Here is a 144,179-nt window from a genome sequence, read left to right on the forward strand (position 1 = left end):
ATTGGATAGCAGAACTCAGCAATCTGTGCCACATGTTGGCAGATCTAAAGCCTTCTATACCCCTTCAGCCTGTTGGCTTGACTTTTAGGACTCCTTTGGTCTCACTAGGCGGTGAGTTACTATGTATTGCTTAAAGTTTTCTTCCTTGCAATGCTTCTTTTTCTATTATTTCCTCAATTTTTTCACCCTTTATAGTTATGTTTTTTCTTAATATTTGGGTTACTTTTTATTTGGTTGTCACAATCGGAGAAGTTGGAAATTTCCAGACCTCATCACTCGGCAAACAGCGAACGGGGAACAAGGGGCAAGCGAACGCTGATCTGACAGGTCAGCGATCGCTTGCTCTTCCTGATTGGCTCGTGTAATAAGGCCTCAGGCCTCCTCACAGTCACATTAGTGAAAAGTAAAGTTATCAAAGAAAAGGAGAGAAGAAAGAAAGAGAGTGAAGGAGGGGAAAAGAGGAAAAGAAAGAAAAATGGTGTTGGGGGCAAAGGAGATCAGGGGCGTAATAGGATTAAAGGGGAGGTACATACATTACGCCCCTCCAGTTGACTGTGACGCACAAAAGCCATTTATAAGCAATCTCTAGGGAAGTCATCACAGGGCGGCGACTTAAGAAAGACGTCATCTGAGATAACTGGTGGCTACACCAGGGATAGTCATGCTTTCCTGTTCAGACTCCACACTGGCTAATAATACTGCAAGGATGATGTCAAAGGAGTCCGTCTTCATCAGGGGTAGAAGAAGTGTTAGGGTCATGGGCAGGGGTCCCCAACTCTGTATGGTCCCAGGTACTGTACTGACTAGGGAGTAATAAGGCTTATGGCTTATGTGGAGCATTGATATTCTAAGATTCTTTAAAGGGGAATTTTCTGTACTATAACCCCCCCCCCCCCCCTGGCAAAGTAAAAAGACCAGGATAGACATTGATTCAAGTAAAAGTTCGCAGTAATTTGAATGTGCTCAAAAGTTGGAATGTCCACCCTTGAAGGGAGTTGGATATCCCCCACAAAGCCCTATACCATGTGTAAGTAATATCAGCACAACATGCAGCAGAGAAGTCCTGCTGTCACCCTAGTCTCCGATAGCTCCCAGTACATGAGATAAGCCCGGTGCCCACGCCCTGTACACACTAGCTTTCTCTGGGGTGACTAGATTAGCACTAAAAAGCCGAACGTCATAAAAAGCTGGAAACTTTGGCTTAGAAGGTCTGTAAAGGACAAGTGTCAGATATTAGAGGTATTTATTGCCTACAAGGCCCCATAATTAGAACTGAGAGTTATCATAGTCAGACATGGCGGAATTCATAGATAGATGTTTCTGACCTTATCCATGTGGTCGGTGATTCATATAGGGCTTTGTATGGATATCCTGGATACTCATCAACTGTCTGTGCTGAAATCATAGGTAATATGTTATAAACTGTACAATATAACAGTAACACAGAATTTTATAATGTAGCTATAGGAAAGTAGCTATAACTATAGCTATAGTACCCATGATGACTTTTAACACATTGGGGGAGATGTATCAAACATGGTGTAAAGTGAGACTGGCTCAGTTGCCCCTAGCAACCAATCAGATTCCACCTTTCATTTTCCAAAGAGTCTGTGAGGAATGAAAGGTGGAATCTGATTGGTTGCTAGGGGCAACTGAGCCAGTTTCACTTTACACCATGTTTGATAAATCTCCCCAATTCTCCCTAAAATTTTACTTTAAAGGAAATGTGTCACCTAAATTTTCTTTTACAGATTAGAGTCAGACACTAAAAGTTGTTCTTTTATTCTAACTTGACTGTATTTTTTTTTTATTTCACTTTTTGTACATTGTTATGGGGGATGCCATATTGCCTGGGCTGTTCTTAACAGCATTTAGTGACACGCTTTACAGCAAGCCTCATGGACATAGAAGACAATAGACAGACTTTATCCCCTTGAGATGCAATGCTCTACAGATCACTCATCTAATCACCACAGACACAACAGAAAGTCTCAGCTTAGTTTTAGTCCCAGTGGTGAAATTTTGGGAAACATGGAAAATAAGAAAAAATGTCACCAAAAATTCTTTAAAAATATGATTAACCATTTACTCATTTTCTGATGGCACATTCCCTTTAAAGTCTGTGCTCATAAGGTGTGCTCCCCAAGTAATGCATGGAGTGGACAGCAGTTTATTACTATTTTCCCAGTAAAGGATTTTAGCATAAAAAATGGCTGTCTATTGATAATAGCTGAAAATAAGGATCATGATCATTATTTGCGGCCGTCGTTATCAATACAGCGCCCCGTTCCCATAGCCTTTAGGTGATGTAACAGATGGAGGATGTCCGTCTTTCTCCAGCCAGTAACTCTTCTAGTCCATTCTACTATGATCAGTTGAGAGCTGTTTAAATCTTGTTTTACCAAAACTCTTCTTGCACATATGCAGAACGTACCTATAGGCCACCGTTGTCCAAAACAGAGGAATATTTTTTACATCTGCATGAGGATACTTATATTTTTGGGGTATTTGCTGACAATTAATTGCAGTTAAAAACAAGAGTGTGTGAACACAGCCTTAAAGGGGTACTTCAGCAGATAAAAAAACATTTATTTCAAATCAACTGGTGCCAGAAAGTGCCAGAGATTTGTAATTTAATTCTATTAAAAAAAATTCCAATCTTTCAGTACTTATCAGCTGCTGGAGGTCCTGCAGGAAGTGGTGAATTCTTTCCAGTATGACACAGTGGTCTCTGCTGCCACCTCTGTCTGTGACAGTAATTGCCCAGAGCAGTAGAAAATCCCTATAGAAAACCTCTCCTGCTCTCCAGACTGGAAAGAATACACCACTTCTTGCAAGACTTACAGCAGCTGATAAGTACTGGAAGACTTGAGATTTTTAAATAGAAGTACATTAAAAATCTCTGGCACCTGTTGTTTTGAAAGAGAGTACCTTTTAAAAAGTAAAAATATCACCACAGGACATAGGGCGGCATTTATTAAGTCCGGCGTTTTTTACGCCGGGCTTAAAAATGCCCCCGCACATCCGGCGCTACGGAGATTTATGTAGAGGCGGACTGCCTCTACATAAATCCCGTGCGCGCCGGTGCGCACCGCCGAAAGCCTACGCCAGCTGAGGACTGGAGTAGGTTTTCGGCGTATATTTGGGCGGAACGGATGGTAAATCGCGCGGACTCTGAGTCCGCGCCCTCCGTTCCGCCCACTACACGCCCCCTTTCTGATCGCTGATCGTCCAGGCAGCCCATAGGATATAGCGGCGGTCTGCTACCGCCGCTCATCCCTGCTATGTAAGTCATTTGTCTTTCAACATGTTGAAAGACAAACGACTTCAACGATTAGCCAACATGAATGATGTCGGCTGATCGTTGACTCCTATTTCACAGGACGATTATCGGCCGTAACGGCTAATATCAGCCGAATATGGAGAATAATCGCTCCATGGAATAGGGACTTTAGTGCCTCATCCCCCACTGCTGCTGTTCCCCCAGTGCCTGATCCCCCACTGCTGCTGTTCCCCCACTGCTGCTCTTCCCCCAGTGCCTGATCCCCCACTGCTGCTCTTCCCCCAGTGCCCAATCCCCCACTGCTGCTCTTCCCCCAGTGCCCAATCCCCCACTGCTCCTCTTCCCCCAGTGCCTGATCCCCCACTGCTGCTCTTCCCCCAGTGCCCAATCCCCCACTGCTGCTCTTACCCCAGTGCCCAATCCCCCACTGCTGTTGTTTCCCTGCTGCCCACCACTTCCTGGTGACCAGTTCCCATTCTGCCAACCACTGGCTGAGATGGCAGATTGGGCAAGTGAGTAAGCATTATTTTTTTTACTTTGGACCTGGACCTCTTAATAAAAATGGAAAACCCCTTTAAATAAACAGTAGAAAATAGGAAACAGAAGTTGAGGGCAAGGACTGACATTTATGGAATTGTTACACAATCTCACCCAGACCAAGACGGAGTCCAGCATCATTTCTTCCATTATCCTTACAAGGGGACATTTAATCAAGTTCCTAATACCATTCGAAACCATGGTGGACCTCTGGACTGGTCACATACTCTTGCACCACTGGGAACCAACCAAAATTGTCACCTCAGATATCTCCAACACCTCAGTGACTACAGGAGGCCATACACCTTCAATAACTGATGGCCAAACAATATCTTCTGTCCTCCCCATACACAGTCAAGCTTTTTTATACATGGGAGGAATAGTTTTTGGCTAAATAATTCCTATGTAAGGTGTAAGGTTTATGTTCTCACTGAGTATAACAGGCGGAATCTGCTTGAAGAAGTTACATGTGACTTCTTTGAGCGGAGAGTGGCGGCTGCAGAGGAGCACGTGCTCTCCCATAGACGGGCTATGGCACACTGAGATAGACGGGACGGGATGATTGGCCAAGTGTCTCTAAAATCAGCCTGTTTAGCCAATGTTCATCCAATGTCATAGACCTGGTAGTAGGGATGAGCGTGTGACAATGCTATGAAGTTGGCTGATGAGAAGGAAGACATTCAGCGACCAAGACTAAAGAGCGGGTTTTCTGGGATGAGAAGTCATTTTTGACAAATAAAGTCATGTCATTGGTGGGGGCGGGGGGAGTTGTCTGAACGATGATGATGGAAGTCATCTGCCTGGACCTCATCTTCTCACTAATCTGTGGTTTAAGAAAAGAGAAGTGACTACAGTGTACGGCAATGTACATTTCCTGTATACACCACTCTGGCTTCCATGTACCTTGCTCTGTTTATACATTTCATCAAAATTGATCCGGTATAGTATGATGCAAACGTTAAAAATACTGTCAAGCTTAGGGTCCTATTACACAAAATTATTATCGGCTGTACTTGGCCAATTACTGGCCGTTCCCGCAAATAATTGCTTCATGTAATGTTGAAAGGCAACAAGCAACCGACAGGCACAATGTGAGCTGATCGATGCATGTCCACGGTAGTGACGGTGTGCTGTGTGTAGTAGGAGCAGCAAGAAGCAGACTGCCGCTCTCTTCTAAATATTGTCTGGGCAGCCCCTGCCGCAGCTCAACCCCAACCCCTCACCCCCCGTTCGATGTCTGTGCATTTAGTAGCGTCAACAACAAGCGGGGAACGAGGAGGAAGCGATTGCTAACAGGTCTGCGCTCCCTTCCTCCTCAATATGGGGCTGTGTAATAAAGACCTAAGTCACGTTATATTTGCACCATAGACCATCATTTATTCAGCTACCAATACTCTTCAGTATTTATAGATAGTTCCCTAACAGGGTTATATAACTGCTGTGACATCACAAGTGTCATACGGCCAGATAAGCTGCTGTGACATCACAAGTATGTTTCTATAGGTAACGGCTGTGACATCACAAGTATATTGCTATAAGGGAGTGGCTGTGACATCATAAATATGTTTCTATAAGGCAACTGCTGTGACATTACAAGTATGTTGCTATAAAGGAGCGGCTGTGACATCACAAGCGTGTTTCTATAGGAAATGGCTGTGACATCACAAGTATGTTTCTATAGGGAATGGCTGTGAAATCTGAAGTATGTTTCTAGAAGGGAACGGCTATGACATTATAAGTATGTTTCTATCAGGGAGCGGCTGTGGCATCACAAGTATGTTTCTATAGGGAAAGGCTGTGACATCATAAATATGTTTCTATCAGGGCACAGCTGTGATGTCACAAGTATGTTTCTATAAGGAATGGCTGTGAAATCTGAAGTTATGTTCCTAGAAGGGAATGGCTGTGACATCATAAGTATGTTTTTATGAGGGAAAGGCTGTGACATCACAAGTATGTTTCTATAGGGAATGGCTGTGAAATCGGAAGTATGTTTCTAGAAGGCAACGGCTGTGAAATCTGAAGTATGTTTCTATAGGGAAAGGCTGTGACATCACAAGTATGTTTCTATAGGGAATGGCTGTGACATCACAAGTATGTTTCTATAAGGAATGGCTGTGACATCACAAGTATGTTTCTATAAGGAATGGCTGTGAAATCTGAAGTATGTTTCTAGAAGGGAATGGCTGTGACATCATAAGTATGTTTTTATGAGGGAACTAATGTGGCATCTAGACCTCAAGCAGAATTGTTAAAAAATGCCTTCAGGTATTATAAAGAGTTCACTGTGGTTATGGATTAGATTGTGGTAACCAGCACTAAAGGACCAGCACCCTCACTTCTTCCTATACCTACCAGTATGTGGACGATATAGCCAATCATTGGCATCAGTGGTCATATGCCATAGTTACTGGCATCACTGTAAAGGCCAATGATCAGTGGCAGTGCCCATGGGTCAATATATGCACTATCTTTACACATCTACACTCTACCTACATCAGTCCGACAAATTTTACGACACCAATTATACTTTGCAATTACAGATCTCATTTTTCTATAAAATATGCTGCGAAACCAAAAAAAAAATTATTTGTGCAGTGAAATTGAAAAAAAAGTGCAATTTTTTTTATTTTGAGGGATTTCGTATTTACACTGTTTGCCCTATGGTAAAACTGACATGTTATCTATGTTCCTCAAGCCAGTACGATTACAACGACATGTAACTTGTATAACTTTTATTTTATTTGATGGCTTTTAAAACATTAAAACCTTTTTAAAAAAAACTAAATGTCTTTAAAATAGTTTAATTCCCATCCTTATAACGCTTTTGCTGTTTAGTCTATGGGGCTGTGTGAGGTGTAATTTTTTGCGCCACGGTCTGTTTTTTCTTTTGGTACCTTGTTTGCATATATGTGACTTTTTGATCACGTTTTATTACATTTTTTCTGGATTTGATGTAAACAAAAATGCGCAATTTTGTAATTTGGCTTTTTTTGCATTTTCGCCATTTACCGTGCGATATCAGGAATGTGAGAGTTTAATAGTTCGGGCGATGACGCACTCGGTGATACAAAATATATTAATTTATTTATTTATTTTTATTTATAAAATAGGAAAAGGGGGGTGAAAAAAACATTTTTTTTCACACATATTAATTAGAAGCCCCCTGGGGAACTTCTATATACACAACACTGATCTCCCATTGAGATCAATGCTGTGTATATAATATAGCACTGATCCATCAGATCAGTGTTCTATTATTCTGGTCTGCAGCAGACCATCTACACTGATTGCTGAGACGGGATCAGCGTTATCCCGCCTCTGAGCCCCGGATGGCTCAGTAGAAGGGATCTCCCCTCCGCGATCACATATAGCAACCGGGGACTGCGGGCTGCAGAGAGGGCTCACACTGGGAGCCCTGTCTGTTTACCCTTAACGGCGCGTGATGGGTATACTCATCATGCATTGTTAAGAGGTTATACCAAAGCAAATTTCCCCATAAGAAATCATTGAAATGGAGAAAATTTGTTCCACGTCCCAAAAATAATGATTTTTTATTCAGAATAACATGTAGAACAGATGAAACAAACATTCAGAAACAGCAGAATATGTGATATTATAAGTTACTGTACAGTATAACAATCAGCATGTGGAGTATAATGTATAGTAAGTGCATAAACCTGAAAAACAGCAGCAGTTTGTAGATACAGGATGGAGCTGCAGATCCACATAATGCAGTAGTGTAGTACAACAGGATAGAATAGAGAAGCAGGGCTGCTGTCAAAGGTCTGTGTGGTCACAGGACAGCAATGGGGAAGGGGGTGTGTTCAGCATGGACCAAAAAGGAAGTGAGAATCACAGAGCTGTGCAGGAGGACAGTGACAGAAACTTCTTTATACTGCAGTGTGAATGGCTGAGTGTAAGTGCAGGCACATTATAGCAGCAGTGTGTATAGCTGAGTGTGAGTGCAGGCACATTATAGCAGGATGGAGAGGATGGAAAACAAAGGACTGACAGAGACTGCAGGGAGCATGAAGGAATAAGCAGGGCACATAAATGCAGCACTCTCTGACCGGGGAGAGAGGGGTTACAGCTATGGAGAGATTACCTCCACAGTCCTGTCCCCTGATGCAAGCCCCAGCCTGAAGTGGATCTGCCATGATTTGGAAGGTGAAGGAGACTTCCTGGGTCAGAGTACAGGGCTGTAGACCCCGCTATGTAGACCATGCCCCTCCCCCACTCCCCCTCCCACCCAGCACAGGGAGCTCTTAAACCAAAGCAATGCTCTTAACCCTTTAAGGACATGGCCCATTTTCGTTTTTACGTTTTCGGTTTTTCCTCCTTGTGTTTAAAAGGTCATAGCACTTGCATTTTTCCACCTAGAAACCCACATGACCCCTTATTTTTTGCTTCACTAATTGTACTTTGCAATTACAGGCTGAATTTTTGCATAAAGTACACTGCGAAACCAGAAAAAAATTCAAAGTGTGGTGAAATTGAAAAAAAAAACGCATTTCTTTTATTTGGGGGAAATGTGTTTTTACGCCATTCGCCCTGTGGTAAAACTGACTTGTTATGCATGTTCCTCAAGTCGTTACGATTAAAACGATATATAACATGTATAACTTATATTGTATCTGATGGCCTGTAAAAAATTCAAACCGTTGTTAACCAATATACGTGCCTTAAAATCGCTCCATTCCCAGGCTTATAGCACTTTTATCCTTTGGTCTATGGGGCTGTGCGAGGTGTCATTTTTTGCGCCATGATGTGATCTTTCTATCGGTACCTTGATTGCGCATATACGACTTTTTGATCGCTTTATATTACATTTTTTCTGGATTTGATGCGACCAAAAATGCGCAATTTTACACTTTGGGATTTTTTTGCGCTGACGCCGTTTACCGTACAAGATCAGGAATGTGATTAATTAATAGTTCGGGCGATTACGCACGCGGCGATAGCAAACATGTTTATTTATTTATTTATTTATTTGTTTACTTTTATTTAAAACCTGGGAAAAGGGGGGTGATTCAGACTTTTATTAGGGGAGGGGGCTTTTTACTATTAACAACACTTTTTTTTTTTTTTTTTACACATATACTAGAAGCCCCCCTAGGGGACTTCTAGTATATACACTTGGATCTCTCATTGAGATCTCTGCAGCATAGATATGCTGCAGAGATCCATGAGATCGGCACTCGTTTGCTTTCGGCTGCTGCAGCCGAAAACGAACGAGTGCCGAGCCGAGGACGGCGCCATCTTGGACGCGTCCCCGGCCGGCATCAGTAACGGAGATCGCTCCTCCGGGACAAGGTCCCGGAGGAGCGATCTCCCCCACTAGACACCAGGGAAACGTTGCCTCCGGTAATCGGAGGCAGCTGTCAACTTTGACAGCTGCCTCCGATTAGCTAATTAGCGGGCACGGCGATCAGACCGTGCCCACTAATAGCGGCGGTCCCGGGCTACACGCGGCACCCGGGATCGCGGCACTTCAAAGCGGGGCCGCGCAGCGGCCCCGCTTTGAAGTGCAAGTGAGGACATATGACGTAGGGGTACGTCATATGTCCTTAAGAGGTTAAACCAAGGTAGAATTTTGAAAAACTGTGAGCTCTTCTTGCAAAACCCTCTTAATCCAAGTTACTCTTAAACCAAGGTACCATTGTATAACTATATTAGATAAGGTGAGAGCACCCCTTTAAGACATGAGCATTATCAGGTTTGTTTTTTGTCTTTTAAATTTGCAAAAAAACCTTTAACCTTTAAATTCCGTTATAATTTCAGTGAAACCTTTGCCCTAAAGGGCATACACACTATGTATATTCTCTATTGCCAATACTTGCCAAGCAGGAAACACTGAGGTTAATGTGTTATACTTCTCTAAACACAACGGCTGTCACTGGGATCAGATGATTTCCTTCTTTACAATGTGTGATACGCAGCCAAAATACCGAGACTTTCTTCCCGTAAATCACCCTTTCCCCCGGCAGCTACAGAGGATGGAGAATGACGCCACATCACCTGATCTCCTTACCGCAAGAATATAGAAATAAGAGTCATCTTATATATAGACACCAGGGCCAGAATGACATACAAGGAATAGATAAGTATATAGATGGATAGATGATAACTACATAAGCTTAAAGCCTCATTCCAACATATTCACCTGCCCCAGGATCTTCATTGAATTACATACATTGATAATTCTGTCTCACAGGGCTTCATACTCCCTCCTTCCATGTACACAAGTAAATTGTTGGCTACCTGCACCTACCACTAGAGGGAGCTGAGTGCATACAGATTTATAATCAGGTCCTGATCCTGCTCTGTTTTACATCCAGTAGTTGAAGAATATCTCAGGATAGGATACACAGTGCTACACTCCTAATGGAGGGATTGTGTCTGACTGTATCTTAACTGTCTGGATTCCAGAGGTAACCCCCAGACCTACATCATAGATGTGGGTGTTTGCCAGTAGCACCAATTGGAATAATTGGAATTAGAGTGTCCTTCAGTGAGGCATGACTCCTATCCTGAGAAGATGTTGTAAAACTGTGACAGTGTATTGAGCCCCCGGATGGTGTTATAGTGGTGGGATGGCCGGTCACTTGCTAGATGTGTGACGCCATTCGTGTGGTGGATGGCTGAGATACAGCTGGACCATAAGACTTTGTCACGTGATGCCAGTGCCAGGTGGGCACACAGGTGTGATGGCACGCCTTCTTTTAAGGTGTAAGGCCAGTTGTACCCTTTTCCCCTGTGGCCGGTGTCCTGTCGGGTTGCTACCGGGTCCCTTGGGATAGTGTAGTCACAGATAATACAGTCACAGGTGGCCAGAGCGGTGTAATGACCCTCCCAAATAGTAGGACCCGCCACCCACAGAAAGGGGAAGTGTCCCAAGGTTTCGGTGTACAGTATATGTTTTGTAGGTGGTGGTGAATAGTCACAGACTCCGTGGATAACGTTGACTTGCTTTACTATTGGCAAATGGGCAACAGGTAATACAGATGAGCTCAGATATACACTTGATAGAGTTCCAATAAATACTTGAACATAGAACCACCAGATCTGTGTGATAAGTGCTGAGTAGGATATAGTAGTGTTGGTAGAGTTGTGCTGAGGTAGTGTAGTAGAGAGGAGGGTACCGTGAGAGTCTCAACCCAAGTAGTAATGTTCTCTGCCGGGATGTCGGAGTATATAGAAGAATACTCTTAGAAGAAGAATGAGAAAACCTGTGCCTGTGTACAGACCTTTCTAGAGTCTTCACGCCGCCTTATGCCCACTAGCGTTGGCTCAACCGTACTAATAGGTGACACAGGCCCCAGACCTCGTTACCTGGGATAAGCAGAGTGCTGAGGGTTCCTGGCTGATACTCGTGCTGCGAGATGGAATTCATAGACTTTTACAGTAACTTTGCTCCACCCGGATCAGTTCCTAGCTCTTCAGCTCTTTAGTGGATACTGTCCTGCATTGTTTTTTCTCCAAGTCCACAGCGTGGGTTGAGATGATCTGTTGGCTTGTCCTCTCCTGAGAGGTTTAACACATCCTACGGGGTATAGGCACTGAGAGAGACGTTTGTAGCAGAGCACTGCCCTGCATCCTACCCATGTGATGCACTGACTAAGACTAAAACTCCTCTTCCTTACGGGAGGACCTGGCAGAGGGCCAGAGCCCAGGTAGGACCACTGTAGGGAGCAATCTAGTCTGCGTCCTTCTTCCACAGAATCCCGACTAAGACTCCTCCTTCACCCAAGGGACTAACTTCAAATCCAGGGTGTAAGGTGCGCTGTGGTTGGGTGAAAAGTGTGCAACAGAAGAGCAGAGAGAAGAGGTGATAGGACAGAAGAAAGGGAAGATCCTACTGGTCCACAGATTCTGGTATATACAAACACAATAGTGAGACACTTCAGCCGTGCAGCTTCTACACTTCAGTATATAAGATAGCGACATCTAGTGGTCATCTCTTAATACTACTTTGGCTGCAATAAGACCACAAAAAGTACAGACTTTTGCAAAGGGTGTAAACAATAGTAACAGCCCTAGTGGGACACCACAACAGCTCTGTGGGCCTACATTGTCTAAATTATAGTAGATTCCTAATATGATGTTATTATGTCACCAACATGACTGCAAGGTTGTCTTCCTCTGATTACAAACCAGTTTAGTGTGTACTACATCAAGAGTGCAATGAGCCCTTAGATGTAACACAGTAGGAGAAATCTTCATAGAGAACAATGCCACCTAGTGTTAAAATAAGAATTTTTAAGACAGGTCAGAGTGGACATGTCATCAGGGCCGCTTTAACCTAGGTGCATATGGTGCACGTGCATCGGGCCCCCTAGTTCAGATCACGTGACAGGGCCCCCCCCCGGCTGAGGAGAGCAGTGAAGGAGCTGAAGACACAAGTGTCGGTGCTCTGTGACACCTGTGGCAGTGGGGGGCTGGTGGTGGTCGGGAAGGAGGAGGACTGTAGCTGCTTCCTGTGAGACAGTGCACAGTGCAGAGTGACCGGGTCTCACAGGAAGCAGCTACAGGCTGCACTCCATGCCCTGCTGGCCCTGTCTGCGGGGGAGCCCAGGAGCCAGTGCCCACTTCACAAGCATCCAGCCTCTCCCCAGGCAGCGTGTGGAGGCTGGGGAGCAGCAGCTGCACCATGCATGTAAGTAGTAGCGAGCTGGGGGTGTGTGGAGGGGGGAATTGAAGCTGGGGGCCCACTGACAGAGGATTAGCCCACCGGACCTGTCCGGAGTATGTCCCGATAAGCCCCGCCCCCTGGTCTCAAGCCCCGCCCCCGGCACAGACCACAGGTGGTATTTTAACACTTACTGCCATTCAGAAGTCACCCAGCTTTCCTGCATCTTATATTGTTGTATGACTGAGGCCACCCAGCTTTCCCAGGATCTTAGTCTTAGTATGATGGGGGGTCACAAGATCTTACAGACTAGAAGGACTGAGTCAGTCCTCCTAGTCTGTAAGCTCCTGTGTCCCCCAGTCCTCCTCCTAGTCTGTAAACTCCTGTGTCCCCCAGTCCTCCTCCTAGTCTGTAAACTCCTGTGTCCCCCCAGTCCTCCTCCTAGTCTGTAAGCTCCTGTGCCCCCCCAGTCCTCCTAGTCTGTAAGCTCCTGTGTCCCCCAGTCCTCCTAGTCTGTAAGCTCCTGTGTCCCCCCAGTCCTCCTCCTAGTCTGTAAGCTCCTGTGTCCCCCAGTCCTCCTCCTAGTCTGTAAGCTCCTATGGTCCTCCCAGTCCTCCTAGTGTGTAAGATCCTGTGTCCCCCCCAGTCCTCCTCCTAGTGTGTAAGCTCCTGTGCCCCCCCAGTCCTCCTCCTAGTCTGTAAGCTCCTATGGTCCTCCCAGTCCTCCTAGTGTGTAAGCTCCTGTGTCCCCCCCAGTCCTCCTCCTAGTCTGTAACCTCCTGTGTCCCCCAGTCCTCCTCCTAGTCTGTAACCTCCTGTGTCCCCCCAGTCCTCCTAGTGTGTAAGCTCCTGTGTCCCCCCCAGTCCTCCTCCTAGTGTGTAAGCTCCTGTGTCCCCCCAGTCCTCCTAGTCTGTAAACTCTTGTGTCCCCCCCCCCCAGTCCTCCTAGTCTGTAAGCTCTTGTGTACCCAGTCCTCCTAGTCTGTAAGCTCCTGTCCCCCCCCCCCAGTCCTCCTCCTAGTCTGTAAGCTCCTGTGCCCCCCCCCCCAGTCCTCCTCCTAGTCTGTAAGCTCCTGTGTCCCCCCAGTCCTCCTAGTCTGTAAGCTCCTATGGTCCTCCCAGTCCTCCTAGTCTGTAAGCTCCTGTGTCCCCCCCAGTCCTCCTAGTCTGTAAACTTCTGTGTCCCCCAGTCCTCCTCCTAGTCTGTAAGCTCCTATGGTCCTCCCAGTCCTCCTAGTGTGTAAGCTCCTGTGTCCCCCCCCAGTCCTCCTCCTAGTCTGTAAGCTCCTATGGTCCTCCCAGTCCTCCTAGTGTGTAAGATCCTGTGTCCCCCCCAGTCCTCCTAGTCTGTAAACTTCTGTGTCCCCCAGTCCTCCTCCTAGTCTGTAAGCTCCTATGGTCCTCCCAGTCCTCCTAGTGTGTAAGATCCTGTGTCCCCCCCAGTCCTCCTCCTAGTGTGTAAGCTCCTGTGTCCCCCCAGTCCTCCTAGTCTGTAAACTCTTGTGTCCCCCCCCCCAGTCCTCCTAGTCTGTAAGCTCTTGTGCCCCCCCCCCCCAGTCCTCCTAGTCTGTAAGCTCCTGTCCCCCCCCCCAGTCCTCCTCCTAGTCTGTAAGCTCCTGTGCCCCCCCCCCCCCAGTCCTCCTCCTAGTCTGTAAGCTCCTGTGTCCCCCCAGTCCTCCTAGTCTGTAAGCTCCTATGGTCCTCCCAGTCCTCCTAGTCTGTAAGCTCCTGTGTCCCCCCCCAGTCCTCCTAGTCTGTAAACTTCTGTGTCCCCCAGTCCTCCTCCTAGTCTGTAAGCTCCTATGGTCCTCCCAGTCCTCCTAGTGTGTAAGCTCCTGTGTCCCCCCCCAGTCCTCCTCCTAGTCTGTAAGCTCCTGTGTCCCCCCAGTCCTCCTAGTCTGTAAGCTCTTGTGTCCCCCCCCCAGTCCTCCTAGTCTGTAAGCTCCTGTCCCCCCCCCCAGTCCTCCTCCTAGTCTGTAAGCTCCTGTGCCCCCCCCCCCAGTCCTCCTCCTAGTCTGTAAGCTCCTGTGTCCCCCAGTCCTCCTAGTCTGTAAGCTCCTGTGCCCCCCAGTCCTCCTAGTCTGTAAGCTCCTGTGTCCCCCCCAGTCCTCCTCCTAGTCTGTAAGCTCCTGTGTCCCCCAGTCCTCCTAGTCTGTAAGCTCCTGTGTCTCCCCAGTCCTCCTAGTCTGTAAACTCCTGTGTCCCCCCAGTCCTCCTCCTAGTCTGTAAGCTCCTGTGTCCCCCCAGTCCTCCTAGTCTGTAAGCTCCTGTGCCCCCAGTCCTCCTAGTCTGTAAACTCCTGTGCCCCCAGTCCTCCTCCTAGTCTGTAAGCTCCTGTGTCCCCCCAGTCCTCCTAGTCTGTAAGCTCCTGTGTCCCCCAGTCCTCCTCCTAGTCTGTAAGCTCCTGTGTCCCCCCAGTCCTCCTCCTAGTCTGTAAACTCCTATGTCCCCCCAGTCCTCCTCCTAGTCTGTAAGCTCCTGTGTCCCCCCAGTCCTCCTCCTAGTCTGTAAGCTCCTGTGTCCCCCCAGTCCTCCTAGTCTGTAAGCTCCTGTGCCCCCCCAGTCCTCCTAGTCTGTAAGCTCCTGTGTCCCCCCCAGTCCTCCTAGTCTGTAAGCTCCTGTGTCCCCCCAGTCCTCCTAGTCTGTAAGCTCCTGTGTCCCCCCAGTCCTCCTCCTAGTCTGTAAGCTCCTGTGTCCCCCAGTCCTCCTCCTAGTCTGTAAGCTCCTGTGTCCCCCAGTCTTCCTAGTCTGTAAGCTCCTGTGTCCCCCCAGTCCTCCTAGTCTGTAAACTCCTGTGCCCCCCCAGTCCTCCTAGTCTGTAAGCTCATGTGTCCCCCAGTCCTCCTAGTCTGTAAGCTCCTATGTCCCCCAGTCCTCCTAGTCTGTAAACTCCTGTGTCCCCCAGTCTTCCTTCTAGTTTGTAAACTCCTGTGCCCCCCCCCCCAGTCCTCCTAGTCTGTAAGCTCCTATGTCCCCCAGTCCTCCTAGTCTGTAAGCTCCTATGTCCCCCAGTCCTCCTAGTCTGTAAGCTCCTGTGTCCCCCCAGTCCTCCTAGTCTGTAAGCTCCTGTGTCCCCCCAGTCCTCTCCCTAGTCTGTAAACTCCTATGTCCCCCCAGTCCTCCTAGTCTGTAAGCTCCTATGTACCCAGTCCTCCTAGTCTGTAAACTCCTGTGTCCCCCAGTCCTCCAAGTCTGTAAGCTCCTGTGTCCCCCCAGTCCTCCTAGTCTGTAAGCTCCTGTGTCCCCCCAGTCCTCCTCCTAGTCTGTAAACTCCTGTGTCCCCCCAGTCCTCCTAGTCTGTAAGCTCCTGTGCCCCCCAGTCCTCCTCCTAGTCTGTAAGCTCCTGTGCCCCCCAGTCCTCCTCCTAGTCTGTAAGCTCCTGTGCCCCCCAGTCCTCCTCCTAGTCTGTAAACTCCTGTGTCCCCCCAGTCCTCCTCCTAGACTGTAAGCTCCTGTGTCCCCCAGTCCTCCTAGTCTGTAAGCTCCTGTGCCCCCCCAGTCCTCCTCCTAGTCTGTAAGCTCCTATGTCCCCCAGTCCTCCTAGTCTGTAAGCTCCTGTGTCCCCCCAGTCCTCCTCCTAGTCTGTAAGCTCCTGTGTCCCCCCAGTCCTTCTCCTAGTCTGTAAGCTCCTGTGTCCCCCCCAGTCCTCCTCCTAGTCTATAAGCTCCTGTGCCCCCCCCCAGTCCTCCTAGTCTGTAAGCTCCTGTGTCCCCCCAGTCCTCCTCCTAGTCTGTAAGCTCCTGTGTCCCCCCAGTCCTCCTAGTCTGTAAGCTCCTATGTCCCCCCAGTCCTCCTAGTCTGTAAGCTCCTGTGTCCCCCCAGTCCTCCTAGTCTGTAAGCTCCTGTGTCCCCCCCAGTCCTCCTAGTCTGTAAGCTCCTGTGTCCCCCAGTCCTCCTAGTCTGTAAACTCCTGTCCCCCCCCCCAGTCCTCCTAGTCTGTAAGCTCCTGTGCCCCCCCAGTCCTCCTAGTCTGTAAGCTCCTGTCCCCCCAGTCCTCCTAGTCTGTAAGCTCCTATGTCCCCCCAGTCCTCCTCTTAGTCTGTAAGCTCCTGTGTCCCCCCAGTCCTCCTCTTAGTCTGTAAACTCCTGTGTCCCCCCAGTCCTCCTAGTCTGTAAGCTCCTGTGTCCCCCCCAGTCCTCCTAGTCTGTAAGCTCCTGTGTCCCCCCAGTCCTCCTACTAGTCTGTAAGCTCCTGTGTCCCCCCCAGTCCTCCTAGTCTGTAAGCTCCTGTGTCCCCCCAGTCCTCCTCCTAGTCTGTACGCTCCTGTGCCCCCTCCCCCAGTCCTCCTCCTAGTCTGTAAGCTCCTGTGTCCCCCAGTCCTCCTAGTCTGTAAGCTCCTATGTACCCAGTCCTCCTAGTCTGTAAGCTCCTGTGCCCCCAGTCCTCCTAGTCTGTAAGATCCTGTGTCCCCCCAGTCCTCCTCCTAGTCTGTAAGCTCCTGTGTCCCCTCAGTCCTTCTCCTAGTCTGTAAACTCCTGTGTCCCCCCAGTCCTCTTCCTAGTCTGTAAGCTCCTGTGTCCCCCCCAGCCCTCCTAGTCTGTAAACTCCTGTGTCCCCCCAGTCCTCCTAGTCTGTAAGCTCCTGTGCCCCCCAGTCCTCCTCCTAGTTTGTAAGATCCTGTACCCCCCCAGTCCTCCTCCTAGTCTGTAAACTCCTGTGTCCCCCAGCCCTCCTAGTCTGTAAGCTCCTGTGTCCCCCAGTCCTCCTCCTAGTCTGTAAGCTCCTGTGTCCCCCAGTCCTCCTCCTAGTCTGTAAGCTCCTGTGTCCCCCAGTCCTCCTAGTCTGTAAGCTCCTGTGTCCCCCAGTCCTCCTCCTAGTCTGTAAACTCCTGTGTCCCCCAGCCCTCCTAGTCTGTAAGCTCCTGTGTCCCCCAGTCCTCCTCCTAGTCTGTAAGCTCCTGTGTCCCCCAGTCCTCCTCCTAGTCTGTAAGCTCCTGTGTCCCCCCAGTCCTCCTAGTCTGTAAACTCCTGTGTCCCCCCAGTCCTCCTAGTCTGTAAGCTCCTATGTCCCCCCAGTCCTCCTCCTAGTCTGTAAGCTCCTGTGTCCCCCCAGTCCTCCTCCCAGTCTGTAAGCTCCTGTGTCCCCCCAGTCCTCCTCCTAGTCTGTAAGCTCCTGTGTCCCCCAGTCCTCCAAATCTGTAAGCTCCTGTGTCCCCCCAGTCCTCCTAGTCTGTAGGCACCTGTGTCCCCCCAGTCCTCCTAGTCTGTAAGCTCCTATGGTCCTCCCAGTCCTCCTCCTAGTCTGTAAGCTCCTGTGTCCCCCCAGTCCTTCTCCTTGTCTGTAAGCTCCTGTGCCCCCCCAGTCCTCCTAGTCTGTAAACTCCTGTGTCCCCCCCCAGTCCTTCTCCTAGTCTGTAAGCTCCTGTGTCCCCCCAGTCCTCTTCCTAGTCTGTAAGCTCCTGTGTCCCCCCAGTCCTCCTAGTCTGTAAGCTCCTGTGTCCCCCCAGTCCTCCTCCTAGTCTGTAAGCTCCTGTGTCCCCCCAGTCCTCCTAGTCTGTAAGCTCCTGTGTCCCCCCAGTCCTCCTAGTCTGTAAGCTCCTATCCCCCCCCCAAGTCCTCCTAGTCTGTAAACTCCTGTGTCCCCCAGTCCTCCTCCTAGTTTGTAAGCTCATGTGTCCCCCAGTCCTCCTAGTCTGTAAGCTCCTGTGTCCCCCCCAGTCCTCCTAGTCTGTAAGCTCCTGTGTCCCCCAGTCCTCCTAGTCTGTAAGCTCCTATGTCCCCCAGTCCTACTAGTCTGTAAGCTCCTGTGTCTCCCCAGTCCTCCTCCTAGTCTGTAAGCTCCTGTGTCCCCCCAGTCCTCCTAGTCTGTAAGCTCCTGTGTCCCCCCAGTCCTCCTAGTCTGTAAGCTCCTGTGCCCCCCCAGTCCTCATAGTCTGTAAGCTCCTGTGCCACCCAGTCCTCCTAGTCTGTAAGCTCCTGTATCCCCCCCAGTCCTTCTCCTAGTCTGTAAGCTCCTGTGTCCCCCCCAGTCCTCCTAGTCTGTAAGCTCCTGTGTCCCCCCAGTCCTCTTCCTAGTCTGTAAGCTCCTGTGTCCCCCAGTCCTCCTAGTCTGTAAGCTCCTGTGTCCCCCCAGTCCTCTTCCTAGTCTGTAAGCTCCTGTGTCCCCCAGTCCTCCTAGTCTGTAAGCTCCTGTGTCCCCCCAGTCCTCCTAGTCTGTAAGCTCCTGTGTCCCCCCCAGTCCTCCTCCTAGTCTGTAAGCTCCTGTGCCCCCCAGTCCTCCTCCTAGTCTGTAAGCTCCTGTGTCCCCCAGTCCTCCAAATCTGTAAGCTCCTGTGTCCCCCCAGTCCTCCTAGTCTGTAAGCTCCTGTGTCCCCCCCAGTCCTCCTCCTAGTCTGTAAGCTCCTGTGCCCCCCAGTCCTCCTCCTAGTCTGTAAGCTCCTGTGTCCCCCAGTCCTCCAAATCTGTAAGCTCCTGTGTCCCCCCAGTCCTCCTAGTCTGTAAGCTCCTGTGTCCCCCCAGTCCTCCTAGTCTGTAAGCTCCTATGGTCCTCCCAGTCCTCCTCCTAGTGTGTAAGCTCCTATGTCCCCCAGTCCTCCTAGTCTGTAAGCTCCTGTGTCCCCCCAGTCCTCCTAGTCTGTAAGCTCCTGTGCCCCCCCCAGTCCTCCTAGTCTGTAAGCTCCTGTGTCCCCCCAGTCCTCCTAGTCTGTAAGCTCCTGTGCCCCCCCCCCAGTCCTCCTAGTCTGTAAGCTCCTGTGCCCCCCCAGTCCTCCTAGTCTGTAAGCTCCTATGGTCCTCCCAGTCCTCCTAGTCTGTAAGCTCCTGTGCCCCCAGTCCTCCTCCTACAGACTAGGAGGACTGGGGGGACACAAGAGCTTACACACCCATACTCCCTACAGTGGGAACCTGTTATAGCCAGAAACTGTTCCAGTGGTGATATTAGGTATGTACGTGCCCCCACTAGCTTCACTCTCCATTATTCATAAACCTTTAGGGGTATTGTACCTGACAAAGGAATGCTCCCCGACCATATTCCCTTTTTATAACTTGTCATAAAACCTGATGCATGAGTATAATGCACCAGTGATAATACCTGATAAATATAATTCAGTTAAGCTTTATAAGAAGAGGGGGCCCACTCTTGAGGTCTGTGCACTGGGCCCACCAGTGTATTAAAACGGCCCTGCATGTCATTGTGAGTGCTGGCCACTGGAGGGCGCTGTTGTACATCTGGGACAGAGCAGGAATTGCTGTTGGTTTTATGTTTCTTCTCTCTGCATGTAGAAGAGGTAGAGGCATATGGCTGCCAGCTGCTATCACCTAATGGTCTAGAGCAGGAGCAGGGAACCTTGGCCGCTCTCCAGGCATGATGGGAGTTGTAGTTTTGCAATAGCTGGAGAGCCAAGGTTCCCTACTCCTGTTCTAGAGACATCTTAAGAGTCTCAAAACATGGGACTAGCCAGATATGCTCCAGTGAAGGACCTAGCAAAGAGATGGCTTCAGTTAGGAGACCACTAAAACCACCATATTAAGTGGCCCTTTCAGTTAAAGGGTTACTCCGTTGAAAATCTATTTTTTTTAAAATCAACTGATTTTCCCTGGAGTACCCCTTTAATATCCAACTAATAACCAAAAAGAGAAATACCAAAGCCAGGTATCCATCCACAGACAGCTGTTTCGGGATGTTGCCATCAGTGTGGAGTAGGATGCCAGCAAGTGAGAGCATCTATCTGAAGTACATACTCTCTGGATGCAGTCCACAAGCTGGACAAATTCTATTAGTCAGTACATTTTAAAGCGAATGTACCAGCAGTACATCCACTTTAAGATTTTCACATGGATAGAACAGCACCGGTGAAGGGAAGGCGGTGCCGTGGTCTTTTTTTTTTTTAACTGCGGCCCGGTTCCTGCATAAAGCGGCATTCTATTCCCGGGCACTGGCGCTGTTCAATCCATGTGAAAATCTTAAAGCGATTGTACTGCTGATACATGGTAATAATGGTATAATGGTGGTCATTAGAAACTGTGGGTAATAGCATGTGTGCTGCTTACACTGCTGCCACAGACATCCCTGTAACCTGCTGTTATCTTCCCATAGGACACAGAAAGCTGAGAAAGAAGGTCATTTTCTCACCTTCATCCTCAGCACCATTTTCGCAAAATCTTGACTTCAATCAGTATGTAAATTAGGCAGGTTGGTGCACTGGAGGCAGGACTACCTCCCCTAGAGCACCAATCTAATGGTGTGTTTACACAGACAGATTTATCTGACAGATTTTTAAAGTCAAATCCAGGAACAGACTATAAATAGGGAACAGGTCATAAAGGAAAGATTGAGATTTCTCCTCTTTTCAGATCCATTTCTGGCTTTGGCTTAAAAAATCTGTCAGATAAATCTGTCTGTGTAAACGCACCATAACCCATCCTTTCGCGTGAATGTTCATCTAGCACACTATATTCATAAGGAGGGTTTGGTTAAATCGATTCACTGCCCCTAGTGCACTAGACTAATTTGCATATTGAATAAAGTGAAGATTTATTGAAAACGGCCCTTTGAGAACATAACAGCAAGTTAGACAAACACTTAAAGGAGAACTATAGGCAAATGTAAAAAATCACAGGGGGGAATAACAATTAAAGGATACTTACCCATGGTCCCCAGAGGGTCTCCTGGATCTCCTGTTCCTGCAACGTCACATGACCTGGCTTAGAAATGCCTGCTCAGCCAGTCGGTGACTAAGGCAGGACACCTCTGCAGTCACTGACTGGCTGAGAGGCTAGTTTCTGTTTGGTCGTGACAACTCAGGAAGCCTGGACATACAGGAGACTAGAGGCTGACAGTGAGCAGTGGCATTGCCCTCTGGGCGCATGGGGACAGGTAGGTATCCCTTAATTGTTATCTATCCACCACCCTCTGCCCTCCGTGATTTTTCACATTTGCCCGGAGTACCCCTTTAAGAATTATGGACTACAGGCATAACAATGCTTTGTAGTGCCCTAGCATGGTCACATTGAATTTCCCTGCAAACTCTCCCCAGGCGTATGGCATGTGGTCTGGTGCTGATCTGCTTACCCATGCTTCATGTAACACGATCATATGACGTCTGTGTATAGAGACATGAATGGAGGAATACACTGACATGACTGTGAGCATGATTGGGATAAAACAAAAAATAGGCATGACACAAAGCAATAAGTTTTCTTTATTTCATCTGGTAGAGTCACACAACAGTACACACAGTAAATCTATGAGATTTTACTGACATCAGAAAATGTCATCAGGCCTAACGCCATACCATAAACCAATGAATCTATTCATCAGCCAACCACAAGAATGGCCGTTTCTAGATATAGAAGGTTAATATCTAAAGGTCTATTCACACTCTATGCATTGTATTTCAGGAAGATTTGTTCACACATCCTACATTAATATATGCAGGGGTGTAGGATTATTGTGCGTGAAATCTCCCTTAGTGCTGTACATAGCACAGCAAGCAGCTATACCACCTCCTGTATGCCCACATGGTGCGCCATAAAAACTAGTGCTACACATTAACTTTTAAGTAAGGCTAGGTTCACACTGTTTTTGCAATCCATTTTTTTTCATCCTTTTTTTGCACAAAAAAAAACGGCTGAAAAAACAGATGCATTTGTGTGCATCCGTTTTGATCCATTTTTCCATTGACTTCCATTATAAAAAAAAACGGATCGAAACGGATCCGTTTTTTTAACGTACACAAAAATGTAGCTGACCTTACTTTGGTGTCCGTTAAAAAAAAGACAGATCCGTTTTTTTTTTTTTTTTAATAATGGAAGTCAATGGAAAAACGGATCAAAGCAGATGCACACAAAAGCAACCGTTTTTTTTTCCATCCGTTTTTTTGCAAAAAAAAAAACGGATGAAAGAGACGGATGAGAAAAACGTAGTGTGAACCCAGCCTTATTCTATAAAAATAAATTTATAAATACTCTAGGATATATATATTATTTTATTTTAAATAAATAAATAAATTGTGTAATGAAAATCTAAATACTTTTTATGGTTTAAACCTGTAATGACTGCAGGAGGAGAGGCCTTTCTGGGCTTCAGGTCAGGCCTAGGATGGTATGAAAAGCTACAATTCATGGAGAGGACTGTACCTCACAGATAGGTGTTACTGCCACTAGGAGGTGGGTGTCCCTCCTCAAAAAAGAACTTGGTGACTCATAGGCCGGAGCTTGGTAAACATAGGCCGGAGCAGTCATATAAAGCTACGGACACCATACTATACATCTACCCTACATGGTTTACCCCTTCCCTTCAGCCATTACACTTAGGGCCCTATTCCACCGGACAATTATCGTTCGCATAATCGTTAACGATTAACAATCTCAAACGACCGCTATTGCGAAAGACCTGAAAACGTTAACTCATTTCCACGGAACGATAATCGTTACTTATGATCGTATTTGCAATCGTTTTTTTCTTTGCTATTTCTTCGCTATTGTGTTCGTGTCTACTGCAAATGACCGAACGACGTCTTATTCAATGCAAACGATTTGCGAACGAGCAACGCTAAAAATAGGTCCAGGTCTTATAAAGCGATCAACGATTTCTCGTTCGGTCATTAATCGTCAACTGCATTTCAACCGAACGATTATCGTTTAGATTCGAACGATTTAACGATAATCTAAACGATAATCGTCGGGTGGAATAGGGCCCTTACTCTCCTATACTATATGACAAGATACTTTACCTCCATTTTAATGGATGACTAATTTGCTCAGTGAATATTATTCTGTCTTTATACTATCCTAATGTCTGCCTTGTCTTCTACTTCTTTAGTTGCATATTTACAATCTACGGCACCCCACTTTCCTATACAGAGTGTTTCCTGGGAGGACATTACACCATGTATCACCCCTGTACACCCCCTACCACTATGCAGCCCACGAAGCATGGGAGAGTCCATTGAAAGCCTTGGAGACTGTCTGACATCCACAATGACCTGCTGTAGCACTGCTGTATCCAGCCATTCCACTGGTTTTGCCTGCTTTAACACCCTCTCAGCATCAGCACATTCATCTTCATGGGCATTGCATCCTTTATTATTCAATAAGCTACCAGGTGTCTGTAGGGTAATACAGAAGTCAATGGGATGTTATTGAGTATCTACAGCAAAGGAGGAACCTTCTGCTTAACGCCTTATGTAGTGCAGTGTGTAAGTGACCCAATGGTTACTTACATGCTGCAGCTGCAACACAAAAAAAGGATTAACAAGCAGAAGACAGATCTCTGTTTCAGTGCACTGATAACCTCTGACCTCTGTTCTCCAGCTGTGCAATCAAGTAGGAAAATCTGCAGAGTTCAGGGGTTATCAGGGCATATCTCCTTGTCTTCTGAACTTTGGGTCACTTACACACTGCAGTACATAAGGGGTTAAGCAGAAGGTAGTCTGCTACTGCACCTATGTATTTACCCATACGGCTCCTAATGGGCCCTTATAGATAAAAAAAAACAGCAAGCAGCTATTGGCTCTCTGCTCTGCCAGTCAATCTTGTGGCTGCAGCCAGGATTCTGCCTCTGGCTACAGGATATTTTATTTTTTTATACATATGTGCAGTGCTTTGTGTTGTAAACAAAGCACTGCACATATTTTTGCTATGGGGCCCCGTGAATCCTAGCTACGCCCCTGGTGATGAACTCTGTTTGGCTTGGATTCTCGCAAGCTCTGCCACCTTGGTTTCTCTCGAGTCCTTACAGATTGCCCGTGGAGCTGCCAGTTTCGGTTGTCATTTAGTCTACTCCTTTTTGGGCTCCTTACTACCCCCTAGGCCCCTAGTAACGTTCCCCACTCCCTTAGAGAGTCTTCTTCACCAATCACCAATATACTTTATGCAGTGGACATAATGGACCCATTTTTTATTTTTTTTTTAGTCCGTTTAACGTATACATTTTATGGAAGAAAGAAAAAACGGATGCATTTGTGTGCTATCCGTTTTTCCATTCTTCCATTATTTGAAAGAAAAAAAAATATGCATCAAAGCAGATGTTTTTTCCCCCTTTTTTTTAGCATACAGAAAAAAGTGGTTGACCATGTTTTGTGTATGTTAGAAGTAACCATTTAAAAATGGACCCATTACATGGACAGCAAAAACGCAGTGTGAACCCAGCCTTACAAGTTGGCCTGGAGGTGGAGGTGGAGGTGAAGGTGGAGTTACTGGACTTCATTGCTCCCAAAAACTGGAATAAGGCTTTTCTCCTTACGCATATAGGGGGAGATTTATCAAACATGGTGTAAAGGGAAACTGGCTCAGTTGCCCCTAGCAACCAATCAGATTCCACCTTTCATTTTCCAAAGAGTCTGTGAGGAATGAAAGGTGGAATCTGATTGGTTGCTAGGGGCAACTGAGCCAGTTTCACTTTACAACATGTTTGATAAATCTCCCCCATAATGTCTAATGTTTTGCTCAGGAGAAGAAGTATTAAATTGTCGTTTAATGGTATTGGTGTTCCGCCATTCTCCACAGAATCTTCCTCACTGTCCCTGATAACTGCTGGCCATGTAGAGTTTCCAGAGACGTGATACTATGGTTTTCCGTTATCCCTGGACTCCTTTCTTGGATTAAGAAGGGACTTTTGTGCTCTTTCCATACGGCTGCTAGGACAGCCATTCCCAGACAATGGACGTTTCTCGTGCCCCCTCTATAATGGGTTGGGTAGCAAAACTCCAACTGTGGCACGTGGAGGAGTTAGAAACTAATGACCCAGAAAGGTCTGAAGCCTTCTATACCACCTGGGCCTGTTGACTTGAATCTATGGTTAGAAATTTAGTGTCCATGGTAACAGACTACATTCAAACCCTGTGTAGTCTGATCCTGCAGTCACGCCGACTTCCATTAGTCCCGCACTTCTTACTAATCTACATTCTGTCGCCAACGTTGCACAAACATGAGATCCACTTTACACCATGAGGGGTAAGTAATATTTTTTGTAGTTAGTATATAACACTTTTAATGAAAATGGCAAAAATCAATGTTATTACTCACCTGTGGGCTATCGATTGTTGAATTCCTGCCATGTGGATTCAGAAAGCATAGCTTGGCTTTCATGAAGTCTTTCCTGCAATTACCAGCTGCCTCCTACATATATATGTAAGGGAAAAGTGAGGATCACCATTGCTTCTAGGATCGATAATACACACAAGCTATAATACGCACAAGCTATAACAAACATGTGATGCGTTCCATCACTCAGGATCTCCTGTGCTCAGTACAAACTGTTAAGGGTACCTTCACACGTACTGGACGTGAAAACCGCTGCGAGTTTGCAGCAAAATCTGCTGCGAATCCTGGTAGTGTGGAGTTTTATGTGGTTAAATACCCGCAGGGGAATTTTCATTCTGTAACCCGGCCCCTTTAACCCCCCCACCCCCACCCCCCCACCCCCACCCGCAGCCCACGCCCGGAGCATACATTACCTGCTTGGCGCTGCGGCTGTGTGAGGCTTGGCAGCACTGATTGGCTGATGGGGACCAACGGGAGTCGGGAGCCTCACAAACAGCCGCAGCGCCAAGCATGTAATGTATGCTCCGGGCGTGGGCTGCGGGTGGAAGGTTGCCGGGGGGGGGGGGGGTGAGGGGGGTGATTCGGGTTTAAGGGGATCGGGTTACAGAATGAAAATTCCACTGCAGGTATGTGACCCATTCAACTTCACTGTACTAGGATTCGCTGCAGATTGCGCTGCAAACTCGCGGTGTGAAATCCGCTGCAAATTCGGTACGTGTAAACCTACCCTTAAGGCATCAATGCCACTGTGCTTGTAGTGGAACAGGTATAGTAATACGTAGCATGCCTATATGCCCGTGCAGAGTGACACATGATGGGACTATTACAATAGTTACACCTTAGCAGGTCCAGAAGATTAGTGATCCATACAGCAATGCAGTGAGTGATTATCTGCCATGCTTTGGGAGAGGGATAAGGAACCTTCAGCCCTCCACCCAGGGCCACTTTAACCAGAGGGCACATGGTGCACGTGCACCGGGCCCACCCTGAGCAGGGTCGGCCTTTGCTCTGTGCGACCAGTGCGGTCGCACAGGGCTCCGGCCACCAGCCTGCCAGGGGGAGCGCCATAGGGATGGTTAAGTTACCCATCCATGGCGCCCCCTGCACGGCCCCGCCTGCTGCTGCGCTCTGCACTGTAGCTGTACAGGCAGCAGCGGCACTGACAGGTCGGGAGCCATTGGCTTCCTCCCTGTCAGTCATCCTTGTGGCTGCTCTCCTGTAGTGGTATCTGAGCTGAGTGATGTCACTCAGTGCTGACACTGCAAGAGGGGAGAGCGGCCTCTTGTGACTGCAGGTAAAGCACTGCCTGCGGCCACAAAGATGAGGTGAAGAGGAACGCGCAGACCCAGGTGAGCATACGTGTTTGTTTTTTTTGTTATTGGCTATATGGGAAGGGGGGCTATATAACGGGGCAGCACACAGCTGGGGTCCAGAGGGGGGGTCTATATACTACTGGGTGGGGGGAGCAAAAAGGGGGGCTATATAATGGGGGCAGCACACAGGGGGGCCTATATACTACTGGGGGGAGCATAAAGGGGGCTATATGACGGGGGCAGCACACAGCGGGGGTCCACAGGGGGGACTATATACTGCTGGGTACAAAGGGGGTCGTTATAATGGGGGCAGCACACAGCGGGGGTCTATACTACTAGGGGTGCCTTTATACTACTGGGGGGGGGGATGGGGCCCACAGGGAGGTATATGTAGCTAGGGGGGCACACAAGGGGTATATATATGACGAGGAGCACACAGGGGAGTATATATAACTGGGGGGGTGCACAGGGGAGTATATATAACTCGGGCATGCACAGGGGGGCTATATACTACTGGGGGGTGCATAGGGGGGTATATATGACTCTGTGAGCGCACAGGGGGGCTATATACTACTGGGGCAGCACAATAGGGTCTATATACTACTGGGGGCAGCACAATGGGGTCTATATACTACTAGGGGCAGCACGATGGGGTCTATATACTACTGGGGGCAGCACACAGCTGTCTATACTACTGGGGGCAGCACACAGCTGTCTATACTACTGGGGGCATCACAATGGGGTCTATATACTACTGGGGGCAGCACACAGGGGGTCTATATACAACTGGGGGCAGCACCTAGTGGTCTATACTACTGGGGGCAGCACACAAGTGTCTATATACTACTGGGGGCAGCACACATGTGTCTATATTCTACTGGGGGCAGCACACAGCTTTCTATACTACTGGGGGCAGCACAATGGGGTCTATATACTACTGGGGCAGCACACAGGTGTCTATATACTACTGGGGGCAGCACAGCTGTCTGTACTACTGGTGCAGCACACAGCTGTCTATACTACTGGGGGCAGCACACAGGGGGTCTATACTACTGGGGGCAGCACACAGGGGGTCTATGCTAACATTGGGGCTGCACAGAGGTGCCTATATTATATAGGGACCTTACTACTATATTGGGGCACAGAGAATACCTAATTATTAAGTGGGAGCACAGAGGGGTGTAACTACTACATAGGGGCACAGAGGGGGGTAACTACTATATAGGGGTACAGAGGGGTGTGACTACTATATAGGGGACCTAATTACTGTATGTGTTGGAGCCTAAAATGTTTCTCTGGCAGATTCTGGAGAGAAGATTCACAGCCGGGGGTAGACTTCAAGATGGCTCACGCTGGATGGAGAGAAAGAAAAGGTGACAGACTCTGATCAGAGAAGACGCCCCCTGTGAGTAAATGGATGTAACTGTTATAGGGTCTGTAGTGATAGTGGTCATGGTGTGGCGGTATTATGTAATGGTATCATTGGTGATATCTTTACAAAGTTATAAGGTAACTACCGTATGTATTGGGGCTCTTAATACAGTGTGGGGGCATTATACTGTGTGTGCAGCTCCGATTCTGATAGCACTGGGTTGGGGGGGGGCACTCTTGAGGGCTGTGCACTGGGCCCACCAATGTATTAAAACGGCCCTGCCTCAACCTGTTGCAAAACTACAATTCCCATCATGCCTGCACATTGTGCATAGTGATCATTTTAATTGAGAAGACAACTTTTTAATGCATTTTTAGATTGTCTTCTTAAAGAGGTTTCACTGTATATAGCATAATTTATTCTGGTCTTCCATGTAGCACATCCAGGACCCTTTAGAGGTTATGGATGCAACCACTTGCAACCACCATTTAGTAGTACCTTCCTAACTGTACATTGTCTTGATAAATCCACTATAAGCATACAGAGAAGGAGTTTACTCTGTTGTTCACAACTTACCCTGGAAAGTCTATAATGCACAGCTAAAAATAACAAAAACAAAAATACTGCAGTACCAACAATGGCGAAGATGATAAGGACAGGAATGAACCAAGTTCTGGCTGGAAAAGGGAAAAATGACACATCTTAGTGAGGAAGAAACCATGGCCCCCATACACATAAATTGTAAATTGTAAATCTTGTATTTATTTTGGGAGGTTGGGTGTAGGGTCTTTAGAGGTCCTTATCTGTGGTCTGTATTGGTTTAGGGGGTCTAGTCTGTTATCTATATATACCGTATGTATGGGAGTCTGATCTGGAAATTTATTATATTACATAAATATGACCTTAGAAAGTCATTATAATACACACTGTACCCTCGAAACTTAATACATTACTCATCATACCTCCTGAAATAAATTTCCCCATGAAACTCTTTATAATATATACCGTATGCCTTAAAATAAATTATAGGATAAACTGTGACATGTAAAGTTATTCAATATATAGGGTATATTGGACCCTTTTGTACCTTATGTAAATTTGTGCCAATATGGTGTTCCTCCCATCAATTTTTTTTCTTTCAAACCAACTAGTGTAAGAAAATACCATTTACCTTGAAGAACAAATGTAAGGTCCCATGGAGGAGTCGGGAGCTGTATCAGGGGCAGGAAGAACAGTGCCTTAGAGATATATGGGGAGATTTATCAAACATGGTGTAAAGTGAAACTGGCTCAGTTGCCCCTAGCAACCAATCAGATTCCACCTTTCATTTTCCAAAGAGTCTGTGAGGAATAAAAAGTGGAATCTGATTGGTTGCTAGGGGCAACTGAGCCAGCTTCACTTTACACCATGTTTGATAAATCTCCCCCATAGCCTGGACCTCAGATGGATGAGGCTATGCTAAAATTCAGAGCTGCCATGTTTAGGCCTTGTCTTTGTGGGGGGCATAAAGAGACTACAGCACCACCTCCAGACTCGGACAAACAGTCTGCAACCCCAATATGGCTGACGTAATGACATCACCTAATGAACACCAATCAGCATGAGACACAGTAGTGCGCTGTATAAGAACCCTGCGGCCTACGCAGTGTATCCAGGGAGCTAACCCATTGTGTGCTGACATCTAAGTTGTTTACCAGGAAACAGTCTAATATCTTTTAGCAGCAGTCACCTGTCAGACTAGTCGTTACGGGAACACAAACAATATCAGACGTGGTGTTACAGGGTTGATATAAGACCTGTCCCTCAGGGCAACTAAAAGACAAAAAGAGCAAAACAAAACAAAAACTGTAGGCAATGTAATATATATTGTCATATGTATATATATAATATATATATATGACATATATATATATATATATATACAAATGCTGATTTGGGGTCAGCTCACCTGCTACTTCCACTCACGGTGCACGGCAAAGCCCGGAGCCAGGGCAACACATGCGAAGGGAAAAATCCAGCACCAGTGCAGCGGGTAAAAAACGTCCTTCTTTATTTATGCAAACTTCACATACAGGAAATAGACATGCGGTAGGTTGACGCGTTTCGGCGTATCTCACGCCTTGTTCACAACACAATATACCATATACTGTTTTCCCACAAGCTTATATGGGCGGTATCAGACATCACATGACACATAATTAAAAATCACAAACACATGAATTTAAAAACAAGCACAAAAAGTTGTACAAAAAATAAACCAAAACGATTGGGAAACCTAAAGCAAATCCGTTCTTAAACATATCTCAATGGCATAAACAGAAATGATACATAAACAATTTTAAGTTTTAGTATGTCATAATAAGATCGTGTCTAGCGTTTAGACCACCAGGAGATCTACTCCCCAACCTAAAAATCCAAAAAGATTCCCTGTTAAATAATTTTCTTTTAAGAGAGCCCCCTCTTTTAGATGGGTGAATTTTTTCTATGCCCATAACTCTAAGATATTGTACATTGCCTCCGTGTACCTCTCTAAAGTGTTTAGTTAGGGAAGACACATTTACCACCTCATTCCTACAATCCGAAATATGTTTACGTATTCTAGCCTTGAGGCTGGTAGATGTGCATCCTACGTACTGCAGGTTGCATTGTGTGCACATAGCCACATATACCACATATGCAGTATTACAATTAATGTAGCTGTGGATTTTAAAAACCTTTCCATTAGTACAGGACTTAATCTCCTTAGAAACCGCAACATGTGAACATGTCACACATCTTTGGTGTCCACATTTGTAGGATCCTTTAATGTCTAACCATGTTTTTTCCTGGTCTTTGCCTCCTGTGTACAAAGATGGAGATAGTATCGATCCCAGAGTCGGAGCTCTTCTGGATACGACCCTAACTCCATTTTTGGTCATGCTGTGTAATACCTCATCTTGCCACAAAAGTGGCAGATGTTTGTTAATGATGTTTCTAATCTGTGAAAACTGTTTACTGTATGATGTTACAAATACTATGTCATTAGTGCCCTGTTTATTACGTTTATATTGTCCCCTGTTGCGTGTTTGTTCGGTTAATAATTCTGCTCTATTAACCCTAGAAATCTTGCATGCTGCCTGATCCAGAAGCTCCTGTCTAAATCCTCTTTCTCTAAATCTTAGTTGTAATTTCTCCATTTCTAAAGTGTAGACATCCTCTCTGCTGCAATTACGTTTTAATCTAAGGCATTCACCATAGGGTATGTTGTTAACCACATGTGGTGGATGACACGACGTGGCCATGAGAATGCTATTTCCTGCACACTCCTTCCTATATGGTAGTGCCTCTATACATCCTTGGTTAGCATTGGCCACTAATCTGACATCCAGAAAGGTAATTTCATTGTTGCCAAAATGTGCAGTAAACTTGAGCCCAAATTCATTGCCATTAAGGTAGTCCACAAAGTTATGGAAGCAATTCTCACCATCTCTCCATATAACAACCAAATCGTCTATATACCTTCCTATCCATTGTATAGATCCAAAGAAAGGATTGTCCTCAGAAAATATATAATTGAGCTCCAGAACCGACATTACGATATTGGCGAGAGATGGTGAGAATTTAGCTCCCATACTTACTCCCTGTATTTGTAGGAAAAATTCATCATCAAAAACAAAATAATTGTGGTTAAGCAAAAAATCCGTGGCCATAATAAGAAACTCAATTTCTACAGCTGAGTATGAGCTGAATTTAGTCAAATAAAATTCTAATGAAGACATGGCAACTTGTTTAGGGATTGACGGATACAATGCCACAACGTCTAATGTTCCTAATTTCCATTCTTTATTCCATCCCATATTATTAACGATGTTGAGAACATGTTTAGTGTCCCTAATGTGGGAGGGAGTTATGCCCACTAGTGGTTGGAGGAAATGGTCCACCCAAGCCCCCAATCTTTCCCCCATAGAGCCTATCCCGGCCACTATAGGTCTTAAAGGGGGAGGAAAGATACCTTTATGAACCTTTGGTAGAGAATGGTATACAGGAGTAACAGGATCCTCAACATAAAGATAGTCAGCTATTTTTTGATCCAAAGCTCCCAAAGCAACACCATCCTCCAACAAACGTTTTAATTTGGAGAGAAACACTTTCTTGGGGTCACACGGCAGCTTACGGTATATATTAGTATCTGATAACATTTCATGATTCATTTTTTCATAAAGACCTGTATCTGACAGAACCACTGCGCCTCCTTTGTCCGCATTGCGGATAACCAGATTTTTATTGTTTTGTAATTCCCGCAAGGCGGTTTTTTCCTGAACCGTTAAATTATCAGAGTCATGGCGCCGGGGTTCTCTTAGTTCAAGAGCAGTGAGGTCTCTTTCCACCAGCTCCTGGAATCTATCGAGGGCCTCACACCTGGAGGATAATGGATAGAAACCAGGATTGCTGGTCCTGAAAGACGCCCCATGGGAACTATCCCCTACAGCCGATTCAGAGGCAAGATCTTGCAAATAAAGTGCCGACATTTGTTCAGAAAAACTAGTGCACATATGTACAGATTTAACATGACTATCAACCATATCACCTTCTGATTTCTGTAAATTAAAAAAATGTTTTTTAACTGTTAGGTTACGTGAAAATGTATTAACATCAAGAATGGTTTTATATAGATCAAAGTCACAAGTGGGAGAAAAATTAAGTCCTTTTTGCAGTACAGATAGTTGACTATCAGAAATAATAAAGCTGGACATGTTAATAACAGAAAGTTCATGTGTTAGTTGCGTTTTGGGTACCTTCTTGCCGCCATGTTTGCTTAACCACAATTATTTTGTTTTTGATGATGAATTTTTCCTACAAATACAGGGAGTAAGTATGGGAGCTAAATTCTCACCATCTCTCGCCAATATCGTAATGTCGGTTCTGGAGCTCAATTATATATTTTCTGAGGACAATCCTTTCTTTGGATCTATACAATGGATAGGAAGGTATATAGACGATTTGGTTGTTATATGGAGAGATGGTGAGAATTGCTTCCATAACTTTGTGGACTACCTTAATGGCAATGAATTTGGGCTCAAGTTTACTGCACATTTTGGCAACAATGAAATTACCTTTCTGGATGTCAGATTAGTGGCCAATGCTAACCAAGGATGTATAGAGGCACTACCATATAGGAAGGAGTGTGCAGGAAATAGCATTCTCATGGCCACATCTTGTCATCCACCACATGTGGTTAACAACATACCCTATGGTGAATGCCTTAGATTAAAACGTAATTGCAGCAGAGAGGATGTCTACACTTTAGAAATGGAGAAATTACAACTAAGATTTAGAGAAAGAGGATTTAGACAGGAGCTTCTGGATCAGGCAGCATGCAAGATTTCTAGGGTTAATAGAGCAGAATTATTAACCGAACAAACACGCAACAGGGGACAATATAAACGTAATAAACAGGGCACTAATGACATAGTATTTGTAACATCATACAGTAAACAGTTTTCACAGATTAGAAACATCATTAACAAACATCTGCCACTTTTGTGGCAAGATGAGGTATTACACAGCATGACCAAAAATGGAGTTAGGGTCGTATCCAGAAGAGCTCCGACTCTGGGATCGATACTATCTCCATCTTTGTACACAGGAGGCAAAGACCAGGAAAAAACATGGTTAGACATTAAAGGATCCTACAAATGTGGACACCAAAGATGTGTGACATGTTCACATGTTGCGGTTTCTAAGGAGATTAAGTCCTGTACTAATGGAAAGGTTTTTAAAATCCACAGCTACATTAATTGTAATACTGCATATGTGGTATATGTGGCTATGTGCACACAATGCAACCTGCAGTACGTAGGATGCACATCTACCAGCCTCAAGGCTAGAATACGTAAACATATTTCGGATTGTAGGAATGAGGTGGTAAATGTGTCTTCCCTAACTAAACACTTTAGAGAGGTACACGGAGGCAATGTACAATATCTTAGAGTTATGGGCATAGAAAAAATTCACCCATCTAAAAGAGGGGGCTCTCTTAAAAGAAAATTATTTAACAGGGAATCTTTTTGGATTTTTAGGTTGGGGAGTAGATCTCCTGGTGGTCTAAACGCTAGACACGATCTTATTATGACATACTAAAACTTAAAATTGTTTATGTATCATTTCTGTTTATGCCATTGAGATATGTTTAAGAACGGATTTGCTTTAGGTTTCCCAATCGTTTTGGTTTATTTTTTGTACAACTTTTTGTGCTTGTTTTTAAATTCATGTGTTTGTGATTTTTAATTATGTGTCATGTGATGTCTGATACCGCCCATATAAGCTTGTGGGAAAACAGTATATGGTATATTGTGTTGTGAACAAGGCGTGAGATACGCCGAAACGCGTCAACCTACCGCATGTCTATTTCCTGTATGTGAAGTTTGCATAAATAAAGAAGGACGTTTTTTACCCGCTGCACTGGTGCTGGATTTTTCCCTTCGCATATATATATATATATATATATATATATATATTATATTAAGGATGGTCCGAACAGAGTTCGGATCGGGCTCGTATGAACCCGAACCCTCGGTAATGATTCCCGCTGTCTGCCTGCTCCGTGCAGCGGGCGGATCCAGCGGGAGGACCGCCTGGAAAACTGGGATACAGCCATAGCCATAGGCTGTATCCTAGTTTTCCAGGTGGTCCTCCCGCTGTATCCACCCGCTCCACGGAGCAGGCAGACAGCGGGAATCTGATGACGAGCGTTCTGGTTCATACGAACCCGAACCTCGGAAGGTTCGGACCATCCCTATATTATATTATTATTATATTTTGTTATCATTATCATTTATTATTATTATATACTAGCCCCATACACATGTTCACGTATATATACTAGGGTCACATGACTTCTGGACACTTCCACATACCTTGAGTTACAGGGTAGACAACGGTTGCATGGGGAATCCATGGGGCAGTAGGTTCCATTCTTGCACTGACAAATGGTATTTTTAGTAATATTACATGGTGACAACTCTTCCTGATCTGCGGCCGTGAGACAAAAGTAAGAGTTAACAAGGAACTACTAGTCTGCAAACAATAGAATAAGCAAAGAAAACCATAAACTTTGTAGCTATATAACCATAAGGAAGAAATTTTCTGTATTTCCCCTCTTTATAACCCCATATACCCCAGTCCGACACTGCTCTTGGCTAAAATTTCTTGAAATTTAAAAAAAGAAGAACCACCACATTGTGCTCACACAATGCCGCCACATAGTGCTGGGTGGCTCGGTTGGCCATTCACGTTCATTATTGTGGGCAGCCAACCAACAATAGTCCTTAGGACTGGACGATCCCTGCAATTGGCCGGCAAATGGACGTTCTCTTGTTTGTTGGTTGATCACTGTGCCTTTTATATGGGGCAGTAATCAGGAGAATATTTGCCCCATGTACATGTAACTTTAGTAACCTACTCATAGTAAGTATTTACCTGCACGGCATCGGGTACAAGTAAGGCAGCGGTCCAGGCCAGTTTCGTACTCGCTGTAGGTCACCCCGGGTATGCACATTCTACATATCCCCTGTGTATTAGGTATCACACAGTCCTTCTTCACAAAGTTTCCTTAAATGAAAAGTGCCATGTATAAGACCATGGGGGGAGGGCAAAGATTCTCAAATGTCTATGTCGTGTGATCAGATATATATAGTCTTCTTAGATTTTAAGCTTTGGTGACCAACACGCTCTTCTGGATTAGAAGGACTTCAACATCCTAAACTTTAATCTGTAATGAGACTCCATATAGTGTGCAGTATATAACAAAGTGATGTATACTATACAATGGAGAACCCAGAGACCATGAAACTATATTCCTTCACCATCTGTATACATCCTCAGGCAGGGGCGTAGCTAGGGGTTCAGTCTAGGGGGGGGCAAGCAAGTCTGAGTGGGCCCCCAACCGATTAAGTTACCCATAGGGAACCTCAGCAGACGACACTGCTTTCCAAATAATAAAGGAAATATTCTACTACATTACTCATAGAGAATAGAAATTGAGAGCAGTATAAAAGGCTTTTTACTTTTCACATATATGGCCATGTAAAATTTAAAGGGGTTATGCAAGATTAGAGAACCATAATTGCTTTGTTCCAGAAACAGCACCACCCCTGTCCTCAGTTTGTGTGTGGTATTGCAACTCACTTCCACTGACGAGAACGGGCCAAATTGTAATACCACACATGTCAATTCTTTGGGCGGACAGCGGAATCTGCCGGAGCATATAATAGAGCCTATGGAGCCGATGGGGAGTGAAGCAGGAGTGCACGGGGATGAGTGGCAGATGCCACACATAATTTTCTGACAGAATTACTCTGTGTGCATATACGGTCTAGTGGATAAGGGGTTTAGTAGTGGAGGTATAGTGCAGGGGTACTCAACAACTTTTAGTGAAGGTCCACTTACCGGGGTCTATTGTCAGGTGAAGGTCCGAGCTGAACATCAGTAGGAAACGTGTTTTGTTACTTTGTCACAAACGTTCAACTATTTATATACAGAATTGCTGCTTATTAGCGGGAAAACTGGCATTTTTTTCTCTCTCACCAGGCCTTTGATATTAGGTACAAAGGGGGTGACTGCCCTGGTAATATATAGCCCCCCTGTTGCTCCCCCAGTAGTGTATAGCCCCCCCTGTGCGCTCTCCCTCAGTAGTATATAGCCCCCTGTTGCTCCCCCCAGTAGTATATAGCCTCCCCGTGCGCTCTCCCCCTGTAGTATATAGCCCCCTGTGAGCTCCCCCCAGTAGTATATAGCCCCCCCTGTGCGCTCTCCCTCAGTAGTATATAGCCCCCTGTTGCTCCCCCAGTAGTATATAGCCCCCCTGTGCGCTCTCCCCCTGTAGTATATAGCCCCCTGTGAGCTCCCCCCAGTAGTATATAGCGCCCCTGTGCTCTCCCCCCAGTAGTATATAGCCCCGTGAGGTCCCCCCCAGTAGTATATAGCCCCCCTTGTGCTTTGCCCCTGTAGTATATAGCCCCTGTGAGGTCCCCCCTGTAGTATATAACCCCCTGTGCGCTCCCCCCAGTAGTATATAGCCCCCTGTGAGGTCCCCCCTGTAGTATATAGCCCCCTGTGCGCTCCCCCCAGTAGTATATAGCCCCCTGTGAGGTCCCCCCTGTAGTATATAGCCCCCTGTGCGCTCCCCCCAGTAGTACATAGCCCCCTCAGTAGTATATAGCCCCCTGTGAGGTCCCCCCTGTAGTATATAGCCCCCTGTGCGCTCCCCCCAGTAGTATATAGCCCCCTCAGTAGTATATAGCCCCCTGTGAGGTCCCCCCTGTAGTATATAGCCCCCTGTGCGCTCCCCCCAGTAGTATATAGCCCCCTCAGTAGTATATAGCCCCCTGTGAGGTCCCCCCTGTAGTATATAGTCCACCTGTGCGCTCTCCCCTTGTAGATGCCCCCCAGACAGAAAAAAAAAAATAACAAAAACAACTCACCTAGCACCTCGTTCCTTGCTGCGGCTGTCTTCTTCTCTTCCCGTCGGTCCGGCCCCCGGCTGATACGCGCTCTGTAGGGATGTCCCGAGGATTCCCCAGCAGAGCGCGCATCAGTGACCTCAGCGTACGCCGCCGGCCTGCAATTCCGGGATGGACAGGCCGGCAGCGTACACTGAGGTCTGTGGTGCGCGCTCTGCTTGGGAATCCCCGGGACATCCCCAGAGAGCGCGTATCAGCCGGGGGGCCGGACCGGCACTGCCCCCAGCCCCACAGGCGTACTGACATTTAAGGACAGTACGCCTATGGGGCGGGAGGCAGTGCGGTGGGGAGCGGGACCTCCTAACCGCCCCGGGACGGACCGGATCCGGGGCGGTTAGGAGGTCTGACCAGGGGCCCGGACCGCGGTCCGCCAGTTGAGGACCCCTGGTATAGTGGATAAGGGGTGTAGTAGTGGAGGTATAGAAGAGGGGTTACTGAGGGGGACTCGGGAGACACTGAGGGGGACTGGGGGGACACTAAGGGGGACTGGGGAGACACTGAGGGGACTGGGGGGACACTGAGGGGACTGGGGAGACACTGAGGGGGACTGGGGAGACACTGAGGGGACTGGGTGGCACTGAGGGGGACTGGGGAGACACTGAGGGGGACACTGCACTGAGGGGGACTGGGGGGACACTAAGGTGACTGGGGGGACACTAAGGGGGACTGGGGAGACACTGAGGGGACTGGGGAGACACTGAGGGGTACTGGGGAGACAGGGGGACGCTGAGGGGGACTAGGGGGACGTTGAGGGTGACTGAGGGGACACTGGGGTGACGCTGAGGGGGACTGGGGAGACACTGGGGGACACTGCGCTGAGGGGGACTGGGGGGACACTAAGGTGACTGGGGAGACACTGAGGGGGACTGGGGGGGACACTAAGGTGACTGGGCAGACACTGAGGGGGACTGGGGAGACTGAGGGGGACGCTGAGGGGGACTGGGGTGACGCTGAGGGGGACACTGAGCTGAGGGGGACTGGGGGGACACTAAGGTGACTGGGGAGACACTGAGGGGGACTGGGGAGACTGAGGGGGATTGGGGGGACACTGAGGGAGACTGGGGTGATTCTGAGGGGGACTGGGGAGACACTGAGGGGGGCTAAGGGGACTGGGGAGACACTAAGGGGGGCTAAGGGGACTGGGGTGACACCGAGGGGGGCTGCGGCAGCTGGGGGTAATTGGAGCAGGAGGGCACATACACCTCCACCTCTCACCTCCGCACACACGTTCTCCTCCCGGCCAGGCATGGAGCTCCCCGGTCTCTGGAGGCAGCCGCAGGGACTACAGGAGAAGGTGATCACGTCGCTGATGGTCCTGGAGCTGTACAGCGGGATCGAGACTAACTCCCCCGATCCCGCTGTACAGCTCCATGACCCGCAGCGACGTGATCACCTTCTCCAGAGACGGGGGAGCTCACCAAACATCTAGCCTCCACTCACCTCTCTCCAGCTTGTGTCGCGCCCCACACCGCCTTACCCTTCTCAGGACTGCTTGCGCGCCTGAGTCAGCGCGCAGCACGAAATTATTTTTCGCCCAGCCCTAGTGGGAGCGGCGGCCCCCTCTACCCCTACCCAAATTTCGCTACAGCCATGTTCACACTACGTTAGTTCCGTGAAAATCACGGCCATTGTTTCCACAGGCAGGCTGAAGGGATCCCAGCAGGAGTGTATACACATAGGGGGAGATTTATCAAAGGGTGTAAAATTTAGACTGGTGCAAACTGCCCTCAGCAACCAATCACAGCTCAGCTTTAGGCAGTGCTGAAAGGAAAGCTGAGCTGTGATTGGTTGCTGTGGGCAGTTTGCACCAGTTTAAATTTTACACCCTTTGATAAATCTCCCCCATAGTATACACTCTCGGCAGGATCCCTAGCGGCGCAGCGAGAAACTGACATGTCAGTTTTCTGTGGCCACTATTCATTGAATAGCGGCCGCAGAAAACCCTGTCAGTGCACACTATGGAGCCACTCGCTCCATAGTGTGCAGTGGGGAGTTCTGATGCTGGCGCACACGGATGCAGCGCTAAGCGCTAACTAAGCAGCGCTAAAGATCGTCCGGCCAGTACTCATACGTAGTGTGAACAAAGCCTCGGTCTATAAGAACATGCACATATACAGAAGTAATTTCACATATAACTCACCTGCGGGGCATTTGAGACATAAGATGTAGCCATTCATATAATAGGAATTATTACGTGTCATGGTTTGTATGATGAATGGGTCACATCCCATGCCCTTCACCTGCAAAAGGGGAAATAAACTGAACATAGCAAATTTGCATAGTGGCTATCCTGCTCCTGCAGACCTGGGATCATGGGTGTAGTGGGGGAGGACATGTATGAAGGAGTAAGTATATAGGGTTTTGGGGGGACTGGATTATTTTACAGGTCTGATCTAGGGTCTTAATAAGTTAAGGTGTCAGAATAAATTTAGGGGGGTCTAAGGGTCTATTCACACATCAGTATATTTTTTTTACTCTGCAAATTTAAAGAGGTAGTTTACTCCGAAAAAAAATTCTTTCAAATCAACTGCTGCCATGAAGTGCCAGAGATTTGTAATTTACTTATATTAAAAAATCTCAAGCCTTCCAGTACTTATCAGCTGCTGTATGCCCAACAGGAAGTTGTATTATTTCCAGTCTGGAGAGCAGGAGAGGTTTTCTATGGGGATTTGCTGCTGCTCTGGACAGTTCCTGACATGGACAAAGGAGGCAACAGAGAGCACTTTGTCAGACAGGAAAGAAAACACCACTTCCTGCTGGACACACAGTAGCTGATAAGTAATGGAAGACTTAATATGTTTTAATAGAAGTGAATTACAAATCTCTGGCACTTCATGGCACCAGTTGATTTGAAAGAAATTTTTTTTTGGTGGACTACCCCTTTAAGTCCACTATTTGCAGCAGCAATCTGCAAATTTCCATCCATGTTTTTTGTTGATCTGAAAAAATGAAAAAGTGTGGTTAATAATAAGGCTGGGTTTACACTACATTTTTGCAATCCATTTTTTTTTTTGCAAAAAAACGGATGAAAAAAACAGGTGCATTTGTGTGCATCTGTTCTTCCATTGACTTCCATTATTAAAAAAAAGGATCAAAACAGATCAATTTTTTTAACATATACAAAAATAAGGTCAGCTATGTTTTTGTGGTTTTTTTCCCCAAAATGGATGAAGAAAAAGGATTACAAAAATGTAGTGTGAACCCAGCCTTATCTAGTCACTATTTGTGGATTGGAGATCTGTACTTTTTGCAGCTTCTATTGTGTCCGTGGAGGAATTTCAGTCCTTTTTTTTTTTTTTTTTTTGCGGTACGGATCATAGCTCGGAAAACAACTACGGATGTATGAATGGAGCCATTGAAATACATTGATCCTTTTTGTGTGAATAGGGCCTAAATGTGGATTAGAAGTCATTTTCCCTATGCATGTCTACCAGACTGATATAGATGAATACGGAAAGTGACTTCTGTAGCTGTGAAATACAGATGGACATAACAATGGTAAGAAATGATTTCTGACACCAGAACAGCGACATAGCCAGGAAAAGAATGGTGCCCTGGAAGAGGAGAATCAGCTCGGCCATTGAAGCACAGGGCAGGGAAAATTATTCTTCTGTAATATCCATTGATGAAAATTTGCAGGATTCTTAGGATTCTGTATACAAGAGTATATAACAGAATATAAGAACATAAGCTGTATCCACTATGGTCTTACATTGTGTATAGTAATATAACTATACAGTATTGCAATGTGATGATTGTGATCTGGTCACTGTGTGGCTCTAGCCTTATTCAGCTCTATGGATGTGGATAGAAAAGAGACAAATCACCAGCATGGAGACCCAACCACGACTCAACCCGAAATCTCTAAAAATAAAAAATCAACAATTTGAACTAAAAATTACATTTTGCAGCTGCTGCATGACAGCTGATATAGTGAAGCAGGGAACGGATCATTTACCAAGCACAATGCAAAAATCTTCTATCAATTGTAATAGGTCCTAATAGAAAAAGGAGCATTGTATGAATTACTCACTAGATAAAGTATAGAGAAACATCGGATGGTGAGTACAGAGGCATAGCCACGTGTCCAGAGGTAAGACCCGTACAACTGCATACTGATATATGAAGAATAAAATGTCTGACTGCTTATATATACACAGCCTCACAATAACAAGGAAGTAATGTAGTGAAAAATAAGAAGGCATCTTGGTTAGGTGACTCCCCATTTATGTCCCGCAGCTAAAAGTCCTGGAGCTGTAATGCTAAATCGTTTTAACCATCTACCACTGATTTCAAGGGAAGATATGTAAAAAAAAAATGCATTTGTTCTGCACAGAAAAATAATTTCTTGCTGATCCGCAAAAATAAAAAAGTGTAGTTAATAATAAGGCTGGGTTCACACTACGTTTTTGCAATCCATTTTTTTTTTGTTTGTGCAAAAAAAAGGGATGAAAAAACTGATGCAGTTGTGTGCATCCATTTTTCCATTAACTTGCATTATTTAAAGGGAACCTGTCACCCCCCGTGCCGTGGTGAAGGCCTCCTGATCCCCCGCTAGAGCCCCGTATACTTACCCCATCTCGCCAAGTCCCGTTCCTGGAGCCGGTCCCGTGACGGAGATATCCCCGTCTGAAGCCCGGCGTGCACACGTCTGAGATGAGTCTGACGCCCATAGAGAATGAATGGAGCCGTCATTCTCTATGGGTGTCGGACTCATCTCAGCAGCGCACGCCGGGCTTCAGACGGGGATATCTCCGTCACGGGACCAGCTCCAGGAACGGCATTTGGCGAGATGGGGTAAGTATACGGGGCTCTAGTGGGGGGGTCGGGCGGCCTTCACCCCAGCACGGGGGGGTGACAGGTTCCCTTTAAAAAAAAAGATCAAAATGGATCAATTTTTTTTAACATGCACAAAAATAAGGTCAGCTATGTTTTTGTATATATATATTTTTTTTTTCAAAAACAGATTAAAAAAAAAAAAAGGATTGCAAAAATGTAGTGTGAACCAGGAAGTGAGGAAGTGAAAGCCCAGACATTATGGAGAGATACATGTAACCATCAAGTCAAGCATGAGAAGTGAGGGCACTGCTCACAAGAGCTTACAATCTATGAACATGCTATAGTCACCTGCAGCTGCTGGGCCGACACTCTCAGCCTTCTGCTTCTTCCCAGTTACCCGCTGTTCTGAGCCCACAGGACCTGCCTGCTCAGCTGCTCAGTGACTGAGGTGAAACATGGCTGAAGCCAATGATCTGGCCGGTCCTGTACGGTCTGGACAGAACAGAACCTGGAAGAAGCTGAGACCAACAGAGGAGTGGGCACATTGGGGTGACAGCTGCAGGGGACAGAGAGATATGAGTATAGCATGTTTATTACATGTATACAACTCACAACCCTGGAGTAAGTTTTTGGTTTGCCTGGATAAGCCCTTAAATAAACTGGGCTAGAAAACCCCATAAAAATAAGCACCACAACCCACATGGTTCAGCACATGACCTTTTAACCTGCCTATAGTGCACGGGGCGCTGAGGATAAAGGTCACTTTCTTACATTCATCCTTGGTGCTGTTTATTCATTATGCTAATTAGGCAATTCTTTTCACCCACCCCCTCTCCGGGTTTAGCCCAGGGTCCTAGCCAAAATATATTTTTAGTGAATATATAAGGTCAAATGTCAGCTAAGCAGTTTTTCCCTCTACCCCTGAACTAGTGGGTGTAGACCAGCCACTAAGATGTCTCCATATGGTGCACACCCACAATAGAGGAGATCCTGCTCCCTATATAACGGAATAAAAAGCAGTATAGAGGACATTATAAAGGAGTAATGAGCAGTGTAAGCTGTAAATCCAGCACTGGGAGGCAACAGCTGTTTCTGTGACTCCTTCCCTCTCCAGCTCTTCCCCTGTCTGTCTCTGAAGGTGAATTTTACCCAGGGGAGGAGTCTGATAAGCGGAGAAAAAGGCATTTCTCCACCAATTGTTTTGTTATATTAGTACATCGCTGTTTCTTTTCTTCTAAAAAAAGATAATGGGTTAAAGGCTCCCCTACTCCCGCTGCTTACCGTCTGCTCCATTCATCACTATTTCTGATGTCTGATGCTTCCCAGTGTCACTAGCTAAATTAACACTGGGATGTGGGTGTAGACAGGAAGTCATTAGTCAGACTGTTACTTTACAGTCTATAGCAAATAAAGAGACACTGTGTACAAATCAGTTTTCTAGAAAAGCAGCGTGCTCTGGGTATGGCACAGGCTTTATATAATATATATATATATATATATATATATATATATATATATATATATATATAAAATTTGGCAAATATAGCAAAAAAACTGAACTAAAAAAAAAAAAAAACACAAAGGGGATTTCCAGGCAAAATGTACTAATGAGCAGGGTGCACACACCTGGGGCCTGAGTCTGTCTCAGTTCGCTGTGTAGCGGTGACTATGTGCAACTGGTCCCATTCAGGCGAAAAGGGGTTGCATTTATGGTGCGTTTACACGAAACGATAAATTGGACCGATCGTACGATTAACGATGTCGGAGTAACGTTTTTTTTTTTTCATAACGTTCAGCGTTTAGACGGAACGATACATCGTACGGAAAATTCGTTTTGCGATCGTTTAAGCCTATCTCACACATTGGTTAAATCGGCGAACGTCTGTTTACACGGAACGATCAGCGATTTTTTCGCGAACGACGATTTGAGAACATGTTGTAAGATCAAAATGAACGATTTCTCGTTCGTCGTTTGATCGTTCGTTGCGATTACACGTATGATTATCATTCGAATTCGATCGTTATCGCGCAAATTCGCACGATAATCGTTCGGTGTAAACGCACCACTAAACATCTCCACCTCTACATAATGATTGGTAATAAACACGGGTCACTGTGAAGTACAGGCCCCAAGCAGCTGATCAATGCAGTTGCTGGGACCCTGCTGATCAATCCATCTTGCTTGGAAAACCCCTTTGAAACACTGAAAAGTGGCTTATAGAGCTTTATAACCATATTCACATGTTTTGCACTTCACATTGTTTGCAAATTTTTAGTCTAGAAGCCAAACTAATCCAACAGGTCTGACCATGGCCTAAAGCAGAGTCAAGTAAAAAAATAAAAAACAGCCTATGCTCAACAATCATTAGAATGTTGCAGGAGAGACGTGTGGCTGTGCAGCAACCCCCATCCAGTTGCAGGAGATGGTCTATAGTTTTATACTACTGCTTGCAGGGAGCGGGGGAGTGCACACACACACTGTGAGCTGAGATGAACGCAACCCAAGCATGCTCAAGTCCGATCGTTCAACATTTGATTGCCGATGTCTGTAGAAGTTGGATGCAACCCTAGGGCTGCCTGGAAACCATATGTATCCATGTTTTCCCACACTCCCTAGAGTTGCATTCAACTTCTTCAGCCACTGCTATTCAAATTCAGAACAATCGGACCAATACCTGACCAAGAAAAACAACACCAGACATTTATAAGAAATATTTTTAATCATTGTATGTAAACACATTGGCCATATTATAAACGTTCCAAGATGCTGTATAAGAAAGGTTTTCTCTCTCCAGAAACAGCACCACCGTTGTCTATGGGCGGTGTTCAACGTTGCATCTAATGGTCATTCATAAAAAAAGGGATCGACACAGGTTAAATTGAATGTCACTAGGTATATACCACCTTAAATGAGGGCAGCATAAACTAGAGATAGAAATACTGAACAGATTGGTGTACTTCCATCACTATGTCCAGCCGTTCTCCTCATATGCAGGAGAGTAGGATTCTTGCTGCACCCCTGCCCCCGCCCTCCAGCTTCTGATTGACAGCTGACTGCCTATACACAGCATCGAAAGATAACTGCCAATCAGCAGCTAATGGGCGGAGTTTTCTGCTTCTTATGAATATCCAGGATTACTGAGCTCATGCACATAATTCAGGAGGATATCTCTGGATCAGGTGCACAAAACATTGTAAGTGATACATCATTCTGTCACTAGTTTATGCTGCTCTAACATATGGCAGCATATATCTACTGGCAGAGTCCCTTTAAGAATAAGAGTGGCACTATTTTTGGGAAAAATCAGTAGATCCGTTACCTCCTACGACCCCTTTAAGACATTTTCAATTCTACCACTGCAGTCTGAGCGCCATTTTTCTGTTGAAGATGGTATTTAGGCGGTTTACCTCAGCAAATCTCTTGAAGGGAATGAGAACCATTTTGGCACCAGAACCAAATCTTCCGCTCCTAGGTGTATTACTGCCATTCATATTCAAAGGGAGAATGGTAACCCTAAATATACCAGGGATCCTGCTTTGGCGATAGATAGAAACATATGTCATAGACGGTAAAGGGAATACTGTTGGGCCTTGCCAGTTGTTCATCTGACTACAGATCTCTCTGAAAATGGCAGGACTTGTTGTCTATTTTCTATAGGCGACAGAGAATCCAACCAATTTCTTTTATATCAACTGGTGTCAGAAAGTTATAAATATTTATAAATTACTTCTATATAACTCAAGTCTTCCAGTACTTATAAGCTGCTGTATGTCCTGCAGGAAGTGGTTATTCTATTCAGTCTGACACAGTGCTCTCTGCTGCCACCTCTGTCCATGTCAGGAACTGTCCAGAGCAGTAGAGGTTTTCTAGGATAATTCCTGACATGGACTGAGGTGGCAGCAGAGAGCACTGTGTCAGATTGGAAAGAATACACCACTTCCTGCAGGGCATAAACCAGTTGATAAGTACTGGAAGACTAGACATTTTTAAATAGAAGTAGACTACAAATCTGTATAACTTTCTAAAACCAGTCGATTTGAATTTTTTTGCCAGAGTTCCCCTTTAAATGATAAAAGTCTAGCTACCTGTAGCCACAACTAGGGGAAGCAGAGGAGCTCAGTGCTTACTAATTATATACTGAACTCAAACAACACTGACAGAAAACACTATATGGATCAGTAAACTGCCCCTGATAGTGGCTGCAAGGGAAAATTTCATTTAAATTTATTTGATTTAAAAGGCATCTGGCAGCAGTTTTGAGCAAAGGGTAGTGTAATGACTGAGAAAATTGTAGTTTGCCGTCCTGGCCATCACTACAGCAAGTGTCCAGGATCTTATAGTTAGGTAAAGGATTCCCCTCCTCTCAGCATAATGACTCTAGTTGTCTTCTGATTGGACAATGGCGTTATCAATCACTGCAAAGAGGAGGGGCAGGTGAAGTTTTCAACACAGACTCCACCTCCTTGACACTTGGCCTGGCAGCCAGGACATCAGACAACTGGTATGACTGGGGGGACATTTATCAAGACTGGCGTACTCGTAAATCCCCGACCCCTTTTTCTAATTTTCGTAAAGCCGGCCAACCCTGCGTTAGGTGCAGGCCTTGCCCCCATCCTTCTCAGGCAGATTACCAGTTCTTACAGCTCAAAACATCTGATGATTCCTTGATCTACCAAAAAATGGAGCCAACCTATAGACCATGTCAGCTCATAAGTCCGCTCTCCATTTCAGTAACAAGCTTATTTGGTGAACGGAACAACTTTCAGATGTAACTTTCAACTTGTATTGTGTATACTGCCCGGCTTTATTTAGGGAGAATTCTGCAGAAACTCAATGCAAAAATTTAACCTTTAAAGAGTTTGTCCAGGGAAAGAATCACTTTTCCCCTATCCACAGGATAGGGAAAAAAGTAGGGGGTTGTGGGTGGTCCGAACTCTGTACCCGTCTGCTGTTATTGCTAGAACCGCGAGTATGGCGCATGACCCGTGGCTCCATTTATTCCTATGGAGCGTCAGAAAAAGCTGAGTATGCCGGAAGAGCACTGCACTGGGTTCTTTCAGTCTGCTCCACAGGAATAAATAGAGACGCAGGTAGCCTGCCGGACCCGCGGCTCTATTCATAAGAGCTGGCGGAGATCGATGCGGAGATCGGTGGGGGGTACAGAGGTCGGACCCCCCCATGACCCCTACTTTTACCCTTACCATGCACATAGGGGAAAAGTGAACTTTTCCTGGACAACTTCTTTAAGGTTTGAATGGAGGTCTCCCTCAAATCCAGGTTGAACAGTCGTAACCCAAGAATCTTAACAAATCTTAACAGATCTTAACCCAGGAATACGCAGGTTCTTTATAACACCACAGAATAACATTCCTGAATAAATGAATAATTTAAGGTAAATAATTTAACAAAGTTTTTTCTGAATTAGAATCTGATTCCCCATACTAAGGCCATTTATTTTTTCATCCAAGATATTCTGGGCACTATATGGTATTTTCTGCACCTATTGTGTACAGGGAGCCTTGTGGGAACAGAGCAACAGAACTATCAGAACTATCGTACAGGACCATAGTAGACCCATTACTTCCCGGAGTAACACTTTAATTTATTCTTCAGCCATAAATCAGTAGGTGTCCCATCTGATGAGAAAGCCTCCTGTAGAAGTGGTCGCCTCCGATCACTGGAAAAGTGCACGATGGGTTTGTGGAGAAACCTCTGTGAAGCAAAATAAAACCGGAAATTTAGAATATTAACGGAGATAACAGAATGTTTTAAAATTTAATAAAACTCAATGTATTGTCTTAATTTTTTATAGCCCCCACTTACTCCACAGCGCAGTCTACACAGGATGTGTTCACTCCTATCAGTCCCCGCTGAGTTACCAATACATGTGGTACCGGCTCAACAGGGAACCTGCAGTTGGACTCACCTTACCGCTACAGCGGCCACTATGGGCCAAGTGAAGCATTACATGTCCGTCATACAAATAAATGACCAATCCTGTTATATATGGGTCAGTTGGCTGAGTAAGTAAGTGCCGCTCTTTTTTTTTTTTTTTTAATTCTAAATTTTTATTCATTTTTCAATTTTTAAACTAAAAACATCCATTAGAACAAGCACCTTTGGGTGTGAAACACAGGGGTTAAATACCGCTCTTTATACCCTGCTCCCTTTTCTGGCTAAAGAACGTAATGTCCATACGATGTAGTAACAGAAAATTATTATGTGTATGTTAGGGATATAGGATATCATACATGGGCTTGGTGTCGGCTATTATATTTGTTGGTTGCATGGCAAGGTGCGGTATAATCAGGAAAAACACATTTTTTTCTTTTGTACTCAAATAAAAGTGTTTGTGCAGTATATGTCTATAAATAACCTTTCTGACCTTATAAATTCGTCTACGCCCTAAGACGGGAATCTACTTTATAGACACTTTACAGCAGGGGTAGGGAACCTTGCCCCTTCAGCTGTTGCAAAAGTACAACTCCCATCATGCCTGGACAGCCAAAGCTAAAGCAGCACTATATCTGGCCATCATAGAGGGCTCTGCAAGCTAAATCTGTTATTTTCAGTTCTCCCAGATCTAGTGGACAGTGCCTAATGTCTATGGTGTCTGCACTTCTATGTGCAAAATGGATGCTATGGTAAAGCTGTAGTGAGCAGTGTATAGCCCCTATTACACGGGGCGATTCAGAGAACCAAAGATGCGCTGACCTGTCAGATCAGCGCTCGCTTGCTCCTCGTTCCCCGCTCACTGCCGGTGCTATTACACATGCTGGCAGCAAACGGGTAAGAGCCTGGGGGCCACGGGGAGCTGCCCCGGCGATCGCTAGATCGTCTGGGCAGCCCATAGAAAGATACTGCTCCTATTACACGGAGTAGCGGCAGAGTATTGCTGCTATCCTGATCTTTCATCATGTTGCATGTCGGCTGATTGTTGTCTTTTATTACTCCAGCGATTATAGACCGTAAAGGCCAATAATCGCTTTGTGTAATAGGGCCTCTCTGTCTTCAGGCTCTCCCCCTCCCCTCTCCATAGAGAAGCCTTGCTTGTAACTTATCCCTGAGCTGGCTACAGGACAGGACTAAGCTGATTTTTTTCAGAAAGGGGACAAAACAAAAATGCTTGATATCAGGAGAAGGATGCATTTTTGTCTAATAAGATATATTGTAAAGTTTATTACATTGCATAACTGACACTGATCTATGCAAAGTTTGTTAAAACCACAGGGTCTATTTAAGGTCTCTGCTCTTTCTTGGTTTTCTTCCTACCTCCACACCTTCAGTATGTCATTGGACAGCTCTACTTCTTCTCTTACCTCTTGGACAATCAGTAGATTTTGTTTTCAGTACCATCTCTCTATAAAGCACGCTCGAGTCCATCCGAACCCGATCGTTCGGTATTTGATTAGCGGGGGCTGCTGAACTTGGATAAAGCTCTAAGGTTGTCTGGAAAACATGGATACAGCCAATGACTATATCCATGATTTCCACATAGCCTTAGGGCTTTATCCAACTTCAGCAGCCACCGCTAATCAAATGCCGAAAGTTCGGGTTCGGATGGACTCGAGCATGCTCCAGGTTCGCTCATCTGTAGTCGATGACTGTCTACTGTCTCTATCATCATGTCCTCTCTGTATCTGAAACTAAATCTAATTTTAAAACTGGACTTATGTTTCCTCATCTACTAACAGAGCTAAAGCTGACTTTTCTCTCTCTGTTATTATTACTATACTACTATTACTATTATTATCACTTTAAAAACCCCTATAGACCGCGTCAGCTGCTTCCTTCAGGTTATGCTGCAGCATTGTCTGTCCTGCACCCCCCACAGACAGTCGCTCTCACGCTCTGCACCTATAAACAGCCCCAGAATCTGTCCTACAGCTAAACCTCTTATTGTTCTGCTTCTCACCTTGCCTTGTAATTCACTACGTATTGGTTTTGCCAAGTGTCTGTAGCTAAGGCAATAACATTCTACTGTCGATCAAAAGTCAGAGATAACAATATGCAAATAGGACAGAGGGGAAGGCCCTCTCCTAATACTTGGAAACCAGGAGGCTTATCTGGGCGACAATCCAAAACTTTATACATTCTGAATTGTAAAGATTTGCATAAGGTTCAAGAGGGGAGTGTTTTTAGTAAAAAACTGAGCTCAAGAACAAGAGGACACAGTGAGAGGTTAGTTGGGGGAAAGATCAGAAGCAATGTAAGAAAATATTATTTTACTGAAAGAGTAGTAGATACCTGGAACAAACTTCCAGCAGAGGTGGTTGGTAAATCTACAATAACAGAATTTAAACAGGCCTGGGATAGACATATATCTATCCTAAGATAATAAGGAAGAAAATACTAAAAGGGCGGACTAGATGGACCCAGTGGTCTAATCTTCTATGCTTCTATGTTTCTATGCATACTGGTCTCTGTCTAATGATCAACACAGAACAGTCTGGACTCCATCCGAGCTCATCTAATAACTTTACAAGATAGGAATTCCCCTATAAACCGTAAACACCCAAAACAACCGGACTTCCAGATGACAGCTATGTCCGCAGACAAACAAGCATATACTGTATACATACACATACACCACCGATCAGCTTGACATTAAAGGGGTACTCCAGTAAAAAGCTTTTTCCCAGTAAATTGAAACACAGTACAAAGTTATATAACTCTGTAAGGGTCCATTTACACAGAAAGATTATCTGCCAAAGATTTGAAGCCAAAGCAGGAATGGATTTCATTAGAGGAAAAATCTCAGTCTTTCCTTTATGACCTTTGTTTATAGTCTGTTTGTGGCTTTGGCTTCAAATCTTTCTGTGTAAATGGACACTAATATGCCTCAATCCCCTATCTTTTCCCCCCCTCAACCCCCCACCAGGAAGTAAAGTGAACTCTTTCTTACCTATTGACTGTTGACCCCAGGCTGACATCATCAAGAGGGAGGCGGGTCTAAGCCCTGTTAGGCCAGCCTCTCTTTGTCAGATGACTCAGGTTGCTCAGCTCTGATTGGCTGAACAAGCTGTAAGCCATATAACAGTTTTACAGAGTCAGTTAGACATCACAGGAGACAAAGTGCATCATGGGAAACCCCAAACCAGGAAGTAAATAAAAAATGAAGCCACCAACTGGAGCTTCAGGGACCTGCAAACAGCGGTAAATTCAAACAGAGTCAGACTCCGGAGGGATGGTAAGTGGGAAAACTATGTTTATGATTGATTGTTTGTTTTTTATCAGTGGCAGAGTACCCCTTTAAAACCAATGATAGATGACAATGGCGATGATGGCACCTGTCAGGGATTGGGATGTACTAGGAAGCAAGTGAACAGTCGGTTCTTGATATTGAAGAGTTAAAAGCAGGAAAAATGGGAAAATGTAAAGATGCCCATACCCCTTTATACTAAAGTCAGCTGGCAACAGGTTGGCTAACAGTATAAGGTATACGTATGGCGTCTCTTTAGTTTTAATGAGTATATTGGTGGAGACAGGGGGTCAGGCTTGATAAACTTTCAATGCCCAACCCCGTTGTTCTCAGGGGGATAAGCCACTGCAAGAGCGGTCTTGCTATGGTTCCCATAGGGAACAGATGAATGCTCAGTCATGTTGAACTTTCATGTGTAGTGGGAGGCCAGGAGAGATAACTGTTCACTCAGCCAACAGTGATGGAAGGTGTATAGGCTCTTCTAAAGTCTGGGCGACTCTGACATGGGTCAAATTGTGTTGAATGATCTCCAAAACTGCAGGGCTTGTGGGGTGTTCCTGGTTATACAGTGGATCATACCTACAAAAAGACTCTGAAGAAAAAACACTGGGCGATAGTTAAGGCCAAAAACATCAGATACCAGTCTCAGTGCCTATAAGGACTTATGTCCGTCACCAGGCTTACAATGAGCACATGAGCATCAGAATTGGATCTGAGGTTGGAAATGCTAGGCGGCTTGGTCTGATGAAACCTGTTTCCTTTCCATCATGTGGACGGCTGGGTATGTGTGCGTCACTTACCTGGAGAAGATGGCACCAGGATGCATTATGGGAAGCAGACAAGCCTGCGAAGGCAGTGCGATGCTCTGCTGGACACCTGGGGTCCTGGCATCATGTGGATGTTACTGTGACATGTACAACCTACCTAACCATTGTACAGACCAAGTCCCCCACCTTCATAGCAGCAGAATCTCAATTCACACATAAGGAGACACATGCACAGCGCTTAGTTACAGTCTAGTCTATGCAGAACCTCACCACGGTTACTCTGCCCCAGTGCAGGACGTAGTGGAGATCTAGTGAGGGAACCAGTAGGGACATCTGGGAGGGCAGACAGCATCCCACTCATATCCAGAGCTGGAAAGAAGATAGAGAGATAACTGTAGGAAAATACTATAGGTGACAGTACAGAAGTGGTTAAAGGGATTATTTAGCGAAAATCTTTTTTTTTTTTTTTTCTTTTCAAATCAACTGGTTACAGAACGTTATATAGATTTGTAAATTACAGTGGTGCCTTGGATTACGAGCATTATTCTTTCGGGGACTGTGCTTGTAATCCAAATCACTCTTAAACCAAAGCAAATTTTCCCATAAGAAATCATTGAAATGCAGACAATTGGTTCCGCACCCAAAAAATTATGATTTTAAAAAAAAATTCTGAACAGGTAAAACAAATTAAACAAACATTTAGAAACTAGATATGTCATATTATAAATTACTGTAGAGTATAGCCAAGCAGCAAGTGGAGTATAATGTATAATAAGTGCATAAGAATGAAAAAACAACCGCATTTTGTACATACAGAATGGATCTGCAGATCCACATAATGCAGTAGCGCAGTACAACAGGATGGAATAGAGAAGCAGGGCTTCTGTCAGAGGTCTGTGTGGTCACATGACAGCAATGGGGAAGGGGGTGTGTTCAGCATGGACCAATCAGGAAGTGAGAATCACAGAGCTGTGCAGGAGGACAGTGACAGAAACCTTTCTATACAGCAGTGCGTAGAGCTATAGAGTGTAAGTGCAGACACATTATAGCAGCAGTGTGTATAGCTGAGTAAGTGCAGGTACATTATAGCAGCAGTTTGTATAGCTGAGTGTAAGGGCAGGCATATTATAGCAGCATTGTATAGCTGAGTGTAAGTGCAGGCTCATTATAGCAGGAGTGTGTATAGCTGTGTAAGTGCAGATACATTATAGCAGCAGAGTGTGAGTGCAGGCACATTATAGCAGCAGTGTGTATAGCTGAGTGTAAGTGAAGGCAGATTATAGCAGGAAAGGAGAGGATGGGAAACACAAGGGCTGACAGAGACTGCAGGGAGCATGAAGGAATGAGCAGGGTAGATGTGGGCACATACATGCAGCACTCTCTGTCCGGGGAGAGATTACCCCAACAGTCCTGTCCCCTGATGCAAGCCACAGCCTGAGGTGGATCTGCTATGATTTTAAAGGTGAGGGAGACTTCTTGGGTCAGAGTACAGGGCTGCAGACCCTGCTATGCAGACCATGCCCCTCCCCCACTACCACTTCCACCTAGTACAGGGAGCTCTTACACCAAAGCAATGCTCTTACACCAAGTTACAATTTTGAAAAACTGTGAGCTCTTCCTACAAAACGCTCTTAATCCAAGTTACTCTTAAAACAAGGTACCTCTGTACTTCTATTTAAAAATCTCAAGTCTTTCCATACTTATCAGCTGCTGTATGTCCTGCAGGAAGTGGTGTATTCTTTTCAGTATGACATAGTGTTCTCTGCTGCCACCTCTGTCCGTGTCGGGAACTGTCCAGTGTAAGAGATTTTCTATGGGAATTTGCTACTACTCTGGACAGTTCCTGACACGGACAGAGGTGGCAGCAGAGAGTACTGTGTCAGACCATTAATCAGTGAATGTTCACTTGTCAGCTGATCAGTCATCCTCCTATGTAATAGAGGATATACGGCTGACAAGATAGGAGCAAAGGGCGGTATGAATGATCTGACAATCTTTTGTGTGGCCCTCTCTTCCTGAACGGTATAATTAGCTCTATAAATGAGCATTGATCTATGAAAGGTATCCAGCTAATAGGGTACCTGGACAGAATCTGGGCCCCTGGCTTCTCTATAGAAAAGAATAGGGACCACTGGAAACAGCCAGACGCTGCCATTCACTCTTCAGGCAGCATGCTATCTACTATCTGAGGCTTCTTGTTTATGGACCCCATCCGGAACATACTTTGGCATTAATACCAGTAAAAAAAGGGGAAGGCAAACCTTGCTCACCTCCATTATTATCATGTTGGCGCTGTGGAGACGTATCCCTCACTGGACCGGTAGGAACCTCCGGGAGGTCTGTCTCTTCCTGCTGAAGGATCTCATCCAGCTCTCTCTCCAGCTCATCTGTATCCACGTCTGGGATGATAGAAGAGTATAAGTAAGAGATACAAATACTAGGCAATGACCTGCTCCAGCTTTCTGCAATAGTGCATGTGAAATACAAGTTATGAGCTGCCAATTCATCATTTATTGTATAATAAACGTCTCTGCAACTTTCTCATATGAGCCCGTCATCTGCAGCAAGTGATTGGTGGGGGTCTCAGCACCCAGACCCTGACCTATGTCCCTAAGACACAGACCTGTGGCAGCTTTTGACTATAAACAAGAAGGTCCCTATAAACTGAGCCAGGAACACGCAAGTTTGTTTTGCATTTCTAGCACAAAGTACCGGTAACCCCCTTGTGCCTGCAGAACAGGAATCCTACTTATTTTTCCAGAACAACGTAAACTTGTTTTTCTACTTCTAGTTCTCTAACCCCATAAGGACCGGCCCAATTGTGACTTTTGCTTTTCGTTTTTTCCTCCTCGCCTTCTAAGACCCATAACACTTTTATTTTCCCACCTACAGGGCCATGTGAGGGCTTGTTTTTTTTCAGGAACAGGTGTACTTTGTAATGGCATCTTTCAATCTGCCATAAAATGAATGATGGAAACCCCAAAATAAAATTTATGGGTTGAATCTGTTTTGAAAAATGCAATTCTGCAAATTTTGGGGGGCTTCTATGTTTACGTAATGCACTTTACAGTAAAAGTGACATTTTTTCTTTATTCTATAGGTCTGTCTGAACACAGTGGTATGCATGTTTTCTAAGTTTTGTAACGTTTTACTATTTTTATTAGCAGTAAAAAAAATTTTTTGCAAATTTAAAACGGCCCTATTGTAACTCCTATAGCGCTTTTATTTTTTCACCTACGGGGTCAGATTGGGCGTCATTTTTTGTGCCATGATCTCTAGTTTTAATTAGTAACATTTTTTTCTAGATCAGACGTATTGATCACTTTTTATCAATTTTTGTTATACATAAAATGTCATTTTAAAAAAGCAATCTCTGCGTTTATTTACGTCTTTTTGTTCACTCTGTTCACAGTGTAGGAACAATATTGTTTTATTTTAATAGATCGGACGATTACGCACGTTACGGTATATTATATGTTAATTAACTTTATTATTTTTATGTGTTTTATGTATAAAATGGGAAGTGGGGTGATTTTTACTTTTATTGGGGGAGGGGCTATGGGGCATTTTTCAAAGCTTTTATAGATTTTTTTTACACTTTTTAAGGCCCCTTAGGGGACTTTTACATTAATACATTAGATTGCACACACTGATCACTGCTATGCCATGCTATGGTGTTATCTGTGATCCTGTGGCCTGTGGCAGACTCAGAAGATTGAAGACCTGACTGCACAGAGGAAGGTAAGAGACCTCCGGCAGCCAGCCCATGCGATCGGGACCCCTGCAGACACGCTGCGGGGTCCCTATCGGTAAGTGACAAGAGATGCTCTGAGGGTTCTGGGGCCATTCCAACAACTTCGTCTTTATCCATTAATAATAATCAAGGATAATACCATGGCAGGGAAACTAAACCTTTAGCTGAGACATCAGCGACAAGTGGAAAACACCTCTTGGCAGAAAAACGGATGCATCTAACTCACCAAGTTCCCCGATCCCTACTCCTGACAGGGTCTGGTTGACGTCATCCTGTAGGTCACAGAACTGAAAAAAAATATAAAGACGGATTACTAAAAAAATGAATAAAAAAGTGAAAAACTTCAAGAGATTGATAACACCTTGTATACTATGTTGTGGATAGATCAGAAGCCAGAACTCAATATGTCTCAATATGTCTTAGCCAAGTACCGCTCCTACTCATAACAATGATACTCAAAAAGCCTAGGAATACAATCTACATTACAGGCATTGTATGGTATATCCCCTTGGGGTATGCATACAACAAGCTGATAATGTGCTTCTAGAACTATATTTGGGAACCATGGCTGATATTAGGGGTGCCCACATCCTGATATTGGAAATGGTAGTTCATCTCTTGTTATTCTGATAAAGAAATATAAAAAAAAAATAATAATAATAATGAAGGGGATCAAGTATCCGTATAGAGCTTCACCCCCTTCATTTTTTTTTCCTGCACAGGGAAATGGTCGGGGCAGCTCTGACTATAAAGTGATCATATATCCTAGTCACCACTTTGGCCACTCATATCAGCTGGCTTTACTCTAGTATTCTGGCTACAAAGCCTGACCTGACAATGACTAGAAGGTGCTGGACACATATGATATATTCTAATATATAAGTATTACCTCTTGTATCTGTTCTACTAAACTTTCTGTCTTCTCCACACTGACATCCTTCATTGCCGAGCGCAGAGCCGAGACTCCTATCTGGTATGCAGACACCACCTATAAGGGAAGAAATCATGACAAAAGCAAAAGGCTATATAAAACACAAAGGGAATTGGTACCTGAACTACCGTTCTATAAAAACAAAGGCAGGGGTAGAATCATGGTAGGTTTACAGGCAGAAGAGCTCTATTAAGCTGCGTCCGTGGGTGACTGGGCTCTCAGGACCCCAAGTTATCAATTTAGTTATTTATTTCCAGGAGGAACAACAGAAGAGAAGAAGAATTAAAAAACAAGGTAGGATTGTGACTGAATGAAAAGGATAGTAAGGATTTACTAAATTACATGTGGGGGCTTATTCTGGTTCATTAAGGGGGTCCTCCGAGGAAAAGAACAATTGATAAGCTATCCATGGGATAGGCCATGCCCCTCAAGTCCCCCCAGGATAGGCCATGCCCCTCAAGTCCCCCCAGGATAGGCCATGCCCCTCCAAGTCCCCCCAGGATAGGCCATGCCCCTCCAGTCCCCCCAGGATACGCCATGCCCCTCCAAGTCCCCCCAGGATAGGCCATGCCCCTCCAGTCCCCCCAGGATACGCCATGCCCCTCCAGTCCTCCCAGGATACGCCATGCCCCTCCAGTCCTCCCAGGATAACCCATGGCCCTCCAGTCCCCCCAGGATACGCCATGCCCCTCCAGTCCCCCCAGGATAGGCCATGCCCCTCCAGTCCCCCCAGGATAGGCCATGCCCCTCCAGTCCTCCCAGGATACGCCATGCCCCTCCAGTCCTCCCAGGATAAGCCATGGCCCTCCAGTCCCCCCAGGATACGCCATGGCCCTCCAGTCCCCCCAGGATACGCCATGCCCCTCCAGTCCTCCCAGGATACGCCATGCCCCTCCAGTCCTCCCAGGATACGCCATGCCCCTCCAGTCCTCCCAGGATACGCCATGCCCCTCCAGTCCCGCATTAATACTGCATTGTCTCTATCACCTTGCGGTCGGTTTCGGCCATTGATATCCTCTCCAGGATGCTCTGTATTGTGTCCAACTTGCCCTGCAGAGCTGAAATCCGTTTTTCTACCAATTTCCTGCGACGGAGACATCTTAGTGCCTAGAGGACAGAAGAAAATTAAAGGGAATCATTACCTAGATTTTTATGTTAACCGATTAGAGGCAAATACAGAATATGGTTTTTTTGCTTCTATTTTCTGTTCGTTATTTTTTTGTTTTAGTCTTAGTACATTATTATGGGGGCTGCCGTCCTGCATGAGCTGTTCTAACAACATTTAGTGATCTGCATCAAGCCTCATGAACACAGACACAATGACCATCTCCTGACCCATCTCCTGGACTAATATCAGTTACTACCTATAATTATTCATGGAAAGTATGGGCCAAACGCAATGCTAGACCTTCTAGGAAAGTTCAAGAGGTGAAACAATACATATGAAATGAATTACTGGAGGCATTTCCTATATACAGTACAGTTACACAGTGCACTCAGTACCAGCACAGAATGCGGTAAGCTCCCTCTAGTGGTGGCTGCAGGTAACCAGCGTGTTATCTTATGCAGTTGGTTCGGAGCTGTCAATCAGATAAAACAGAGCCCTAAGCACTGCAAGAGATATTCAGATATTCCCATCTTAAGGGCCTATGTTGGCAACGATCAGCCAACATCGTTCATGTCGGCCCATTGTTGAAGTCGTTTGTCTTTCAACAAAATAGCAATGATCTGCTGCTGTCGCTCAGTGGATTAGGAGTGGCGGCGGCAGACCGCCACTATATCCTATGGGCTGCCTGAACAATCTAGCGATCACCCGGCCAGCCCCCCCCCCCCCCCCCCCCCCGCAGCTCCCCCCATTCAAAGATCAGAAGCCACATAGAGAATGAATGAAATGCAGGCCACCCACATAGTGTGCTCTGTTTATCCAAGGGGTCAATTCACCTCCATTTTTATAATCAAAAGGGTCTCAGTTGTTGGATCCCCCCCCCCACACACACTAATACATAGGGATGGGAATACCCCTTTAACTTACACAGAATTTAGGACCTAAAACCTCCTAACAAAAAAACACCAAGATTCACTTTAAGGTTAATATAACAATACAGTAAGGAGTAGGAGTATCTGGCCCAGTGTTATTCATTCATGAATTTTAAAGGGTTTGTTCATCATCACTAGTAAAGTAGCTCCATACATTCAAATTCATACACTGCATGCATTGCCTTTCAGGCCTTGTCCTTGTAGTTTTGTGGGTTCCTATAAATGTACTGACAGACATTATGTAGCACATCTGTGGAGGGAGGACCGAAAATGCACAAATTCTGACCGGACACCAGCCAAAAACGCAGAAATCAATCCCATCTAGAGGATTCCATGTAACGTCATTCCTACAACAATGCATTGGGAGGAGGGGGCCTCCCCTTACAGGTCTATACTCTGGGGTTATCATTTCCTTGTGTTACTTGGTATCAGTACTCACCTGATTCTTATTTCCGGCCTTGTTAAAGCTTTTTGCCTCCTCTGTCAGTCTGCAGGAATAACATTACAATGTATACATTATTATACATCAACACTTCACTACAGCCGGCACACACTGCCCACTGTCTGTCCAACTTAGAGAGGAGCAGTCGGCTCTCCTGTAAATGTTTGTGCTCCTGTGCATTGTGCCGCTCCTCTGCTTTCAAGAACCACTGTCCAGAGAGCCAATAGATCATTTTAAATGGATACTCTTGCGAAAATCTTTTTCTTTTAAATCAACTGGTTTCAGAAAGTTATATAGATTTGTAATTTTACTTCTATTTAAAAATCTTAAATCCTTCCATACTTATCAGCTGCTGCTGTATGTCCTGCAGGAAAAGGTGTATTCTCTCCAGTCTGACACAGTGATCTCTGCTATCGTCTCTGTCAATGTCAGGAACTGTCCCGAGCAGTAGAAAATACCCATAAAAAAACTCTTCTGCTCTGAATACACCACTTCCTACAGGACATACAGCAGCTGATAAGTATGGGAAGACTTGATATTTTTAAATAGAAGTAAATTACAAATCTATATAACTTTCTGACACCAGTTGATTTAAAAGATTTTCACTGGCTAACCCCTTTAAAGACATAGATTGCATAAGACTGACAGGAAACTATTGGTGGTGGTGGGGGGATCCAGTGTAAGTAGATGGGCAGGATCTGTGCTACTCACCTTGTGGATTCATCACAGGCGCTCTCTAGTCTCTCCGATAATAACTTTTCGCTTTTCTTTAGTTCATAGAGGCCCAGATCAGTGTCTCCTATGGGGGTCACCTCACTACTTCCTTCCTTGACAAATTTAACAAGCTGAGAGGTAAGAGAGTGGACAGGGTTAGGGGCTCCACAATGATCATGAAATATACTCACTGAGCTAACACCTAAAAATTGTATGCAAAACTACAACTCCCATCATGCCTGGACAGCTAAAGCTTTAGCTTTGGCTGTCCAGGCATGATGAGAGTTGTAGTTTTGCAATAGCTGGAGAGCCAAGGCTCCCTACCCCTGTGATAACAGGTTCTCTTTCAGCTGGACATTCATTGTGTAAGTTGGGACTAGTACATAATGAATATAAGCTACTTATACTTATATAAGGAGACAGCACCTTCTTACCTTCTCACCATCTTTCTGCAGGAGACTGATCTTCTTCTCTCTCAGAAGCTGCAACAGAACCAGCTGAAACGCAGACTGAGTGGGAATCAGATCCTTGCAGAGTCCATAGACATCATCTTCACACAGCAAGGGGACGGTGCTCAGAGGAGAGGAGCGGTACTTCTGTAACACCAGACCAGCCTGGTGCTGCGGGGAGGAAGGATACACACAGCATTGTATTATCACAGTGTATCTGGGAAATACTATAGTGTAAGTCAGCGGCTTGCACAATGACAACTCCCAGTATGCCTTGAATGTGGTTGTCAGAGCAGGCTGGGAGAAGTAAATTCAGATATTTCAAAAGTTTTCATTGGTCGGATGTTCAGAGCCCTATCGATCAATGGATATATACAGGAGACGTGCACAGCTGTGTGTTTTGCCCCCCAGCACAGCGCTCTGCCTGTCTTGCTGCACAAGATGGGTTTCCTAAGCTTACCATAGAGAACGGAGCTGGTAAGTGAAGCGCTCAGCCGCACGCTTCTCCCAGCGCTATCTAGTGATCAGCGGTGATCTGAACACCCAGACTTGACATGTCTCTGTGGCATCTTAAAAGGTTTGACAGTAACACATCAGATGGTCAACCTGAACCAAATCCATTATAGCTTCAGTGCATCTAATATGGCAAATAAACCAACTGCGTAAGAGTTATTAACAAAGCCTAAGTAGTTGGATCCAGCGGTCATACTTCTGTCCATCTATGTTAGGGTGCCTTCACGCACATCGGATCCACAGCAGATTTCACACTGTGAAATCCACTGCAGATCCATTGCCAGTTCTTTACTATGAGAATACATACTTGTAACGGCATTGACAGCCCGCTGCGAGTATGTAAGTTAAAGTGTCACTGTCGTTTAATTTTTTTGCAGAAATCAATAGTCCAGGCGATTTTAAGAAACTTTGTAATTGGGTTTATTAGCCGAAAAATGCATTTTTATCATGAAAAAGCAGTTTGAAGCCCCCCCCCCCTGTCTTCTTTGTTCTCTTATGGAGAGGGGAGGGGTGGAGGGAGATGAGGCACCAAAACAGGACAACAAAGAGTTATTTTACAGCTACATCACTGGGCTATCTCCTCTAAGTAGTAGTAAAATCCACGGCACTCAATGTTATGCAGAAGTGAAAAAGTTTATTGTACAGTGAAGAAATTATTAGTGTATACTCCGACCAATAAGAGATATTATGCAATAGAGATCATAATAGTAAGGCAAGCTTTCGGCCCTTCCCGGGCCTTCTTCAGGCTAATGGATCTCTGTAATGAATGAACATTGTATAAGTACAAGATATATATGATATCGAAAGTATACCTATTGATGAACTGACATACTAAATGTAAAAATATGACATAAATACAAGACTACAAAACATATATATACATTTATATACAAAGGATGCAGAGGAAGGGGTACATAGTAGTTAATCAGCATCCAGGCAGATAATCCACTAAATAGTGGGTCTATAGATTCAGGTAGTTGCAGGATATCAGTACAGTTGCAGGATATCTGTACAGGGGTATATATATATACATATGCATAGGGTGGACAGGCAGGAAATGGTAACTGGCCCACATGTAAGAGGCAACGAGTCTGACAGAGGACAAGGGGAACAGAACTAAGGGTAACAGGACAAAAAATGTTGAGACGAGAGTGACATAAGTTACAGCAGGATAAGGAACAGAGCTCTGTTCCTTATCCTGCTGTAACTTATGTCACTCTCGTCTCAACATTTTTTGTCCTGTTACCCTTAGTTCTGTTCCCCTTGTCCTCTGTCAGACTCGTTGCCTCTTACATGTGGGCCAGTTACCATTTCCTGCCTGTCCACCCTATGCATATGTATATATACCCCTGTACAGATATCCTGCAACTGTACTGATATCCTGCAACTACCTGAATCTATAGACCCACTATTTAGTGGATTATCTGCCTGGATGCTGATTAACTACTATGTACCCCTTCCTCTGCATCCTTTGTATATAAATGTATATATATGTTTTGTAGTCTTGTATTTATGTCATATTTTTACATTTAGTATGTCAGTTCATCAATAGGTATACTTTCGATATCATATATATCTTGTACTTATACAATGTTCATTCATTACAGAGATCCATTAGCCTGAAGAAGGCCCGGGAAGGGCCGAAAGCTTGCCTTACTATTATGATCTCTATTGCATAATATCTCTTATTGGTCGGAGTATACACTAATAATTTCTTCACTGTACAATAAACTTTTTCACTTCTGCATAACATTGAGTGCCGTGGATTTTACTACTTGTTGGATACATGGTTGAAGAACCATAACCCACTGAGCACCTATCAGCGAGAGGTGTGCAACACTGATTTGTTCTAATGGGCTATCTCCTCTGACAGTCAGCACTGACCTCTGAATACCGTCTTTCACGCAGGTCCCGCTGTGTAATCCTTTGGTCTCTGCTCTCTGCTGCCGACTAATCTCCCTCCTCCCCCTCCCCTCTCCATAGGATACACAGAGCTCAACTGATGTAAAATAGTCGAGATTTCCTGATAATGAGCAGTGGATGAGAGAGAGGAGGGGGGGGGCTGGGGAAAGTCTTTTTTAATTTAGATAATGGCATATTTGCCTAATAAACCCAACTACAAAGTTTCTTAAAATCGCCTGGGCTATTGATTTCTGCAAAACAAATAAAACGACAGTGACACTTTAACCCCCCGGCGGCCAGAGCATAGATCACGTGCTCCACGCTCCGGCTTACTTCGGGGGGTCCCGGCATCTGCTCATTCCGCTTAGCCAATCAGTGCGCTGCCCCACCACAGCTACTGATTGGCTAAGTGGGACGTCCAGATGCCAGGAGCCTCCGAAGCAAGCCGAAGCGGGGAGGAGGTGATGTATGCTCTGGCCGCCAGGGGGTTAAAGGGGTTATCCAGCACTACAAAAACATGGCCACTTTCCCCCTACTCTTGTCTCCAGATTGGGTGGGGTTTTGAAACACAGTTCCATTGAAGTAAATGGAGCTTAATTGCAAACCACACCTGAACTGGAGACAACAGTTGAGGGAAAAGTGGCCATGTTTTTGTAGCGCTGGATAACCCCTTTAACTTACATATTGCTGAGAGTATGTATTCTCATAGGAAAGAACTGGCAATGGATCTGCAGTGGATTTCGCTGCAAATTCACAGCGTGAAGGCACCCTTAGAAAAAATGATAGTGAAATATGGAAAGAGGATATGACTACACAGGGTTTATTTGTAGTCTGTTACCATGGAGATCTGGCAAAATTATAGGAAAGAGAGACTATGCCAAATCATGTGATATCAATGAACACACCCTAACTCCCTGTAATTGGACTCCTCTTCTTACTAACCTGCCTCGCCATGGCAGCGGCAGTGCTGGTGCTGGACTGAACAGCGTGTTGCCTCTCTTACCTTTATTACTTCAGGAACCACGATTGGCTCATCCAGGTTAAGCTGTCCACCTATAACGGAGCTGACTGCCCAGCGCAGAGGTTTGATGAGCACCTGCTTCATGCCCCACGAGACCCAGCCACTGGAGATGTCTGCCACAAAATCAGACTCTCTCTTCAGAGAACCTTGTCTGCCAATAATAAACAGGAACACGTCCATTAGGTAACACTGGAAACGTCTCCACTGCCCTCTCACTAACTTTGACATTCCAAAAAACTTAAAGGGGGTTGTTCACCAAAATTTTTCTTTTAAATCAACTGGTGCCAGAAAGTGCCAGAGATTCGTAATGTTCTTCTTTTAAAAAATCTCAAGTCTTCCAGTACTTATCAGCTGCTGTATGTCCTGCAGGAAGCAGTGTATTCTCTCCAGTTTGACACAGTGCTCTCTGCTGCCACCTCTGTCCATGTCAGGAACTGTCCAGATCAGTAGCAATTCCCCATAGAAAACCTCCCCTGCTCTCCAGACTGGAAAGAATACACCACTTCCTGCAGGACATACAGCAGCTGATAAGTACTGGAAGACTTGAGATTTTTTAATACAAGTAAATAACAAGTCTCTGACACATTCTCGCACCAGTTGATGTAAAAGAAAAAAATGGTGAACAACCCCTTTAATTTTAAGTTTTCAAGATAGCAGCTTGCTGACCTATTAAAGAAAAGAATCCTCACCTCAGCATTTCCTGCATGACGGTGCTGAGCCCTAAAGGTATACTGCCCTTGCGGGTAAAGTCTTGCTGCAGTTGGCGCAGTGTGATACTTAGACTCCCTTTCTCCTTGGCGTGTTTCACAATCAGAGGCGCCCAGAAAGCGATTTTACCGTCCCAGTCTGCACTGTCCACATCCCGAGACTGCTTAAAGGCAGATAACAAGAAGGACATCCGCTCATCATCGTTCCACTCCGAGGGCAAAGACTGGGCCATGGTGACTCCGCATCAATGGGCCGACCTGAAATATAGAGGAAACATCATTTCTACTTCTGATCTGAGTGAGGTGACAAGCTGCTTGGATGTATTCTTAGCATGTGGTGGACTTCTTCTCAGTCTGAGGTTAGGAGTAGGGCAGAGGGTTGTGATAGTTAAAGGGGTTATCTTTTTTTTTTTTTTTTTTTTTTCAAATCAACTGGTGTCAGAAAGTTATACAGATTTGTAATTTACTTCTATTTAAAAATCTCCAGTCTTCCAGTACTTATCAGCTGCTGTATGTCCTGCAGGAAGTGGTGTATTCTTTCCAGTCTGAGACAGTGCTCTCTGCTGCCACCTCTGTCCATGTCAGGAACTGTCCAGAGCAGTAGCAAATCCCCATAGAAACCCTGTACTGAAAAGAAAACAACATTTCCTGCAGGACATACAGCAGCTGATAAGTATAGGAAGACTTGAGAATTTTAAATAGAAGTAAATTACACATCTATATAACTTTCTGAAACCAGTTGATTTGAAAGAAAACTATTTTCAATGGATTACCGACTTCTGGGACCACTCTAATCCCAAAAATACATATATACAGTCACACTCTTCAATGGACATGGAGCTGCACAGGAGATCTACCATTAAAGGGGATACTCCAGAGAAAATACTTTTCTTTTAAACCAACTGGTGTCAGAAAGTTCTAGAGCTTTGTAACTTACTTTTATTAAAAATCTCCAGTCTTCCACTACTTATCAGCTGCTGTAGGTCCTGCAGGAAGTGGTGTATTCTCTTCAGTCTGACACAGTGCTCTCTGCTGCCACCTCTGTACATGTCAGGAACTGTCCAGAGCAGTAGCAAATACCCATAGAAAACCTCTCCTGGTCTCAAGACTTGAAAGAATACACCACTTCCTGTAGGACATGCAGCAGCTGATAGGTACTGGAAGACTGAAGATTTTTTAATAGAAGTAAATTACAAATCTATATAACTATATCAGAACTCACCGATCCTATAACAGTCCAATACTCTGGCAACTCCAATGATCCGGTATATAGTCAACACAGTTCCCCATTTATTACTGATAATACATCCCCAACCTCATACCTGAGCACAGCCTGGCAGCATGCACCCTGTGTGGGGTATCTCAGTGCTATAGCCATGATGGAGAGCAGTCACCCATGATCCCCCATAACACACCACAATAATAGAGAAGTGAAAGTGAAAGAAGAAAACAAAGTCAGAACTACTAATATAACAGAAAGCCAAGAGGCAGGCGGCACACTGTAACAGAAACGCAGCGGTGTGTATACAACACACAGAGAACGCGAAGCGCACACCATAACCCACCGCAGCCAGCTGTCACATGAAGTTTGACCCTCCGCGGAACTCGTCAAATTTGCGAAACCATAGAGACGAAAAAAACAAAGGATAGAGCGTCATAACCAGTGACGTGCTGCGGCTCTCGCCCGCCATCTTCAGGAAGATTCGTGACATTGCAGCTAAATGGGCAAAGCGCTTGGGGAAAAGTGTAGGTAGAAGCTCCCGCCCAGTCAGTGACGTCATGAGGGAGGTTGGCGGGAAAAAGCGGAGTTGAAGAAGATAGAAGAGAAAAGCTGTGGGGTGACAGTCCTGGTAATGGCCGTGTTATAGCTAGTAATGTATGATATATAGCGGGAAACTGTATGTATGTGCGTATAGACATGTACTCTAGTAGTATACTGTGTGTATGTGAGTATATATATATATATATATATATATATATATATATATATGTTCTAAAGTTTTAAATAGACAGTCACTTTAAAAACTGGCATGTTGCTGACAGATTCCCTTTAAACCAGGGATGGGTAACCTTCAACCCTCCAGCTGTTGCAAAACTACAATTCCCATCATGCCTGGACAGCCAAAGCGAAGCTTTGGCTGTCCAGGCATGATGGGAATTGTAGTTTTGCAACAGCTGGAGGGCTGAAGGTCCCCCATCCCTGGTTTAAACAAACCAAATGGTAATAGACTGGGGGCATTATATACCAGTATACTCCCCGCCGGTGTCAGATTACACTGTGTTCTTCTGCGTTTATCGTTCGAATTTTCGCAATAACGATCGCATTTGAACGATAATCGTTCCGTGTAAACGCAGCGAATGATCAAGCGACGAGCGAGAAATCGTTTATTTTGATCTTTCAACATGTTCTCAAATCGTCATTGGTCGTTCGCTAAAAATTCGCAGATGACTTTGTGTAAACCGTCTTTCACCGATTTCACCCTATGTGTGAGATGGGCTTCAGCGGTCGTAAAAACGATTGTTATAATTTTTTTTCTTACGAATTTTTAAACGATTGTTCTAACGATTAATTCATCTAATGCTGCGTTTACACGAAGCGATAATTCGCCCAATCGAACGATTAACGATTTCAAAGTAACAATGTGTTTTTTATGATGATCAGTTTTTAGACAGAACGCTATTTAGTATGGAAAATTCGTTATTGCGATCGTTTTACGGTGGCTGAAGCCCATCTCACGCTTAGGTTAAATCAGTGAAAGACTGTTTACACGAAGCGATCTGCGAATTTTTAGTAAACGACCAATGACGATTTGAGAACATGTTCAAAGATCAAAAAGAACGATTTCTCGCTCGTCGCTTTATCATTCGCTGTGTTTACACGGAACAATTATCCCTCAAATGGCAAATTCGAACAATAATCGTTCCATGTAAACGCAGCATAATGCTGCGTTTACACGGAGCGATAATCCGCCCAATCGATCGTTTAACGATTTTGAAGCAACGATTTGGTTTTTATAACGATCAGCGTTTACACTAATAAATCGTTAGAAAATTCATAAGAAAAATCATTATTGCGATCGTTTTTAAGGTCGCTTAAGCCCATCTTTCACATAGAGTAAATTGGTGAAAGACGGTTTACACGAAGCGATCTGCGAATTTTTAGCAAACAACGATTTGAGAACATGCTGAAAAATCAAAATGAACGATTTGTCGCTCGTCACTTGATCGTTTGTTGTGTTTACACGGAACGATTATCGCTCAAATACGATCGTTATTGTGAAAATTCGAACGGTAATCGTTCCATGTAAACGCAGCATAAACGCTGATCGTCATAGAAACCAAATCGTTGCTTCAAAATCGGTAAACGATCGATTGGCCGAATTATCGCTTTGTGTAAATGCATTAGGATCTGGTATGTATATATATATATATATATATATATATATAATACACACACACACACACACACACACGATGTCAGGTTTTATATAGTCTCATTACATCCTCAGGTGACTGGCTGTGCATCATGGAGGACGAGCTGGGACTGTCAGACCAGGACTCTGATGCCGGGAGTGAAGAAGTCCTGACACCTGCAGAGCTCATCAGCAAACTGGAGGAGGTGAGTATACAGGGTCGGGGGATGGAGCAGATCCTCGCTGTCCTGGCTTGTTAGGTCTATCCACCGAGCAATGTAAGGCTATGTTCACACTACGTAGAAGTACGGCCGTACTTTTGGTGCTGTGGAACAATGCCTTACTTTCAATGGGATCCCGGCCGGAGCGTATACACATCGTATACGCTCCGGCCGGGATCCTGTACGGGGCCGGAAATAACTGACATGTCAGTTTTCTGCAGCCGCAATTCAATGAATTGTGTCCGTAGGAAACCCTGTCAGTTCACACTATGAAGCAAGCGGCTCCGGCCGCTCGCTCCATAGTGTGCAGGGGGAAGCTCTTATGCGGGCGCGCACTGATGCGCTCGCATCAGAGCTCTGCGGCCGGACAGATCATCCGCCAGGTACTTAAGTACCGGCCGTGATCATCCGGGCAGAGACTGGCCATTCCGTGACCTGGCTGGGGTCACGGAATGGCCGGTCTCTCACGCCGTGTGAGCATAGCCTAATACTGTTTTATGGCAGAATACTGAAGAAACTCCTGTGAGAGTTCTTCTTCTATTCTCCCAAAGATCTGATGGTTAATGCCATTGCTTTTTGAAATAGGAACCCCCCTTTAAAACCAGCAAAAATCTTTTTCTTTCATATCTACTGGTTTAAGAAATTTTTATAGATTTGTAATTTACTTCAATTTAAAAATCTCAAGTCTTCCAGTACTTATCAGCTGCTGTATGCCCTGCAGGAAGTGCTATTTTCTTTTCAGTCTGACACAGTGCTCTCTGCTGCCACCTCTGTCCAGAGCAGGAGATGTTTTCTATGGGGATTTGCTACTGCTCTGAACAGTTCCTGACATGGACAGAGGTGGCAGCAAAGAACACTGTGTCAGACTGAAAAGTATACAACACTTCATGCAGGGCATGCAGCAGCTAAGTATGGGAATATTTGAGATTTTTTTTTTTACAAAAACAAATTACAAATCTATATAACTTTTTGAAACCGGTTGTTTTGAAAGTAAAAATTTTTTGGGCTGGACAACCCCTATAGGACTCCCAAACTGGTCAGCTGACTAAGGGAGCCGCACCGAGTCCCCCTCATTGTGCTCCATACTTGTACACCCAGTCTTGCTGTCTTCTGGAGTCCTGTTCAAAAAAAAAACAAAAAAAAACCTGGAGCAGGCGTACATTTCTCCCATGATTTATGCCTGGTCGACCAATGCTTTTAGAGCAGAGTGGTGGTCAGTAACTTAGACAACAAGCTGTAAATGCCCTCTTAGGGTGGGTTCACATTGAGGAATCCGTGTGGATAAATTTCGTCGCTAGTACGAGCTCACGGCCGCTCGCCTTTCCGTCGACTCCATAGACATCATTCTATGGGCGGGTCGATTCTGATATTTGACATGTCAATTCTTTCGGCAGAATGCGGAATCTGCCTGGGCATAGAATGGTCTCCTTTTTCACATTGCTGCCCCCTATTATTGCCCGAGTCTTCCAGCATGTGACTTAGGAAGCAATCAGACTGTCCGTTAATATGGACCATGTTCTACTGAATGGCGTTTGGAGTTCCTGACATATTCATGATGATGCTGGGAGCTCAGAAACTGTATAAATGTCAGCGCTACAGTACACGCACAGCCAGGCCAAGACTTACATGTGTCAGTGTGATTCAATGCTTTCCAAGTTCTGGTCAGTGGCAAATCGTCCGTGCACAGACCGTAATAGCAGAACATGTCAGTGACCCCTTAGGGTGGCCTGTCACTCTCTCTGTCGCTGTCGCTTACATTTTTTTTTGCCAAAACAGGGGATTTTAAGAAACTCTGTAATTGGGTTTATTAGGCGTAAAATACATTTTTTATCTTGAAAAAGCAGTTTGAAGCTCTGTCCCCTGTCTTCATGGTTTTCTATGGAGAGGGGAGGGGTGGAGGGAGATGAGGCACCAAAACAGGACAACAAAGAGTTAATTTACAGCTACATCACCGGGCTATCTCCTGAAGTCAGCACTGACCTCTCTGACCTCTGAATATCTGCTTTCACACAGCTCCCGCTGTGTAATCCTTTGTTCTCTGCTGGCGACTAATCTTCCTCCTCTCCCCTCTCCATAGGTTACACAGGGCCCGACTGATGTAAAAGATTCGTGATTTCCTGATAATGATCAGTGAATGAGAGGGAGGAGGGAGGGAGGGACCTGGGGAAAGGCTTTTTGAATGCAGATAATGGCATATTTGCCTAATAAACCCAATTACAAAGTTTCTTAAAATTGCCTGTACTATTGATTTCTGCAAAAAAAAACAATGACACTTTAATCCTTAGGCGTACCCGTACGTCCAGGGCCGCCTATGTGTGTTCAGAGCGGGGCCGCGGACCCGGGTGCGGCATATAGCCCAGAACCACGGCTATTAGCGGGCACAGTCTGATCGCCATGCCCGCTAATAAAGTAATTGGATGCAGCTGTCAAAGTTGACAGCTGCATCCGATTACTTGAATGCAGCCATCCCTGGTGACTCCTCCGTGAGCGATCCACACATCCTACTCCTGCCGGGCTCAGCGCCGTAATGGCGCTGATCCCGGCTCAGCACTTGATTGCTTCCGGCTGTAGCAGCCGGAAGCAATCAAAGTGCCTATCTCATCGATCTATCCTGTATTAGTATACAGGATAGATCTCAATGACAGATCAGAGTGCATATACTAGAAGTCCCCCAGTTAGTGACGGAGGCGGGATCCGTTTCAAGTCCGCTCAGATCCTGCCTCTGTCACTGACTGTCTGAATGTTTCGTCTCAGGCCAGCGTCAGACACCAGGAAGCGTCCGGGAACCTGAGCGCCGCGATGCGGGACCCGCTGCTGGAACCGGGGAGGTGAGTGGACGACGTTTCCCTCAGCCACCTTCTCCCTGGTCCCGGGAAAATAATGTCCCCCCCCCCCCCCCCCCGCCGCCGGAATACCCCTTTAACCTCTTAATGACGCATGACGTACCCGTACGTCATGCGCCCGTAAGAGGTGTTCAGAGCGGGGCCGCTTGTAGCCCGGGACTGCAGGTATTAGCGGGTACAGTCCCATCGCCGTGCCCGCTAATACAGTAATCAGATGCAGCTGTCAAACATGATTACCGGATGCAGCACTTCCCTGGTGTCTAGTTGGTGAGATCGCTCCTCCGGGACGTTGTCTCCGTACCTGCTGCGGGCCGGGGACCGCTCCAAGATGGCGCCGTCCCCGGCTCGGCACTCGTTTGTTATCGGCTGCAGCAGCATAATCGCCCGAACTATTATTTAATCACATTCCTGATCTCAAATGGTAAATGGCGAAAGCACAAAAAGACCCAAAGTGCAAAATTGCGCATTTTTGGTCGCATCAAATCCAGAAAAAATGTAATAAAAAGCGATCAAAAAGTCATATATGCGCAATCAAGGTACTGCAAAAAATGACACCTCACACAGCCCCATAGACCCAAGAATTAAAGCGCTATAAGCCTGGGAATGGAGCGGTTTTAAGGAATGTATATTTGTTAACAATGGTTTGAATTTTTTACAGGCCATCAGATACAATATAAGTTATACATGTTATATATTGTTTTCGTTATCGTAACGACTTGAGGAACATGCGTAACAAGTCAGTTTTACCCCAGGGCGAATGGCGTAAAAACAAATACCCCCCAAATAAAAGAAATGCGTTTTGTTTTTTCAATTTCACCACACTTTGAATTTTTTTCTGGTTTCGCAGTGTACTTTATGCAAAAATTCAGCCTGTCATTGCAAAGTACAATTAGTGGCTCAAAAAATAAGGGCTCATGTGGGTCTCTAGGTGAAAAAATGCAACTGCTATGGCCTTTTAAGCACAAGGAGGGAAAAACGAAAATGCAAAAATTGAAATTTGCTCGGTCCTCTAAGGGTTAAAAGTTTGGGTAGGTAAGGTTGGAAACCCACCACAAGTTTCACATCTACAGCTTTATCTTTTGATTTCTCTACGATTTATAGAGGAGCTATGGGATTGTTTTATATATGGGCTTCATAGTCGCATCCTATTATTATACTGTGATGGTGCCTTCTTGCTGTTCCCACCCTTTATAGTTGACCTACTCTTTAAGGTGTGCTATTTAGCAGCTAAGCATTTGCCTTCCCTATGGTCATCTATGTATTATATTACTCTTACAAACATTACACATATACTTACCTTCTAGGTTACACGTCACTGAGCTCTTATGTTTCTTACACGATTCTTCTCTCACACCGCAGGCCTGGCTCAATGAAAAGTTTGCACCTGAACTCTTGGAGAGTAAATCTGAGATAGTAGAGTGTGTGATGGAGCAGCTGAACCATATGGTAAGTCACTGTACTGAGGATATTACTCCTCTCTCATACATTACTGCTGCCTCATTCACTGTTTCCTCTTTATTTTCCCAGGAGCAAAACTTGCAGCGAGCTCGACAAGGTGACCTGAAGATCAGCTTCCATCACATGGAGATAGAGAGGATCAGGTTCATGCTCAGCAGCTACTTGCGTAGTCGCTTGCTTAAGGTACTTGGTTTGATATACACAGTAAGTAGTGAATGCAGTGACTCTCCATGCAGAAGCCTCAGGCTATGTGTGACAGCTGCTGCCATGGACTTGTATAAGGGATGTTATTGAATAGTCCTTTCATACTTGGGAACCATGGGGGAGATTTATCAAACATGGTGTAAAGTGAGACTGGCTCAGTTGCCCCTAGCAACCAATCAGATTCCACCTTTCATTTTCCAAAGAGTCTGTGAGGAATGAAAGGTGGACTCTGGTTGGTTGCTAGGGGCAACCGAGCCAGTTTCACTTTACTCCATGTTTGATAAATCTCCCCCATAAGTATAGGGGTTTTCTAGTATTTCAAGGCTGTGTGCACAGAGAATTTTGAGCCTCATTTTGGTCAACTTTTTTTTTGCACTCAGTTCTGGTTTTGGTAAAAATACTGACAAATATAAGGCCTTATTCACACGTTCCGTAATTTACGGATCCGTATTTCCGTATCCGAGTTAGTGCACATTGAAGTCTATTGGGCTATTCACACGATCAGTAGCAGAAATGGATGAAAATCAATCCGTTAAAAAATAGTGCGGACCGGGTGCGGACCCAGATTTTTTCACGGATGCTCTCATTGACATCAATTGTCTACGGATTGTTTGCGGATTGCAACATGTTTGGCATCCGTATTTCCGTAGAAAAATATGGATAACTCATGCTCCTATTGTGCACAACAGTATATAGAAGTGCTGGGATCTATAGTTCTCCGGATCTCCGGGCGGACAGCTGACGGAATTCCGCGGACATTTTCCGCGAGAATTCCTCAGTCTGAACCTGCGGCTGCATCAGACCCCCTCCTGCGGCTGCATCAGACCCCCTCCTGCGGCGGCATCAGACCCCCTCTGCGGCATCAGACCCCCTCCTGATTGTAAACACCCCAATTTATTGAGGTTATTGGTACTTGTACCTTTGTAGCCCAGCTGCCAATCATCATTACCAATTAGCTCAATAAATTGGTGTTTACTATGTGGTTAGGAAAGTATCAATGAATCAATTAAGAGCACTGAAGGCAGAACGGCACAGGAGGATCGCATAGGAGATCGCATCCTTACCGCAGGAGGGGTCTGATGATGCCGCAGGAGGGGGTCTGATGCCGCCGGAGGGGGTCTGATGCCGCCGGAGGGGGTCTGATGATGCAGGAGGGGGTCTGATGATGCCGCAGGAGGGGGTCTGATGATGCCGCAGGAGGGGGTCTGATGCCGCAGGAGGGGGTCGGTCTGATGCCGCCGCAGGAGGGGGTCTGATGCAGCCGCAGGAGGGGGTCTGATGCAGCCGCAGGAGGGGGTCTGATGCAGCCGCAGGAGGGGGTCTGATGCAGCCGCAGGAGGGGGTCTGATGCAGCCGCAGGAGGGGGTCTGATGCAGCCGCAGAGGGGGTCTGATGCAGCCGCAGAGGGGGTCTGATGCCGCAGAGGGGGTCTGATGCCGCCGGAGGGGGTCTGATGATGCAGGAGGGGGTCTGATGCCGCCGCAGAGGAGGTCTGATGATGCCGCAGGAGGGGGTCTGATGCCGCAGAGGGGGTCGGTCTGATGCCGCCGCAGGAGGGGGTCTGATGCAGCCGCAGGAGGGGGTCTGATGCAGCCGCAGGAGGGGGTCTGATGCAGCCGCAGGAGGGGGTCTGATGCAGCCGCAGAGGGGGTCTGATGCCGCAGAGGGGGTCTGCCATTCATTCACTGCTCAGTTGAAGTCTGGTCCAGCAACGGATGGAATACGGATGGAATACGGATGTCCAATCCGCAATTTCTCACGGGTTGTTTCAGGACCAGAAAAAAATACTGAACGTGTGCATAAGGCCTAAGGCTCAAAATACTATTGTTTGCATATAGGCCCTCCAATATCTGGTCGGAGCGGTCAGTCTTTCAGCACCTATATTTATCAGCTGATTGAGAGGGTTCATGGTTTATCAGACACAACTCTGTATGTTTTGTGGCGGTTGTGCCTGGTATTGAAGCCCAGTCCCATTGACTTGAAAGGAATTGAGCTGCACTATAAATCACTTCTAAATGTTTAGAAACTAGAGATGAGCGAGCATGCTTGTCCGAGCTTGGTACTCGTTTGAGTATTAGGGTACTCGATGGTGCTCGTTACTTGTATGAGCATCTCGCGATACTCGAGACAATGGCATCTTCCTCTTCCTCCATGTTTGGCAGCTTTTCCTCAGCCAATAATCGTGCAGGAGAGGCTTTGGGAGCTTGTAGCATCACGTGGGAACCCTACATGTCGATAGCAGCGATTGGCTGGCCAGATCAGATGACCTGGGCATATAAGAATCAGGTCCAGCGATGCTTGCGTCAGACACAGGCTGGATGAGCTTAGGGAGAGAGCTGCTGTCTGTCAGGGAGAGTGTTAGGGTGTCTGTTAGGCAGGAATCATCCACAATGAATCCAACAGTCCTTCTAAGGGCTACAACTACATTTTTTTTGCTACTCTTGGCTGGCTGGGACTTGTAGTGCAGCTACCGTAATGGTGCGATTAGCCAGCCCCAGAGGCATCCATGCATGCTGCTACTGCTGTTTTCTGTCCATTTCCGTGTTGTTTCCATCATTTTCTGAGGTTTCCAGGTTTTCAGGCAACCTTCCCTGTGCAGAGCTTTGGTCCCCTGCAAAAATGCTCAAGTTTCCCATTGACTTCAATGGGGTTCGTTACTCGAACAAGCACCCGAGCATCAGGAAATATTCGTCTAGAGTAACGAGCACCAGAGCATTTTATTACTTGCTCATCACTATTAGAAACTTGTCTGGATAACCTCTTCAGGTGCTGGGAAACACACACCCACCTATTCCAAACAAAGTCCTGGAAAATCCTAGAGTCTGGAGGATTGTTTGGCACTCGGACATTAAAGGGGTTGGCCACTTTATAGTAAAATTACTCAGTGTATAGTATTAGTAAGTGTACTCACTGTATATACTGACAGCGGCTGCCTGTGTACCTCATAGAGCTAATATCAGACACTTCCGGTTATATGAGTGTAAGGGAGAAGGAACTGCAAATGACATCAGGAAGAAAGATCCCATCCTGTTATTGTCATCTCTCTTCCTGTGCAGCCTCCACTGATCCCCAGGAAGGAGGATACAGGAACTTTATCACCCCATGTACCCACCAGGGAGTGTAGGATTACTAATACACTGGGCCGATATCATCCTGTTTTCAGCTGATAAACAAGGCTGATCGCACTGCTTTGACCCATCAAAAATTATTGTCCGCATCAGCCGCACATTTTCTCCTGTAAAGATGGGAAATCAGCGCAGAATTTCAAGCAGATTCTGTGTCAAAATGCCTTTGCAATCTGCTTGAAATTCCACTTGTAAAATATGAACATTTCTATTTTCCATTGTGTATAATGGGCTTTCCGCTCATTCAAATTTTTGGGCAGATTCCGCTAGAGCAGTGATTTTCAACTAGTGTGCCGCGACACATGGTCGGGTGTGCAGCGGGGAAAGTTCCCCAAACTATGGTGCCCCTGTGTTTTGTTCCCCGGCAATGCGCAGCGATCAGTGCCGAATGATAATGTGGGCGGTTGCGTGGTGCGCTGCGGCGGGCCGTGATGCACGCATCCAACCAACGTGTGCGCTACGTGGAGAGAAGCAGGGGGGGGGGGAGTATGGTGGAGAGAAGCACAGGAGAGAAGTATGGGGGAGAGAAGCACAGGAGAGAAGCAGGGGGGAGAAGTATAGTGGAGAGAAGCACAGGAGAGAAGTATGGTGGAGAGAAGCACAGGAGAGAAGCAGGGGGGAGAAGTATGGTGGAGAGAAGCATAGGGGAGAGAAACACAGGAGAGAAGCAGGGGGGAGAAGCATAGGGGAGAGAAGCACAGGAGAGAAGCAGGGGGGATAAGTATGGTGAAGAGAAGCACAGGAGAGAAGCACAGGAGAGAAGCAGGGGGGAGAAGTATGGTGGAGAGAAGCATGGGGGAGAGAAGCACAGGAGAGAAGCAGGGGGGAGAAGTATGGTGGAGAGAAGCACAGGAAAGAAGCAGGGGGGAGAAGTAGGGGGGAAAAGTATGGTGGAGAGAAGCACAGGAGAGAAGCAGGGGGGAGAAGTATGGTGGAGAGAAGCACAGGAGAGAAGCAGGGGGGAGAAGCAGGGGGGAGAAGTATGGTGGAGAGAAGCACAGGAGAGAAGTAGGGGGGAGAAGTATGGTGGAGAGAAGCACAGGAGAGAAGCAGGGGGGAGAAGTATGGTGGAGAGAAGCAGGGGGGAGAAGTATGGTGGAGAGAAGCACAGGAGAGAAGCAGGGGGGAGAAGTATGGTGGAGAGAAGCAGGGGGGAGAAGTATGGTGGAGAGAAGCACAGGGGGGGGAGAAGTATGGTGGAGAGAAGCAGGGGGGAGAAGTATGGTGGAGAGAAGCACAGGAGAGAAGCAGGGGGGAGAAGTATGGTGGAGAGAAGCAGGGGGGAGAAGTATGGTGGAGAGAAGCACAGGGGGGGGAGAAGTATGGTGGAGAGAAGCACAGGGGGGGGAGAAGTATGGTGGAGAGAAGCACAGGGGGGAGAAGAAAACAGGCCCAGGTTTCACACTGAGTGAGTATAAATACATTTAGAATTTATATTATTAACTATATGTATAATATGTACTGTTTTAGTGTAATTTTGTGCCATTTTGGTTGGTGGTGTGCCCCGGGATTTTTTAAGTCTAAAAAGTGTACCGCGGCTCAAAAAAGGTTAAAAATCACTGCGCTAGAGGAATCATATAGAAGTCAATGGGGCTTGAATTCTTTTTGAATTCCGCTTGAATTCTACTCAAATTCTGCTCCTATTCTGCCAGAGCTAAATAGGCGAGGTATTTCATGCAGATAACGCAAGGGTAGTATTACAAGGCACGATGGGGGCCCGATAATAACAGTAAACAAGGGCCGATCTGCTAGATCGCTGCTCATTTACTGGGCCTAATACAAGGCCTGATAATCGTTTAACAAGGGCTGCATGGACATTGTTACCGATTGGCTGAGCGGCCTGTCAGCTCAGACCATGGATAGGTAATGTATGCACTTTGCAAATTGTCAGCCGCCGGCCGCGCACCGCTTTTACACGCAGCAATGCGTGGTCGGTGCCCGACAATTATAGATCCGAACCTATATCAACGATCAGCCCATGATTATTGTCATCGGCTGATCGTTGTGTTTATTACACAGAACGATAATCGGCCGGATAGGGCTGATTAGGCCGATTATCGTTCCGTGTAATAGTACCCTTACTCTCCAATTCGTCGCCTATTGGTTAGTGTGAACATACCCTTATAGGGGATGTGTGGCCAACGCCTTATATTCAAGTTGTGAGAAGGTAGACAAATGCTGATCTACAAGATCAGGTCTTGTTTACTGTGCAGGATCAGGCCATGTAATATGACCTTATGTGGCCTCTCAGTCCTATTACACATCTATTTGCAGTCTGCATGTTAACTAATTGTGACATAAATGATTACAATATCTGGACTGCAGAGACTTTTGGCCCGTTCAGTTCTAGAGGATTATATGAGAAGGACATTATGGGGGAAATCTATCAAGGGCTTAGTTCTAGTTATGAACCAGTATTTGACAGGTGAACATTGTTTAATCTTGCACAATTTTTGCAACTTTTTACTTAGATACATTCACTATGGCAGTGCTACATTTTAATAAATTAGTTACAAGATATTGGAACAAAATATACACCAATCCTCATTATAAGAGTCCCACACATTAGACTCCTTAGTAAATATTCCCAAATGTCTTTCTTGTTTAAAACGCTATCAATTTAGAGGTGCAGTGAACTGTACAACAGGGGTTATGCCTATTTGATATAGATCTTATAAATCTTGTCTTCTGTCAGATTGAGAAGTATTTTCCACATGTTCTGGAGAAGGAGAAGTCCAGAGGAGAAGGTGAGCCGCCACATCTGTCTCCAGAGGAGTTTGCCTTTGCCAAGGAGTAAGTGTTGCTGTTTCCTCACATTTTGTAGCACTGCCTATAACAGGGGTAGGGAACCTTGGCTCTCCAGCTGTTGCAAAACTACAACTCCCATCATGTCTCGACAGCCAAAACTTTAGCTTTGGCTGTCCAAGCATGATGGGAGTTGTAGTTTTGCAACAGCTGGAGAGCCAAGGTTCCCTACCCCTTGCCTGTAACCATAAGGATGGGCTCAAGTGTAGTATTTTATTGTCAGTATTCCATCTTCAGTACATTAAGCCAAAGCACGGAGTGAGTGCAAGACACACAAGAGACAGATACTTTCCATTATAGTTTCTCTGTGTTTGTCTCACTCCTGATTTCAGCTACAAAATCCTGTCAAAACCCTATATGTGATCCCAGCTTCTGGGTTGGACCCAACCATTGGTGGATATTTTACTTTGTGGACTTTGCAGAAAAATCTGCATGTGTTATGTTCAGCTTGTGCTATCGGTTCACAGCAGGATTCCTCCCTGCCTCCCAGTGGTGAATCCCGTGGTGGAAATCCATGGCATTTCTCTTAGGGTGGGTTCACACTATGGAATCCGGGCGGATAACCCACTGCGGATTCTGACGCTTACCCCCACTCGCAGCCGTGCTCATCTCCACCTCCGCCATAGACCCCATTTTATGGTCGAGCGGATTGGCAGAATTGGCATGGGCATGAGATGCGCGCGGGGGGTGAGCAACGTAATCCGCGGGTTATCCGCCCAGATTACGTAGTGTGAACCCACCCTAAGAGACTGAGCAGTATCCTAGGTTTTCTTTGCAGCAGATTCCTTAGCATGTAGATGAATATTTGAAATGTCATCCACTTGTCTGGTACTGTAAACTGCTGTGGATATGCTTTGTTACAGGGGCACTCCGGCAACAATTTTTTTTTTCAGGAACTGTACAGAGCAGGAGAGGTTTTCTATGGGGATTTACTCCTGCTCTGGACAGTTCCTGACATGGAAGGAGGTGGCAGCAGAGAGCACTGTGTCAGACTGGAAAGAAAACACCACTTCCTGCAGGACATACAGCAGCTGATTAGTACTGGAAGACTTGAGATTTTTTAATAGAAGTAATTTACACATTTGTATAACTTTCTGACACCAGTTGATTTGAAAATAGTTTTTATTTGCCGGAGTACCCTTTAATATCCACAGCAAACAAAGAATATTCACAGCAATCTGACACCAAAAAATTTAGACTGGACCTTTTGGTAATCACCATGACGTCAATAGGGCAGCATGTATAAATAGGGCTTAATGATATCACTATATTGGTATATCAGGATAGTAAGGAAACAGTATATTGTAACCTATTATAGTCAATCAATGTTACTGAAAGAACATATTGATTGACTATGAAAGGCAAACAACATGAGCTTGTTGGTAACTGATGAACAACAAATTGTTGGGGTGCTTTCGCACTGGATCAGTATGGATTTTGCTGCAGACACTTTTCTAGCTCTGCATATCCTCAGTGGCAAAGCTGCGAGATTAGATGCATATTTACACTACAAAGCTGCCCTGTGTGAACGCACCCTTCTAAATGGAAGCAATGTCTCTCCCTCTTTGCAGGTATATGACAAACACAGAGACCTTACTGAAGAGTGTGGCCCTCCGTCACATGCCTCCAAATCTCCAGACAGTAGACCTTCTAAAATGTGGTAGGTAGCATCCTGAGCATCAGTGCATAGGATGGATGTGACAGGACCTTTATAACCTGGGTCACATGATATATATATTATTTTTATTCCAGTCCCCAAACCAAATCTGGACTCCTTTGTGTTCCTGAAGGTGAAACAAGCCCAGGAGAGCATCATGGTGGAGCCGGAGACGGACGATCAGAGGTGAGGAGGAAATGCCGCTTTTGGGAAAGGAAATACATTACCAGATAGCACAGCCCCATTCACTTGAATGAGCTACACAGCAGTTCCCTGTTCACGGGATAGGTGACAAGTATCAGATTGATGGAGGCGTGACAGCCGGATCTCTTGTCTCCCCCCTCATTAACTAGAGCAGGGCCGGACACGCATGCTGGAACTCCATTTAAAGGGGTTATCCAGTGCTACAAAAACATGGCCATTTTTCCCACTCTCTTGTCTCCAGATTTGGTGGGGTTTAAAACTCACTTCTATTGAAGCTCTAATGGAGCTTAAAGCGACTCTGTACCCACAATCTGACCCCCCAAAATCACTTGTACTGTTGGATAGCTGCTTTTAATCCAAGATCTGTCCTGCGGTCCGTTCGGAAGGTGATGCAGTTATTGTCCTAAAAAACTAATTTTAAACTTGCAGCCCTGTGCCCAACGGGAGTATCTGTGCCCTAACTTTGCACCACCCCTCCGTCCCTCCTCCCCACCCTCTTAATCCTTAGGAATGCCACTGGAACATTTTCTACACGCTGAACATTGCACAGGTGCCTTACTGATCCGGCCCATGTTCAGTATTCACACATCTGACAAATAGAAGACAATCTGCCTGGATAATTCCTAATGATGAGGAGGGCAGGGAGGAGGGACAGAGAGGTTGTGCCAACCTAATGCATACACAATCTAAGCCCCAGCCATTGGGCACGGGGCTGCCAGTTTAAAAGTTATTTTTTAGGACTATAACTGAATCGCCTGCCGAACAGACTGCAGGACAGATCTTGGATTAAAAGCAGCTATCCGAAGGTACAAGTGGTTTGGGGGGGATCAGATTATGGGTACAGAGTGACTTTAATTGCAAACCACACCTGAACTGGAGACAAGAGAGGGGGAAAAGTGGCCATGTTTTTGTAGTGCTGGATAACCCCTTTAACTCTATGGGCCTTATGACGATAACAGAGTAGTTGTGTGCACAGGCTATGTGCATTGTGTGCACAGGCTATGTTGTGCAGCTGCTATTCACTGAATAGTGGCCGCACAAAATACAGGGCGTATATACTGTATACCCAATATACTGGGTGTATACACTACGGCCGAGATTCCATGCATTCTAATGTAATGACATATTGTCATTAAACAACAGCCGTTGTTTATTGAAAAAACACAGTGTGAACAAGGCCTAAGGCTGCATAATTTTTAGTGTATAAGTTGACGTGTCAAAAGGGGGGAAAAAAACTTGCAATCATGATACTTAGTCTTCTAAATCTGCATCTAAAACTTTTGCTTGCCGACAGTGAATACACCATTGACATGGAGGTGGGATCCCAGCATCTGATTCGATACCGTACGATAGCCCCTCTGGTGGCCTCAGGAGCTGTGAACCTCATCTGAGTGATCGTCTATCAAGCTTTGTAATACCGATTGCCTAGTGCAGTACTGTGTGTGACCATTAGGGGGCAGGTGTAGTATACGGAATGATGTGGAATGCTGAGCTTTCTATGAGCTGCATTCCTCAGACATCTGTACAGTATATACTGTGTGTCATATCTCCACAGTTCTCTTCTTCACTGTACATGTTCCTACTACCTCTCTCCATGAATTTGGAGGACCTAACTATTGTCTGACTGCTCTACAGAGTAAATATCTTGTAGTTTAGCTGTCATTTATTACCCTTCCATTAACTACAGCTATGTGTTACCTAATCCAGCTACATGATATAGAACTGATATTATGACCAGTTATCTGGTCCAGATGAATAAATATGTGTAAAAGATGATGAAATAAAATATATTTTTACATTTTGTACATATATTGGTCACATGGTTTGATTTGCCTTGTAGCTAGGAGTTGATATACTGTTGTTTGTGATAGTGCTGGGTTCTCTTGTCACTGACTGAAACCGATATCTGCTGGGAAGGACAATGGATCTACCAGGAATTAATGCCAGGAAGATGCGGCCTATTGATTTGGGGAGGAGTGTAACCCATCCCCCTCCCCTGGTAAATTATTGCTTCCTTTGTGTCTTTATCCCATTCATTTAAATACCCTGTTTCATGGTGCTGCTTGCCTGGCCCTGTACTGTGACCAGGATCTAAGATCACCACTTCCCAGACATGACGTCTAAACACTCCCCCACCCCCCAGTCACCAGTATGTGACTATTCCTATCTGCTTTTGCATTAAAAAAAATCTTTAAAAGGATTATAAAGAAACCAGCCAGTATACTGTGTGAACAGGAACAAATCAACTCATGGATCCTGGTTTCATATGCTGCAAGCAGCCCCCCTGATGGATCTAAATTGTGATGATGATGACTGCAGTTATGTGACAGATATTCCAGGTTATGCTTATAATTTTTATGTTGTGTGAACTGAGGTGTCCTAAGGTTCGGTTCACATTAACATTTCCAGTGGATGCATACGTCTCAAGAGAAGAGCAATGCTTGTGATATGTCTTGGGTACTCCAGCAAAAAAAAAAAATTCTTTCAAATCAACTGGTGTCAGAAAGTTTTCTATAGATTTGTAAATGTATTCTATTTAAAAATCTTTTCTAGTACTTATCAGCTGCTGTATGTCCTGTAGAAAGTGGCATATTCTTTCCAGTCTGATCCATTGCTTTCTACTGCCACCTCTGTCTATGGGCGGGTTCACACTACGGAATTCTCGCGGACAATGTCCGCGGAATTCCGTCAGCTGTCCGCCCGCACGGGCACGCACTTTTCCGCCGGCTCCATGGACACCATTCTATGGGCCGGCGTATTCCGCTATACGCTGAAAGAAGTGTCATGTCACTTCTTTTAGCGGATCGCGGAATACGTCGGCCCATAGAATGGTGTCCATGGAGCCGGCGGAAAGGCGCCCAGATGTGCGGGCGGACAGCTGACGGAATTCCGCGGACATTGTCCGCGAGAATTCCGTAGTGTGAACCCGCCCTATGTTAGGGACTGTGCAGGAAAGGAGTACGTGGAGCCACGGGTGCGAGTCTCAAAACACAGGAATATATATTCCCATGTTTTGAGACTTGCAACCGATGCTCCACGGACTCATTTTTTGCATATTTAAATTTTGAGGGGCATCAGTGGAGACTCTTGATTGAGTACTTTATTTGAATTATTTTGCTGATCTCCTTGAGCTCAGTGATTGCTGTGTTTTGTTGATTGACATGTCAGGAACTGTCCAGAGCAGTAGCAATATAAAACCTCCTGACATGGACAGAGGTGGCAGCAGAGAGCACTTTCAGATTGGAAAGAGTACACCACTTCCTGCAGGGCTTACAACAGCTGATAAGTACTGGAAGACATGCTATTTTTAAATAGTTTAATTTACAAGTCTATATAACTTTTTGACTGTTGATTTTTAAATAATTTTTTCACTTTAATATGCATTGATCGAGATGGAAAGCAATCTAAAAGCTCAATTCAAAGCACAGTGTAATAGGTAGCACTGGGTGACAACAGATTGTCCATTTAGCAAATTACACGCACAGACATGGAGCTGGGGGGGCTGTCCAGACAATCTTTAAATCGTCTGGGGGCCATAGAAGATATCGGCGGTCTGCTGCCCCCCGCTCCTATTACACAGGGGCGGACTGCCGCTCTCGTTGTCGAAATAGAATTTGCTGAAAAACAACGATCAGCCAACATGGCGCATGTCAGCTGTTTGTTGCTTTTCATCATGAGCCAAGTACGGACGATAATCGCTTCATGTAAATGGACCCTAAGACCTCCCGCACCTGTCCGCATTGGTTTTTCAGTCCACGAAACTGTAATGCACTGACGGCCCACGGATGATAACAGAAGTGAAGGAGCAAAGACCGCAAATCTGGACTGTATCATGAGTGGCCCAGACTTTTTGCATATGCATGGACCCATGTAATGTGCAATGGCCGACTGGTCTTATAGTAGGGATGGGGACCCTACGGCCCTCTAGCCGTTGCAAAACCACAATTCCCATCATGCCTTTCCAGGCATGATGGGAATTGTAGTTTTGCCACGGCGGAGGGCTAAAGGTTCCCCATCACTGCCTTATACTGTGGCCATGTGCTTTGGGCTGGGTGATCAAAACTGGTTAAAGGGAGCAGTTGCCTGTTCCCACCAGTTGCATCTATTTTCATCTGACAAGGAGCCTATCTGGAGGTCAGGGATTGCCAGCACTTGTTACCTGCAGCTGCTTCACCTTTCCTCTGCAGCTGTTTCCATCATTCTCCCCAGTGGTTGGTCTGTATATACAAAGTGCAAACATTTCTATCAAACTGTGTGCAAAGTTGCTTATTATATGAGCAGTAGTAATGAAATAGTGACAAGTCTGCCCACATGTTAATGGATAACCATTGTCTGGAGTTCTTGCCCCATCACTTTGCCCTGTGGCAGCAGCTCCTCACATGCTATAACATTGCTGGTTATCCTGTCTGACACGTCTAGCATTTGGCACTAGATGCTGGCTATGCTCCAGGCCAGAATATTTCCTACTCAGCATTTTTTTTTTCTTCTAACGTTAATAGAAATAACTTTTCTTCTGAGTTGTCTTGTAACTGTGTCAGCCGGCCATGCTAAGCTCCAACTGGTTCTGAAATCAGGTCTAGTTACAATAGTTACATAATGCCAGCTCCCCTGGGGGGGGGATGAGAGGAGGACAGCTGGACTTCACAAAGGATACTGGTCTGCAAGAGCTGAAACCAGTATGGAGGGGGGGGGTTGGGCCTGGATGTAAATGACAGGCTGCTGGTAATAAGGTCTGGTTAGTAACATGTCACTTCACAGCCACAGGCAGGGCGTACTGAAGTCTTAAGGAATGTAATACTTGGATGTCATTGAGTTCACAGGCGTGTAATAGGCATAGAGACCTTACATCAGATGGACCCAGTAACCTCCATATACAGGCCGCCAACTGCATTGGCCTCATTCCTTCCATTCACCCCAGGGACTTAAACTTATTGCATCAGATAGATCTGTCAGCGCTGGGATTATGTCCGCACAGGGATGTTATTGATATCTGTAGAAAAAATTCATTTTCTAAATGTGTGTCCTGCTTTAGATCTGTCTATCACTTTCTATTGTTCTTGCAGGAGCCCTAGTTGGATGCATGCTAGTCACCTAGACGTCTAAGGGGCCTATTACACGGGACGATTATGGTGCGAAAAATCGTTATATTGTTCAAATTTAAACGATAATCGCTCTGTGTAATTTGCAGGCAACAATCGAAAAATCGTTCGTATGTCGTTGATTTAGATCTGAACCTAAAATTATCGTTTATCGTTCGCTAATCGTTCGCTGTAATTCCACATTCGTTCGCTCAAGTTCTGCATTTGTTTACTAATCGTTCACTTTAATTGCACATTGTCCATTATTTTGCTGGGATCAGAAGGAGTAAGGGTGGTATTACACGGGCCGATGGTAGCTCGATAATAACTGTAAACGAGCGCCGATCTGCTAGATTGCCGCTCGTTTACTGGGCCTATTAAACGGCCCGATAATCGTTTAACAAGGGCTGCAAGGACATTGTTACCATTGTCCTTGCGGCCCTTGCTTAAACTATATACTTTACCTATCCACGCTCCAGGGCTGCTCCTGCGGTCCGCTTCTCCCTGGGTCCCACGCGTTGCAGCTTTAGAGCGGCCTGTCAGGTGACAGGCTGCTCAGCCAATCACAGGCCAGGACTACACAGGACCCGGGGAGAAGCGTACCGCAGGAGCAGCCCTGGAGCGTGGATAGGTAATGTAGCGGTGCGCGGCCGGCTGATCGTCGTATTTATTACAAGGAGCGATTATTGTTCCGTGTAATAGGACCCTAAGGGTCCATTTACACAGAAAGATTATCTGACAGATTATCTGCCAAAGATTTGAAGCCAAAGCCAGGAATGGATTTGAAGAGGAGAAATCTCAGGCTTTCCTTTATGACCTGATCTCTGTTTATAGTCTGTTTCTGGCTTTGGCTTCAAATCTTTGGCAGATAATCTGTCAGATAATCTTCCTGCGTAAATGGACCCTTACGACTATCGTTCTGTGTAATATTGTGAACGATTTCAGGCTACCGATAAACAATCTTGTTTGCTATCGTTAATCGTTAACAATTGCTCCGTGTAATAGGACCCTAAGAAAGTCTATCGTACTTCCAACAAAGAGGACTCCTGAAGTAGAGGCCCGTCTTGAGCCACAGTGACATATACATTGTCTATGAGTAAACATAGTGGGGACTCCCTTATTATCCTGGTAGGTAGAAGTCTTGGAATCAGACTCCCAATGGTCAAAGAGCAACTCGTGGCCCTCCGACTTCTGCAAAACTACAATTCCCATCATGCCTGGACAGCCAAAGCTTGAGTTTAGCATGATGAGAATGGTAGTTTTGCAATAGCTGGAAGGCCATGAGTTTGACACCAGAGTCTTGGGATAGGTCAGAAATACAGATAATTTACTTTTGGATCCCGCTTGTGTTTACGAGCCATGTACCCATCACTGAGTGACCTGGGCAAAAGCAGATGAAAACTAGAGTAGAGTAGACTATTGGTTCCCCATCTCCTGTGATTAACCATGCCTGATAATTTGGGGGTCTAGTCTTGGGGACCATACTGACACTTACGTAGCTATTTTCCTATACCTAAGAGGATAAGAACGCACTTGTTAACCTTGTTGTATTTTTATCATCATAACTTGGCAGAGAGGTGTGACCTTCCCTTACATGCAGCCAGTAAGTGCTCACGCCATGGGGCCCGGGCTTGTCTACTTACAGCCCTGATAGTGTTGGAATGCTCCCAGGATAATAGTCTGATAACACTGCCTGTCACACTCACTGGGCTCATGGGACTCCGCAGGTTTTTTTTTTTTTTTTCTTCTATTGTAGGAAATCTCTGAGTAGATAAAATTTTAGTATCCCATAGTAAAGGAGCCTAGTGACCTATATACAAGATCCCTATGGAGGCAGTGTGCATTACAGCCATAGGTCAGCTGCTGCCCCCACTGACCCTTTATTGCAGTGTAATCCACATTGCAGACCATGTTAGTGCAGTTGCTTTCAGTCTAATTGCAAATAAAAAGCCGCAGAAAGTGTCTCCTGCCTCGTATTAGATGGTAACTAGAAAACCAGGACCCCCTGCTGATACTGACTGTACTGAGCCGGCTTTTAGTATTAGAAACATGCTGGTTTTCTGTATTACACAACTGAGATATGGTGGCATTTAAAGGGGTATTCCACTCAAAATTAGCTTCTAATATGGTGTTGCACTTGGTGAGAACATAAAAAACATTGGGGAGATTTATCAAACATGGTGTAAAGTAAAACTGGCTCAGTTGCCCCTAGCAACCAATCAGATTCCACCTTTCATTTTCCAAAGAGTCTGTGAGGAATAAAATATGGAATCTGATTGGTTGCTAGGGGCAACTAAGCCAGTGTCACTTTACACCACAATTGATAAATCTCCCCCCATATTCTTAACTTTCCACATTCACTCACTGTCCTTCTGCGTCATATTAGGGTCTCTGCTGAGCAATCCTGCCTCCACTTCCAAGTTGGACTTATCTGGCAGTGACAGCCCGCTCAGCCAATCACTGACTGAGAGGGGCAGTGCCACTGTCAGTGATTGGCTGAGCAGGCTGTCACTGCCGACAAGTTGGGATTGTTCAGTGGGACCCGAAGATTATGTAGGATGGGGTAGGGAACCTTGGCTTTACAGCTGTTGCAAAACTACAACTCCCATCATGCCTGGACAGCCAAAGCTTTAGCTTTGGCTGTCCAGGCATGATGAGAGTTGTAGTTTTGCAACAGCTGGAGAGCCAAGGTTCCCTACCCCTGATGTAGGAGGACACTGGGGAGTGCAGAAAGGTAATAATAGGCTTCTAGGTATGTTCTCACCAAGGGCAACAGCATATTAAGGGTGTGTTCATACTGACATGTCACTTCTTTCGGCGGATAGCGGAATACGCTGGCCCATAGAATGGTGTCTATGAAACCGGCGGAAAGGCGCACAGCCGTGCGCGTAAACAGCCGACGGAATTCCGCGGATATTATCCGCGAGAATTCCGTAGTGTGAACCCAGCCTAAAAGTTAATTTTGAGCAGAATGCCCCTTTAACATACAGGACCGGACCCTTTACAGTTCCACTGAACTAAACCTTGACCACCCATGGAATCTGTGTACATTGCAGCTGTTATGGTAACCTGAAACAATGTGTTAAGTAGGCCCAGGTCAGGTCTGTACTGCTGCTCATGGACCTGCTGTGGACCCGCGGGTACAGACAGCACTACCGATAGGCGTCCGCAATTTCACGGAACCCCTAACACCTATGGGCTTTACTCCAGAATATTTTGTCATGTACTTGGCTCTTTCATGACTCCATCCGTGCAAAATTGTCTTCCCGTCCAGCTAGATATGAACATGGCCTGAGAAGGCCTATGTTACCTTAACTCTCTCCTCTTAGGTTCCTCTTGTTCCTGGAAATCCTGAGCAAGTAAAAGCCATGATGTGGTGTGAGTGGTTTCCCAGGGTGCCGCAGAAGTTATTTGGTTGGTGGGAATTGAGCTTGTCGCCTCATTTCCCACCCCTGCTGCCATTATTTATTGCTCTCTCTCCCCTTAGCCTGTGACAATGGCCGCCCTGTATTGACACAGCTGTCCCGGGAGCCCTAAAGGGGCACAGGATTTAGCACCGTTGTATGTAAATGATGGCATAACACACTGGTCAAATGGGGCCTGCTCTACCCAACATGGGGTCGGGGCTACTGTAGAAACCATCAGCAACGTCTCATTGGTGGTTTGCAGTATGTTTTACTGATTATCATACAGTTTGTAAAGCTTTGACCCTCCATGTTGGGGCCTATTGTGCACAGGCTCCACACGACAGCCGCTCATTATGCTCTTTGTTGTGCACTGCGGCCAGTAACATGATGCTTTGCACATGAATGACCGCTCCGGCTCCATAGCTTATCTCTCCAGCCCGCTCTCCTTAGAAATCCCTATTAATCACCATTGTGCCAGGCTCTTAGCTAAATGGATACAAGCTGAATAAGCCTTCTAGACGTGTGCAGGATCTCAGCATTGTCCATGCTCAGTCCAGTTTTGTGCCAGGATACTGTACAAGTAGCTGCAGTCCTCGATCCTTCCTCTTGTGTAATGTCTCAGATCATTCAGCTGTTTCTGAGCTGGATCTGTTTCCTTCCTCCGCCATTTCCATAAGTAACAAAAGGAAAGGGTCGCCATTGACAACTCATTCATTCCCTGGCCACAGGGTGTGAAGTCCACGCCTAGTGCTACTGCAATGGGGGTGTCATTCCAGTAAGTGGACCCTTCTAAAGTGTGGTGCAATCCGTGCACGCCAAAACGTGGATTCACTGCTGTGAAATATCTAAGGGCCCTATTACAGGTGACGATTATCAGGCGAAAAATCGTTAAATTGTTCGAATTTAAACGATATACGTCCGGTATAATTGCAGACAACGATCGAAAAATCCTTTATGTGTCGTTGAGTTAGATCTGATCCTAAAATCATCCTTAATCGTTCGCTGTAATTCCGCATTTGTTGACTGATCGTTCATTGTAATGGTCCTTTTACACGGAACGATTATCGTTCGAATTTGCACGATAAGGTTTGAATTCGAACGATAATCGTACGTGTAAACGCTGCGAACGATCAAACAACGAGCGAGAAATCGTTCATTTTGATCTTTCAACAAGTTCTCAAATCGTCGTTGGTAGTTCGCAAAAAATTTGCAGATCGTTCCGTGTAAACAGTCTTTCACCAATTTAACCTATGTGCGAGATAGGCTTAAGCGATCGCAAAACAATTTTTCCGTACGATGTATCGTTCCGTCTAAACGCTGATTATAAAAAAAAAAAATCATTACTTCGAAATCGTTAATTGTGCGATTGGGCGGATTATCGCTCCGTGTAAAAGTACCATAATTCCAAATCGTTCCTTCTTTTGCTGGGATCAGATGGAGTAAACTATCGCAGTTACAATTGTAATTAATGACTATCTTCCTGTGTAATATGGTGAAAGATTTCAGGTTAAGGATAAACGATCTCGTTTGCGATCGTTTAGCGTTAAAAATCGCTTCATCTAATAGGACCCTAATGGCGCGTTGACACGGAGTGATAATTCGCCCAAACGAACGATTAACGATTTCAAAGTAACGGTGTGTTTTTTATAACGATCAACGTTTAGACGGAACGCTATATCGTTTGGAAAAATCGTTATTGCGATCGTTTTAAGATCACTTAAGCCCATCTCACACATAGGGTGAATCAGTGAAAGACTGTTTACACGAAGGGATCTGCGAATTATCAGTGAATGACTAACGACAATTTGAGAACTTGTTGAAAGATCAGGATGAACGATTTATTGACCGTTGCTTGATCGTTCGCTGTGTTTACACGAGCGGAATATCGCTGAAATGCGATCGTTATCACGATAATCATTCCGTATAAACGCACCATTAGTGTTGCTTCGGCATCTTGATTTTTTATCTTGCTGCGCCAGCCTTTATTGATAGATTTCTCCAAATCGCGAGATCAACCAAGGTCGGTGGGGTGAGGAGAAGCTGCCGGGGACTGCGCCCCCATGACTCATGGTGGAGGCAGCGTGACTTTTAATATCTCATCCATATTGCTCTTACTGTAAATGCTGCATGTTATTAGCATCTGCAGTATAGACACTTCCATTGTTTATGGGCATCAAATCCAGACCTTAGATCACCATTCGGTTCTATGGTGATTAGAGATGAGCGCAGTTGGAGCACGCTTAAGTCTGATCGTTCGGCATTTGATTACCGGTGGCTGAAGAAATTGGATGCAGCCCTAGGGATTCCGGGAAAACATGGATGCAGCCTATGGATGTATACATGTTTCCGGACTCCATCCAACTTCTTCAGCCACCAGTAATCAAATGCCGAACGATCGGACTCGAGCATGCCCCAGTTGTGCTCATCTCTAATGGTGATCCAAGTCCCGTTTAGTTGAACCACAGGGAGGTCTGGATGGTTGCACCTACTAAGCAGACCTTATTTAAAAGTCTTCATACAGAAGATGCCCCTGACTTTTGAATCAAAAGACACAAAAACATGTTGAGTAGAAATGAGCGAACTTACAGTAAGTCTGGGTTCATCTGAACCCAAACTCTCGATATTTGATTCCTGGTGGGTGCAGCCCATCTTCTCCAGACTATGGGAACCAAATACAGAAAATTTGGGATTGTAGGACTCTCTAGTCTACTTTACTCGAGTACAGTGACAGTGTGGTGGCCATGTCATCCAGTTATGAGGTCAGGGCTGAATATAGTAATGTGAGTGTGCAGATGCCTGGAGGTCAGCACAGTCCCAGTGAATGGAGGTGGAAGACTGACTTCACTTCAATAGTGAGAATCAGCAACAAGCTGTAATGTAATGCCACTGGTGCACATGTAGTTGTGGCATATGTGACAGTGATGAATGTAGGGGGCTGCCTGAAGGATCCAGCGATTGTCACATGATTAATTGATCACCGATCCCTGAGCTCGTTCCTGTCTCCTGGCGCCTTATACTCAATTATATGAGCCGCCCCACCATACTGATCCATGACCAGGAGGAACCTTTTGCCTTGTGCAGCTGCGCAGGTGTCGGAGCCCCTAAGGCCACTTTCACGCTTGCCTTTTTGATGCAGTATTGGAAGCCAAAACCAGAAATAGATTAAAAAAAGAAAAGTAGAATCTTTCCCCTCCCTTTTTTATCTGCTCTTTTCTTTGGAAGTGTGAAAGCGCCCTTAGGGCATTGTGTCAGGAAATCGCTCCAATAATAAAGTATATCAGGGTATATGGAGGCTCTATGACCCAGTGCACTGTGCTCACCCTGGATCTCCCTGCTGCCTGGCACAGAAATATATATATATATATATATATATATATATATATATATATATATATATATATATATATATATATGACATGTTTCCGTTCCCCCTGGTGCTGTCATGGAGGCCTCCTGGGCAGGAGGTAGATGGAATGACAGCTGCTTGTTTCCAGGATCTGGCTGCCAGAATGGGGTCATCCTAGATGACAATGGTGGGTATTTTTACCAGCGCTGACCCTTCCATTGCCCTCTGGGGATTATTTGCTGACACATCGGTGATGGACACAGTATAGCACAGTATCGGCTGCAGATAGCTTTATACGGCAGGGTCCGTGAGTCCCAGCGAGGCCGTCCGGTCCGATCAGGCCTGTGTCCTCATTGTGTCTCATAGTATAATGACCTTATCATGAGTGCATATACTATCACTACCCTAATATACCAGCACCGTCCACCTCAGCATATGACCCCACAGGGACCCTGGCAGCAAGTACTGGATAATCTACAACAGGGATGGATGGGAACCTTAGCTCTCTAGCTGCAAAACTACAACTCCCATCATGCCTGGACAGCCAAAGCCATCTTCCCTCTGTCCAGTGGACACACACCAATCTATAGTGTAGTTTATAGAGACAATGTATATGGGGGCACTCTAGTGCTGTTTATAGAGACAATGTATATGGGGGCACTCCAGTGTAGTTTATAGAGACAGTGTATATGGGGGCACTCCAGTGTAGTTTATAGAGACAATGTATATGGGGGCACTCTAGACCTGTTTATAGAGACAATGTATATGGGGGCACTCTAGTGTAGTTTATAGAGACAATGTATATGGGGGCACTCTAGTGTAGTTTATAGAGACAATGTATATGGGGGCACTCTAGTGTAGTTTATAGAGACAATGTATATGAGGGCACTCCAGTGTAGTTTATAGAGACAATGTATATGGGGGCACTCTAGTGTAGTTTATAGAGACAATGTATATGGGGGCACTCTAGTGTAGTTTATAGAGACAATGTATATGGGGGCATTCTAGTGCTGTTTATAGAGACAATGTATATGGGGGCACTCTAGTGTAGTTTATAGAGACAATGTATATGGGGGCACTCTAGTGTAGTTTATAGAGACAATGTATATGGGGGCACTCTAGTGTAGTTTATAGAGACAGTGTATATGGGGGCACTCTAGTGTAGTTTATAGAGACAGCGTATATGGGGGCACTCTAGTGTAGTTTATAGAGACAATGTATATGGGGGCACTCTAGTGTAGTTTATAGAGACAGCGTATATGGGGGCACTCTAGTGTAGTTTATAGAGACAATGTATATGGGGGCACTCTAGTGTAGTTTATAGAGACAATGTATATGGGGGCACTCTAGTGTAGTTTATAGAGACAATGTATATGGGGGAACTCTAGTGTAGTTTATAGAGACAATGTATATGGGGGCACTCTAGTGTAGTTTATAGAGACAATGTATATGGGGGCACTCTAGTGTAGTTTATAGAGACAATGTATATGGGGGCACTCTAGTGTAGTTTATAGAGACAGCGTATATGGGGGCACTCTAGTGTAGTTTATAGAGACAATGTATATGGGGGCACTCTAGTGTAGTTTATAGAGACAATGTATATGGGGGCACTCTAGTGTAGTTTATAGAGACAATGTATATGGGGGCACTCTAGTGTAGTTTATAGAGACAGCGTATATGGGGGCACTCTAGTGTAGTTTATAGAGACAATGTATATGGGGGCACTCTAGTGTAGTTTATAGAGACAGCGTATATGGGGGCACTCTAGTGTAGTTTATAGAGACAATGTATATGGGGGCACTCTAGTGTAGTTTATAGAGACAATGTATATGGGGCACTCTAGTGCTGTTTATAGAGACAATGTATATGGGGGCACTCTAGTGCTGTTTATAGAGACAATGTATATGGGGGCACTCTAGTGCTGTTTATAGAGACAATGTATATGGGGCACTCTAGTGTAGTTTATAGAGACAATGTATATGGGGGCACTCTAGTGCTGTTTATAGAGACAATGTATATGGGGCACTCTAGTGTAGTTTATAGAGACAGCGTATATGGGGGCACTCTAGTGTAGTTTATAGAGACAATGTATATGGGGCACTCTAGTGTAGTTTATAGAGACAGCGTATATGGGGGCACTCTAGTGTAGTTTATAGAGACAATGTATATGGGGGCACTCTAGTGCTGTTTATAGAGACAATGTATATGGGGCACTCTAGTGTAGTTTATAGAGACAATGTATATGGGGGCACTCTAGTGCTGTTTATAGAGACAATGTATATGGGGCACTCTAGTGCTGTTTATAGAGACAATGTATATGGGGGCACTCTAGTGTAGTTTATAGAGACAATGTATATGGGGCACTCTAGTGCTGTTTATAGAGACAATGTATATGGGGCACTCTAGTGCTGTTTATAGAGACAATGTATATGGGGGCACTCTAGTGTAGTTTATAGAGACAATGTATATGGGGCACTCTAGTGCTGTTTATAGAGACAATGTATATGGGGGCACTCTAGAGCTTAATGGGCATTTTCCATTGTGAAGATGAAGACCAGGAATTGGCAAGCAGCAAGACCAGCAGCACAGGGGATTAGCAGAAATTTCTACAATCTGAATCCGCCCTTAGACGATCCCTTTAAGGGTCAGTTCACACCCAGCAGCTTTGGTTCTCCATCTACAATCCATGGGCAATGAAGAGACTTTTCAGCAGCAAAACCTGCACAGTGTGAACAGACAGTGATAGGCATTTTTTTTTTTGCCTGTCCCATTGATCTGTATGAATCTCACAGAACTCCAGGCACGTGCTATAGAATGCGCCCCAGTCACCCATTCTCAGCCCCGGAACATTTCTGCAACAAAACCGCAGGGTGTGAACTGACCCTAAAGGATTGCACATGATCGCTTCAGACACCGTGCAGGAACGTGTGGGATCACTCTCCCGGCTGGCGGAGATTACTGGCAGCAGAGATCACACCGGGCGGACACGTGGAGATCACTCGGATGACGCAGGACCGCGGCGTGAACCAGCAGTGAGCCCAGGTGGTTGATCTCTGTAGCCCCGCCCCTCCAGCTTCCTATTGGCTGATTGAATAGGTAGTCTGTTGTGATTGGTTGCAAGCCTCTAGGTCACATGATACAACAGACAATCTTTAGCCGGTGTACTGAGAAGCGGCCGCTTAGTTGGCGCAGGGCGCCGGTGGGAGACAGAGGGGAACTGCCGCCGCTCGGGCTTCGTGTCTGTAACTGTCTCACGGTAGTCAGCGCTGCCAGTCCCCGGACCATCCCTCCCTCCCCCGGCATAGCCCCTGCCCACAGCAACCGGATCACAAAGCCATTCCTCTCCTCACTATCAATAGGTGAGTTACCAGTCTGTAATTGCTTCCTATCGATTATTCTCTATATTGATCCATGGTAATAAGTTACACGTTCCATCTCCTACAGATTGCAGAGAATTTGCTGGGATTGTGTAGCTGCTTTAGCACTTTTAATAATTGCAAAACCTGACAATAGTGCAATAGTCTGCAGGGGGTTAGATGGTGGGCAGTGCTTGTGCAGCGCCCCCTTATGGCAGCACAGATGTATTGCACGATGTGCTATGTGTCTATAGGGGACTGTAAGGCTCGTGCACAACTACAACTCCCAGTATGCTCTGGGATATTGTGTAACAACTGGGGAGCTTCAGGTTTGGGAACACTTTTATATACCCTACCTCTGGGCATGCTGGGAGTTGTAGTTTTGTAAGAGCTATAAGATAAGAGGCAGGGTTTTATTGTAGCATGTTCCCTATCCTGTGGTTGTTGTAAAACTACAACTCCCAGCATTCCCCTACAGCCAAAGCCTTATGGATAGTGTTATGGGGTACCTAACATTACTGCACAGATCCTAGAATGGGTTCATACTGTTTTTGAAGTCCATTTAATGGAAAAAGGATGAAAAAACATGCAAAAAAATAGATGTCTTCAGTTTTTTTCAATTGACTTCCATTATAAAGGATTTTCTGTGTTTTAATCATACAAAAATGTAGTTAACCATGTTTGCACATTTTGTTTTATCTATTTTTACAAAAAAAGAATGGAAAAACAGATGCATTTGTATGCATAGTTTTTTCCATTGACTTATAAAAGGGTGCGTTCACATGTACAGGATCCGCAGCAGATTTGAAGTTGCCGATTCAAAGCAAATCTACGGTTTCAAATCTGGGCCACCAAATCTGCTGCAGATCCTGTATGTGTGAACACACCCTTAAGTACACAAGAATAAGGTCAGCTGTTTTTGTGTAAAAAAAAAAAACGTTAATCCTTGTTTTTTTTTTGTAATGGAAGTCAATGGAAAAATAGATGCGCACAAATACAGCCGTTTTTCTATCTGCTTTTTCCAAAAATGGGTTGCAAAAATCCAGTGTAAACCCAGCCTAAGGGTACAAACACACACCGTATACGCAGCCGATCTGCAGCAGATTTGATGCGGTGTTCAGTTATTTAGATCTAATCTGCTGCATATACGGTGTGTGTGTGTTTGTACCCTTATTCAAAGTCTGCAACTTGTTTTACTACTTGCTTGGAACCGGCTGTAACCGGCCACGTCCTGCATGCTGATGGTCTCCCTGAAGATCCCTTTGCTATATTTCCATGATCGGCATGTAGCACTCAACCCATATGCCTGGTTTTGGGCAATACCAGTGAGTAGTAAGATAAAGAATAATGGATATTTAGTCTAGATCTTTTTTTTTTTTTTCTTTCCCCTGTGTATTGGGGGGTTTCTTCATTTACAGCGGTCATTAACCCGTCTGTCCTCCTTTTGTCCTAGGGTTCCTCACTACTTCTCTCACAATGCCTGGTGACTTCTCAATGTGCTTGTGTCTCAGCCCCCCTCCTCCACACCACTTGCGTCTCCCTACAGCAAAGTCTCTCCGACCTTGCCTAGCACCAACTCCTCGCCCTCCGGACCCACGCAAGAAGGCCGTAGTCTTTGCCGATGCACTCGGTCTGGCACTTACCACGGTACGTCACTTCTCTCGGTCGCTCTTTGACGAAGATCCACTGGTGCTTGCCTTGGCATCATTGAGAGCTCTGCGGCCATTTTCTAACCCTATATACACTTTGGGCTTTGAGCCTCCAACTCAAGACTATTCCAGTTTCCGGGCCAGGCTGACGCAGCAGCAGGTCTGTCTGGAGCAATGCGCCATCCAGGGGGCGGCGGTGGCCGGTACGGTGCGAGTGCGCAATATTGGCTTTGAGAAACGGGTAACTCTTCGTGTCACCTACGACAATTGGAAGAGTCACTACGACCTCCCTTGCTCATATCTACGCGATCCCTATGGAGGAGGGGACACGGACACCTTCTCTTTCAGACTTCCACTACCCCCAAGCACTCAGCGGGCTGAATTCTGTATTTGTTTTTGGTGCCAGGGCACAGAATACTGGGATAATAACACCGGCAAGAATTACACCTTGAACAAGGAGCTGGAAAACCGCAGCTATACACATATCGCTTATTGGTGAAACGGATCTATTGGAAACCGGAGACTGTAAAAGTGCTGGCACGCTGGAACAATAACTCGTCCCTTTTGTAGATCAAGAGGACGTCCGGGACGTTGAAACTTTCTCCAGATATGGTTGTAGAATAGATGACTGTATACTACTATAGGTGGAGTGTCATGGTGTGGTTGCCAAGCAGTATTGTGCTATTTATATGCATGTAATCTGTGCTCGCTGGGGGCTTTAACATCCAGGAATCCAGCAAGCCACTAAAGTGACTGAGCAGCCAGGCCTCCTTCACGGAGCTGCACTATAAAACCACAAGGGCATTGAACACTTGGCATAGACGGGACATTGCAATAGTGGCGGTACACAGTCCAAAGACCTAGTGCCGTCCAGAATCCATGACCACCACTGTATAGGATGTATTTGTATTACATCAAACCACAATGATCACAGAGGTGAATGCATTTGTGATGAGCCAAACTACAGTACCAATCCCTCGCAGTGGATTTAATAGGGGTTCTGCTTTCTAGTGACTCGTTTTGGTAAGCAGAACCTTCTAGATTCAGATTCGTCCTGTAGTTTTGCACATCTCTGGTTACAAACCTGACTCAGTTCCTACACTTCTACACACGTTCTGATTGCGATGGGTGTAAATCTATGAAACATAATGTGAAGTCTTCTGTAAGATCATGTATTTGGTGAAGCTGCCCATGGGCAATGTTTTATGCTGGTTTTACTGCAGATTCAATAAACTTTGACAAATACTCAGTTCTTTGTGCCTTTTTTTTCACAGTCCTCTTCCCAAGTACATAAGCATTTGGCCCTATTCACATGGTATAGATAGATAGATAGACCATAAGACTTTGTTCTTGTGAATGCAATATTAGGCTAAGTTCATGGCTGTGAATGATTTCTAATGTAATAAGCCCAGTCACGAGTAATCGTGATCATTTACAGCCATGATTATACCGAGATGACTGCCTTTCCCCGCTATGTTCCTTAAGGGTACATGCACACTACAGAATTTCCGCAGAGACTTCAAGTGGATTCCACGGGTTGGCCTCCGCTTAAAGTTCTGCCTGTTCCATAGATGGAATTCGCTGGCAAATATCAGTCTATTGATTGGGCAGAACTCAAAATGGAGGCCGTCTGGTGGAATCCACTTTGGAAATTCCATAGTGGGAACATAGCTTTAAGATTGCTAAATAGGTTTTGCAGTGAAACTTGGAGCTACAACCTTGTAAATTTTTAGCAGCACAGTTATCTGTAACCTGATCCCTACATGGAAACTAAGTGGATGGTTAAATCAGGTAACGCTCCCCTCCCCCGATGACATTGCACTTTACAAGTCTGTGCTGATGGAATTCCACTGGTTCCTATGAGTAGGAGTAGTGTTTAGCAGTGCAGGTTATGTGAAATCTTGCCTTAAACATTCCTGACAACATCCTTAGTGCTGCCTCCTATGGCATCTTGCACCCTGTGAACCTTGACTACTCTATATAGAGTCCAGAATTGATCATCAATAAATTTCTGCAAGAAAGGGCATCTTGCATCCCAAAGACCCTTCCCTTTTCTATGAAATCCCTGGTCCATCAGTGTCTAGTAGACTGTCCTAACATCTAGAAATGAAAGCTATGAATTTTTGTATACATGGACAGGGCCCGTGGTTTATTTAGTTTTTTTTTTTACATGCTCTATCAACTGTACCAGATGTCTGTCTTACGGGAGTCTATTGTAGTATACTGCAAGTAATAATATACAATGAGAAAGTAAAGTCTTAATCTAGAATTTAAAGGGAACCTGCATGCTGCTTGAGCCACAAGTCTTTGGGGTGGACCCTAGCATTCTTAATAGATCTTTGTATACACAAACAGGTAGAGTTCCCAATCTAGGCCGGTGGGTTGTGGAGAAGCCAGTGAGGACAGCTCAGATGCTGAAATCAAAGTGATGACAAGTTACCTTTTTTAAAGCGGCAGAGGGGAATGTCTGCTGACAATGGCAATGGGTGGGGGCATGGGAGCCTCGGCCTGTCCTGCATCATGTATTCCATGCTCTTGTATTCAGGCCCTGGGGAGTCCACCCCCCAATGCATGTGCCCAAATAACAAGCCACATCACAACTCACAAAGTAGGTCATGGGCCTGGCCCCCCACCAAGCTCATAGTAACTTGTAATCTACATAAGGGTGATTGAAAGGATTACTAATGTACCTTTTGTACAGCCTTGCCTAGATTATAACCACTGTCATGCTACATTACAATTTATGGCACAGCGGGGGTTGAAAGCTTTGCCTACTTTGATTATGTATCATTTGGCCATCCTCCCATGAATTACAATATGCATCAATATAATGTGGCATGCAAATTACATTATAATCATCCAAGTGACCACCCCAGTTTTAAAGGGACCCACCCAGCAAACTGTATCCCCAGATCCTTTAGTAAAAAGTCACTTGCCCCTAATTAGTGTTGGTGGGAAGTGCCTTATGTACTCATCCTAGAATAACAGATTTGCAATTATGCCCATTGATGTCTATTGGGCTATTCACATGATCTATAGATTACAAATAGGCAATCTAATCTGAAAAAATGTCCTAGTGCAGATCCGTCTCAGATTCTCCCATAAATCAATGGGATCCACTATTTTTTTTTTTATATGGATTGTAACCTTTTGGCATCTGTATTGTCTGCAAACAAAATAGGGATCTGCTATGGGCAAACTGGTTACTTATATTTTTAACCTGATCAATAGAGATGAGCGAATATACAGTAAGGACAAAGCGTCCCTATCTGTATTCCGCTCATCGGGCTGCGGCGCCTTGAAGTGCGCTCCGCTCCGTGCCGCTCCTTCCCAGGTGCTGGAAAAAGATGGATCCCATCCTGCGAATCTTCTCCCAGTTTCCCAGGATGGGATCCATCTTTTTTCCAGCACCTGGGAAGGAGCGGTACGGAGCGGAGCGCACTTCAAAGCGCCGCAGCCCGATGAGCGGAATACAGATAGGGAGGAATCGAAGCGCTTTGTGCTTACTGTATATTCGCTCATCTCTACTGATCAACTTTATTAAACTAGTACAGATCCTCAACAGAGTGCGGATGCAATAGAGATGCACAATTTGTATTTTTAATGGATTGCGAATATTGATAGCGGAAAGAATATACATACCAGAAACTACTGAGCGTGTGTGTATGAGGCCTAATACGGCTGCAAGTTCTGGGCCGACCGTGCTTCTTATGATATGACTTGTATGTTATTTATACTGCAGTTACCCATCAGATCTGTGGTCAGGCAACACGAGGCTGCGTTACAGAAATAAATGCATTGTCTTCAATACGTCCTGACCAGGCCTTTCCTTGTCAAGTTCAGGATGAAAGCCAACTAACTAAAACGAGAAGATTCACAGGATGCAGCCAAAGGCAAGAGGAAGTGATCGGACAGGAAGGGCTGCAACACCCTGTGCTAATAGCCAGTGTAGTGGTGAGAACTGGACAGACCTGGTATATTACCCCTGGGGGTGCAGCTGTACTGGGGACCACCTGCTGTTATGTAATCGCCCGCCTCTACCCCCTGCTTATATATGCCATACTGCCTCTAGCCTGGTCTCTTCCACTTCCATACACACCACTGTTGACCACATCTATCATACTGTGTATCTGCAAAAATTAAAGGGATTGTCTAGTTTAAAAATATACTAAATGCACTCTAGGAAACCTTTATTTCATAGAGAGGGGGTCTTCTGTTTGGGATCCTTGTAAGAAGTGTAGGCTATTTCTAATGGGGGCATTAAAGGGGTTTTCCGGAGATCAGAAAAGCTTCTACCTCTCCTGTTCTCCTCTCTCTCTGGCTCTCCGCTTCTTCCCTCTATCTGTGCTGATAACTTCTGTAGATGAAAAGGGGGCGGGAACACGTTGCAGTCACTGCAGGCATTGCGTGTAGGTGAAACCACGCCCACACACAATGTCACCATAAAATTGGTAACATTTGGCAGCTACTGGTCTTTGCCCGCAACTTGCTCCCATCATCCTCTTGGCTACTGAAGACGGCAAATGGAGAAAGTGGAGCCCTAGAGAGTAGAGGAGGTAGAACCTCCTCGTACTGGGGGATAACCTACCTACAGTTGACATCTACCCAGTGTGGAAGGGGTTCTACTGAGCCAGTTCTACTTTACACCATGTTTGATAAATCTCCCCCTATCTGCCTATTTAACCCCTTAGCGACCCATGACGTACCTGGTACGTCATGGTGCCGCAGGGGGTGCTCAGAGCGGCACCGATCCCGGCTGCAATCTCCAGCCGGGCAGTGCCTCTATTAGCCGGTGCGGGTCCCGTTAAGCACTTCATTGCAGCTGTCAAACCTGGAATAAAAGAAAAGGAAAAAAGGCCCGGCGCTTCGTGTAATACTGACAAATATATAGGATGATTGAGAGGTAGAAGGTTGCTCACCTTGTTGCCCCTTGGGCTTTGTGCGTATCACCCCTCACTGTCCGTGGGGGTACTGGGGGTCCTGTGAAAGGTCCGAGGTATGTGGTGGCTAGGATAATGGCTGCTGAAGCTGATGATACCCAAAAACGGGTTACTCCCAGGTGGAGGGGCCCGTGAGGACAAGTATAGGTAAGAGATAAAAATAAAAACGCAGGGGTATATATTACCAGCGCTGCCAAAATTATCCAAAGGTAGCCGGATGTAGTAAGACAATAGGTTTATTCTTAAAAGCACAACTATGACGCGTTTCGGAGACTATTAGGTCTCCTTTCTCAAAAATAAAGTGCATAACAGTAAAGGTACAGGAATCGTTTTAAATGCACGAAAAAGGGCGCCAATCCCGCCCCTAATTAGCTTTTTTTTTTTTTTTTTTTTCCCCCTCTTTATGGACATAACAATGCAAACAATAGAATAAATATAAATAGCATAAGCTTTATAGGTATAGTAGTACATATGAATTGGAATAATGTAAATATATATATTTCTCAAAGAGTCCATGAACATGACAGATGATCGCCGCGGTAGTGGTACGGGATAGCCGGCAGGACGCCATGTAGTTCCCTGAAGTGTTAGGTCATGTGTTACTCGTTGGCCAATGACGGGCCGGGGGTATGTAAGGTGGCATCCAATCAGAATAGCCGAATAACGGAAAGGGTAACACTGGAGAGCGTCGCCCGTAGAGAGAGCGTCGCCCGTAGAGAGAGCCCGTAGAGAGAGCGAACTGGTGGATAAGTTTGCTGGAGGTAGATACCTTCTAGAGTAGTTTTAGAGGACTCGTGGTGGCTTCAGATGTCACATAGAGCCGAGCGCTGTCAAGTCGGGTTCTCCGGTCACGTGACTGGCCTGGACCAATGAAACGTGGAGGTGTGTTAGCCGTAGTCCAATCAGCTTAATGTAAACAAAGGGCCGGCATCTCTTCTGGAGGAGGTCTCTCGGTGCGTGTAAGGATGGTAACAATGTTACATTCAAGTTGGATGACCATTTGAATAAATGCATACTGCTAGTGAATAAACAGATGAATAAATAATGTTGGTTTGTTAAAAGAGGGAGCATGGTGTAGTGGTCAAGAGCTGAATTGATATATAAAAAATTAAAATAATATATATGAAAAATATAAATAATATATAACATGTGATATAAAAATATATGACAGTATAAAAAATTGTATAAAAAATTGATATGGTGTCAGTTATATATGTATATAAAAAAAGGGGAATAAGTCAGAAATAAAAATAGATGATTAGTAGATGAGAGGAATACAGTGTGACTAGACTTGCATATATATATATATATATATATATATATATATACATATATGTGTGTGTATGTATATATGTATGTATATACATTACACATGTGGAATGATTTTGTAGATGAATAAAATTAATTGTGTACGTTCTCGATGTATTCATTCAATCCTTGTGGGACCAACGTTTTTAGTTTATAAATCCAAAAATTTTCTCTTTTGCGCAAGCTTTGAAATCTTTGACCGCCTGTTGGAATCTGTTCTATAGGGAGAACGGTAAATGAAGAAAAATTACTATGGTTGCAGATAAGGGCATGCCTAGAGACACTGTGCAATTCGAAACCTTTTTCTACGTTGCAACGGTGATTGTTGATTCTGCAACGTAACGGCTGTGTGGTGCGGCCTATGTACTGGATGCCGCATGAACACTGTAGAAGGTAGATAATGAAGGAAGAGCTGCAGTTGAGATAGGATTTAATTTGGAACTCTTCACCCGTTATCGTTGATTTGAAAGAGCGAGTTTTGTTGAGAATATTAATACAACATTTACATCTGTTTTTACCACATTTGAAGCTTCCGAGGATTTTTGGTAGGGGGGTGATATAGCTGGAATGGGTGACCGGTTTTAATTTACTGGGGGCTAAAATGTTCTTTAGAGCACGAGCCCTTCTGAAGGTTATCTGTGGTTTCTTGGGGATGATATCTTTGAGAAACGGGTCATGGCCAAGGATGTCCCAATGCTTGTTTAGGATGGATCTGATGGTCTTGTGGTCTGCTGTATACGTAGTGATGAAATTACAAGCGAAGTCAGGGTTCTCCTTCAACTTTTTATGATGGGTCTTGGGAAGTAGGTATTGCTCCTGACTGAATGATCCAGCTTTTTTGTATGAATTTTTTATAAGAGAAGCGGGGTAGCCTTTGGAAGTGAATCTTTTAGCTATTACACTGCTTTGGGATTTAAAGTCACTATTTTTTGTGCAGTTCCTACGGATCTGGCGGAATTGGCCGTAAGGAATGTTGGTCAACCATTTTTTATAGTGGGCACTGTCAAAGTGAAGGTAGCTGTTGCTGTCTACAGATTTAAAGTATGTTTTGGTCATAATTTTACCTTCTTCATGAAAAACTAGGATATCTAGAAATTCAGCATAGTTCTTATAGATGTTGTAAGTAAACTCGAGCCCCCAGTGGTTCATATTGAGGTCTGTGATGAAATTTTTGAGCTGCTCCTCTGTATCATCCCATATGATGAAGATGTCATCGATATACCGACAGTATAGGGTGCAGTGTGAAAAGAGTGGGTGTCTATAGATCACCTCATCTTCAAAGTTACCAACGAAGAGATTAGCAAAGCTCGGTGCGAAAGTACTGCCCATCGCGGTACCCCGTTCTTGACGGTAAATTTTCCCATCAAAATGGAAGATGTGTTTTAATATGAACGTTATGGCATCAAGGATGAATGTGGCCTGTTCGGGAGGCATAGTGTTGTCCTGAGTGATGAAGGTGGATACTGCTTTCGTTCCTAGATCATGATCAATGACTGTATATAAGGATGAGATGTCCATGGTAAGGAATAAACAGTTTTCATTCCAACTGGCCTTAGTGATACGGTCAATGAAATGGGTGGAATCTCGTGTGTAAGATGGTAAATTGGTGACATGTTTTTGTAAAAAGGAGTCCACATATTTGGATAATTTGGATGTTAGGGAGTTAATACCTGATATAATTGGTCTACCTGGTGGATGAAGAGGGTCCTTATGAACTTTTGGGAGATAGTAAAAAAGAGATAGAGTAGGTTCAGAGATGGAGAGATAATCTGCTTCTCGTTTAAGTAAAACTCCCTCTTGCAGTCCCTTCTGAATGAACGCATTGTATTTGGTAGTGTAAGAGGTGAGGGGGTTAGATGTTAGGGGGCTGTAAAATTCTGTGTCCTACAGTAGACGTAGGGATTCCTGAATATAGTCTTCTCTGTTTAACAGAACTATTCCCCCTCCTTTATCTGCATTTTTGATAATGATGGAGGTATCCTGTGCTAGGTTTTTAATAGCTAATCTCTCTGTTTTGGCGAGGTTGTTAGCGTATCTGGTAGGTCTAGAAGAGAGGACTTCGAAGTCATTTAGAACCATGGTAGAAAATGTTTCAAGGAAATTACCCCTACTGTGGGTGGGGTAAAAGATGGATATTGGTTTAAGACCACTATCTAGTGGGGGAGGGTGGAGTGAAGATTCTATGGTTTTGTCTGGAATGGGAGGACCATTCAGATTTTTTAAATTAAAATGTCTTTTTAGGGTCAACTTTCTGATATAGGCATTCAGATCTAAAAACAGTTGAAAGTCATTGCTCCTTGTGGTGGGACAGAAATTGAGTCCTTTTTCTAAGACATTGATTTCAGTTGGATTGAGGGTGTATCTGGATAAGTTGAAGATTTTGATATTGTCAGTGGAGGAGGGATGATGGAAGTCTATAGTGGTTGGCTTCTTTTGTTTTTTCTTTCTAGCCTTCTTGTGGTTGGAGATACCTCCTCTGGATCCTCTCTTTCTTTTCTTTTTCCACCTATTGTTGGGGCAATGTGTACTACCTCCTGAATTTGTTGCAGAGGTGCAACTGGTAGTGGAGCTAACGGAGGTGTGAGGTTGACTTGAGTGGGAAGGCCTAAAAAAGACGTATGATCAGGAGATGTGGTGGTTTTAATGTCCGGATCAGTAGATTCGGGAGCAAGAGTAATGATAGTGGAAACTAATGGAGTAAAAAATTCGGATCTGGGAGATGTATTGGTGGGTGTTTGTGTGTCTGGATGTAGTGTAATGAGAGAGTCATCGAAGATGGGATCTTCTTCGAAACGTCCGGATGGTAATGGTGGTGGTAAGAGGGTGCCTCCTGGTAAAGCTTCCAGTAGTTCAGTGGGAATAGTGGAAACCGAGACTTCTGGAGCGGAGAGGGGAACTGAAGGTCGGGGGGGTGTGATGTGTGAAACAGTGGAAGAATGAACCTGTGTGGGTGGATTGGGAGTGGTGACCGTAAAATTAACAGATGAGGATTTGTTGGATATGGACCATTTGGTATGGGGCTGGGGAACAGGTGGTCTGGGATGGAATAAACGAGGAGTGTGGGTTCTGTTGGTGTGACGAGGTATGGAGCCCACAGGGGGGTTATTGGGTGTCCTGGAGGGGGGAGGAAAGTGTCTAGGTGGGTCGCCATTGGAGGGCCTGGAATGTGATGCAGGTCTGCGTCGAGCAATTTTGGTGGATTTGAGCCAGAATTTTACATTGTTAGATGTATAATCTGTACGGTCCCTAGAGAGTTTAGATAATTTTTTATGGGATATTTCTTTTTCAAAGGTTTTGATTCTATTGTGGATATAGGTGTTATATTTGGAATACTCAGGTAGATGTGTATACTTGGAGAGATTTGTGATACAGTGGTCAATTTTATCAGCAACTGTGCATAGTAGATTGTTCCTTTTGTTTATAAGAATGTTCATCAAAATAGTGGAACATTTGGCTAGAGCCAAGTCCCATTCATTGCATAGTGACGTGTCATCGGGGAAAGTAGGAGACACCCTTAGTCTTAGACCCCTAGGTATGATATTTTCAGAAATATATGCATTCAAAAAAGTACTGTCCAATTGGTGTAAAATTTCTGCTTTACTTAGCTTTTCGAGTTCATAGAAGGAGTCCTTCATTATCCTGAGTTGGTGTTCTAGGTCCGATGCTGAGATGGCGTTGGTTGATGGCGAATTTTGGAGTGTTGGGGAGTCTTTTTTGGAAATCAAATTCTGGAATAGTCGATTTCTTTGTCCCAAACGTTCTTCTTTTAGATCCATATTTGAAGTAGCACGTGTCGCCAGAGAGCCGGTGGGTTAAGTGGGAAACCCAGCTGGATGCTCCAATGATCCAGAAATATATGGAATAAAAGAAAAGGAAAAAAGGCCCGGCGCTTCGTGTAATACTGACAAATATATAGGATGATTGAGAGGTAGAAGGTTGCTCACCTTGTTGCCCCTTGGGCTTGTTGCCCCTTGGTCATCCAACTTGAATGTAACATTGTTACCATCCTTACACGCACCGAGAGACCTCCTCCAGAAGAGATGCCGGCCCTTTGTTTACATTAAGCTGATTGGACTACGGCTAACACACCTCCACGTTTCATTGGTCCAGGCCAGTCACGTGACCGGAGAACCCGACTTGACAGCGCTCGGCTCTATGTGACATCTGAAGCCACCACGAGTCCTCTAAAACTACTCTAGAAGGTATCTACTCCAGCAAACTTATCCACCAGTTCGCTCTCTCTACGGGCTCTCTCTACGGGCTCTCTCTACGGGCGACGCTCTCTCTACGGGCGACGCTCTCCAGTGTTACCCTTTCCGTTATTCGGCTATTCTGATTGGATGCCACCTTACATACCCCCGGCCCGTCATTGGCCAACGAGTAACACATGACCTAACACTACAGCGAACTACATTGCGTCCTGCCGGCTATCCCGTACCACTACCGCGGCGATCATCTGTCATGTTCATGGACTCTTTGAGAAATATATATATTTACATTATTCCAATTCATATGTACTACTATACCTATAAAGCTTATGCTATTTATATTTATTCTATTGTTTGCATTGTTATGTCCATAAAGAGGGGGAAAAAAAAAAAAAAAAAAGCTAATTAGGGGCGGGATTGGCGCCCTTTTTCGTGCATTTAAAACGATTCCTGTACCTTTACTGTTATGCACTTTATTTTTGAGAAAGGAGACCTAATAGTCTCCGAAACGCGTCATAGTTGTGCTTTTAAGAATAAACCTATTGTCTTACTACATCCGGCTACCTTTGGATAATTTTGGCAGCGCTGGTAATATATACCCCTGCGTTTTTATTTTTATCTCTTACCTATAGCTGTCAAACCTGACAGCTGCATTGAAGTGCTTTATGCAAAACATCCCTGGTGTCTAGTGGGGCGGATCTCTCCCCCGCGATGCGATCACGGGGGGGGAGATCCGTTCTTCTGGCCGGCCCGGGCCTCAGCGTCGGGCCTCAGCGTCGGAATGACGCTGAACCCGGCTCGGCAATAAATTGCTATGGCCTGCAGCAGGCCATAGCAATCTATGACCGATCTCATCGATCTTTGCTGTGTATATACACAGCATTGATCTCTATGAGAGATCAGTGCTTTGTATATACAAGTCCCCCAGGGGGACTTCCAGGTTATTGAAAAAAAAAAGTAAAAAAAGTGTTTTTATTAATAAAAAATCCCCTCCCCTAATAAAAGTCCAAATCACCCCCCTTTTCCCATTTTATAAATATAAATAAATAAACAAATAGACAAACATATTTAGTTTTGCTGCGTGCGTAATTGCCCGAACTATTAATTAATCACAATCCTGATCTCGCACGGTAAACAGCGTCAGCGCCAAAAAATTCCAACGTGCAAAATTGCGCAATTTTGGTCGCATCAAATCCAGAAAAGATTTAATAAAAAGCGATCAAAAAGTCGCATATGCGCAATCAAGGTACCGATAGAAAGATCACATCATGTCGCAAAAAATGACACCTGACACAGCCCCATAGACCAAAGGATAAAAGCGATATAAGCCTGGGAATGGAGCGATTTTAAGGAACATATATTTGTTAACAATGGTTTGAATTTTTTACAGGCCATCAGATACAAGAAAAGTTATACGTTGATATGTTGATATGTTATATATCATTGTAAGCGTAACTACTTGAGGAACATGCATAACAAGTCAGTTTTATCATAGGGCGAACGGCGTTAATGCAAAACTCTCCGAAATCAAAACAAATTCGTTTTTTTTTTCAATTTGACAGCGCAAATGATTTTTTTCCAGTTTCGCAGCATATGTTATGGAAAAATAATGCCTGTCATTGCAAAGTACAATTGGTTTCGCAAAAAATAAGCGCTCAAATAAGTCTCTAGGTGAAAAAATGCAAGCGCTAAGGACTTTTAAACATAAAATGGAAAAAGGAAAAGCGCAAAAACGAAAATTGGCTTTGACCTTAAGGGGTTAAAGGGAATGTCATCCCAATTTGGAGGTATTATTTAATTTTTTTAAAATGCCAAAACCTTTAGAAAATCCTGCGTGTACCTCTGGTGAGTGGTTCGTCATACACTGTGTGTATCGCCATTTTCTTACATTCATAACCTGGGTTTAGTGGGGACGGGGGGGACACAGTACTTACCTTGAAGGGTGCTGCCATCTCACTGCGTTGGGATACAGCAGAAGTGAGTTTTGCACTCAGAAATCCTGCTGTTAAAGGAGTACTATTGCATATATTTTTCTTTCAAATCAACTGGTGTCAGAAAGTTATACAGATTTGTAAATTACTTCTATTTAAAAATCTCCAGTCTTCAGTACTTGTCATCTGCTGTATGCCCTGCAGGAAGTGGTGTATTCTTTCTGACATGGTGTTCTCTGCTGCCACCTCTGTCCATGTCAGGAACTGTTCAGAGCAATAGAGGTTTTCTATAAGAATTTGCTGCTGCTCTGGACAGTTCCTGACATGGACAGAGGTGGCAGCAGAGAGCACTGTGTCAGACTGGAGAGAATACACCACTTCCTGCAAGGCATATAGCAGCTGATAAGTGCTGGAAGACTGGAGATTTTTAAATGGAAATAAATTACAAATCTGTATAACTTTTTGAAGCCAGTTGATTTGAAAGAAAAAAAATCACCAGAGTTCCCCTTTAATACATCCATTGGACAACGTGCTCAGGTTTTACACATTTATATCAAATTCTTCTAAGATTAAATATTTGTAGGGTCATATTAAAATAAGATTCTACTGTATTCATTACGCCAGACCTTCATGGTGTCATAGCTGAAGCCTGTTTCTCGAAGGAAAATCTGACCTCCATTATAGAAAATTGGATAATTTGGCTGAGCTGCAAACAGATTTAATCTTATTTTCAGCCGGGATAAACTCTTACCTGAGATTAGAGAGCAGAAGGGTGGGAGCGGGATGGAAGCCTGGGAATATGGCAGGACGGATTATTACTACATGAATGTCCCTCTCATTGGGTTTAATCACTAATAATTACCAGTTTAATTGGGCAAAATTAGTTATTCCTGAATACAAATGAATCAATTAGAAAATCCATTTTTAATTACTCTGACGGGGAAGGGTCTCATGTTGAAGACCCTCATCTATTCACCATACCTTTCCCTGAAGACACACATTTTATACTGTATACCAGGGGTAGGGAACCTTGGCTCTCCAGCTGTTGCAAAACTACAACTCCCATCATGCCTGGACAGCCTTTGGCTGTCCAGGCATGATGGGAGTTGTAGTTTTGCAACAGCTGGAGAGCCAAGGTTCCCTACCCCTGGTATACAGTATAAAATGTGTGTGCTCAGGGGAAGGTAAGAAAGATAGTCCGAAATAACATGAGCCACCTCAGAAGCGTTTGGTGGCTCCATAAAGAATGAATGGAGCGCAGGTTGTGCACAGGTTCCATTCATTGCAGGGACAATCAGGTACCCCTTCTTTGCATATGTGGGGGGATCCAGTGGTCGGACCCCCAGCAATCGACCTGTTATGGATAGGGGATAACTAGCTGAGACAGGAATTCAAGAACAGGGATCTAACAAAGAATAATCTTCAGCACAAGGGTTTGTGGAAGAATGGAAATTTTTAAGGCTCTTGGAAGAAGAGTTGTTGGTACTTATTGGGCTGGAAAAGATTAAAGGGGTACTTTTTCTTTTAAATAAACTGGTTTCAGATAGTTATATAAATTTGTAATTTACTTCTATTTAAAAAATCTCCAGTATTCCAGTACTTATCAGCTGCTGTATGCCCTGCAGGAAGGGGTGGATTCTTTCCAGTCTGACACAGTGATCTCTGCTGCCACCTCTGTCCATGTCAGGAGCTGTTCAGAGCAGGAGAGCTAACTATAGGGATTTGCTATTGCTCTGGACAGTTCCTGTCATGGACAGATGTGGCAGCAGAGAGCACTGTGTCAGACTGAAAAGAATACACCACTTCCCGCAGGACATACAGCAGCTGATAAGTACTGGAAGACTGGATATTTTTTTAAGGGATTATCCAGCGCTACATAAACATGGCCACTTTCCCCCTACTGTTGTCTCCAGTTTGGGCGGGGTTTTGAAACTCAGTTCCATTGAAGTAAATGGAGCTTTATTGCAAACTGCGCCTGAACTGGAGACAACAGTAGGGGGAAAAGTAGCCATGTTTTTGTAGCGCTGGATAACCCCTTTAAATAGAAGTAAATGACAAATCTATATAACTTTCTAAAACCAGTTGATTTGAAAGAAAAATATTTTTAAAGTACCCTTTTAAAAAAACAACAACTCTAAAGAGACTCCACCAACCCCTGTCGGATTATGTACAAATGGAGGACATTCAGGAGTAGAGATGAGCGAACCTCAAGCACCTTCAGGTTCATCCCAAACGTTAGTCGGCATTTGATTACCAGTGACTGAAGAGGTTGGATGCCGCCATAGGGAGCTTTGGAAAACATGGATACAGCCTATGGCTATATAAAATTTTCCCGGGACTTCCTAGGGCCACATCCAACTTCTTCAGCTGTCGGTAATTAAATGCCGACCAACGTTTGGGATCACATGAACCTGAACGTGCTTAAGGGTTCCTCATCGCTCATATGAGTTATTAAAATTTTGGAATGGCCAATGGAAATTGCGTGGAAAGGTTCAAGGGATAAAACCACAGACATAGCAGAGGGGAAGGTGTTATGGGCAATGGGCTAAAATCCCTCCAAGCTTATTACTGGACAAGGGGGTCATACCAGATACTGAAAGCAGAGGTTCCCATACTTTTACTGCTCATTGAGTGCCATACTTTACCCCCATCATGCCGCCGTCCATAGAGCACTGTTTTGTCCACATAAAGCTATACATTAAAGTCAAGTCATACTCAGATAGTGCTAATAAAGAGTCATAAAGTGTCCAGATGGTGCTATACATTGTCCAATCTAGAGGAGACACCACTTACCTCCCCTTATCCTCTGCTTCACTACGCACCTACACGGGAGAGTCACGCTGCCCCCTGCTGGTAGTAACTGGCTCCACTAGTAGGGTATTGCCGACAGTACTGGTTTAACTGAATAACACAGTCCTAAAGAGGCTGGGCTATGGGCAATGATGACCCATTGGTAAAACCCATGGAGGTCAGGTATAAAGTGTATGTGTGGTGACTTTTGGGAAGTCCTGGAGGTCTAGGGAAGGCCATTCGGTTCCTCACCCCCCTGAAACTGTGGGGTGGAGCTAGTGTCTGACAGAGGTATCTGGGGTCCACCAGAGGAAATGATCCTGGGGGCCCACCAATGAAGAACCAGTAAGAAATGGCATGTCAGTCAGTGTTAGGGCAGGTTCTAAAGCTGGGGGCCCACCGGAGCATTCTACGGTCCTCTGGTAGGCCAGTCCGACACTGGCTGGAGCCTTAGGCTGCATTCCCACGTTCCGTGATCCTGGCGGTCAGGATTACGGAACGTGGGAATGCAGCCTTATAGTACTGGCTGGAGCTATATAGTACTTATAATAGGCTGTAATATTAGATTTTGGACTGTGGGACATCGTTCCATGTATTAAAGGGGGTCCTGGCAGTAGACCCCCCACCAGTCACACAGCGATGGCGTATCCCACGTCATGTCGTCTCTATTAGCGGAGGCATGTGTGAAGTGTAATAAATAGGACACTGGGGTCTGTAATCCCATAATGAATAAACCCATTTATCTCATTATAGGGTTTCCTGTTATGTAACCAGTGTTACTGCATGCGGCAGCCACAGATCCCTGTATAATTATCTCCATTAAGGTCTTATTACGCCGTCACCTTCCTCTCCGCTCCTTACCTTGATGTGCTGAGTGAAGCCGCTTAGAATGGTGCCGCAACCCAAAGACATGCCATAGGGGCAGAAAAATACATTCCCACCTTCCCCCCTCCAACAAAATGATACAAGTCAATGGAATCTTGGAACGTACTGAAAAAAAAACGAAAACTGGCTCTTAAGGGCCAAAATAGAGTGGAACTTAAAGGAGTTCTCCACTTTGGACATTCCCTAAATATTACAAGGATTTATTGACAATAAGTTAAGAAAGTTTCACCCTGCAGAGAACCCAGAGATCAGCTGAAGTCTGTAGAGATTAACCTGAAAGTGTCCAGTATCCCCGCAGCGCCACCACAGGAGAATTTAGGCATTACACTATGTCCACTGAAATCAATGGATTGTTTGTGTGATGCAGGACAGGGCAGGTCCTCCAGAGCAGGGGACACTCTTTGTAATTGATCTCTGCTCTGTCCAAGACATGAGGACAATAATAGAATATATAAAAATGCTTTTCTAAACTTCAACTTACTGGAGTGTGAGGTGAGATCGGCTGGTTCTGCCTGGTTCTACACAACCAGCTGTTAAAATAGCAGTGGGTACTAGAAGAGTGAGGATCCTCATCTATGAAATCATCTCTATCCACATCTTCAGGATATATAGAAAATAACAATAGGGCACTAACCAGCAGGTGCAGCAAAGCCATCAGGTCCCTGTCCGCCATGTGGCACAGGTGGAGTGATTACATCATTTTGATGCCTGCGGCACTGTTTAGTATCGGATAACAGGGACTGTGACTAGTAAGTATCACTAACTTGGTGAGGCACTCTCAATTGCAGGGGCACTGTATATTGTCTTTGCACAAAAGGATAAAATGAAGTGCGGCAGCTCACCAAAATCGGTTAAAAGATGCTTTATTTGGACATAGAAGGCATCAATAGCAGGTACCATCCACAAATAAACAGAGCGACGGCCGTTTCATGTATAAAACGCTTCTTCTCTGCTCACCTGGGGACAGTGCCAGCATACACATCTTGTGTGAAGCACAGTATATTGTAGTAATTATTTCAGGGGGCACAGTATATTGTAGTAATTATTTCAGGGGGCACAGTATATTGTAGTAATTATTTCAGGGGGCACAGTATATTGTAGTAATTATTCCAGGGGTCACAGTATATTTAAGTAATTATTTCAGGGGGCACAGTATATTGAAGTAATTATTTTAGGGGGCACAGTTTATTGTAGTAATTATTTCAGGGGGCACAGTATATTGTAGTAATTATTTCAGGGGGCGCAGTATATTGTAGTAATTATTTCAGGGGGCACAGTATATTGTAGTAATTATTCCAGGGGTCACAGTATATTTAAGTAATTATTTCAGGGGGCACAGTATATTGTAGTAATTATTCCAGGAGGCACAGTGTATTGTAGTAATTATTTCAGGGGGCACAGTATATTGAAGTAATTATTTTAAGGGGCACAGTTTATTGTAGTAATTATTTCAGGGGGCACAGTATATTGTAGTAATTATTCCAGGAGGCACAGTGTATTGTAGTAATTATTTCAGGGGGCACAGTATATTGTAGTAATTATTCCAGGAGGCACAGTGTATTGTAGTAATTATTTCAGGGGGCACAGTATATTGAAGTAATTATTTTAGGGGGCACAGTTTATTGTAGTAATTATTTCAGGGGGCACAGTATATTGAAGTAATTATTTTAGGGGGCACAGTTTATTGTAGTAATTATTTCAGGGGCACAGTATATTGTAGTAATTATTTCAGGGGGCACAGTATATTGTAGTAATTATTCCAGGGGTCACAGTATATTGTAGTAATAATTTCAGGGGGCACAGTATATTGTAGTAATTATTCCAGGAGGCACAGTGTATTGTAGTAATTATTTAAGGGGGCACAGTATATTGAAGTAATTATTTTAGGGGGCACAGTTTATTGTAGTAATTATTTCAGGGGGCACAGTATATTGTAGTAATTATTTCAGGGGGCACAATATATTGTAGTAATTATTTCAGGGGGCGCAGTATATTGTAGTAATTATTTCAGGGGGCACAGTATATTGTAGTAATTATTCCAGGGGTCACAGTATATTTAAGTAATTATTTCAGGGGGCACAGTATATTGTAGTAATTATTCCAGGAGGCACAGTGTATTGTAGTAATTATTTCAGGGGCACAGTATATTGAAGTAATTATTTTAGTGGGCACAGTATATTGTAGTAATTATTTCAGGGGCACAGTGTATTGTAGTAATTATTTCAGGGGGCACAGTATATTGTAGTAATTATTTAAGAGGGAACAGTATAATTTAGTAATTATGTCAAGGGGAAAGTATATTGTAGTAATTATTCCAGGGGCACAGTATATTGTAATAATTATTTAAGAGGGAACAGTATAATTTAGTAATTATTTCAGGGGGACAGTATATTGTAGTAATTTTCTCAGGGGGCACAGTATATTGTAGTAATTATTTTAGGGGCACAGTATATTGTAGTAATTATTTAAGAGGGAACAGTAATATTTAGTAATTATTTCAGGGGGACAGTATATTGTAGTAATTATTTAAGAGGGAACTGTAATATTTACTAATTATTTCAGGGGGACAGTATATTGTAGTAATTTTCTCAGGGGCACAGTATATTGTAGTAATTATTTTAGAGGGAACAGTAAAATTTAGTAATTATGTCAAGGGGAAAGTATATTGTAGTAATTATTTCAGGGGGCACAGTATATTGTAGTATTTATTTCGGTGGGCACAGTATATTGTAGTAACTATTTCAGGGGGCACAGTATAATTTAGTAATTATTTCAGGGGGCACTCTATAATTTAGCAATTATTTCAGAGGGCACAGTATATTGTAGTAATCCTTTCAGGGGGCACAGTATATTGTAGTAATTATTTTAGGGGGCACAGTATATTGTAGTAATTATTTTAGGGGGCACAGTATTCATTGCAGTGTTTAATACAGGGGTGCAGTGTCAATACAATACACAGTGCCACCTGAAATAACTACAATATATTGTGTGCCCCTTGAAATAAATACTGTGCCAGTGAAATAAATATATCAGTGTCCTATGTACTCTGTCCGCTGAAATAAATACAACTGTGCAATATACTGTGCTCCCTGAAAAAAATACTACAATATACTGAGCCATTAAAATAAATACTGCATTTTAGTGTCTCTCCTTTACAGAACTGATACAATATAATGAGCCCCCCCCCCTACAATAATACTATACCGTGTCCTCTGATAGAAATACTATAATATACTGTAGTCTCTGAATTAAATACTGAAATATACTAGAAAATACAGAAATAAATAATGCAATATAACCCTCTTAAAGGGATTATCCAGGTTTAGAAAAAGCAAAACTACTTTCTTGCAAAAACAGCACCACCCTGTCCTCAGGTTATGTGTGGTATTACAATACAGCTCCATTCACTTCAATGGAACCGAGCTGCAAACCAACACCCAAACTAAGGACAGGAAAGGTGCTGTTTTTGTAAGAAAGCGGCCATGTTTTTCTAATTTTGCATAATCCCTTTAAATAAATACGAGAATACACTGTGCCCCCTGAAATACTGTGCAATCTCAGAGGGTTTAAAGGATTTTTCCATTTGTAGTACAATGAGCAGGATCCAGAAGCCTTGGTTCTGTATATTGTATATAATGGCCGCACCAGATTACTTAAGCGCACTGACTTCAAAAGTGTATGTTAGCCTTTATTTATACCAGCCATCGTGTATAGTGTCAATGGTCTATACCAGCCATCGTGTACAGTGTCAGTGGTCTATACCAGCCATCGTGTACAGTGTCAGTGGTCTATACCAGCCATCGTGTATAGTGTCAGTGGTCTATACCAGCCATCGTGTTTAGTGTCCGTTGTCTATACCAGCCATCGTGTATAGTGTCAGTGATCTATACCAGCCATCGTGTACAGTGTCAGTGGTCTATACCAGCCATCGTGTATAGTGTCAGTGGTCTATACCAGCCATCGTGTATAGTGTCAGTGGTCTATACCAGCCATCGTGTATAGTGTCAGTGGTCTATACCAGCCATCGTGTATAGTGTCAGTGGTCTAAACCATCCATCGTGTATAGTGTCAGTGGTCTATACCAGCCATCGTGTATAGTGTCAGTGGTCTATACCAGCCATCGTGTATAGTGTCAGTGGTCTATACCAGCCATCGTGTATAGTGTCAGTGGTCTATACCAGCCATCGTGTATAGTGTCAGTGGTCTATACCAGCCATCGTGTATAGTGTCAGTGGTCTATACCAGCCATCGTGTACAGTGTCAGTGGTCTATTCCAGCCATCGTCTATAGTGTCAGTGGTCTATACCAGCCATCGTGTATAGTGGTCTATACCAGCCATCGTGTATAGTGTCAGTGGTGTAAACCATCCATCGTGTATAGTGTCAGTGGTCTAAACCATCCATCGTGTATAGTGTCAGTGGTGTAAACCATCCATCGTGTATAGTGTCAGTGGTCTAAACCATCCATCGTGTACAGTGTCAGTGGTCTATACCAGCCATCGTGTACAGTGTCAGTGGTCTATACCAGCCATCGTGTACAGTGTCAGTGGTCTATACCAGCCATCGTGTATAGTGTCAGTGGTCTATACCAGCCATCGTGTATAGTGTCAGTGGTCTATACCAGCCATCGTGTATAGTGTCAGTGGTCTATACCAGCCATCGTGTATAGTGTCAGTGGTCTATACCAGCCATCGTGTACAGTGTCAGTGGTCTATACCAGCCATCGTTTACAGTGTCAGTGGTCTATACCAGCCATCGTGTATAGTGTCAGTGGTCTATACCAGCCATCGTGTACAGTCAGTGGTCTATACCAGCCATCGTGTATAGTGTCAGTGATCTATACCAGCCATCGTGTATAGTGTCAGTGGTCTATACCAGCCATCGTGTATAGTGTCAGTGGTCTATACCAGCCATCGTGTACAGTGTCAGTGGTCTATACCAGCCATCATTTACAGTGTCAGTGGTCTATACCAGCCATCGTGTATAGTGTCAGTGGTCTATACCAGCCATCGTGTACAGTGTCTGTGGTCTATACCAGCCATCGTGTATAGTGTCAGTGGTCTATACCAGCCATCGTGTACAGTGTCAGTGGTCTATACCAGCCATCGTGTATAGTGTCAGTGGTCTATACCATCGTGTACAGTGTCAGTGGTCTATACCAGCCATCGTGTACAGTGTCTGTGGTCTATACCAGCCATCGTGTATAGTGTCAGTGGTCTATACCATCGTGTACAGTGTCAGTGGTCTATACCAGCCATCGTGTGCAGTGTCAGTGGTCTATACCAGCCATCGTGTACAGTGTCAGTGGTCTATACCAGCCATCGTGTATAGTGTCAGTGGTCTATACCAGCCATCGTGTATAGTGTCAGGGGTCTATACCAGCCATCGTGTACAGTGTCAGTGGTCTATACCAGCCATCGTGTACAGTGTCAGTGGTCTATACCATCGTGTACAGTGTCAGTGGTCTATACCAGCCATCGTGTTTAGTGTCAGTTGTCTATACCAGCCATCGTGTTTAGTGTCAGTTGTCTATACCAGCCATCGTGTACAGTGTCAGTGGTCTATACCAGCCATCGTGTTTAGTGTCAGTTGTCTATACCAGCCATCGTGTACAGTGTCAGTGGTCTATACCAGCCATCGTGTACAGTGTCAGTGGTCTATACCAGCCATCGTGTACAGTGTCAGTGGTCTATACCAGCCATCGTGTACAGTGTCAGTGGTCTATACCAGCCATCGTGTACAGTGTCAGTGGTCTATACCAGCCATCGTGTATAGTGTCAGTGGTCTATACCAGCCATCGTGTACAGTGTCAGTGGTCTATACCAGCCATCGTGTACAGTGTCAGTGGTCTATACCAGCCATCGTGTATAGTGTCAGTGGTCTATACCAGCCATCGTGTACAGTGTCAGTGGTCTATACCAGCCATCGTGTACAGTGTCAGTGGTCTATACCAGCCATCGTGTATAGTGTCAGTTGTCTATACCAGCCATCGTGTATAGTGTCAGTGGTCTATACCAGCCATCGTGTATAGTGGTCTATACCAGCCATCGTGTACAGTGTCAGTGGTCTATACCAGCCATCGTGTATAGTGTCAGTGGTCTATACCATCCATCGTGTATAGTGGTCTATACCAGCCATCGTGTATAGTGTCAGTTGTCTATACCAGCCATCGTGTATAGTGTCAGTGGTCTATACCAGCCATCGTGTATAGTGGTCTATACCAGCCATCGTGTACAGTGTCAGTGGTCTATACCAGCCATCGTGTACAGTGTCAGTGGTCTATACCAGCCATCGTGTACAGTGTCAGTGGTCTATACCAGCCATCGTGTACAGTGTCAGTGGTCTATACCAGCCATCGTGTATAGTGTCAGTGGTCTATACCAGCCATCGGTTCAGGGAAGGAAAAGAGCGCTGCACCTCACACCTATGGCTGATACTAGTGCCTCTCGGCTGCATAAAAAACATCAGAATTTTGTGTATGAATTGATCAAGCCACACTGCCCCATGTACCGCGTGCAGGTATCTGATACACATGGGTCCCTACACTAAGTCCACACTGTGACGGTCAGTGACCGCCACCCCCGCAGGCGTGCATGGGCAGGGAAGGGGGGCCATGCAACCCCCATGCCACAGGACCAGACCCAAAATGCCCCCCCAAAAAAACTCCCAGCCAGCACCGCCGGCGGAGGAAGCTGCCCCCAAACAGCACGAGTCTGGATAAGGTATTGCGCTCACCATAGCTACTGCAGATAGAATGGGAAAGAGAGGAGGGATAAAAGCACATGCACTCAGGTGTCATCTGCTGATTGCGGTCATGTGGGTCTCACCAGGAGGAGTGCAAAACACGGAGAAAAGAGAGAAACAAAATACGGTTCAGGGAAGGGGGCATTTTGGGTCTGGTCCTGTGGCATGGGGGTTGCAGGGCCGTTCCATGGCCTCCTTTCCCTGCTCATGCACGCCTGCGGGGGTGGTGGTCACTGGCCGGAACAGTGTAGGGACCCATGTGTATCAGATACCTGCACGCGGTACATGGGGCAGTGTGGCTTGATCAATTCATACACAAAATTCTGATGTTTTTTATGCAGCCGAGAGGCACTAGTGTCAGCCATAGGTGTGAGGCGCAGCGCTCTTTTTCTTCCCTGAACTATACCAGCCATCGTGTATAGTGTCAGAGAGTGGTGACTAGTCATGGGGGGCTACCCGTCCAGATGACTAGTTGCAGTCCCCCTCCTGGCCTCACAGGGCATAATTAAGGGAACCAATTACAGTAACTTTTAATTTCTACTATATTGGCTCCCAGAAATTGGTTTCTGCTTCCGTACTGTCTAGCTGACCCCAGGTTGGTTATGCGCACTCCCATGTAGTATATAACCTTCGGTAAAGTCTTCAGTTCAGTCTTGAGTAAACCACAATTCTTCCTGACCTCCTGTGCGGTATCTTTTCCTTCTGATTCTGATGCTTTGTGTGACCAACTTGGATCCGCAATAGAGTCTTCCAAAAACAGTCAGACAGTGTGCTGCTGCGACAATGTCCCATCATACTGTGTCTTCAACTCTCATGGCATTATGGGAGTCGGAGCTTTGCAGCAGCTAGAAAATGTTAATATAAAGCAAACGGAAAGTAATTGCTTTTGTAATTTACTTCTTTAAAAAAAATAAAAAAATCTTGTTTACCTGTACTTATCAGCTGCTGTATGTCCTGTAGGAAGTGGTATATTATTTCCAGTCTGGAGAGGTTTTCTATGGACAGTGCTGCTGCTCTGGACAGTTCCTAACATGGACAGAGGTGGCAGTAGAGAGCACTGTGCTAGTCTGGAGACAATACACCACTTCCTGCAGGACATACAGCAGCTGATAGGTACTGGAAGACTTGAGATTTTTAAATAGAAGTAAATTGCAAATCTCTGGCACCAGTTGATTTGAAAGAAAGAAAAAAAATGTGGTGAACTACCCCTTTAAAGGATTAAAAGAAACAAAGCTACTTTCTTGCAAAAACAGCGCCACATCTGTTCTCAGGTTGTGTGTGGTATTACAACTCAGCTCCATTCACTTCAATGGAATCGAGCTGCAAAACCCCCACACCCAAACATGAGACATGAGAGGTGCTGGAAGAAAGTGGCCATTTTTCTAAGTATGGATAAGCCCTGTGAGCGCGCCAAGAACTTGTTAGATGTGGTGAACCCTAGCGCAGTAATTCTACAGTGCTGCATGCTATACCCCAATTTGTCCACCAGATGTCATCAGCGCTCCGGCCATTCCTTACTATCACCTCTATCGTTTCCCAAAAACCGTGCGCACTCCCGGGCCGGGTACGTAGTGACGTCAGTGAGGAGTCTGTGAACAGAGTGAGCGCGCAAGGATCGGGAGCGGAGACAAGAGAGGGTAAGAAGCGGACACCGGCTCCGGGTATACCGTGATGTGTGTGTGGCCGCCGGGTGGGGGAGGCGGAGGGCTGTGTGTGCGGCTTGTGCAGCGCTTTGCGGCTGTGTGACGTAGCAGCCCGGCGGCTTTCTATAGATGACTGTATACGTCAGTGACGTCACGCGCGGGGGTCAGTAGGTGACGTAGAAGGTGGCGTGTCCGCTCATTGTTATCCCGGTGCCATGTGTGCCCGTCCAGCTGCCAGCAGATCAGACCACTGCCCCGGGCAGCCAATAGGAGCGCCCGGCTCATCCAGGGGGCAGGGTCCCTCTGATAAACCTTCCTGGCACAGTGACGTCATCACCAACAGCTGATGGATAAGGGCGTGCAGATTATTTAGGTGCCTGAGGGTATAGAAAATAAAGACGCAATTTCGGTACACCCAGACGCCATTTAGCTGTGGTTATAACTTCTTCATTCTTCCATCTGGTCAGCCGCCTCAGCACTGTATGGGGACGAGCTGGCCATTTTATTGGTTACATTGGGATTTTAAGGCAGATGGAAATTTTGGGTTCAAATTTGACCAAAGCTAAAATATATATATATATATATATATATATATATATATATATATTATACAGTAATACCTCGGTTTTCGAACGCTTTGGAACTCGAACTGCTTGGTATTCAAATGAAAATTTACCCAGAAGTATTGTTTGAAATTCGAACTTTGCTCGTTTTTCGAACGTTTTTACGAGTGGGGATGGTGGGTTGTACCTGGCGAGTTAAAGGGAACCAATCACACAAAAATTGGCTATAAAGCTAAGGAAAGGTGGTGGTAGATCAGCCAGCACGCTTCCTAACCATCCCCTGTCCCCTCCGTCCCCTGTACATACAGCCCGCAAAGTTAGTTTATTAGTCTCCCGGGCTCTATGCAAATTACCATGTAAGTAGTCACGGTGGGCGGGCGGCTTCTTCAAGTAGTCCGTGTCCTGGGCCGGCTCCGGCGCTGTAATCACGCCCCTCTGGGCGTGTGTAGAAAGCGTCGCATGATGACGTCATGGGGGGGGGGCGGCATTGCATGTCGGCCAGGCCGACGTCTTTACTAAGCTGCGCATGCGCAGTGCAGCTGGAGAAGACGCTGTGGTACTGCGCCTGCGCGGCGTAGTACAGCAGCGGCTTCACCCACACTACTGCGCATGCGCAGCTTAGTAAAGACGTCGGCCAGGCCGACCTGCAATGCCGCCCCCCCAATGACGTAATCATGCGACGCTTTCTACACACGCCCAGAGGGGCGTGATTACAGCACCGGAGCCGGCCCAGGACACGGACTGCTTGAAGAAGCCGCCCGCCCACCGTGACTACTTACATGGTAATTTGCATAGAGCCCGGGAGACTAATAAACTAACTTTGCGGGCTGTATGTACAGGGGACGGAGGGGACAGGGGATGGTTAGGAAGCGTGCTGGCTGATCTACCACCACGTTTCCTTAGCTTTATAGCCAATTTTTGTGTGATTGGTTCCCTTTAAGCACTGGTGAGGCTTCACATACAGTACAGAACTGTATAAGACTGCTGGAGTGCATATACAGTACAGTAGTAGTACAAGCAGTGCACCGCCATCTCCCATCCTGTACAGTATAAGACTGCTGGAGTGCCTATACAGTACAGTAGTAGTACAGACAGTGCACCACCATCTCCCATCCTGTACTGTATAAGACTGCTGGAGTGCATATACAGTACAGTAGTAGTACAGGCAGTGCACCGCCATCTCCCATCCTGTACTGTATAAGACTGCTGGAGTGCATATACAGTACAGTAGTAGTACAGACAGTGCACCACCATCTCCCATCCTGTACAGTATAAGACTGCTGGAGTGCATATACAGTACAGTAGTAGTACAGGCAGTGCACCGCCATCTCCCATCCTGTACTGTATAAGACTGCTGGAGTGCATATACAGTACAGTAGTAGTACAGACAGTGCACCACCATCTCCCATCCTGTACAGTATAAGACTGCTGGAGTGCATATACAGTACAGTAGTAGTACAGGCAGTGCACTGCCATCTCCCATCCTGTACAGTATAAGACTGCTGGACTGCCTATACAGTACAGTAGTAGTACAGACAGTGCACCACCATCTTCCATCCTGTACTGTATAAGACTGCTGGAGTGCATATACAGTGCAGTAGTAGTACAGGCAGTGCACCACCATCTCCCATACATTACAGTGCTTGGATGGGGGGGGACGCTATACAGTAAAGGATGCGTGAGGAGTTAGTGACTACTGTACTATAATTGCTGGTTCTGATGAACATTTCTTGTGTATAATGTCCTGTACAGTATAGTGCTGCTCTGTACTGTAGGGATTATACTGAGCACTTATCAGTGTAATATATGGGTACTGTAGGTAATTATTGGTGGCTGCTGGAACCAATTAATCACATTTACATTATTTCTTATGGGAAGACACTGCTCGGTTTTCAAACTGCTTCCGGAACCAATTAAGTTCGAGAACCGAGGTACCACTATATATAGTTTCCTCTAGAGAAATAGACTGTAAGCTGGCGGATATAATGTGTGGCACTGTATGGCGGTATAAGGGGCTCAGGCTACACCTGGTTGTGATGCAGCGGCCAGACATGGCGACCTCTGGCCGTCCTGGTTGTCAGAGTAATGATGTCAGGGCATAACCTGGGGTCTTCCATCAGGGCTATTGGTACCCCTGTGTGTATATACATACTGTATCATATGCTGCGGGCTATGACGTCCAGCTGGTTACATGGCCGGGATCAGAGTTACCTGCAGTCATTAAAGGAAAAGTCCAGCGATTTCTAAAAGCCGGCCCCCCACCAGACAGGGGTCTATGTTTTAGGCATGTCAGAGGTTCTGATCAGTCAGCAGCTGCTGAGACCCTGACCAATCCTTACGGCTGGGAGAAGCGTGTGGCTGAGAGCTTCTATCCCTGGCTTGCTCCATTGTAAGGGGCCATTTACACAGAAAGATTATCGGACAGATTATCTGCCAAAGATTTGAAGCCAAAGCCAGAAACAGACTATAAACAGAGATCAGGTCATAAAGGAAAGCCTGAGATTTCTCCTCTTTTCAAATCCATTCCTGGCTTTGGCTTCAAATCTTTGGCAGATAATCTGTCAGATAATCTTTCTGTGTAAATGGACCCTAAGGGCCCTATTCCACCGGACGATTTTCGTTCAGATTATCGTTAAATCGTTCGAATCTAAACGATAATCGTTTGGTTGAAATGCAGTTAACGATTAACGACCGAACGAGAAATCGAACGCTTTATAAGACCTGGACCTATTTTTATCATTGCTCGTTTGCAAATCGTTCGCATTGAATAAGACGTTGTTCGCAGTAGATAGGAACGCGATCGCGAAGAAATAGCGAAGAAAAAATGATCGCAAATATGAGCATAAGTAACGATTATCGTTCCATAGAAATGAGTGAACGTTTTCAGGTCTTTCGCAATAGCGGTCGTTTGAGATTGTTAATCGTTAACGATTATGCGAACGATAATCGTCCGGTGGAATAGGGCCCTAAGGCTGTGACGTCTGTCCTGAGATAAGGATGGCAGCGAGTTGTGGAGTGAAGCACTTAGCTGCACACTTCTCCCTGCCTCTAACAGTCAAAACCTTTCATGTGTCAAAATGTTTTTTTTTTTTTAAAGTGACAAAGACCCAAGGGGTTATCCAGGATTAGAATAAATACACTACTACTTTCTTTCTTTTTTTTTGCAAAAAAAAACAACGCCACCCCTGTTCTACTTAAGTGAATGGATGTGAACCTAATTGTATGCGGTACTACAATTCACATCCATTCACAAGCTGAGGACAGAAGAGGATCATGCCTGTATTTATAAGCTTTGACCGTCCAGGAATGATGGGAGTTGTAGTTGTGTAACAGCTGGAGGGCGGTGAGGTGATAGGAGTTGTAGTTGTGTAACAGCTGGAGGGCCGTGAGGTGATGGGAGTTGTAGTTGTGTAACAGCTGGAGGGCCGTGAGGTGATGGGAGTTGTAGTTGTGTAACAGCTCGAAGGCGGTGAGGTGATGGGAGTTGTAGTTGTGTAACAGCTGGAAGGCGGTGAGGTGATGGGAGTTGTAGTTGTGTAACAGCTGGAGGGCCGTGAGGTGATGGGAGTTGTAGTTGTGTAACAGCTGGAAGGCGGTGAGGTGATGGGAGTTGTAGTTGTGTAACAGCTGGAAGGCGGTGAGGTGATGGGAGTTGTAGTTGTGTAACAGCTCGAAGGCGGTGAGGTGATGGGAGTTGTGTAACAGCTGGAGGGCCGTGAGGTGATGGGAGTTGTAGTTGTGTAACAGCTGGAAGGCGGTGAGGTGATGGGAGTTGTAGTTGTGTAACAGCTGGAAGGCGGTGAGGTGATGGGAGTTGTAGTTGTGTAACAGCTGGAGGGCCGTGAGGTGATGGGAGTTGTAGTTGTGTAACAGCTGGAGGGCCGTGAGGTGATGGGACATGTAGCTTTGTGCTGGTGACCACAGCAGTTCATTGATTCGGTGCTGTGTAATTCCTCTTCTCACCAGTGGGGGCAGACTTGCAGTGTTTTTCCACTGGTCTCCGGGCTGACGTCTCCTGGTTCCGGTTATGTTAGCCATGAGACACAAGACGTCTGTTTAGACACAAGCACACATGTGGATGGCACAACACGCGGCACCTGACACATTGTCAGGCATACTTTCCTCTCCTACAGACGCACTCTTTTCCAGCCTCCCTGTCCTTATTTCCTCACAGTTTCCTCTCCTTTGACCCTGAGTCTTGGCTGCCATCCTTTAGCCGGCTGTCTATGTCTGTCTCTCTCCCACAGGCTGGCACTTGCATTCCTGCCCAGGAGGAGGAGGTCAGGGGCACGGCCGGAGCCGACGTATGCCCAGCCAGGGGAGGAGTCGGATGTCCCCCCAGACCCTTACCACCAAGACATGCCTGTGCCAGGACGGGCTCAGCTAAGACTGGACTGGAGAGCAGACTGTGACAGTGGCTACCACCCTTATAGTGATTGACTGGGACCCGGTCACAGATGAGAGTGGGCGCCATCGTGGGGCTGGAGTATCGCTGTTACAATCATAACAACTGTATATTACCAAGACGTCCGCCTGTGGGCACTGCCAGGAGCAAACGCTGGCACCACTGAAGAAGTGCTTTAAAGTGACTGCCGGCGGGACGTTGTGAAGTGTTACATGTTATGGCATCTCAGCCGCTCCATACCAGGAACTGACAGAAGCTTCAACGTTCCCGCGGATTGTGGTGCCTATCTTATCTGCCAGCACTCCCACCGCTTATCACCTCTTCTCCTACACACCATGAGCTCCCTGCTCCCCTTTGACAGCTTGATATGTAACCTCCTGGGCCTGTCTGTTACACTGTGGTTCACCCTCCTGCTCGTCTTCATCATCGTTCCTGCCATCTTCGGGGTGTCATTTGGCATCCGGCGGCTGTATATGAAAACATTGCTCCGTATTTTTACGGTAAGTGGTTTGTGTTGTAATGTGTGTGTGTGTATATATATATATATATATATATATATATATATATATAATGTAATATACTGATCGTGAATTACATCATGTATTATACTCCAGAGCTGCACTCACTATTCTGCTGGTGGAGTCACTGTGTACATACATTACATAACTTATCCTGTACTGATCCTGAGTTACATCCTGTATTATTCTCCAGAGCTGCACTCAATATTCTGCTGGTGGGGTCAGTGTGTACATACATAACATTACTGATCCTGAGTTATATCCTGTATTATACTACAGAGCTGCACTTACTATTATACTGGTGGGGTCACTGTGTACATACATTACATTACTTACCCTGTATTATACTCCAGAGCTGCACTCACTATTCTGCTGGTGGAGTCACTGTGTATATACATTACATTACTTATCCTGTACTGATCCTGAGTTACATCATGTATTATACCCCAGAGCTGCACTCACTATTCTGCTGGTGGGGTCACTGTGTACATACATTACATTACTTACCCTGTACTGATCCTGAGTTACATCCTGTATTACACTCCAAAGCTGCACTCACTATTCTGCTGGTGGGATCACTGTGTACATACATTACCGATCCTGAGTTACATCCTGCATTATACTCCAGAGCTGCACTCACTATTCTGCTGGTGGGCTCACTGTGTACATACATTACATTACCTATCCTGTACTGATCCTGAGTTACTTCCTGTATTATACTCCAGAGCTGCACTCGCTAATCTGCTGGTGGGCTCACTGTGTACATACATTACATTACCTATCCTGTACTGATCCTGAGTTACTTCCTGTATTATACTCCAGAGCTGCACTCGCTAATCTGCTGGTGCTGGAGTGACTGGCTCAGATTTATCAGTCTGACGGATGGCAACCAGTTACCACTCTGCATTCATTTCTCAGGATGGGCTGTGATTGGTTGCCATGCCTCATGTATGTAATGCCCCCTTTCTCCTGTGGGTGGTGCTGCAGGGAAAGTAAACGTTTTCTGCCAGGTCCCTCCACAGATGACACGTGTGTATTGGGAGGAGGAGAAATAGCATTCTGCCAATCTATAGTGCACAGTTGCAGAGACGTAGTTGGCATTCAGCCAATCTAAAGTGCACAGTCCCAGAGATATAGTTGCTTCCTATAGGAGCAGCCCAGTGGCGCCCCCTGCTGGATGAGGGGCAGAGCACAGGGCATATATGTTGGAAACAGCTTGTCCTAGATCTGACCCCTACAGCTCAGCTGATCTCCTGTACATGTTTTCTGTATATCAGATTACTGTAGTAAAGACTTCACTTCCCAGCATGCAAATCCCCAGAGGCGGAGGGTGCAGGGACTGTAATAGAGAATCAGTGCAGCAATGAAGTCAGTACATTTGCATCTTTGTGTAGATGAGTGATTCCTACGATCAGACGCTGATCTCACGTCTTCTCATTGCAGTGGGCGACTCGGCGGATCGAGAGAGGAGTGAAGGAGAAGAGTCACACGCTGTATAAGCCCCTAACCAATGGTATGTGCCCCCCCCCCCTCCGTTATATTTCCATGGCCGGGTCCATGACGCCCTCTATTTCCAGCGACACTGGATCCCCCCCGCTCCCTTATTCTGCCGGCTCTGGGTCTTATCTTCCCGGCTCTGATCCTCCCGGCTGTCGTTGCTATTTGCAGTCCTGTGAGGTCAGTCTCTGCACAGTGCGGTCAGGTAGGAGAGCGGTACCGGAGCGTCACTACTGCACAGGGAGCTGCTTCTTTACACACCGCACGTGCAGCTCAATACTTCTCTGTAGAGTAGATGAGATATCGACCTATAGACTGGTATAGGCTCTACTGTTGTGCATTCTCCATGGTAGTGGCTTCCTCTATAACTTGCTGTTATCAGCCATTAAGGCTAGGCGAGGATACTAGTGTATTGTCAATGGAATAAGTGACAGCAAGTCAGTATACTTCCTCTATATCACATGGTGTGTGTGATACAGCATACGTTGTGTATAGTGCGGATGGTCTAGGGCAGCCAGGGAGTTCAGTGCTCACATCAATAGCGTTCTATGGTATATGACAGTGAATGATGTAATATTATTTGCTTTGTGGTCTAGGGCACTAAAAGGAGCTAATGCTAACATCCCAATGGTGTAAAGTAATGTGTATGTGGTTAGGTACAGGTCCTGGTAGTCTAGAGTAATGTGTATGTGGTCAGGTACAAGTCCTGGTGGGCTAGAGTAATGTGTATGTGGTCAGGTACAAGTCCTGGTGGGCTAGAGTAATGTGTATGTGGTCAGGTGTAGGTCCTGGTGGGCTAGAGTAATGTGTATGTGGTCAGGTACAAGTCCTGGTGGGCTAGAGTAATGTGTATGTGGTCAGGTACAAGTCCTGGTGGGCTAGAGTAATGTGTGTGTGTGGTCGGGTACAAGTCCTGGTGGGCTAGAGTAATGTGTGTGTGTGTGTGTGGTCAGGTACAAGTCCCTGCTCCCTCTCCCTACATGTTGGTGTATGTAAGCTGCTCCCTCTCCCTACATGTTGGTGTATGTAAGCTGCTCCCTCTCCCTACATGTCAGTGTATGTAAGCTGCTCCCTCTCCCTACATGTCAGTGTATGTAAGCTGCTCCCTGTCCCTACATGTCAGTGTATGTAAGCTGCTCCCTCTCCTCACATGTCAGTGTATGTAAGCTGCTCCCTCTCCTCACATGTCAGTGTATGTAAGCTGCTCTCTGTCCCTACATGTCAGTGTATGTAAGCTGCTCCCTCTCCTCACATGTCAGTGTATGTAAGCTGCTCCCTCTCCTCACATGTCAGTGTATGTAAGCTGCTCCCTGTCCCTACATGTCAGTGTATGTAAGCTGCTCCCTGTCCCTACATGTTGGTGTATGTAAGCTGCTCCCTCTCCCTACATGTCAGTGTATGTAAGCTGCTCCCTCTTCCTACATGTCAGTGTATGTACCTGCTCCCTGTCCCTACATGTCAGTGTATGTAAGCTGCTCCCTGTCCCTACATGTCAGTGTATGTACCTGCTCCCTGTCCCTACATGTCAGTGTATGTAAGCTGCTCCCTGTCCCTACATGTCAGTGTATGTACCTGCTCCCTGTCCCTACATGTCAGTGTATGTAAGCTGCTCCCTCTCCCTACATGTCAGTGTATGTAAGCTGCTCCCTGTCCCTACATGTTGGTGTATGTAAGCTGCTCTCTCTCCTCACATGTCAGTGTATGTAAGCTGCTCCCTCTCCCTACATGTCAGTGTATGTAAGCTGCTCCCTGTCCCTACATGTCAGTGTATGTAAGCTGCTCCCTCTCCCTACATGTCAGTGTATGTAAGCTGCTCCCTGTCCCTACATGTCAGTGTATGTAAGCTGCTCCCTGTCCCTACATGTCAGTGTATGTAAGCTGCTCCCTCTCCCTACATGTCAGTGTATGTACCTGCTCCCTGTCCCTACATGTCAGTGTATGTAAGCTGCTCCCTGTCATCGCCATCACTCATATCCTTCCTCTTATTCCTACAGGAATCATCGCTAAAGAAAGCACAACCCTGGAGGAGGAGATCTGGGAGCTGCGCGGCAGCGACCGCTCTGTCGATCAGCCGGAGTTCGAGCTGTCGGACATCTTCTACTTCTGTCGGCAGGGCATGGAGATCATCATGGACGATGAGGTGACCAAACGCTTCTCTGCCGAGGAGCTGGAGACCTGGAACCTGCTGAGCAGAACCAACTACAACTTCCAGCACATCAGTCTGCGACTAACTGTGCTGTGGGGGCTGGGCATGCTGGTGCGCTACACCTTCCTGCTGCCGCTCAGGTACCTATGGGACTGGGTGCAGGGGTAAGATGGCACGGTGATGTGTATATGTGATGGGGTGCAGGGGTAAGATGGCACGGTGATGTGTATATGTGATGGGGTGCAGGGGTAAGATGGCACAGTGATGTGTATATGTGATGGGGTGCAGGGGTAAGATGGCACAGTGATGTGTATATGTGATGGGGTGCAGGGGTAAGATGGCACAGTGATGTGTATATGTGATGGGGTGCAGGGGTAAGATGGCACAGTGATGTATATGTGATGGGGTGCAGGGGTAAGATGGCACAGTGATGTGTGTATGGGATGGGGTGCGGGGGTAAGATGGCACAGTGATGCCTGTATGGGACGGGGTGCGGGGGAAGATGGCACGGTGATGTGTATATGGGACGGGTGTGGGGGTAAGATGGCATGGTGATGTGTATATGGGACGTGGTACGGGGGTAAGATGGCACTGTGATGTGTGTATGGGATGGGGTGCAGGGGTAAGATGGCATGGTGATGTGTATATGTGATGGGGTGCAGGGGTAAGATGGCACAGTGATGTGTATATGTGATGGGGTGCAGGGGTAAGATGGCACAGTGATGTGTATATGTGATGGGGTGCAGGGGTAAGATGGCACAGTGATGTATATGTGATGGGGTGCAGGGGTAAGATGGCACAGTGATGTGTGTATGGGATGGGGTGCGGGGGTAAGATGGCACAGTGATGCCTGTATGGGACGGGGTGCGGGGGAAGATGGCACGGTGATGTGTATATGGGACGGGTGTGGGGGTAAGATGGCATGGTGATGTGTATATGGGACGTGGTACGGGGGTAAGATGGCACTGTGATGTGTGTATGGGATGGGGTGCAGGGGTAAGATGGCACAGTGATGTGTATATGTGATGGGGTGCAGGGGTAAGATGGCACAGTGATGTGTATATGTGATGGGGTGCAGGGGTAAGATGGCACAGTGATGTGTATATGTGATGGGGTGCAGGGGTAAGATGGCACAGTGATGTGTATATGTGATGGGGTGCAGGGGTAAGATGGCACAGTGATGTGTGTATGGGATGGGGTGCGGGGGTAAGATGGCACAGTGATGCCTGTATGGGACGGGGTGCGGGGGAAGATGGCACGGTGATGTGTATATGGGACGGGTGTGGGGGTAAGATGGCACTGTGATGTGTGTATGGGATGGGGTGCAGGGGTAAGATGGCATGGTGATGTGTGTATGGGATGGGGTGCGGGGGTAAGATGGCACGGCAATGTGTATATAGGACAGGGTAAGATGGCACGGTGATGTGTATATGGGAGGGGGTGCGGGGGTAAGATGGCACGGTAATGTGTATATAGGACAGGGTAAGATGGCACGGTGATGTGTATATGGGAGGGGGTGCGGGGGTAAGATGGCACGGTAATGTGTATATAGGACAGGGTAAGATGGCAGAGTGATGTGTATATGGGACGGGGTGCGGGGGGAAGATGGCACGGTGATGTCTGTATGGGACTGGGTGCGGGGGAAGATGGCACGGTGATGTGTGTGTATGGGACGCGGTAAGATGGCACGGTGATGTGTATATAGGACGGGGTAAGATGGGATGGTGATGTGTGTATGGGACGGGGTAAGATGGCACGGTGATGTGTGTGTATGGGACACGGTAAGATGGCACGGTGATGTGTATATAGGACGAGGTAAGATGGGATGGTGATGTGTGTATGGGACGGGGTAAGATGGGATGGTGATGTGTGTATGGGACGGGGTAAGATGGGATGGTGATGTGTGTATGGGACGGGGTAAGATGGCACTGTGATGTGTGTATGGGATGGGGTGCGGGGGTAAGATGGCACGGAGATGTGTATATGGGACTGGGTGTGGGGGTAAGATGGCACAGTAGGGTTTCAGTATAATGACTATATGACGTATCTCCTTGCAGGGTGGCTCTGGCGTTCACAGGGGTCAGCCTTTTAGTGTTCGGCACTACACTAGTGGGATACTTACCGAATGGCCAGTAAGTATGTTATCAGACTGATCCTGGTCAGTTATAGGAGACACCTGTTATCCCCTGTCTGTGGGGGTCCCAGCATCGGGACCACTCCTAATCCTGACAATGGGGATGCACTCACCCCACAATGATTGAAGCCTCTGTGGCCTGTGCTACATTTATTCTCTATGGGGCATCCAATAGCGGGGTGACCGCGTCCCTGTTCAGTGGGATCCCCAGCAATCCACTAAAATAAGGGAAAACCAGCTCAGTCAGGAATATCCCCCCACAAACATCCCTCTCTACTAGCCCAGTAGTCACAGCAGTACCTCCCTCTACTACCCCAGTAGTCACAGCAGATCTCCCTCTACTACCCCAGTAGTCACAGCAGGCCTCTCTCTTCTACCCCAGTAGTCACAGCAGATCACCCTCTACTACCCCAGTAGTCACAGCAGATCTCCCTCTACTACCCCGTAGTCACAGCGGTATCTCCCTCTACTACCCCAGTAGTCACAGCAGTATCTCCCTCTACTACCCCAGTAGTCACAGCAGGCCTCCCTCTACTAGCCCAGTAGTCACAGCAGGCCTCCCTCTACTAGCCCAGTAGTCATAGCAGATCTCCCTCTACTAGTCCAGTAGTCACAGCAGGTCTCCCTCTATTACCCCAGTAGTCACCGCAAATCTCCCTCTACTAGCCCAGTAGTCACAGCAGTATATCTCCCTCTACTACCCCAGTAGTCACAGCAGTATCTCCCTCTACTAGCCCAGTAGTCACAGCAGTATCTCCCTCTACTAGCCCAGTAGTCACAGCAGTATCTCCCTCTACTACCCCAGTAGTCACAGCAGTATCTCCCTCTACTAGCCCAGTAGTCACAGCAGTATCTCCCTCTACTAGCCCAGTAGTCACAGCAGTGTCTCCCTCTACTAGCCCAGTAGTCACAGCAGTGTCTCCCTCTACTAGCCCAGTAGTCACAGCAGTATCTCCCTCTACTAGCCCAGTAGTCACAGCAGTATCTCCCTCTACTAGCCCAGTAGTCACAGCAGTATCTCCCTCTACTAGCCCAGTAGTCACAGCAGTGTCTCCCTCTACTAGCCCAGTAGTCACAGCAGATCTCCCTCTACTACCCCAGTAGTCACAGCAGTATCTCTCTCTACTACCCCAGTAGTCACAGCAGGCCTCCCTCTACTAGCCCAGTAGTCACAGCAGGCCTCCCTCTACTAGCCTAGTAGTCACAGCAGTATCTCCCTCTACTAGCCCAGTAGTCACAGCAGGCCTCTGTCTACTAGCCCAGTAGTGACAGCAGATCTCCCTCTACTACCCCAGTAGTCACAGCAGTATCTCCCTCTACTAGCCCAGTAGTCACAGCAGGCCTCTCTCTACTAGCCCAGTAGTCACAGCAGGCCTTCCTCCATTCTCCTACATGTAGTCCCCACACATGTCCTCAGTATTTACCCATCCTGATATGTGACAGGTAGGTCCTCTGTAATGACAGCACAGCTGCTGGGGGATGGGCACCATTCACCTGCTGTCCGCTCAGGATCTGTACGGCTTGGCCTCTCTGCCCACAGACTTTAGTTGATCCTGCAGAGTTCATGTGAGCCCACGCTTTTCTCTTCCGCTGCCGTCTTGGTAAGAGCAGTCAGGAAGGTCACAGGAACAGAAGGTATTTCCACAAATTGGGGCACGTGCTGAGCTTTTCTCCTTAATCCAGTTTAACCCCTCAGGTCAGGGAAGACCATGCTGGATTGTTTCTTTTTTTTTTTTAACTTTCTAGTATATTTAATCAGATTTCCGTGTTTAGACCCTACATGCCTATAAATGTATATCACTTCTTCAGGTTCAAGGAGTTCCTGAGTAAACACGTGCACCTTATGTGCTATCGGATCTGCGTGCGGGCCCTGACGGCAATCATAACATATCATGGCAGGTAAGTCAGATCCTCCCTGTGGTGACCTATGACTGGTGACCTGCACTACACTATACTGACACACTGATCATCTGTACAGTGAGAATCGGCCAAGGAAAGGGGGCATCTGTGTGGCCAATCACACCTCTCCGATTGATGTCATCATCCTGGCCAGTGATGGATATTATGCCATGGTGAGTTGTTGGCCATGTTTGGGTTTGATACCCTCACCTCTCTGGCCCTACTACAATCTCTATATCTTCATTGCAATTCTGTAGGTTGGACAAGTCCATGGTGGCTTAATGGGAATAATCCAAAGAGCTATGGTAAAGGCCTGTCCGCATGTCTGGTTCGAACGTTCAGAAGTCAAAGATCGCCATCTGGTGGCTAAAAGGTACAGTGACAGGAGTGGAGCTTTTTCTGCCGGTAAATTGGGATCCTGTTGTGTATATCAGGACTGATTGTGTGTGTGTGTGTGTGTGTATATATATATATATATATATATATATATATATATATATATATATATATATACACGTGTGTGTGTGTATGTATGTATATGCATTTTACTTCTTTCTTTTATATATTGTACCTTTTCATATTCTCATATTCTTGTGTAAAGTAATACTGGTCTTCTGTCATAAGGCTCTGTCCACAACTACACTGTGGCTTCAGAACCTATAAATATTATGATATATATGTTATATATATGTCCTCCATATTATACTAATCTCCTCTCATTTTTCTTCCCAGGCTGACAGATCACGTACAGGATAAAAGTAAACTGCCCATCCTAATATTTCCTGAAGGTAAGACTGGCAGGTCGCCATCTTTTTAATTTAGTTATAAAGTACCTGTCTCAGTCCTCTCTGTCCCCTGTCTATGGGACTTCTAAACGTAGCACAGTTTAGTACTTGCCAATGTTCAGAGGTCTTATAAAGACTGAATGGCGCAGTGTTAAAGCATTAACTCTGCTGACCTTACTATTTCCTTCCTATAGGCAGGGATGAACTTTCAAATTTTGCATAACCACTTAAAGTAACTTCCCCTTTTGCATAAGGAGAAAATGTAGCAAAGACATGAAATCTGACTATTTACCCCACCCAACATAAGAGCATATACAAAACCCATGTTATCGCAGTATAAAATAAGTGCATATACATAGCCTATGTTATCAGAGTGTATACTCCCCCAATATAACAGCATATACACAACCCATGTTATCACAGTATATACCCCTTAACAAAGGACCATATATGTAACCCATGTTATCACTGTTTATTTGCTCTTAAACACCATATTGTTTTTTTTGGGTATTCAATTGTTTATGTGGGTAAGCAATGTATAGATGGATAGGAGTTCCCCTCATGATTGTACTTCAGCAGGTCTCTGTGTGCGTTTTGAGTTGCAAAGTTTCAGGACTTTATTATATTCTTAGGGTACAAACACACACAGCAGATACGCAGCAGATTTGATTCTGTGTTCAGTTATTTAGATCTAATCTGCTGCGACCCACAATCTACCCCCCCCCCCCCCCCAATTGCTTGTACCTTCGGATAGCTGCTTTTACTCCAAGATCTGTCCTGGGGTCCGTTCGGCAGGTAATGCAGTTATTGTCCTCAAAAAATACTTTTAAACTTTCAGCCCTGTGCCCAACGGCCATGGCCTAGAGCAGTGATTTTCAACCTTTTTTGAGCCGCGGCACACTTTTTATACTTAAAAAATCCCGGGGCACACCACCAACCAAAATGGCACAAAATGACACTAAAACAGTACATATTATACATATAGTTAATAATATAGATTCTAAATGTATTTATACTCACTCAGTGTGAAACCTGGGCCTGTTTTCTTCTCCCCCCTGTGCTTCTCTCCACCATACTTCTCCCCCCTACTTCTCTCCTGTGCTTCTCTCCCCCCTGCTTCTCTCCCCTGTGCTTCTCTCCTGTGCTTCTCTCCTGTGCTTCTCTCCCCCATGCTTCTCTCCACCATACTTCTCCCCCCTGCTTCTCTCCTGTGCTTCTCTCCACCATACTTCTCTCCTGTGCTTCTCCCCCATGCTTCTCTCCTGTGCCTCTCTCCCGCATGCTTCTCTCCTCCATGCTTCTCTCCCCCATACTTCTCCCCCCTACTTCTCTCCACCATACTTCTCCCCCCTGCTTCTCTCCTGTGCTTCTCTCCCCCATGCTTCTCTCCACCATACTTCTCTCCTGTGCTTCTCTCCACCATATTCCCCCCCCTGCTTCTCTCCTGTGCTTCTCTCCCCCATGCTTCTCTCCTCCCTGCTCCTCTCCTCCCTGCTCCTCTCCTGTGCTTCTCTCCCCCATGCTTCTCTTCTGTGCTTCTCTCCCCCCTGCTTCTCTCCTGTGCTTCTCTCCACCATGCTTCTCTCCTGTGCTTCTCTCCACCATACTTCTCCCCCATGCTTCTCTCCTGTGCTTCTCTCCACCACACTTCTCTCCCCCCTGCTTCTCTCCGCTGTTTCTCTCCCCCATCCCCAGGTTTCTCTCCCCCCTCTTTCCTCCTCACCTCCTCCGAGATGGTCGCCGCTGCTGTCCGCCTCACCTACTGGCCGCCCGTAGGGCCCGGACCTGCTCCTCAAATCAGCGGAGACCGGGAGCGTGGTGTGCTGCGGTGGGCCGTAGCGCACACGTTAATTGGATGCGTGCATCACGGCCCGCTGCAGCGCACCACGCAACCGCCCACATTATAATCGGCTACTAATCGCTGCGCATTGCCGGGGAACAAAACACAGGGGCACCATAGTTTGGGGAACTTTCCCCGCGGCACACCCGACCATGTGTCGCGGCACACTAGTGTGCCACGGCACACTGGTTGAAAATCACTGGCCTAGAGTACCCTAACCTTGCACCACCCCTCCGTCCCTCCTCCCCACCCTCCTCATCATTAGGAATGCCACTGGCAGGATTTTTCCTATTCCTCTGCAGTGAACACTGCACCGGTGCCTTAAAGGGAACCATTCACCCCGTGGCCCCCGTTAGAAACAGACATACAGTGACATAAAGGGCAATATACTTACCATATCGCTCCCGGTCCCGTCCCGGATCTCGTTGTTGACACGGAGAAATCGCCGATTCTTCTTCTCGCGCCCATTATGGTAATGAGCGCCGCCGGCCCGAAGTCCAGCCTTCTCCCCGCCTCCGACACTTGATTGACGCCGGATCTTCTTCCTCCTCGTCTTCTTTCTTCTCGCCGGATCCCGCGCAGGCGCCGTGACAGTCGTTTTCGGCGCATGCGCAGTTCACAATTGAAGCCGCTCCGCAGCTTCACTGTTTACTGCGCGTGCGCCGATTGGCTCGAACACGTATCCTGTTTACCGCGCAGGCGCAGAAGAGGTGACGAGACCATCGCAACGGCGCCTGCGCGGGAATTCGGCAGAAGACTGAAGACTGAAGACGTCAATCAAGTTCCAGGAGGCGTGGATGGGCGGCGACGAGAAGAGGACCTCATGAATAAGTTGGACTCGTCCGTCGTTTCCTATGGACGTTGGACTCATCTCAGCTCATTACCATAATGGGCGGGAGAAGAAGAATCGGCGATTTCTCCGTGTCAACAACGGGATCCGGGACGGGACCGGGAGGGATGTGGTAAGTATATTGACCTTTATGTCACTGTATGTCTGTTTCTAACGGGGGCCACGGGGTGAATGGTTCCCTTTAACGATCCAGCCCATGTGCCATACTTACACAGGTAAGGAATAGGAGAAACTCTGCCTGGAGCATTCCTAATGATGAGGAGGGCGGGGAGGAGAGACAGAGAGGGTGTGCCAGCCTAATGTACACACACTGTAAGCCACGGCAGTTGGGCACAGGGCTGCAAGTTTAAAAGTATTTTTTTATGACAATAACTGCATCACCTGCCGAACGGACACCAGGATAGATCTTGAATTAAAAGCAGCTATCCGAAGGTACAAGTGGTTTTGGGGGGGGGGGGGGGGGGACAGATTGTGGGTACAGAGTCGCTTTAAATAAGAAAAAAGGAACGAGTCCCACAGAACTCCTTGAGGTGTCTGTAGATGCTCCGAGTTCCTCAGCCTGTTCTGACCATCTCCCCTCTGTCAGGTACCTGCATCAACAACACATCAGTCATGATGTTCAAGAAGGGGAGCTTTGAAATAGGAGCCACAGTGTATCCAGTGGCCATTAAGGTGAGTTCTAGGTTCTGGGGTGAAGCCTTTGTTTCTAGACTGTTTTGGGGTGTCTCACTGTTTTCTTCCTTACCTGGACAGTATGATCCGCGCTTTGGTGATGCCTTCTGGAACAGCAGCAAGTATGGGATGATCACCTACCTCCTGCGAATGATGACAAGCTGGGCCATAGTGTGCAGTGTCTGGTACCTACCTCCTATGACACGGCAGGTAATAACATATGGAGGTCTTTCATCTACCTTAACACATCTGTAGGTTGCTTAGTCACTTCCAGCCTATGGTGTATAGGTGTTTGTTACTGCATGACTACCTTGGTATACGGTACCTAAACATGATTTAGGTGGTACTACCCAGAACGTGTGACTTTTATTCGGGTCTCCATCAATGTTTAGGGATTTACCGAAGATCTAGTTTTACTTTAACCCCTTCACATTTTTTTTTCTTAAAGGGGTTATACAGGAATACTACTACATAGCAGTATACAGTGGCATCTGTATCGGTATTGCTGGTCAGATTGCAGATTACACGTCTTAGTGTCAGTCTCCTACAGTGCTCACGTCACCACAGGTTGTCAATGACTGGCTCCTGCCTTGGTCTATCGCCAGGGTTAAATAATTTACTGTAGTAGAAATCCTTGCTGCTGACCGGGAATGGCCCTTAGGACTGTTGCATCAATTCTTATCTCCTGCTGTCCAGACATTTGTTTGCTGACTCTCTTATGGATCGATATGGAGAAGGTTATGCTTCATAAACTCCCACTTTTTCCTGTAAACCTTTTGACACCTAATTAGACTAAAGAAGTGTGTGTATATATATATATATATATATATATATATATATATATATAATGTGTGTGTGTGTATATATGTATTGCCAAATACAACCTGGTTAGTCGCTCATTACAAAAGTTCATTGCAGACCAAATGGCTTTCATGATAGAGATCACCAGTCTGGTCTGGTGATCCTGGCAATCCAGTCAGCTCTTTGTCTTCTGGATATGACATCAGGAGGGTCACCGGGGGCTGCAGAAATGTGCTGACAATGGGAAGATCATAGTTAGGCGGCTGTTGTAGAGAGTAGAGTGAACTTTTTAGTCTTTGCTGCAGGGATGGGGAACATTCTGCCCTCCAGCTGCAGCAAAACTACAATTCCCATCATGCCTAATCCAAAGTTTTGGCTCTCTATGCATGATGGGTATTGTAGTTTTGCGAGGGCCGAATATTCCCCATGCCTGCTTCTTTGGGGCAATGTTGCCTTGTGTCCAATAAAAGGCTGATGCAATGCCAGGCCGGAGCATAGCTTAAACTGTCACTTTAATTATTATTATTATTATTTTTTTTTTTTTGCAGAAATCAATATTACAGGCGATTCTAAGAAACCTTGTAATTGGGTTTATTAGGCAAATAAGCCATTATCTGCATTCAAAAGACTTTCCCCATGTCCTCCCCACTGGTACTCAGATTGACCCACTATTGATCATAAAGTGATGGCATATTGCAGCTCTATGCTAGGAATATCCCTTTAAGGAAAAGTAGTTTTTTAAGCCCTACACCAATCCCACTTATAGTTTTGTTCTTATGACCTCACAGGAAAATGAAGACGCAGTCCACTTTGCAAACCGGGTAAAGTCTGCCATCGCCCGGCAGGGAGGACTTGTCGATCTACTTTGGTAAGCCAAGAATATTTTTTTCACATTGTCGGCCTTTGGATCTTCATAGCAGATCGCTAATTCTCTCATCTCCCTAAGGGACGGAGGGCTAAAACGTGAAAAGGTCAAAGATGCTTTCAAAGAGGAACAACAAAAGCTGTACAGTCGTATCATCTCTGGAAACCAGGAGAACCGAAGTCGCTCGTAAGCCCCAGCATGGGGGAGCAGGCTCTGTTCTGATCTCCACTGCTGCTCCACACCACAGGAAGAAGACTCTGAGCCGCCGGAATCCAAGCCATGAAGTGAGGGCTGAGGGAACACACAACATGGAGTCAGTCTGGATTCATCAAGTCTACGAAGAACTGTTATAGTAGGAGACAAGGGGGCATTTACTGGGTGGCGGCTGCACCCATGGGATCTGTTAGGAGGGTGGTGGTCTCTGAACCACAAATCTGTTTCCTGAGGCGTGTGACAACAATTTGGGCCTGAAGGCCTCATGAATGTTTCCGTTCCTCAGATATTGTCCCACAGAACCTAAGAGGAGTTACATGTTCTGTGAGACTTTACACTGTTACAGGCTGCCAGGTATGAAATATACCGGCACTGCCAGCAATGGACAAACCCGATCCATTAGGACTTGCCCGAGAACCAAGGTTACAGGACCTGATCACCTGCAGGAATTCTAGTGAAGCCGACAAGGCTCGGACCTCCTCTAACGTTGTGGCTGATCTTTTCCAGTACCCAGCTTCTTCTTCAAAGCCGTATTTATGACCGCTTACAAAGCCTCATCCATTCACCTTCATTCAAGCCACCTCTGCTTCTTACTAGTGGAGGGTGGCTCGCTCCAACAATCCTTTCAAGCCAAAAATATGAGGGGTTAATGATACCGGTGCGTTTGAAACCCCCTCAGAATCCATACCGAATGAGACATGTGCCTCCCTTTTTATCTGTTACACCCCGTCCTGCATGGGCCCCGGGCCACGTTACTTGTTTTGTTTTTATAAGGTCAATGAAATAAAATATCTTGGCAAAAAAAATGATTCTGTCCCTCAAGTGGTGAATCTACTTCTCCCTCCATTAAAGGGGCTATTCAGGATTAGGAAGTTGCTTTCTTTAAAAACCAGAGCTACCACCTCTCTTCAGGCTGTGTGTGGTATTACAGCTTTGCTCTATTCTCTTCCATGGAACCAAGCTGTAATACCCCACGCAAACTGAGGACAAGAGTGGTGCTGTTTGTGGTAGAAAGCTGCTGAGGATTGATCACGTAAGGAAAAATCTGATTGAGACCTTGGTTGCTAAGGATAAACTGCATAGCAACCACAGACTTATGCCAGTCAATGAAGTTCCAGCTTTGAGCTGATCCCATTTCAGTTTAGTTGCTAGGCACACACTGCATGGTTACGCCACTCTTACTATTGCTCAGGAAATTCTGACTTGACGGACGGTTTAGTTGCTAGGGCTACACTACCTGTCTTTGAGGTAATTGTCTCTGACAGTTTAGTTGCTAGGCAGACATTGCATAGGAACCACAGACTTCTGCCAACCAATAAAATTCTGGCTTTGATCTAATTAAGTTCAACCGTTTAGTTGCTAGCAGTACTCTGCATAGTAACCACACACTTGCTGATGTCAGCTTTGTGTGCCTGACAGTCTAGTTACTAGGGATACACTACATAGCAACCACAGATATTAGTAGAAACTCGGTTACACGGTGTGCCTCTAGAAACCTGTATTACTTAGGTCTTATTCCTTGACGCAACAAGACTTGTCAAGACAGACTTTTGTAACTATTACTGCCATAATAACCATATTTTTCCCAAGAAATGGATGATGTAGCAGAGCTGGTATCTCCGGACAGTGTGATACTTTGTGAAGATCTAAAGCATGGGTCTCCAAACTGCGTCCCTCTAGCTGTTGCGAAACTACAACTCCCATCATGCCTGGACAGCTAAAGCTTTGGATTTGGCTGTCCAGGCATGATGGGAAATGTAGTTTTGCAACAGCTGGAGGGCCGCAGTTTGGAGACCCATGATCTAAAGAGATCCAGTAGAGGGACGAGTAGAGATCTCCATGATGCTGTATCCAAAGGAATTGTTCAGGCCAGGAAAACATGGCAGTACTCCTCCAGAAACTTAGCCTTATGAGCTGCAATACCACAAATGGCCTTTGGACAGGTGGGGCACTGCTTTTGGAAGAAAGTAACCATGATTTTCTAAAGCTAGATAATGGTAGACTTACATTATGCGGCCATCCAGGTGGTAGGGATCCTTGAAAACTACAACTCCCATCATGCCTGGAGAGCTAAAGCTAAATCTTTGGCTGTCCAGGCATCATGGGAATTGTAGTTTTGCAACAGTTGGAGAGCCAAGGTTCCCTACCCCTGGTCTAGAGCATGTTGATAGCAGACTCCTCCCTGGTAGTTGTCCTGATCGGTCGTGGTCTGAACACTTACACCCCAGCCCAAAATCTTTTTGACATGTCCTTTTGACATATCTGTATTGTTTCCATATAGATCACAACAATTAGGACTTTATGGGTTGTCACCTCTTGTTGCTTCCCAATAGCTATTACAACCCCAGCATGTAGAGCCGCTGAATTTGCATATATGCACAACAGGAAATGTGTGCACTGAAAATACTCCTTCTCTTTGCGTATAGCCGCACTCACGTGTAGACACACGATTTACATGTCAAATATAACCAGATGTGTTATGCATCAGCCAGCCAGAACATTAATACCACTGTCTGGTGAAGCGAGTGATAAAGTTGTGACATCTGTGAGATATTAGGCCGCGACTGATCGGTCAGCTTTTAAATGTGCTTTGAGGGAAGCAGAAAAAAATGGGGAAGTGGAAGTATGTGAGCAACTCTAAAAGGGCTAGATAGAAACATAGAAGATTGTCGACAGAAAAAGACCACTGGGTCCATCTAGTCTGCCCTGTTAGTATTGCCCTTCTCATTATCTTAGGATAGATAGATAGATGTTTATCCCAGGCAGGTTTACATTCTGTTATTGTAGATTTACCAACCACATCTGTTGGAAGTTTGTTCCAAGCATCTACTACTCTTTCAGTAAAGTCTGGGCAGACCATAGAAGATAGTGGCTGTCTGCTGTCGCTGCTCCTCTTATCAGCTGATTGTTGTCTTCTATTAGGGTCCATTTACACAG

The 144,179-nt window shown here is 45.5% G+C and overlaps 5 protein-coding genes across 14 annotated transcripts; 3 read left to right on the plus strand and 2 right to left on the minus strand.

Annotated features, from left to right (window-relative positions):
• Positions 1–21,574: 21,574 nt before the first annotated feature.
• LOC138784041 (uncharacterized) lies at positions 21,575–42,338 on the minus strand. The gene is made up of 9 exons (XM_069959487.1): positions 42,196–42,338; positions 41,655–41,736; positions 39,762–39,861; positions 35,580–35,711; positions 35,018–35,132; positions 29,851–29,933; positions 28,698–28,798; positions 25,419–25,511; positions 21,575–23,500 (listed from the first exon to the last, which is right to left on the minus strand). Exons 1-9 carry the CDS (start codon positions 42,336–42,338, stop codon positions 23,174–23,176), a joined length of 1,176 nt encoding a protein of 391 aa, XP_069815588.1. The 3' UTR covers positions 21,575–23,173.
• A 3,965-nt stretch (positions 42,339–46,303) lies between these two features.
• On the minus strand, positions 46,304–73,024 carry CHMP7 (charged multivesicular body protein 7). 5 transcript variants are annotated; one of them, XM_069944839.1, is made up of 12 exons: positions 72,615–73,024; positions 64,823–65,098; positions 64,116–64,284; positions 60,683–60,868; positions 60,246–60,379; positions 59,532–59,580; positions 58,043–58,162; positions 57,014–57,112; positions 56,351–56,411; positions 54,641–54,769; positions 52,641–52,739; positions 46,305–48,113 (listed from the first exon to the last, which is right to left on the minus strand). In XM_069944839.1, the coding sequence occupies exons 2-12, from the start codon at positions 65,071–65,073 to the stop codon at positions 48,076–48,078; spliced, it is 1,335 nt and encodes a 444-aa protein (XP_069800940.1). In that variant the 5' UTR covers positions 65,074–65,098; positions 72,615–73,024; the 3' UTR covers positions 46,305–48,075. The 5 variants fall into 5 exon arrangements, with proteins under 5 accessions (XP_069800949.1, XP_069800940.1, XP_069800914.1 ...); XM_069944813.1 differs by lacking the exon at positions 72,615–73,024 and adding an exon at positions 66,406–66,460; XM_069944829.1 differs by lacking the exon at positions 72,615–73,024 and adding an exon at positions 66,163–66,375.
• Positions 51,471–82,541, plus strand: GINS4 (GINS complex subunit 4). Of its 6 annotated transcripts, XM_069944866.1 has the most exons (10): positions 51,471–51,591; positions 60,308–60,386; positions 60,704–60,931; positions 68,350–68,459; positions 72,677–72,763; positions 72,845–72,958; positions 78,800–78,897; positions 80,481–80,569; positions 80,662–80,752; positions 82,065–82,541. In XM_069944866.1, the coding sequence occupies exons 4-10, from the start codon at positions 68,367–68,369 to the stop codon at positions 82,159–82,161; spliced, it is 669 nt and encodes a 222-aa protein (XP_069800967.1). In that variant the 5' UTR covers positions 51,471–51,591; positions 60,308–60,386; positions 60,704–60,931; positions 68,350–68,366; the 3' UTR covers positions 82,162–82,541. The 6 variants fall into 6 exon arrangements, with proteins under 6 accessions (XP_069800967.1, XP_069800975.1, XP_069800970.1 ...); XM_069944874.1 differs by lacking the exon at positions 60,308–60,386; XM_069944869.1 differs by lacking the exon at positions 51,471–51,591 and having other exon boundaries at positions 60,293–60,386.
• Positions 82,542–95,682: 13,141 nt separating this feature from the next.
• Positions 95,683–98,849, plus strand: LOC138788060 (protein phosphatase 1 regulatory subunit 3C-like). Its single transcript, XM_069965582.1, has 2 exons — positions 95,683–95,960; positions 97,411–98,849. Exons 1-2 carry the CDS (start codon positions 95,735–95,737, stop codon positions 98,103–98,105), a joined length of 921 nt encoding a protein of 306 aa, XP_069821683.1. The 5' UTR covers positions 95,683–95,734; the 3' UTR covers positions 98,106–98,849.
• A 23,094-nt stretch (positions 98,850–121,943) lies between these two features.
• Positions 121,944–142,049, plus strand: GPAT4 (glycerol-3-phosphate acyltransferase 4). Its single transcript, XM_069944885.1, has 13 exons — positions 121,944–122,048; positions 126,865–127,522; positions 128,984–129,053; positions 131,032–131,323; positions 133,241–133,315; positions 135,127–135,216; positions 135,296–135,389; positions 135,474–135,589; positions 135,949–136,004; positions 139,278–139,363; positions 139,445–139,573; positions 140,953–141,032; positions 141,111–142,049. Exons 2-13 carry the CDS (start codon positions 127,235–127,237, stop codon positions 141,217–141,219), a joined length of 1,485 nt encoding a protein of 494 aa, XP_069800986.1. The 5' UTR covers positions 121,944–122,048; positions 126,865–127,234; the 3' UTR covers positions 141,220–142,049.
• Positions 142,050–144,179: the final 2,130 nt, after the last annotated feature.

The sequence above is a fragment of the Dendropsophus ebraccatus genome, chromosome 1 (genome assembly GCF_027789765.1).
Source record: "Dendropsophus ebraccatus isolate aDenEbr1 chromosome 1, aDenEbr1.pat, whole genome shotgun sequence".
NCBI classification, from domain to species: Eukaryota; Metazoa; Chordata; class Amphibia; order Anura; family Hylidae; genus Dendropsophus; species Dendropsophus ebraccatus.

Bases quoted from the DNA above. Each gene is read 5' to 3' on its own strand.
- LOC138784041 (XM_069959487.1), bottom strand. From the start codon at position 42,338: ATGAGTCCGACACCCATAGAGAATGACGGCTCCATTCATTCTCTATGG. The intron at 41,737-42,195 runs GTAAGTATACGG...TTCATATATCAG, and splicing joins ACGGGACTTGGCGAGATGGG to TATGCAGTTGTACGGGTCTT. The intron at 25,512-28,697 runs GTAAGTTGTGAA...ATATATATGTAG, and splicing joins TGCATTATAGACTTTCCAGG to GAGGCAGCTGGTAATTGCAG.
- CHMP7 (XM_069944839.1), bottom strand. From the start codon at position 65,073: ATGGCCCAGTCTTTGCCCTCGGAGTGGAACGATGATGAGCGGATGTCC. The intron at 60,869-64,115 runs GTAAGAGAGGCA...TCCTCCCCGCAG, and splicing joins TGGTTCCTGAAGTAATAAAG to CACCAGGCTGGTCTGGTGTT. The intron at 56,412-57,013 runs GTAATACTTATA...ATTTTTTTTCAG, and splicing joins TAGTAGAACAGATACAAGAG to TTCTGTGACCTACAGGATGA.
- GINS4 (XM_069944866.1), top strand. From the start codon at position 68,367: ATGGAGGACGAGCTGGGACTGTCAGACCAGGACTCTGATGCCGGGAGT. The intron at 68,460-72,676 runs GTGAGTATACAG...CTCACACCGCAG, and splicing joins TCATCAGCAAACTGGAGGAG to GCCTGGCTCAATGAAAAGTT. The intron at 78,898-80,480 runs GTAAGTGTTGCT...CCCTCTTTGCAG, and splicing joins GAGTTTGCCTTTGCCAAGGA to GTATATGACAAACACAGAGA.
- LOC138788060 (XM_069965582.1), top strand. From the start codon at position 95,735: ATGATACAACAGACAATCTTTAGCCGGTGTACTGAGAAGCGGCCGCTT. The intron at 95,961-97,410 runs GTGAGTTACCAG...CTTTTGTCCTAG, and splicing joins CCTCTCCTCACTATCAATAG to GGTTCCTCACTACTTCTCTC.
- GPAT4 (XM_069944885.1), top strand. From the start codon at position 127,235: ATGTTATGGCATCTCAGCCGCTCCATACCAGGAACTGACAGAAGCTTC. The intron at 135,390-135,473 runs GTGAGTTGTTGG...GCAATTCTGTAG, and splicing joins GTGATGGATATTATGCCATG to GTTGGACAAGTCCATGGTGG. The intron at 135,590-135,948 runs GTACAGTGACAG...TTTTCTTCCCAG, and splicing joins CGCCATCTGGTGGCTAAAAG to GCTGACAGATCACGTACAGG.